General features: G+C 35.3%; 1 protein-coding gene and 1 pseudogene across 7 annotated transcripts; both read left to right on the forward strand.

The window, feature by feature from the left end:
* The first annotated feature begins 339 nt into the window (after positions 1–339).
* Positions 340–117,817, forward strand: NFAT5 (nuclear factor of activated T cells 5). Of its 7 annotated transcripts, none has more exons than XM_043898946.1 (15): positions 340–755; positions 2,495–2,548; positions 59,839–59,964; positions 71,035–71,593; positions 76,719–76,911; positions 78,908–79,098; positions 80,583–80,755; positions 89,788–89,922; positions 90,049–90,101; positions 94,946–95,078; positions 99,033–99,113; positions 104,746–104,894; positions 106,043–108,518; positions 109,177–109,420; positions 109,884–117,817. In XM_043898946.1, the coding sequence occupies exons 1-14, from the start codon at positions 683–685 to the stop codon at positions 109,410–109,412; spliced, it is 4,632 nt and encodes a 1,543-aa protein (XP_043754881.1). In that variant the 5' UTR covers positions 340–682; the 3' UTR covers positions 109,413–109,420; positions 109,884–117,817. The 7 variants fall into 7 exon arrangements, with proteins under 7 accessions (XP_043754881.1, XP_043754882.1, XP_043754883.1 ...); XM_043898947.1 differs by having other exon boundaries at positions 99,036–99,113; XM_043898952.1 differs by lacking the exons at positions 340–755; positions 2,495–2,548 and adding exons at positions 66,261–66,373; positions 70,506–70,567.
* LOC122691906 lies at positions 40,917–41,919 on the forward strand (annotated as a pseudogene).
* Positions 117,818–121,168: the final 3,351 nt, after the last annotated feature.

Genomic DNA, 121,168 nt, shown 5'->3' on the forward strand with positions numbered 1-121,168 from the left:
CCCTCTTCCCGGAGACACCTCGGCACCCCTAGGTCTGTGTCCTGCGCTCAGCTCGGAGCTGGGCCAGCCGCCTCCGGCTTGCCGCCATCAGGTCGGTGCAAATACCTTTTCCCTCCCCGGGGCCCCAGGCGCGGACACCTCCCAGCCTCCCTCCCTCCCTCTCGACAGGCGGGGCCGTTTCCCAGCTCGGGAACAGCAGCCCCGGGCCGCGGCTGCAGGAAGCGGAGCCCTTGTTGATGCTGTTCCGTGGCGCGCCTCCCCGCCCTCCGGCAGTCGCCTGGGCTATTCCCAGCTCTGGGGCGCCCCCCTCCGCGCCTGCGCAGTGCCTCGCGGGAGGCGGGGCTCGGATTCCTGTCAGCGGCGGCGGCGGTGGCGGCGACCGTCAGTTTTCGCTGAGGAGAAGCACGAAACGGACCCGCTGGCTCTCCCCTTCCCTTTCCCCGGTCCTGAACCCCCCTCCTGGCTCGCCGGGAATTAGTCCCCGTGGAGTTCCCCCTCCTTCCCGCCGCTGTTTCCTCGGTTTGTCGGCTCGGTGGAAGTCACTGCCCTCGAGGAGGAGGCAGCGGCAGCCGCCCTCGCCTGCCGCCCCCGGTTCGGTGCCCGCGGTCCCGGAGAGGAGGTGCCGCCGCCACCGCCGCTCCCCCCCTCCCGCTGCCCTCGGGCCGGGCTGGGTCGAGTTGCGATGCCCTCGGACTTCATCTCATTGCTCAGCGCGGATCTAGACCTGGAGTCGCCCAAGTCCCTCTACTCACGAGGTGAGTCAGGCTGGGGGCTGGGGTGCGGGGGGAGCGAGGAGGCCCGACCCAGGGGGAGCCGAAGGGGGCCCGGTCGGGGGGCGGCCGAGCCTGCGCCGGGATGGCCTGTCTTGGGGTGCGTAGTGAGGGGAGGCCGAGGGGCTGGGGGTGGTGGTGGAAGGGGCCCGAGAGGAGTGGCGGCCCCTCCCCCGCGGAGCCGCCCGCCGCCCGGGGCCCAAATGCCGTTGGCCCCCGGGTTTCTGCGGCCCCCGGTGGCTCTGAGCGCCCCTCGGTGACGGGCCTCTCCCCTCTCCCCGAGCGGCCCGGCCCCGGCCTCCCCGGGTTGGGGATCACCCAGGACTGGGCCCCGCGCTGGAGCCGCCGCGATCCGGGCGCCGTGGCTCTTCTTAGTAGAACCACCCTCCCCAGCAAAGTTGCCCCCAAAGGGGGAGTGTAGCCTGGAGCTGGTTCTGGGTGCAGGATCACCATTTTTCTCCCCCTCCAGGTTGTTTGTGCGCCGTGGTTCTCCCCCCCTCTCTCCGGCCTAGTCCACTCCCTCCCCTTGTTGGGACGGCCCCCCTCGACCAGGCGTCCTTCTTTCCTCGTCATCTTATTGCTGGAAAGAGCCCGAATTTTCTTTTCTTTTCTTTTTTCTCCCTTTCCACCTCTGTGGCATTCTAATTACTTACTTCTCCCACTGTTTTACAAAGAAATGGGTGCTCTCTCTGCATTAGTTTTATTCCTCTCCTGCCCCAGGGGGTACAAGCTCAGGGCACAGACGCTGTCCTTTGAGAATTTTCTCTTTCGTTAACGTTCTGAGGCTTGTTGCAGGGAGGGGGCATTGGACAGAGTTTCCAGTTTTAAAACTCTGTTGGCTAAGGCTTGGAGGGGATTCCCGGGATATAAAATATTAACACTTGAGCTGATCTCTACTGGGGTTAAATTCCTATACTGGACACAAGAATGTGTTAGAACAGGTTCCTTGTGCAAGGGCCATCAAACCAAAATTCTCTCACTGCACTCTTCACCACTTTTTAAAACATTGAGAAGGGCTAAAAGGTATTATCGGGCTATTAGCTATTTGTTTTGATGTGTTTAAAAAAAATGTTTACCAGTGTGGACCTCTTCACTGAGAAATTCAGGGTTTCTTCAGTTTTGGGTTTGATGTATCCACCCGCTGATCCCACCTCCTCCAAAAAAGGCTGCTTCAGCCTCACCTTCTTGTATCTAAATCGCTTAAGTGAATCCGAGTGCGATGGTTTACTCTGAGAGGTACTGAGCTTTATAGAGTGACGTTTGTAGAGTCCTACTTAGTGACTGTAGCCATTGTCTTGTTGTTGCTCTGATGACTTTAGTTGGCAATCACCATCCTGTAGGATGTTTTTCGGGCAACATTACCTGAAGTAGCTTGAAAATATTATAATTTTGAGTGTCATAAGGAAGAGACAGTATCTAGAGGTGATCCTTAGAGGAGGGCTAATGTGATACAATTGGGTGTTAAAAATAGTCAAGACATTAACACCATTTGTGCAGTAATCATCAGATAATTTTCCATGAAACAAATGCTTTATGAAGATCTTAAGTTTAGCGTGAAGACCAGTGTAGAGGCAATCCAGCCTTCCTGTGCAGAGAATACATTCACAAATACAGACTTTAGCTCTTAAAAATACGTGACAATTATATAAGAGATGTATGCTATCCTTGGCTTTTTTTTTAGTCATTCAGCATAAAAAGTACTTAATGCTTTTTGTGTTTTTCAGATTCTCTGAAGTTACACCCATCACAGAATTTTCATAGAGCTGGACTATTGGAAGGTCAGCAAAGTGCCATTTTAAAGCATATTGTGTGAGTATGCAAAGGCTTTCTCTAAAATGGAGTTTAAATGAGAAACTTTGCAAACTCATACAATGTAGTTTACTCCTGAGGAGCCTGATCCTTCTTTTAGAGCAGCTGAATGTTTTAGTGGATTTTATTGCTGTGTTTGATGTCCTTAGCTATTGTATCTGTTTTGAGAAGCTTTGGGGAAAAAACCCACAAAACTTAAAAATTATGTGTTGGGTGTTCTACTTTAGAATTCTGTATCTTGATTCAAGTTTTTTACAAAGCAAACTGAATGTGAAAAGGCTCTAACATTAAGTAAGATAATGAATATAACGAAGAGTGACACCGAACACATGTTTAGTTTGAAAAGTCAAAATTTAGAACTTCTATAGGCTGAGCATTTCAGAATGGCATATTAATTATTTATTACAAAAGCAGTGATGTTATTACTGTTGCATCATTTTTAAGGATGAGAAAAGCCAAGTAATAGAGATAATGATTGAGTTATGCTTAGGAAAAAGGGTTTTAGAAAGTTCTGGAAATGTTAATAGACTGTAGAACAAATGGCTGACAATTACTTTAGAAAACTTTATTCTGTGTTGCCTTAAGCGTTCTAAAACCAAAAAAAAGGACTACTTGTTTTGCTTTTGTAGTTTTTGAAGTGATTTCACATATGTCATTTTTGAATTTTATAGTCCTGGGAATTGGACTGCAAGGACATTAACTTCCTTATGATGAGTAACCTGAGGTTGAAATTAAGAGACTTGGGGAGGGGAGAGAGTCATACAGTAGCAAAGTAAACAGTGCTTTTGTGTTGTAGTTGGTACTTTTTACCCAAAACCAAGCTGCCTCTGTAATATATATGTAACCCATAACTTAAGCATTTTATGGTCCACTTAAAAAAGGCCCTAAATATTTAAGTTTGACTTGAGTGTAGGTTTTTGCCTCCCATATGGTAGCCTGGTATATATAGCAAGGGAAAAGTGGGTTTTGTATGTAAGCTTCAATTTGAATACCATTTAGCTACTTATTAGCGCTGTGACCTTGGGCAAGTGATTTTATTTCTCTAAATCTTAATATTCTTTTATTAAAATGTATATAATCTCTTAAATTTAGTGAGCTAATGTGTATGAAAGTGCTTAATATAGTGTCTGGCTTAATGTTGTATATTTGTTCCTTAGGTATCAGCCAAGTTGTCTTAACTAATTTAAAACATATAAAATGTTCTCAAATGAATTAGTTATTACATTTATATTTATAAAAAGTCCATAGATATATATTAGTATAAAAATCAACTACAATTTGAGGCAAGGAATTTCTGAAGTGTCTCTTAGTGAAGCATATTTGTTGTTTTTATTTGTAATGTTCAATTTGTGACCATGTTGTGAAGTCACATTTGCCTGTATAAATATGGGCAACAAATCAGAATGTTATAATTGTGGAGATATCAGGCAGGAGAAAGAAAAGAAAAAAAAAAGCATGTTAATTACTTAAGCAAATGTTTTGAAATGCAAATAGCAATTTAATATGTATATTTATATGTTTAACCAAAATGCTTTTACTAATTTTTCATTTTGGTTGAGAGGATATTCACTTATTTAAAGTAAGATCACCCTTTACAGATTATATATAAATTGTAAAATGTGTTAAGTATCAAGTTTGTCATATCCTTTTATATCTTTGATACAAAGTATCAAAAGAAAGTTGTTTGCTTGTGTGATAAAAGAGTTTAATCTATGCACCCTATTCTATTTTCAACCTTTTATTATGGAAGTTTTAAAGAATGTACAAAAGTAGAGAGAATAAAATGATGAAGCCACATAGACCCATGACCAGACTTTAACAATTATCAAAGTATGTCTACTCTTCTTAATCCTCTCTCCTCCCTCAAGCTGTATTAAAGCAAGTATCAGACATCATAATCATTTCATGTATAAATACCTCTGTATTAGAGTGATATTTCTTATATTACTTCTTAAAATACTCTTTTATTCCATGAAATACATAATCTAATTTATTTCAACAAGATACAATATAGCAGGAGGCTACTGTTTCAAGTGTATAAGAAAATCTATGCTAGATTTGTAGGTTATGTGGTCAGACTTAGGTTCAGATCCTTGTTCGACATTTGTGTAGATCTCAGCTTAGTCATTTAGTCTTTCTGTGCTTCAGTTTTCTCTGTTTTTGAATGGGGACAATAACAGTATCTTCATAGGTGTTGTTAAGATTATTTAAGGCAAATTCATATAAAGCATTTAACCTGGCACATAGTAAACACAGTAAATGTTACTTTAATTTTAAAAATTTAAACAGTCATCTGCATAGCTTTTACTGTGTGCCAGGAACTTTACAAATAACTCAATTCTCGTAACAACTATTTGAGATCATTATTATTACACCATTTCACAGATGAGGAAGCTAAGGAGGCATAGGGAGTTTCAGTAACTTATATAGAGAGTCACACAGCTGATAAGTTGTAGAGACAAGATTCCAAACCAAGTAGTCTCACTTTAGAGTCTGTGCTGTACTAAAGTACTAAACTCTACTGACTTGCTATGATATATAATATGAAGTATTGTCTAGTAATATTTATTGTATGCTTATGTCACTAGTCCAGATTTCCATCTGATGACTAAAAAAATCAGTCCTGAGTGGGGTTTCCCAGGTGGCTCAGTGGTAAAGAATCCGCTTGCCAGTGCAGGAGACTCAGAAAGATCCCCTGGAGGGAGGAGATGGCAACCACTCCAGCATTCTTGCCTGGGAAATCCCATGGACAGAGGAACCTGGTGGGCTACAGTCCACTGGGTCTCAAGAATCTTGACATGTCTTAGCAACTAAACACGTGTGCACAGCCCAGAGTTAGGGAATTTAGTTGTTATCATACAATTTGTTAAGCTTTTTAAAGAACGTAGGTTTTACAAATTAAAGTTTTTTGCGGGGTGCGGGGGATTTGAAACAAAAGTTGGAAAACCTACAGTTGAGTTTTTAGCTTTAAAAATAGTTTCAAAATCTCTTTACTATTCAGTTTGTTTGCATTTATCTTAACATATCAGTTGTGGACCTTTTTGCTCTGTCTCCTCCTTTTTAAGAACAGGAAATTAGGTTTTTTGCTTTTTTTACTTGAGATATAGTTGACATATATTAGTTTCAAGTTGACAACAAAGATTTGATATTTATATATATTGGGAAGTGATCGCCATAAGTCTGGTTAACATCTGTCACCCTACATAGTTCTGCTACTGCTGTTTTAATGTAGTGGTTACCCAACAGTAGGAAAACCGTCTAGCTAGTTAATATAATGATTCATAGCCATTAAAATAATGTTTCTGATGACCCCATAGTTACATATGAAACTCTTAATAAAATAAGTAAATAAAAGACATTGTTGTAATTACATCAAAAATAGTTTGCATTAAAAAAGTCCTGGACAAAAGTATATTCTGCAGATTTTTACCTTTTGATTCTATTTTTGCATTTTCCCTACCTTTTTTAAAGAAGGTAGTTTGTATATATTTTTTAAAAAATAAAGTGGTTTACACTTAACAGCGTTCAGACTTTAAGGCTAGGATTCTTCTTTGTTGTGCCTGGAAAAAAATGTTCAAAAAAAGGTACCATTTCTTAACACTTTCTATATTAAAAAAATGTTTATTTTGGCATATATAGTTTGCTATGTAAAAACTGACATACAAAAATAAGCAATAAGAGGTCATTCTAGAAATACCTATAGAGATGTAATATAAGTTGGTAGAAAATCAGATAAAACAGGGAAAATAATATAAGCAAATTAGAAAAAATAGAGTAATAAAAACAGGGGATTAAAATTTTAAAATTCTTCAAAAAGTATGAGTTAAGAGATTACATTAAAATACTTTTAAAAGTATGAGTCAAGAAATTACATATGAATCAAATTAAAGAACTGGTTAGATAAGAGCTAAACACTAATATGATGTAACCCTGATACGACTTAAACATTTAAGACTGGAAGATTTTTAAAAGAAAAGATGAAATATTGTAATGAGTTAGGGAAAAATAAACTACTTAAAAAAAAAAAACCATTACTCTAAATCTATTAGATATTGTACCATGCAGTAATTTTACTTTATAGTTCAAAATTGAAAATCCTAAAAATAGTAGCAGGTTTTTTTTTTTTTTAAACAGATTTTAATGGAATATTACTGGGATAATTAATTACCTTTAAATCTGGTTTATTTTTTTCCTAGGGCTTGTGTTCATAAGATAGTTAGACCATACATGATGATGTGTATTAAGATAACTTACTGGAAAGGACTTTTTGGAAATATTTAATGTTGAAAGTACTCTATTGAATCCTTTTCTGGTTTAGAATCTATTAATCTCTATTTTTTATACCTAACAAACTAAAAATATTATTATGGAAATAATTATAGAAAGGAATTTTAAACATAACAAAATTATACCTAGTTCATGCCAACTTTTTGTTTCTAGGATCCATCTCTCTGATTTCCTTTCATTTGTTTTTTGTCTCTACCTAAATTCTGTTTCTCATTTTTTCAATTTTAATTTTTATTCAGTACTTGAATTCGGTTACTTATAACAGTGAAAGGATAGAAATACATATTTAATCAGATGGTTCTTGGTCTGCTCTTAATTCACTCTTGACTCTACTGTATTTATTCCAGGAGTTCCCTAAAACTTGAAAATGAAAGTACAGAAAGACATTTCTTTTTGTGATCGATAACTATATAAATAGCCACTTTTTATTAGAAAAAGTTGACTCATTAGATTGTTTTCTATTAAGGATAACATGTAATTAGAAAAAAATAAAGATCAAATTAATCTGAGCCATCAGTTGGGCCTGATTATATAGTGATAGAGGATAATTCTGTTAACTTTAGAGAGGTAAAAGATGTTCTTCAATAGTAATGTTGCTTATTATACTCTTTTCTTGTTATTAAGATTTTACTTCAAGTTACGTGTAAGAGATTCATGTGTCTTTTATTTCCTGTTGTCTTAATAAAAATCAAGATTAAAAAAACTAATGAAGTATAATACACTAATTATAAACATGTACTTGAATGAAAAGGTAGAAATCATCTTTATGGATTAACTATAGATAATGATTTCAGCTTCCAAGTATAAATAAAACCTGATGTTGTAATGAAGAATCTATATTTTTGGTTTAAACTAAAGATGCGATGCATGAGATTTTTCAGTTACTTATATTTATTCTTAATAACTATTAAAATAGATTTTTTCCTCTTTTATTTTTAATATTTGCTTGAAAAGTTGTTTAGTTGCTTAAATCGGTAATGATTATTACTGCAGGCCAGCCATGAATCCTTATCCTGTCTTTCCCATTCAGAAATGTTATTAGTCCTTTAGTAAATTTGGTACTTGGTTTTTAAAATGAGACAAGAACAGAAAAGTTACTAATAAATAGTGAGCCAATTTGTTGATTACTCTTTACAAATTTAGTTTAAAAAAAAATCTACGTAAAGCCATCTTTGTAGGACATGTTAGAAGAAACAATGTTGGTAAAGAGAAGAAAGAGTTAATTCAATGTTAGTAATAATTGAAAGCATTTTTTGAGCAATTTGTGTTTATCAGCTTTTACAGATATTTTCCACATTTAATCCTCAGAAAAATCCTGAGAGTATCTCTTTTCATCAATGAGGAAACTGTTAGACAGATTCACTGATTTTCTAAGGTCACATAGCTAGCTAGGCTGGAATTTGAAACTTGACTATTTTTACTCCAGAGTTTTGAGTTTTTACTTACTCTCTTAACAGTACAAATATTTGGTAATTGGCATTTATACTTCAGGCCCTAATAAGATTATACCACTGTTCAAATGGTGTAAAAAGAATACCTTGTGTAGATTTCTTTAGCTTAACAGTTCCCATAAAATAATGGGAGAAATTCTATAAGCTACACATAAAAATCAGTAAAGATTATGATGATGACCCTTTTGAGGAATATTTTAACACTCAAAATTAGCAAATCAATGCGTGACTTTGGTGGGTGTCTTTAAGATTTATCTGAAGCACACTGCTGTTTGAACCTTTGTTTTGACTGATGATGGTGCTCAAAAGTGAAAAGAAAGGGAAGGGGTAAGCAAGCCACCACCTAAGGAGAACTGCTTTAAAAATGGAGGATGCCGTGGGTCTCTGCATTTCTTTGGCAGTAGTTTTACAGAAGCTTAGAAGTCCCTGCACCCTATTTCTGCTGGTATGTTTCAGAGCCTAACTAAACCCAAGAAGAAATGAGCAATAGAAAAAGCAGTACTCATAGAGTATTGGGAGTTAGTTCTGTTTCTTGCTGTGGTTGGTGTTAGTTTCTGAGCTTGCTGAAAATTGTTAGGCAGTAGAAAATCTGGATATTAATTTTGGTTAAGCCTTTAGACCACGTGGATAATCGTATAAGTGGTCTTTTTCTCCAGCAGGGACATTATCATCAGACTTGCTTACCTACGAGTTGTGAGGAAGAATAACTGAAATAATGTTAGAGGATTTTGAAAAAAATAGTGATATTTTGCAAAAGGCCCTATTAAATTTAGTTTGGTTCTTCTTTCCACTGTCTCGCTCTCTTTTCCCCCCAGTCTTCCCATTTTACCCATATCCCCATTTTCTCATGGTTCTCTCTACATTTTGCTTGTTGGTTTTGCTGTTACTTTTTGTATCCTTTCTTTCCTCTCTTTTAACAAAAACAGACCATCTTTATAGAAGTACACAGGTATACCCATTTTAAATGTTCTTTGAGTTTTACAGGTACACCCATTTTAAGTGTTCCTTGAGTTTTTAACAAGTATATACATTGTGTAACCACTATAGACAGGCTATAGAACATCCTAACAGGCTATAGTCATCCCATAAAGCTACCTCTACTCTTTGTAGTCAGTTCTGCTCACTCCAGCCCCTCAGGCAACTACTGATCTATTTTTCCTTACCATAGATTAGTTTTGCCTTTTTTAGAATTTCGTATAAATGGATTTATACAGTACACACTCTATTTACAGTATACAGTGTGTACTCTTCTCTTTAATTTTGTTGTTCAACCACCATAACCTTCTAAAAAGGAAAACGAGTTTTTTAAAGGACATAAGTTAGTAAGGCATTTTTTATTTCTGTATTCTGAATGTAGCCAAGTGTAGTTTATTTTAGAGATAATTTTTTTATGCCTAGGTGCAGGGTTATAGGTTATGTAGCCATATTATTGTTATATTATTATAGTAATATCATGATTATTCATTCACTCAAAGTGAATTTATTCCCATGTATCCTGGCCACGTATTGCTTATAGTTTAGTAACAGAGATTGTATGTAAATAACAGTGATAACACAGAGTTTTAAAGGGTTTTATAATTCAATCTAGAGTGGAGGATGAAGTTAATATGAAGTTCCTGTTTGTTAATAGGAAAAAGCTTTTGTGTAGAGTGTATCTGAGTGTTATTTGTCCCCCTACTTAATAACTGTAAATTGAGGTTTAAAACTTTAAACTTTCTTTTTGAAACCATTTAAGTCTTCAGAAGGTTATAGAGTTGAAGAATATGTAGAGGGTATGTACTTATTTATACTGATCATAAACTGAGTTTTCCGTCCCATGTGAGTACTATCTTGTGCTTGATTGTGTATTATAAATAGTAATTTTGAGTAAAATTCATGTTTGCCCAGTAGTCATATTATACTACTAGTTTGAACATTAGACATTAAAATGCTTTTGTTAAACAGTGTAACAGAACAATTAAATGTTTGTTGATGAAGGTGTGATTAACCTTAACTTTTTGCTTGAATTAAAGTTTTCATTATAGCAATACTGTAAAGCAGTTATCCTTCAATTAAAAATAAATTAAAAAATAAAAATAAAGTATTCATTACAATTTTCTAGGGGAGTCAATTAAAATCTTGTATTTAAAAGTGTCTGATAGCAGTAAAAAATCCAAACATAGTCTTAACAAGCAGCTATCCTTCACTGTTGATTTGTAGTTAAAAGTCTTAGAGAGTTTGTTACTGTTACTGTTTTTTTTCCAGTTTTTAAGTAACAACTTGCTTGTTGGGTTTAAATTCTGAAAGGAAGATTTCTACTTAAAAAAATACTCCTGTAAATTATAACTAATGATAATAAATGAAAGTTCACAAGTATAAATGCTCAATTTATAAGTACCTAGATGATGGGCAGTTATAAGTACTTGAGAAACACTATAAATTAAAAGTTTACTTGAATAAGGTTTTATAAAATTGTATTGTGAACTCCAAAACTTTCCTATATTCTTTTTCATTTTTATTGCTAGGTTATATTCTAGTCTAGACTTGAGGTGATGTAAAGTAAATGAATGGGAAATATAATTTTATAATTATTTTTGAAGAACTTTTCATTTTCTTAGTTTACTTTTGCTTATGATATTGTGTATAGAGTGAAAATTTATATATAATAATTGAATAATATGCCTTGGATAAAATCACCACTTAATTCCTTTAAAAACTCTTTATTGCTTTAAAAAAAAAAACCTGGATAATGAAGTTATTGAAGAACATTAGTTAACCAAATTACTTCTCTGTTATAGTAAGCATAAATAACATGTTTATAGTGTAAAATATAGTAAATAAAAACTAAAAAATGACTTTTTTAAGAATGTTTCCCAAATTTCACAAGAGTGGATAACACTGTAAATTCTGCATAGGAAAAAAAAAAATTACTGCATCCTGAATTGAGAACAAATAAAAAGAAGAGTTGAAATCGAAGAATATGAAGTGATTTTCTAATAAATTCATGATAAATTTTTTTTTAATAAATTCATGATAAATTAAAAGTGGTAGGGATGATAATAAGTAAATCAAAGTCCTACTTACTTAACTGAATTGTGAATAAAAACAATTTAAAAAACATATTACTTAATAGCTATGTAATTTTAGGCAAGTTATTTAACCTTTCTAGTTAGTTTTTCTATAAAGTGGAGTTAATAGATTCATATATTTGTTATGAGGATTGGATTGGATATTTGTTAGTATTTCTAAAGAGCTTGAAATAGTGATTGCTATGTAGTAAGCACTATATAGATATTTATTAAATAAAATTCATATGTAGAGATAAGTTATTTGGCAAACATACTTACTCAAGATACAGTAAGGAAACAGGGTTTTATTATGATGCATAAGCTTCTGAACACCCAAATCAGATGTTGTTAAATTTATATGCTGAAGCTTAGATATGCACAGCAGTATGTCTTGCAGGATTTATCTTCCTAAAATATAAATTTAATCATATTGTTTGCTTAAAAAAATCCTATAATGGTGCCCATGGGCTTTAGGATGAAATCCAAATTCTTAAAGACCTACCTGGTTCCCGATTATCTTTTTGTTTTAATTGTGATGAAATTCATAGAGCATAAAGTTTATCATTTTAATAGTTTTAAAATGTATAATTCAGTGAGTTTTAGTCCATTCATAGTGTTGTGCAACCAACACCATTATATAATTCCAGAACATTTTCATCACCCCAAGCAGAAACCCCTTACTCATTTAGCAGTCATTCACCGTTCCCTTCCCCACCCCCAGCCCCTGGTAGCTACTCATCTGCTTTTTTGTCTCTATGAATTTGCCTATTCTAGACATTTCATATAAAACAAATCATATAATATGTGGTCTTTTGTGACTTCCTTGTTTCACTTATAATGTTTTCAAGGTTCATTCATGTTGTAGCATGTATCAGGAATTCATTTCTTTTTATGGATGGATAATATTCCATTAAATGGATACATACTTTTTGTTTATCCATTCATTTATTAGTTGATGGATATTTGGGTGGTTTTGGCTATTCTGAATGTTTATGTATAAGTTTTTGTGTGTGTGGATGCTTTCATTTCTCTTGGGTTGCTACTGCTGCTGCTACTAAGTCGCTTCAGTCGTGTCCAACTCTGTGCGACCCTGTAGACAGCAGCCCACCAGGCTCCCCTGTCCCTGGGATTCTCCAGGCAAGAACACTGGAGTGGATTGCCATTTCCTTCTGTCTTGGGTTAGGCCAGTGCAAATGGTGGGTCATATGGTAACTCTTTTATCTTTTTGAGGAACTGCCAAACTGCTTTCTACAATAGCTGTACCTTTTTACATTTTCAGCAGCAGTATAGGAGGGTTCTGATTTCTCCACATTGTTGTCATTCTTACTGTTGTCTTTTTGATTATAGCTATCTCTAGTGGGTAGGAAGCAGTCTCCTGGGGTTTTGATTTATATTTACCTGATGACTAATGATGTTGAATATCTTTTCATGTGTTTATTTGCCATTAATATCTTTGGAGAAATATTAATTCAAGGCTTTGCTCATTTAAAACTGAACTGTTTGTCTTTTCGTCGTTTAATTGTAGGAGCTCTTGTTATATTCTTTTTACAAGTCCCTTATTAGATAAATGATTTACCAAAATTTTCTCCTGTTCTGTGAATTGTCTTTTCACTTTCTTGGTAGGCTTTTGATGCACAAATCTTTTTAATTTTGTTGACATCTACTTTATCTGTTTTTGTTGTTGTTGCTTATGCTTTGTGTCATATTTATGAAACTGTTGCCTAATACAAGGTCAGAAAGATTTACACCTATGTTTTCTTCTGAGAGTTTTGTAGTTTTGGCTCTTACCTTTAGGTCTTCAATCCATTTTGAGTTAGTTTTTGTCTATGGTGTGAAGTAGGGATTCAGCTTCATGCTTTTGCATGTGGATATCCAGTTGCCCCCAGTACTATTTGTTGAAAAGGCTGCTGTTTCCCATTGAATGGCCTTGGCACCCTTGTTGAAAATCAGTTGACTGTAGGCATATGGATCCTCAGTTCTTTTCTATTCATCTGTATGTTTATTCTTATGTCAGTCTCACACTGTCTTGATTACTGTAGCTTTGAAATTAGGAAGAATGAGTCTTTAAATCTTGTTCTTTTATGAAATTGTTTTGGCTATTCATGGTCCCTTGATTTCCATTTGAATTTTAGAATCAACTTCTCAATTTATGCAAAAAAGTGAGCTGTGATATTAATTGGGGTTGCACTGAATCTGTAGGCCAGTTTGAGGAGCATTACCATATTAATAGTATTCAGTCTTTATGAACATGGGATGTGTTTTCCTTTATTTAGGTTTTCTTTCATTTCTTTCAACAATGTTTTATAGTTTTCAGAATATAAATTTTGCATCTTTTAAGCATCTATTTTTAAGTATTTTATCCTTTTTAATCATTGTTTTTAATAAAATTATGAAAATAATTTGAAGAAAGACCTCTCAAAACATAGGAGAGCTTTAGTACTAAAGTAATAGTTTATGCATGTGATCAGGAAATGAAACCCAAACCACAATAAGGTAACTGACTGTACAATATTAGAATCGACCATGGAAATTAAAGCTGCAATAAACCATAAAGAGCTTTTAGTAAAGTCCAGGTTTGTTTAAGAAGTTATACTGATACCTTGTTTCTCAAGGACAGGACTACACCTCACATTCTCTTATGTGGTACAAGTGCCTTATATCTGAAAGGTGCTTGAATGAATGAGTGAATGAGTGAATACCACATCCAAAAAAGAAGGAAGGAATGGTTTTGGAAGTCTGAGGATTGTGCTCTAGTTATATAAACCATGTAGAAAGCATTGATTGGAATAATAATTAAATTAAAATTATTACAGGTGGAAGGATGCCTAGGCCTTTAAAGAATTGGAGCTGTTTAATCTGTTAAGATAAAGGTTTAGGTAATTAAGATGAAAATGGAGGTAGATTTGATCACTAAATCCGGGATACTCAAATAAGAAGGTTCTCTTGAAACTTGACCACCTTCACCCATTTCATTTACAACACCCACCCTCCCCCACCCCCAAAACCACCAGTCTATATCTTTGAGTTCAGTCTTTAAGAAAAAATTTTGATTGCTCATATAAGTGAGATCATACAATACTTGTCTTTCTGTCTGACTTATTTCACTTAGCATAATGCCCTCAAGGTCCATTCACATTGTTAAATGGCAAGATTTCCTTCTTTTACGGCTGAATAATATTTCTCTGTGTAGGTGTGTATATATATCACAACTTGTTTATCCATTCATTTATCGATGGACCCTTCAGTTGTTCCTTGTCTTGACTGTTGTAAATAATGCTGCAGTGAAAATGAGGGCGCAGATACCTTTTCAAGATAGCTGTTTTGTTTTCTTCAGGTAAATACCCAGAAGTGGATTGTTGGATCATATGATTCTACTTTTAGTTTTTAGGGGGAACCTTTGTACTGTTTTCCTAGTGGCTGCATCTGACTGACATTCTTGAGCACAGGAATTGATGGTATTTAAATAAAAACATATTAGTTAAATGAAAGAAATATATAGGTGATTGGCTATAAGGAAACACAGTATGAAGAGTCTAACTACATTTTATTGATGAGGTTAACTGTTCCTGTGTATTTAGTTTAATAGCAAAATACTGCTCGTGCTATTAAACATATTTATTTAAGTTATATTTAAGAGCATATTGACTTTAATATATTTTTCATAAGTATTGATAAACATAAATGTTTTAAAATGAAGGCACTGATTTAATAAAAATATAGTAAATTGATAAGCACATGAAAAGATTTTCAGCATCATTAGTCATTACAGAAATGCAGAACAAAACCACGGTAAGATACCACTTCAGATCTACTAAGATGGCTATAATCAAAAAGTCAGGAAAAATTAGTGTTGATAAGTGTGTAGAGAAATAAGCTCACATATTGCTGGTAGAGTATAAAACAGTACAGCCACTTTGGAAAATAATCTGATAGTTCCTCAAAAAGTTAAACACAGAGTTACCATATCCAGCAATCTCATTTCTAGATACATACCCAAGAGAAATGAAAACATCTGTACACATAAAATCTTGTATATATATGCTCTTAGCAGCATTGTTCATAATAGACAAAGTATGGAAACAACCCAAATGTCCATTAACTAATGAATAGATGGATAAACAAAATGTAGTATGTCAATTTAATGGAATAGTATTTGGCCAAAGGAATCAATTACTGATACATGCTGCAACATGGATGAGTCTTGAAAATATGCTTAGTGGAAGAAGTCAGTCATGAAGGACCACATACTGTATGATTCCATTTATATAAAATCTACAGACTAAGCAGATCTTGAGAGGCAGAAAGTAGATTAGTAGTTCCTAGGGATGGACAGTGGTATGGAGAATTATAGTTAAACCATTTGAAGTTTCTTTGGAGAATGATAAAGATATTCTAAAACTTATTGTGATGATGGATGCACAACTCTGTACTGAAAGCTAAGTTTCCATTAACGGGTGAAAGGATAACTAAAATGTAACAGTGGAATATTATTCATTCTTACAAAGGAATGAAATTCTGATATCATCTTACAACAAGGATTAACCTTGAAAACATATGCTAAGTGATATAAGCCAGACACAGAAGGACAAATATTGTCAGTTTCCTTGGAGTATCTAGAATAAAGACAAAAGGTAGGATAGTGGTCACCAGGGACTATGGGGAGAGGGCAATGAATTATTTTTTAATGGGTTTATATAGAGTTTATGTTTGGGGTGATAAGTCCTAGAAATGAATAGTAGTGATGATTATTGTACAACATTGTGAATGAACTTAATGCCATTGAATTGTTGACTTAAAAAATGGTTACAAAGGTACATTTTATGTATATTTTACCCCACACATGAAATGTTTAAAAAAGTAATTTTAAGACTGAGATATAGTAACTTTTATTTTGGTAAAGTTAATGAAACAGGTAATTGTGTGGTGGCATATGGAAGGGAGACTGTTTCATTTTCCCATGTAACACTGTACATTAGCTGACTGAATAATTTAAATGTGCTTTAAATGTAAATAGGATAATACTGAGTGTGCTACAGTTTACAATAATCAAAAACAAAATTTTGATGAGCACGATTAGACTACAGATGAATTGTTGAAAAATTCATGAAGTAGATTAACCTCATATAGATTGGAAATTTTTTTGACTATTAATATGCATAGTTGAATCATTTTGGTAATTTCTCGAAAGCAAATGTTTATATTTAATAGTAGCATGAGGATTGCAGTTTTCCAATAAATGTCACACAATAGTGACAGTGAGCTAGGAGGAAGAAAAACTGCATAAATGAAGTGAGATATGCTTCTATAACTATGGAAGCTATTTGGTTGTTGTTCAGTCACTAAGTTGTGTCCTACTCTTTGTGACCCCATGGCCTGCAGCACCCCAGGCTTCCCTGTCCTTCACCATCGCCTGGAGTTTGCTTAAACTCATGTCCATTCAGCCAGTGATGCTGTCTTAACCATCTCATCCTCTGCTGCCCTCTTCTTTTGCCTTCAATCTTTCCCAGTGTCACGGTCTTTTCTAAAGAGTCGGCTCACAGTCATCAAGACAGTATGGCACTGGCACAAAGACAGAAATATAGACCAATGGAACAGAATAGAAAGCCCAGAGATAAATCCACGGACCTACGGACACCTTATCTTCAACAAAGGAGGCAAGGATATACAATGGAAAAAAGACAACCTCTTTAACAAGTGGTGCTGGGAAAACTGGTCAACCACTTGTAAAAGAATGAAACTAGAACACTTTCTAACACCATACACAAAAATAAACTCAAAATGGATTAAAGATCTAAATGTAAGACCAGAAACTATAAAACTCCTAGAGGAGAACATAGGCAAAACACTCTCCAACATAAATCACAGCAAGATCCTCTATGACCCACCTCCCAGAATACTGGAAATAAAAGCGAGAATAAACAAATGGAACCTAATTAAACTTAAAAGCTTTTGCACAATAAAGGAAACTATAAGCAAGGTGAAAAGACAGCCTTCAGAATGGGAGAAAATAATAACAAATGAAGAAACAGACAAAGGATTAATCTCAAAAATATACAAGCAACTCCTCCAGCTCAATTCCAGAAAAATAAATGACCCAATCAAAAAATGGGCCAAAGATCTAAACAGACATTTCTCCAAAGAAGACATACAGATGGCTAACAAACACATGAAAAGATGCTCAACATCACTCATTATTAGAGAAATGCAAATCAAAACCTCAATGAGGTACCATTGCACGCCAGTCAGGATGGCTGCTGTCCAAAAGTCTACAAGCAATAAATGCTGGAGAAGGTGTGGAGAAAAGGGAACCCTCTTATACTGTTGGTGGGAATGCAAACTAGTACAGCCACTATGGAGAACAGTGTGGAGATTTCTTAAAAAACTGGAAATAGAACTGCCATATGACCCAGCAATCCCACTGTTGGGCATACACACCGAGAAAACCAGATCTGAAAGAGACACGTGCACCCCAGTGTTCATCGCAGCACTGTTTATAATAGCCAGGACATGGAAGCAACCTAGATGCCCATCAGCAGATGAATGGATAAGGAAGCCGTGGTACATATACACCATGGAATATTACTCAGCCATTAAAAAGAATTCATTTGAATCAGTTCTAATGAGATGGATGAAACTGGAGCCCCTTATACAGAGTGAAGTAAGCCAGAAAGATAAAGACCAATACAGTATACTAACGCATATATATGGAATTTAAAAAGATGGTAATGATAACCCTTTATGCAAAATAGAAAAAGAGACACAGATGTACAGAACAGACTTTTAGACTCTGGGAGAAGGCGAGGGTGGGATGTTCAGAGAGAACAGCATTGAAACAAGTATACTATCAAGGGTGAAACAGATCACCAGCCCAGGTTGGATGCACGAGACGGGTGCTCAGGGCTGGTGCATTGGGAAGACCCAGAGGGATGGGATGGAGAGGGAGGCGGGAGGGGGGATCAGGATGGGGAACACATGTAAATCCATGGCTGATTCATGTCAATGTATGGCAAAAACCACTGCAATATTGTAAAGTAATTAGCCTCCAATGAATAAAAATAAATGGGGAAAAAAATAAATATTAAAAAAAAAAAAATAAAGAGTCGGCTCTTCCCATCAGGTGGTCAAAGTATTGGAGCTTCAGCATCAGTCCTTCCAGTGAATATTCAGGGTTGATTTCCTTTAGGATGGATTGGTTTGATCTCCTTGAAGTCCAAGGGACTCTCAAGAGTCTTGTCCAGCACCACATTTCAAATGCTTCAATTCTTTGGTGCTCAGCCTTCTTTATGGTCCAGTTCTCACATCTGTACATGACTACTGGAAATACCATAGCTTTGACTAGACAGGCCTTTGTCAGCAAAGTGATATCTCTACTTTTTAATACTCTGTCTAGATTTGCCATAGCTTTCCTTCCAAGGAGCAAGTATCTTTTAATTTTGTGGCCAAACGGTGATTTTGGAGCCCAAGAAAATAGAGTCTGTCACTGTTTCCACATTTTCCCCATGTATTTGTCATGAAGTGATGTGACCAGATGCCATCATCATAAGTTTTTGAATATTGAGTTTTAAGCCAGCTTTTTCACTTTCCTCTTTCACCATCCTCAAAAGGCTCTTCAGTTCCTCTTCACTTTCTGCCACTAGAGTGGTATCATCTGCATATCTGATGTTGTTGATATTTCTCCCAGCAACCTTTTTTTTTTTTTATATTTCTCCCAGCAACCTTGATTCCAGCTTGTGATTCATCCATCCCAGCATTTTGCATGATAAACTCTGCGTATAAGTTAAATAAGCAGGGTGATAATATACAGCCTTGTTGTACTCCTTCACAGTTTTGAATCATTCAGTTGTTCCATGTCTGGTTCTAACTATTGCTTCTTGACTCGCATTCAGGTTTCTCAGGAGACAGGTAAGATGGTCTGGTATTCCCATCTCTTGAAGAATTTTCCACAGTTTGTTGTGATCCACACAGTCAAAGTCTTTCACATAGACAATGAAGCAGGATTAGATGTTTTTCTGGAATTCCCTACTTTCTCTGTGATCCAACAAATGAATGTTAGCAATTTGATGTGTTTCCTCTGCCTTTTCTAAACTTAGCTTGTACATCTGGAAGTCCTTGGTTCACATACTGCTGAAGCCTAGTTTAAAGGATTTTGAGCATAACCTTGCTAGCATGAAGAGTGAGCGAGTGAGCACAATTGTCCTGTTATTTGAACTTTCTTTGGCACTACCCTTCTTTAGAATTAGAGTGAAAACTGACCTTTTCTAGTCCTGCAGCCACAGCTGAATTTTCCAAATTTGTTGACATATTGAATGCAGCACTTTAATAGCATCATCTTTTAGGATTTGAAATAGCTCAGCTGGAATTCCGTCACCTCCACTAGCTTTGTTTGTAGTAATGCTTCCTAAGGCCCACTTGACTTTACACTATCTTGGTTCATGTACCTAACATTCCAGGTTCCTATGCAAAATTGTTCTTTACAGCATTGGACTTTACTTTAATCACCAGACACATCCACAGCTGAGGGTCATTTCTGCTTTGGCCCAGCCGCTTCATTCTTTGAGCTATTAGTAATTCTGGATCTGTTGGTAATTGCCTTCCACTCTTCCCCAGGAGCATACTGGACACCTTCTGACCTGGGTGCGGAGGCCTCATCTTCTGGCCTTTTTGTACTGTTTATGGAAATTGTAAACCCTATTAAGTCTTATAAAAGTGTTCTTTTTGTATTTATATGAATCATTAGTAGAGGATAATGAGGACCCTGTACTGTTAGATTATTAGTTTTTGTTCATTTTCTTAATGATATCTTTTATCTTTTTATTGTTTTTTAACTTTTATTTTATATTGGAGTATTGTTGATTAACAATGTGTTAGTTTCAGATATGCAGCAAAGTGACTCAGTTATTCATATACATGTACCTATTCTTTTTCAAATACTGGTATATTAATAAAGGTGTAATTGTATTCATCAGAGGACCTGGGTAAAATGCATTGTTGGGTAGTTCAGTATTTGTTTTGTGTAAGCATTAAAAGTGCTTAATTTATTTTCTTTTGGTCCTCAGACTACTAAAATGTTCTCTATTTAAAAGGACGTTCTCTTAAGTTATTGCCACAGCTCAAGTTTAAGTTTGAGAATAAATGAGAGAATTTAAATATGATTCAGCTTAATGAAGTTAAATTTATCTTGACTAGTACTTGTAAGTTTACTGGTAAATGCTTATTAATCTGTACAAGTAGGGTTTATGAATAAATAATATTTTAGGTGTAAATAATTTACAGTAATTTTTGTAGAATGACTAGTGCTTTTACTGAGTACTGATTTCATCACAGATTCCCCAACTTAATATTGCCCCTAATTACAGAAACCAACCTACTCCTAAGAATATGTAAGATTAGGTCTGTAATCAGGCTTGGCTTTACTCATTTGGTGAAATTATGATGGGCTGCTTGAGGTGGCAAACTTCAGAAGGGAGATGGCCACTAATTCTAAAATTAGAAAGGTAACTTAAAGCTGAAAGATAGCTAGTGAGTAATTGTGTTCTCATCATACTTGCTTATTTATGTCTAAATCCAAAGTACATTTTCTCTTAAATTTAGATGTGCTTTGTTCTCCTATACATTTATACTAGTATTTCTTGAACTGACTGTTAGGCCTTTTTAGAACATCAATTATCAGCCAATATAGAAATAAACTGTATGTTGGAATCTCCCAAGTAAAATAGATTTAAAAGTGAAATTTAGCAAAACTTTATGAATAAAACAGAAAAAGTGAACTATGAAAAGTAAGATCTTTTGGAAAAAAATCATTGTAAATTGGAACCTATAATGTTGCCCAGGAGAGAGAAACCATTTGTTAGATAGGTCAAATTAGAGAGATTTTTGTGGAAAGCAAGGTTCTAGGCCTTCCGTTAAGAACTGTTTGAATATTCACCACTGTCTAGTTCTGGAACCAAAGATGGAGTAGAGCGTTACAGGGAGGATCCTTCATTACTCTGGGAAGGACCCTCCCTGTAATGCTCTGCTCCATCTTTGATTTCCTGCTTCCTTTTTAGCAGGACATTGTTCATCTACTAGTGTGTTAATTGCATAGGGAAGAGACCATGGGTCGTAGTAAACTTAACTCTTCATAAAGGGACAGTTGGGATATGCTGTGGGACAAGTACCATTTAAGCAATTCAGATGTGGATGTGCTGTATTAGGACAGATAAGCAAATCCACATTTGGATTGCTAAAGATCCTTAAATGTAGATAAAACTTCAATGTGAAAATTCAAAGGATAATATTTGGTAAAAATAAGGGAGTAAAGAAGTTTTCTGAGTTAAAATAGCTAGGAATACTGGAGAAGGAAATGGCAACCCACTCCACTGTTCTTGCCTGGGGAATCCCAGGGACGGGGGAGCCTGGTGGGCTGCCGTCTATGGGGTTACACAGAGTCAGGCACGACTGAAGTGACTTAGCAGCAGCAGCAGCAGCTAGGAATAGACAGACAAAAGCAATATCTCTAATTTTAGTATTCAACTACGATTGAATAGAAACTTCAGGATGATTCAGATAACTTCTTTGAATGTTCAGGGTAAGACTCTTGAATTCCAGATCTTTCTTATCTTCAGCAGGAAGTTTTCTTTTCTGATACTTTGTTACTTTATTTTTCACTATTCTTTTTCCGTATATTTTATCTATCATCATAGGTGATTCTTTGACACCCTGGGTTTCTAAAGAGCCTTCCTTACTTTGACATTTGTAAGTCTTCTCAGTACAGATTTAAATGAGTGCTAAATACCAATATGACTGAGCAACTGAACTGAAATACCAACTGACTTAATACTGATTAAGTATTAATAAATAATTCTCAATGAACCAATAAATTGACAAATCTTGCTTTAGATGATTGGCAATGATATATAACAATGGTTTCCTGATAATTTTTAGGTTTGAGCATTTATTTAAAAACGAAAACCATATTAGCTGAAACTCAGGATTTTTCAGGAGAGGTGATTCATAATTCAGAACAGTATTATTTCTTCTTTGTATCATTAAAATAAAACTCAGTTGAATTTCAGCTTGTAAATATTAGAAAATTGTTGTTTACAGTTACTTTGTCTCAGGTTATATGGAGAAAATAACTTCTAAAGTGGTTTAGATAGCCATATTTTATGTTTAATATTCTATAAATTTCAAGTTGTGTTCTCTATCTTTTTCTAGCCTTTCCTCCCCTTACTTGTTGTTTAACTGCTCAGTTGTATCTGACTCTCTGTGACCTCATGGACTGTATGTAGCATGCTCCCCTGTCCTTCACCATCTCCTGGAGTTTGCTCAAATTTATGTCCATTGAGTCAGTGATGTTATCTAACCCTCTCATCCTTTGCTGCCCTCCTTCTCCTTTTGCCTTCAATCTTTCCCAGCGTCAAGGTCTTTACCAAAAAGTTGGCTCTTCTAATCAGGTGGCCAAAGAACTGAAGCTTCAGCTTCACCATCAGTGCTTCCAATGAATATTCAGAATTGATCTCCTTTAGGATGGACTGGATGGATTTCCTTTTGATGTCCTTGCAGGCCAAGGGACTCTCAAGAGTCTTGTCTAGCACCACAATTCAAATGTATCAGTTCTTTGGCACTCAGACTTCTTTATGGTCCAATTATCACATCCATACATGACTACTGGAAATACAGTATTTGACTATACAGGCCTTTGTCAGCAAAGTGATGTCTCTGCCTTTTAATACTCTGTCTAGCTTTGTCATAGTTTCCTTCCAAGGAGCAAGTGTCTTTTAATTTCATGGCTGCAGTCACCGTCTGTAGTGATTTTGGAGCCCAAGAAAATAAAGTCTCACTATTTCCATTTTTTCCCCATATATTTGCCATCTATAGCTCTTGTATTGGACTAAGGACACAATATAAGAGGGAATCACTCTTACAAAGTTCACAGTTGAGAGAAAATAAAATCAGCAAACTTTAAAATAATGCACTATGTGCTTTATTAAAAATAAAGGGTGTTATGCAGGTAGAGAAGAGGGAGTCTTTAACACTGTTTGTAAAGGATCAGCGAAGGCTGCACAGGATATGTGACTCCAGATGTCAGTCTTAAACACTGAAATCGGCATTTAGCAGACATTTTTAAAATTAAAAATTATTATTTTATTTTTTTGTGGAGAGTTGAGAGAATGTCAGATTTAACTACATTTTTTACTTATATTAGTGTCCAAAATGAATAAACTAGTTTTAGATTACCAGTGTGTTTTGAATATTATGGATTATGTGTATACCTTTACTAAATATGAGTAAATGCATTAAACAAATCTTTCTGCGGTGTGCCGTATCTTAGTTCCCTCACCAGGGATCCAAGTCATGCCACCTGCAGTAAAAGTGTGGAGTCTTAGCCACTGGACCGCCAAGGAAGTCTTTAAACAACAAATCATAGTCAGAATTTTATTTTAATTGGTCAAGTTTAAAAAAAATTTTTTTTAATAAGTTTCTGTATCTCTCTGTGCCTCTGCTGCTGCTTCTGCTAAGTCGCTTCAGTCGTGTCCGACTCTGTGCGACCCCATAGATGGCAGCCCACCAGGCTCCCCCATCTGTGGGATTCTCCAGGCAAGAACACTGGAGTGGGTTGCCATTTCCTTCTCCAGTGCATGAAAGTGAAAAGTGAAAGTGAAGTCACTCAGTTGTATCCGACTATCAGTGACCCCATGGACTGCAGCCTACCAGGCTCCTCCATCCATGAGATTTTCCAGGCAAGAGTACTGGAGTGGGTTGCTACTCTTTGTCTCTAGAAGATGTTATAGTGAAATACCTATGGAGGATACTGAAATGGCATTTGCCATCAGAATAACTTTAATTCACCTCTAATATTGCAGCACAGTTACATTTTTAACGAAGTAATTTTGAGAATACAGATATAAATGTTGTAATTCTATAACTGGTAGGTGTGTAGAATAGGATGAGAAAAAGGAAACAGGAGGAAATAAATTGAGTATTATTATGTGAAACTATGCCATTTTTGGTACAGTGTAAGAATACAAGATTATCAGCATTTTTTAATAAAGAAAAACTTGTATTTTAACCTGTTTTTATGTTAGAACTTTCCCCCCCAGGTGCTATTTTCAGCTGTAACTGTTAGAGGGCTGAATTTATTCTTTTCTACCTAGTTGTTCATTAAGCTATTAGCACTTGACTAACAGGTTCAGAAAAATCTACTGCTTGTTAGTTGAAACTGCTAAGAGATGGAATAGGAACCATTCTGCTTCTAGTATATCTTCCAAATCTGGTTTCTTTTAAAGAAAAATTCCTTTTAACTTTAATAGACCAATGTAAAATGTAATGATAAACAAGTAGGATTATTTCTGTTGTTGGAGAATGGACAAGTAGACAGCTTACACTCATATTACACTTTGCTCACAGCTTTGTAGAGCACTTGGATATACATTACTTCGTTTAATCTTTTTGCACCTGGGAGGTATAGTTATTATCCACATCTTATAGATAATAAAAGCAAAACCCCAAATGATTGAGAGACTTGCCTAAGTCTGCACTGTTAATCAGCAGAAGAGCTTGATTTTGAGAGGTATTCTGACTTTTTTTTTTTTTTTTTGTATTCTGACTTCTGATCGGTTCTTTTTTCCCCCCTGTAATCTTGGCTAATATCATGTGTTTACCAACTGACTGTGGATGTAATAGTGAAAGAAAAAATGTGATCCCTACCCTAACTTAGCTTGCCTTCTGGTTGGGGAAACAGACTAATAAATAACCCATTAAAAATAGTATGTTTAAGTGCTCTGAAAAGGGAAATACAGATTGATGAGGTAGGACATGAGAAGGTGCCAGTGTGCCAGAGAATCAGAGAGGGGCTTTTGATAAAAGGTGAAATCCAGACTCAGTTCTGAAATGATAAAAATTCATCAGGTAAAGGTGAAGGGACTTTGTTGGAGGAAGTATGTCTTAGGCAAAGGGAAGAATATCATATTGGAAAATATTGAGATGAGTGTGTTGGAGAATTGAAAGAAATTCGGTACAGCTGGATCATAGAGCTAGAGATTGGGGAAGGGGAGAATAAGTGAGAGAAAAGGTATAACAGTGCAAGATGTGGTAAACCAAGGCTGGATATGCTAAGAACCTGAATTAGTGCAGCACAGATGAAGTGAAGAGACCCTCAAGTATTATAGAAAGCTTAATAAATGTGATAGAAGTATCATAGTCAACTAGTGACATTTTATACAGTTATTACATATGTCTTGTGTTTGGTTTTTTTGTCTTGTGTTTTTTTTGTACAGTAAAAGTCACAGTATCCTGATAGTTGAAAACAGGTAACTGCACTATTCACCATGGTGAATCTTGGAGATTAGCTCTGGCTACAGCCATTTCTACTTTGGCTTCCCTACTCTGGCATGTGTAAGTTAATCTTCCTCTTATGTGTTCTAAACTAGGTTTTAGACCCAAAGTTAATTGAGGATGAATAAGTAAGTGAGCGTTACCCTTGATAGATATTAATAGTCTCTGTTGTCTGGAGAAGATGTTAGGGAGAAAGTAGGAATGGAGGGGTGGAAATTATGATTTGTTGCCATAATGGTATTTAGTTATTAATTTTTAAGCAAATTTTAGTCTTTAATACACTGAATATTAAGGTATTTGGGAAAGTGGCCATTTATTTGTTTATTTAATGTATTTTGTGCTCAGTGCTTTAAAGAGACTCACCATTGTTAATAATAGAGCAGACACAATTTTAGTGTAGTTTGGTAAGTGCTGCTTCGAAATAATTATTTCATGCTAAAAGAAAGGCTAAGTCACTTCAGTTGTGTCTGATTCTTTGTGACCCTGTGGACTGTAGCCTGGCAGGCTTCTGTATCCATGAGATTCTTCAGGCGAGAATACTGGAGTGGGTTGCCGTGCCCTCCTCCAGGGGATCTTCCTGACCCAAGGATCAAACCCAGGGATTTCTTACATCTCCTGCTTTGGCAGGTGAATTCTTTACCACTAGCATGACCTGGAAAGCCAAGCAGAAGATGATGAGTTTCATTTTGAGTATGTTGAAATTAAGATGCTTGTGGGATATTGAGCACCTCCTATATACCAAGCACTAATCTAGATGTTGGGGCCACAGAATTAAAGAAGACAAAGTTCCTGCCCTCACCAGTTTATATGCTGGTAGTTGGAAAGAGACAGTGAACAAGTGATTATCAAATGTTAGAGGGTAAAATCAGACAAATCCATAGAGACAGAAAGTAAATTAGTGGTTGCCAGAGATTTGTGGCATGAAGGAGTGGGGAATGACTTGCTAATGGATATGGCATTTCTTTTTGTGTTATGAAAGTGTTTTGGAATTAGGTAGTGGTGATGACTTTAAATTTGGAAAACTCAGCAGTGGCCACAGGACTGGAAAAGGTCAGTTTTCATTTCAATCCCAAAGAAAGGCAGTGCCAAAGGATGCTCAAACTACCGCACAATTGCACTCATCTCACACACTAGTAAAGCAATGCTCAAAATTCTCCAAGCCAGACTTCAGCAGTACGTGAACTGTGAACTTCCAGGTGTTCAAGCTGGTTTTAGAAAAGGGAGAGGAACCAGAGATCCAATTCCCAACATGCGCTGGATCATCGAAAAAGTGACAGAGTTCCAGAAAAACATCTATTTCTGCTTTATTGACTATGCCAAAGCCTTTGACTGTGTGGATCACAATAAACTGTGGAAAATTCTGAAAGAGATGGGAATACCAGACCACCTGACCTGCCTCTTGAGAAACCTGTATGCAGGTCAGGAAGCCAACAGTTAGAACTGGGACATGGAACAACAGACTGGTTCCAAGTAGGAAAAGGAATACGTCAAGGCTGTATATTGTCACCCTGCTTATTTAACTTCTATGCAGAGTACATCATGAGAAACGCTGGGCTGGAAGAAGCACAAGCTGGAATCAAGATTACCGAGAGAAATATCAATAACCTCAGATATGCAGATGACACCACCCTTATGGCAGAAAGTGAAGAGGAACTAAAAAGCCTCTTTATGAAAGTGAAAGAGGAAAGTGAAAAAGTTGGCTTAAAGCTCAACATTCAGAAAACTAAGATCATGGCATCTGGTCCCATCACTTCATGGGAAATAGATGGGGAGACAGTGGAAACAGTGTCAGACTTTATTTTTCTGGACTCCAAAATCACTGCAGATGGTGATTGCAGCCATGAAATTAAAAGACGCTTACTCCTTGGAAGGAAAGTTATGACCAACCTAGATAGCATATTAAAAAGCAGAGACATTACTTTGCCAACAAAGGTCCATCTAGCCAAGGCTATGGTTTTTCCAGTAGTCATGTATGGATGTGAGAGTTGGACTATGAAGAAAGCTGAGCACCAAAAAATTGATGCTTTTGAATTGTGGTGTTGGAGAAGACTCTTGAGAGTCCCTTGGACTGCAAGGAGATCCAACCAGTCCATCCTAAAGCAGATCAGTCCTGGGTGTTCATTGGAAAGACTGATGCTGAAGCTGAAACTCCAATACTTTGGCCACCTCATGCAAAGAGTTGACTCATTGGAAAAAACCCTGATGCTGGGAGGGATTGGGGGCAGGAGGAGAAGGGGACGACAGAGGATGAGATGGCTGGATGGCATCACTGACTCAACGGACATGAGTTTGAGGAAACTCCGGGAGTTGGTGATGGACAGGGAGGCCTGGCGTGCTGCGATTCATGGGGTCGCAAGGAGTCGGACATGACTGAGCGACTGAACTGAACTGAACTGAGCTGATGACTTTAAAACTTTGTGAATATAATTCAAACCACTGAACTGCATAGTTTAAAAGGGAACACTTTTGTTACGTAAATTACATGGATTAAAAAATGACGGGGAGTGAAAAAACTAAGTAAGCATTAGGAAAGATAATAAAGTGCTAGTGGCTGCTATTTTATATAAGGTGGTAGGAGTGCCTCAAAGAAATTGCGCTTCATTTGTACATGGACCTGAAGGAACTGAGGGAGTAAGCTATGGTAATACCTAGGGAAAGAATTTTCCAGATGGAGGAATGGTTAAATTCAGAGGATTTGAGTTTGGGAAGGTGCTTGGCATGTTCAAGAAACTACTAGTAAGGAGGCTAGTGTGCTGGAGCAGAGTGGATAAGGAGAAGAGTTGTAGGAGATTAAGTGAGAGAGATGTTAGGGTGCTGAGATCATCTAAGGACTTTAGGTTTTACTTTGACATGGGTGCTAAGGAGTGATGTAAATTAGGTTTTGTATGTGTGTTTATTTTCCAGTTATTTCTTTGAATTAGGTTTTAAAAGGATTATTCAGGCTACAATGTAGATAACAGTTCAGGTGAGACAATTAGACCAGGATGGTAGTAGTGGAGGTAGCCAGAAATGTAAGAGTTCTCTATATATTTTGTAGGAAAAGTGGACAAGAATTGCTTAAAGATTAGGTGTAGGGTGTGAGAGAAGAAGGTAAGTGAAAGATGATGACCACATTTTTTGAACTGAGCAGACTGCAAAAATGGAGTTCTCTTTTAACAAGATGGTAAAAGACTGATGGGAGGGTGAGGTAAATAAAGAGATTGGGTTTAGACATACTAAAGATGAAATGTCTATATAAGTGTCCAAATGAAGATACTGGTCAGTATTTATCTCTAACAATCTGGAACTGGAGGCAAACATTGATAGTCATCAATTTATGAATATCATTAAAGTTATGGTTGAAGTTGAAATTAACAGTCAAGAAAGGAAAATAATAAAGAAGAAGGTTGAAAATTCATTTCCCAGGGCAAAACACTCAAAATATTTAAGAGGAATGGAAAAAGTAGTGGACTAAAGAGGAATCAAAGAGGGAAGAAGAGAAACAAAAGATGATGGAGAGAGACATTACCGGTAATAGAGTCAGAAGTTGGAAATAAGTCAAGTCAGGAGTTTATTGATGACAGGAATTTTGAGGGACTGGTGGGAGCAGAAGCCAAGCAGTAGCAGATTGAGTAATAAACGTAAGTAGAGGAAGTGGAGGCAGCTAGTGAAGACCACTTTTGTACTAAGTGTGGTTGTGAAAGGAAGGGAAGCTGGAAACTAGAAAGAGATAAAATAGAAATAGGAATTTTGTGGAATGAGGGAGTCGAAGATAAAGAATAGGAATTTATTAATAGAAGAAACTTTTGAGGGACTAAGGAAGGAAAAAGGGATCTAGTACACAGGATTGCTTCTTCTCTTGGACCTAAAGGGACAAAGGTAAGGATAAATTTGTATCTGGGAAAGGAAGAATGGGGAATTCGTGTCTTATAGCCTGCCTGTTTTCTTTGGAGCAATGAACACTCATTTACCAAGAATGATAGATATGAGTCGGTGGCTTTAGGATGGGAGAGCTGAGGGAACTCTCTGGTGGTTCAGTGGTTAGAACTCCATGCTTTCACTGCCGAGGGTGTAGCGTTGATCCCTGGTTGGGGAACTAAGATCCTGCAAGTTGTGTGACTTGGCCAAAAAATAAAACAAAAAACAAACAAAAAAGACTTCTGAGCTACTTTGAAGATCATGAATTCATAGTGGTACTAATCTGTTTGTTTTTATTTTCTGCATTGAAACTTAGATGCTGTGGTTCAGGAAGATGAATGGTTAGGGTTATTGAGGATTGTACAAGATTAATATGTTAGAAAAGCAATAAGGGCTGGATAAAGAAATTCGCAAGGCATAACCTATAGCCATCTATTCCTTGAAGTTATTCTCCATTGGTCTTTTTCATTTTATTTCTTTTCCCTGTTGATACCGCCTTATATTTAATGTGTATAATGAATATTTACATATTTATTTATCTTGAATTTTTAAAATGTAGAAAGATATAAAACAACAAATTAAAAGGAAAGTCTATTGTATCTCTATATGACCACCATTAATATGTTAATTATTCTTTCAGACATCTCTGTACTCGATGTATGTATTGTTGTTTAGTTGCTAAGTTATGCCTGACTCTTCGTGATCTCATGGACTGTAGCCTGTCAGGCTCCTCTCTTCATGGGATATTTCAGGCAGGAATACTAGAGTGGGTTGCCCTTTCCTTCTTCAGGGGATCCTCCTGAAACAAGGATTGAACCTGCATCTCCTGTATTGGCTGGTGGATTCTTTAATACCACTGAGCTACCAGGGAAGCCCCATCTACTTTATATTATTTGTTCTTATTGTACATTTCTGCATAAATGAGATGCATAAATGAGATGTTTTCTTATCTGCTTCCTGATATTGTTATGTATTGATCTATTATAACTCTTACAGTAGCTTCAAAGTGCAGTAGTCCCATAGTATCCACCAGGGATTGGTTCAATCCTGGATTGTACCTCCGGGGATACCAAAATTTGGAGCCCTTGTGTAAAATGGCTAGTATTTGCATAAAACCTATGCACATCCTCCCATATACTTGAAATCATCTCTAGGTTTACTTAATAATATCCAATACAATGTCAGTGCTATGTAAATAGTTGCCAGCCTGTAGCTGTTGGTTGAATTCAAGGATATAGAACCTGGGGATACAGAGGGCTGACTTTATTCCATAATGTAATAACAAAATATACTTAAATCAACTAATCTTTGATGTGCTTTTATTTTATTTTTTAACTGTTACAAACATCACCATGTTTTATTTTTTTTTAACTGTTTTAAACACACCATGCAATTTTTTTTCTGCACTAGTGTGATTATTTTCTGTGAGTGATAATAGCTAATACTTATGTAGTGTTTCTCTATGGTGAGCTCTAGTCTACCCACTTAATTTGTCTTTTATTTTTAAATTTGTTCTGTTATTAAATTTCAAGGGGTTTCCTTCAGAGATGCATCTTTTAGCTTTATCTTGAAAATAGAGTAACTAAAGGAAACTGCCCACTTGTAATTAGATAAAACCACACCCAGGTCATCCTATAATGTTTTGGTTAAATGCTTATTAGGCTTTGGATTCAAATCCTTGTTCTGCTACTAACTGTAGTTGTAGAACTCTAAACTTTAGCTTTCCAGTTTGTTGAATGAAAGGCATTTAAAGCATAAAACCTTTTTTTCTTGTGAAAATTTTATAACTAAGAAGAAATAATTTTTTTTTTAATTTAGCTAATTAAAATCCTTCAGGATGCAATTTAATGTTAGAATTTCCTTTTCTATGTTAGGAAAGGTAAAGAAATCTTCATTATCTTTTGTCTAGTAAGTGTGCATAAAACTAAATCTATTACTATAAATCATGTATTCAAAGAATACTTATTGATTAAAGAAAATGTCCGTGATGAATGTTAAGGAAAGTATAAAATTATGATCCCAATTTTATTAAAGAAAGTCTAGTAGGAAATAGATTAAAATGTTAGAATGGTTATCTCTGAGAACTGGGATTTGAAGTGGCTTTATTTTCTCCTTCATACTTAAAAAATAATCCCAGTTTTCTATAATGATGTATCTTTTATATATCTTTTATCACTTTTATAATTTAACAAAATGTTAAAATAGGAAGCTTCATGTATTAGAACATTGTAACTAAGTGAAACTTTTATGATACCATCTTTTAAATTTTTCCTCACAGATTTTAATTTTCAGTGTTTGCATTTATTTCAGCCCTCTAAGTCCTCTTCATGTTTTTCATTTATACAGAGCTTAGAACCTATTTCTCTATTAAGGTCTGCTTCTGTGATGTGGAAAATTTCAGGATTGTCTTTTCTTTCATATACATTCTAAATCAAAGAACTTGAGATTTGAACAGTTTACTTGTCAGTACTATTATATACGAGCAGTTTTTGGTGATTGAGAGACCTACCAGTTATAGATTTCCAATAATATTAATATTAATTAATGAAATTAGCTATATTATATTAATGATTATTTAATTATATAATAACAATAGCTAAAATTAATTCTTTCAAAGAAGCTGGGTCATTAAATTCTTGAATTATCTCATTTAATCCTTAGAACGACCCTCTGAAGTATAGGTAACATCTGAAGTATAGGTAACATCGTAACTCATCTATTTTACAGTTCAGAGAACAGGCTAAAAGTAACTTTGGGTACCTAATAGGTGGTTACATGGATGTGGGACTTTCTGTTTTGTTTTTGTTTTGTCTAATAGGAAGAGCAATTACTTTGTATTAGGTGGTCAGATAAGGAATTGTTCTTTAGAATGTCTTTATTGATATGAAATTCACATGAATTAACCATTTTATTTTATTTTTTGAATTAACCATTTTATTTTTTATTTTTTATTTTTTTGAATTAACCATTTTAAAGTGAGCAGTTCACAGTATTAGGCAACCACTCTCTCTGTATCTAGCTCAAAAATATTTTTACCACCCCCCAGAAGAAACCTTGTACTCATTAAACAGTTGTTCCCTACCTCTCCCTCTCCCTAGCCCCTGGTAACCACCAGTCTAGATTCTTTCTGTATGGATTTATCCTTCTGGTTACTTTACATAAGTGGAAGCATACAACATGTGACCTTTCATGTCTGATTTCTTTCACTTAGAGTGTTTTCAAGATATATCCACCTTGTAGCATCTATTAGTACTTCATTCTTTTTTATGGGTGAGTACTATTCCATTGTATGGATAGCACAATGTATTTTGTCCATTCACATATTTTAAAAAATTTTTGTTTTTAGTTATTTATTTTTGGCTGTGCTGGGTCTTCATTGCTGAGCAGACTTTTCTCTCGTTGTGGCGAGTAGGGGCTACTCTCTAGTGGCAGTACATGGGCTTCTCACGTCGGTGGCTTCTCGTTGCAGAGCGTGGGCTCTAGTGCAGGTGGACTTCAGCAGTTGCAGCATGTAGGCTCAGTAGTTGCAGCTTCTGGGCTCTAGAGCACAGACTCCAAATAGTGGTTCATGGGCTTAGTTCCTCTGTGGCATGTGAGATCTTCCGGGATCAGGGATTGAGCCCTTGTCTCCTTCTGAATTGGCAGGTGGATTCTTTAGCACTGAGCAATCAGGGAAGTCCTATCCATTTATTTTCTGATGGACATGTAGGTTGTTTCTACCTTTTATCTCTTGTGAGTAGTGCTGCTAGTCACATGCTATGAATGCACATACATATATTTGTTTGAGTACCAGCTTTCTATTCTTCAGGGTATAGCTAGTAGTTTTTTTTTGTTTTTTTAAAAGTAGCCTTTAGGGGTTCTTTAAAATTCTATAAAAATATTAACAAAAAAGAAAGTGAAAAGCAATATATTAATAAGTACTATTGTACATGTTTATGCCTTTATTATCTTGCATGGAGCCTTATAAGTATTAGATGTTTGGTAAATGTTAAAAATGAACTATTGGTTTTGAGACTGATTTCTAATTCTGATTTAGCTGTCAGCTTTCTGATTTGGGGCAAATTCTTAACCTTTGGCCCTATATAGGTGACGTTTAGGTATCTATGACCTATATAGATAGTTTCTATATCTATAAAATAAGAAAGTAGACTAAATAAACTCTAAAAGTCAGATTATTAAGTTCTGTAAAAGTCTATACCTTTTAAAAAAAAAATATGAAGTGTTTTGGTATTGCATCTTTATTTCACACTCTGGAAGATCAGGTACTTCCCAGCTCTTGACTGTCATATACAGTTTCCTTCTCATTAAATTTGCCTCTGGAGAGAGGAATCAAGAAGATCAAGAAGATCATCCATATGATCAAGAAAGTTGAGATCACCATTTTAGTCTTTAAGCTCTTGAAAAGTTTCTTCAGGAAAGATTCATCTTTTGTTTTTTCCTCCTCTCATTTCACAAGAAAATCTGTCATAAAACTCCTAGTGTAGAGATTGAAAACTCAGATGCCTACAGGACTCGGTGTAATGTAAAACAGTGAAATTGGCTGGGTGGTACTTTCAGTAACTGGAAATCACACTAAAAGAGTTTTCCTTTTGGGAATATATACTTAATGTTGCCAGGTCTTGTGATTTGTCAAGAGAAGCCAGAAATCTGGATTATGTAAAATCCCATTATTAAATGTTGACTACTAATTCAGAATGTTTTAGAACACTGTGCAGGCCAGACAGAACACTTTTGCCCTCTAGATATATGCTGTAGAAAGTGCAAGACCTGTAAAAAGAAAAGCTGTGTATTTCAAAGTGAAATTGGTCATTTTAAAATGGTCATGAATATTCACTGGATTGCCTTTGGAATGAAAGAAATAATGCTCGGGGAATGTCTCATATCCGTAACAACCTCCTCATTGCATACCCATTTGAGGGGATAAATTGTGCCTTTTATTTGTGTTATTAGCTCCAGTTAATGTCTCCATAACTCAGTGTTTCCTGGTAATCCCTCAGTGAATGCATGTAATTTTAGCAGCTGTGGCTCCCTTTATAACAGAGTTTATAGACTTACGGTAGAGACAGCCATAGCTTATAACCAGTTCACATGTAAACTTCTGGCACATTTTAGGTTGGGAGATTTTAGGTTGAGGAAAGAGCTGTAGTACTGTGTTGTTAGTGTGTGTTTAGCTATTGTTTACCATCACATTTGTATTTTTAGCTTTACTAGGACGATAGTAATTATTTCTGTATTTTTACTTTGTTTCGCTTCCCTAAAAAATGAACTGATTTGAATAAGTAGTACTTCCTTGTTTTTATTTTTGTTTTTTTAAAGGTGCTGGCCACATCATTAGGTATTTCTGCCTTGTGTCCTTTGTTTGAAGTTTGAATTCTGTTTCGTACTTCTGTTCATTTATCCATCCATTTAGTAAACACTATATTGACCTTATCAAAGATGCCAAGGTCCTGCAAGAGCTGCCCTCTACCATCCCTACCTTACCTCATGCTGGGAAGCACATTTTCTTGGTTACTCTGCTTTTGCTACACTGTGCACCTTTCGGTTACTCAAACAAGCCACGTCTTTTCCTGCCCGTGGACTTCTGTACATGTTGTTTGCTCAGATGATTTTACTTCTCTTTTTGCTCTTTTTGAGTTGCTGATTCACTTATACCCAGGAGCCTTTCAGAGAGGCCTTCCCTGACTATCTTCTCTTATAGTAGTTTCCACTTTATTCTTGATTACAGATTCTTATTTGTCTTCTTCATAGCATTTGTCCCACTTTGAATTGTTAAAAATGATTTCTTGTTTTCCTGTTTCTCTCATTACAGAAAAATTCCTTACGGACAGGGAGCTTTTTGTCTTGTTTAATTTTTGTATCCTTGGCTCACAGTAAATTATTTCTGGTTGAGTTAATTACTTGTCAGCATAATAATCATTGTATGCCTACATTATGCTGGACAGTTTGTTTTAGGTGTGTTGTATATATTATTGCTAGTGCTCAGAACTCTACAAGATAAATAGATGTCATATTATAAGCTTACTGTGTCATATTATAAATGAGGCAGTCAGGGCTTTCTATGATGAGTAACTTGCCTAAAGTCAGAAAGTAGATAGAGCTGTAATGAAAGCCCAGTTCTCACTACCTTTGCTCTTTCATTATGACATGCTACTTACCTCTTATTTATTGTAAACAATATTGGTATCCTGACACAAGGATCATACTGCTTTTATACATTTCTATGTAACCTTGTGGTTTTCTCCTTCCTCCCTACCCCACCTCCTGCAAAAATGATTACAATAATATTTGAAATACCTAATAACCATCTGCTATGTATAGTGTCTCTTGATACTGACTTTCTGATCGAAGTCAAATGAAAATTCATATATTTTTGTTTAATAATAATAATGACAACCTCTAGTATTAGAATTTTCATACCCTGAGTCTTAATCCCTAATTCCTCTATATAATTGGCCCTTTAAACATTAATAGATATAGAAGGATTTCTTACATGCCTCTTAAGCTTGTACTTCTAGAGCACAGCCACTGCCCAAAAGAAATAATTGAATTATCTTTGAGCACTTTGAAGTGCTCCTTCCAAAGTCCCTCAACTTTTTATCTCTTTTTTTTTAAAAAATAGTAAATAGTGAGAACTTTTATATTTGGAATTAACCAGCTGGACTCAGTTTAGATGATCTCAATTTTGTTGGCAACACCCAAAGCATCATAGTCAGGAGCCATTCAAACATAGGCCTTCTCTCAATCAAGCCCAGTCAAGGTGTTGACCTTTGCTACAACACTGTCATAGAGCTTCTTCACAGCCTATTTGGTTTGGTGCTTTTTGGCCTTGACATCCACGATGAGTACCTTTGTGTTGTCTTCTGTTTCTTCATAGCTGACTCAGTGAGGAGGGGGAATTTGATGATAGCCTAGTGGTCAAGTTTGTTTCTCCTAGGGTCGCTCTTCTGAGGATATTTGGGGTGCCTCCTGAGCCACAGTGTTTTGAGTTGCTGGAAGGTGGGTGACATCTGGATCTTTGTGTGTGTGGCTGTTGATGCCTTTCACCATTGCTTTCTTTGCCTTCAAAATGTTTGCTTTGGCTTTGACAGGGAGGGGCAAAGGCTTCCTTCTTCACTTTCAGTGCCATCTTCATGAAAAAGCAACTTTTTGCTTCTTTATCTCAAAAATTTGTTTGGGTCTTCTTATTTTTCTATTTTCTTTTTCTTTCATGTTAGTAGAAGAAATGCTAAGGCACCCTCAAATCTCCTGGACTTGACTCTTTGACATACTACTTTGCTTTAATAGTTTTCAACTCTTGTTTTTCATTATTTACTATTATGATTTTTTTCTTCATGGGCTTCCCTAGTAGCTCAGCTGGTAAAGAATCCGCCTGCAATGCAGGAGGCCCTGGTTTGATTCCTGAGTAGGGAAGATCCCCTGGAGAAGGGATAGGCTACCCACTCCAATATTCATGGGCTTCCCTGGTGACTGAGACGGTGAAGGATCGCCTGCAATGTGGGAGACCTGGGTTCGATCCCTGGGTTGGGAAGGTCCCCTGGAGGAGGGCATGGCAATCTCTTGTTTTTCATTATTTTCTATTATGTTTTTTGTTTCTTCATAGTAGCAGTTGTCAAACTGTTTAACTGCAATTTCTCTGAAATTGCTGTGGCACATGATAATACAATTCTGAAAGAAATTATACTTTAAAAAAAGTTAGAAAGCAGACTCCTTATAGTAGTATAATTCCATAACAATGCCCTAGAAAACTGTTTTATTATATTCATTGCAACACTAATTTCAACTTTACTATCTAATTGTCCCATAACCCTGTATTAGCACGCAAGCATTCTTTTGGAAATTCAGATGTGGCTTCACAGTTGTCAGATATGGTCGTGGTGTTTTATTTTATTTTTTTTTTTTTTTTTGGTCGTGGTGTTTTAATTAAATCTCTTCTGTATGTTCTCTCTTGAATCTTCAAACTTTTCCTCGTTACTGGCTGTTTTCCTTATACTGTCAAGCATACATATTTCTTCTTCCACACAGTAAAATAACATAAACCCATTATTTGGCCCTGTCTCCTTAAGTATTCTTTATTATCTCCTTGCAAGGACTTTGTGAAATAGTAGTCTATATTTCTGCTTACACTGCATTTATTTCCTCACTTCAATTTGGTTGTCAACTCTTTTCCTCCTGGCTTCTATCCCCATCACTCCCTTAATACTTCCTTGGCAAAGGTATCAAGAAATATCTTTTGCCACATCAAATAAATACATTCTTTCCAGTTTTCCTTATTCGAACTAAATGAGGCATTTTCATTTTGGGGCATCTGCTTCCAAGACTGTTCTTTTTGACACTTTCTCCAAGCTATCCTCTGACTCTTTCTATATGTTTTTTCCTGGCTTTTTTTTCCCCCTCACTCTGACCCTTCTGCCTCTTCATTCATTATATGGTTTATCAGCATTCTTATGTATTCCCACTGCTTCTGTTTTCTTGTTCATTCATCAAATAAATGCCTGTTTGTGCCAGGCACTGTGCTGTTGCTGAGAAGACAGTATGAATGAGATGGTCATGTCCACTGTCCTCATGACATATGTAGTTTAATAAGAAGTACACAGAGGTAAACTGGTAATTGTGAAACAGTGGGTGGTAAGTGTTCTGGTAGAGGAAATACAGAGAAAGGATGCCTAACTAAGACTAGAGTGGTTAGGAAACGCTTTTGGGGAAGAAATAACTGTTGAAAGGGGCTGCAGGAAAGGCAGTGTTTCAGGGAGAAACAACTATTGCAAAGAAATAAAATAAGGGAGTGCATGGCTAAAGTATTGAAAATCATTGTATCTTGAGAGTGTGGAGGGAAAGAGAATGGAGAAGGGATAAGGGTGCATGGTCATAAATTAGACACTCATAAATACTCATTCAACAAGTATTGGTGCTATTATCTTATAATTATAGTGTCACATAATTATACATTTTAACAGCCTAGTTTTCACTCTTGCTGCTATGAACAATCACAACTAGGTTTTAGAAGATATCTGAGTCTGATAATTGCTTATTGCTATAGACTGGTCTTATGATAGGTTTGTGTTGCCTCTTTTACTATATCTGACTTGAAAGTCTATTTTATTGATTATTCAAGACCTTGGCCTACGATCTATTTATGGCTCCTCACCAGGGTCTTAGTTGCTATGCACAGGCCTTCTCTAGATGCAGTGAGTGGGGGCTATTCTCTAGTTGTGCTTGGGCTTCTCGTTGCAGTGGCTTCTCTTGTGGAGCATGGGCTCTGGGATGCTTGGACCTCCGTAGTTGTGGTGCATGAGCTTAGTTGCCCCATGGCATGTGGAATCTTCCCAGATCAGGGACTGAACCATGTCCCCTGCATTGGCAGGTGGATTCTTAACCACTGGACCACCAGGGAAGTTCAGATACTCAGTTTTTGGGGGGCATAGCCTACTGTGTCTTTATTTTCTTTTACATATTCCTTTGTGCATAGAACACAAAGGGTACATTTGTATGGGTCTTTATGTACAGAGTATTTTTGTAATTTTACAAGATTCTCATTTTTTTAAAACCTTGAAGGACTTAACCCAGTATTTTTTACATGTGGCACATTATAGTATTTATCAGATATTTAATTGAATAACCTAAAAAAGTTCTTTAAATCCCTGGTAGTTCAGCTGGTAAAGAATCCGCCTGCAATGCGGGAGACCTGGGTTTGATCCCTGGATTGGGAAGATCCCCTGGAGAAGGGAAAGGCTACCCACTCCAGTATTCTGGCCTGGAGAATTCCATGGACTGTATAGTCCATGGGGTTGCAAAGAGTCGGACATGACTGAGCAACTGTCACTTTCACTTCACTGTCACAAGTAAAACATGATGATATTAGTTCTAAGTTCTTTCTGAGTAAAGAACATACTAATATGGGTTAAAATTATAATGGCTTCTGTGTTTAGCCAAGATGAGGCTAAACACAGGGACCAGATTTACTTACTTCCCCTCTTTCCTGAAGCAACTAAAAAGCCAGATAAATATATGAGACAATGGTTCTCTTCACATTTAACATCAGGCAGTGAAGGAAAGTGATCCTTGAAGAAACAAACAAACAAACAAACACAAGAAGAGCCCTGCAAGTGCTTTACTCCTTGGAGAAAGTTCCAGGCTTTGGTGTGAAAGGGGAAGTACAAATAGAGTCCAGTAGTCTCTGAGTTGAGGAGGTAGAACTAGGAGTCTGGGAAAGCCAAGATAGCTAGAGTTCTCAGGGACAGAATATTAGAAAGGAGGGAAATGGAGACAGAGAATTCTAGAGATCTGCAGAGGGTGTCCTTTGAATATTTAGCTAAGTGGTGATCATTACATGCAGGTGGAAAACCACCCACAATTGAGGAAAGAACTGCCTAAAAGGATGAGAGGAAACAGTGCTCAGATCTCACTAAGGGCTGGATATGATGCCTGTTTGCAGCAGCAGGAGTAGAGTACTTTCTTTAAGTTTTATTTATTTATTTATTTATGGCTGCACTGGATCTTCATTGCTGCATGAGGGTTTTTTCCTAGTCGGAGCAGGCAGGGGCTTCTCTCTAGTTGTGGTACACGGGCACTTCTCATTGCAGTGACTTCTCGTTGCAGAGTATGGGCTCTAGGCGTGTGAGCTGCATTAGTTGCAGCATGCAGGCTCAGTAGTTGCTGCTCAAGGGCTTAGTTGTCCCTCGGCGTTTGGAATCTTTCCTGATCAGGGATCGAACCTGTGTCTCCAGCGTCGGCAGGTAGATTCTTAACCACCAGACCAGCAGGGAATCCGTAGAATACCTTTTTTACACATGAACATTGTTAAGAAGGATCTTGCCATAGGTTCGTGGATTTATCTCTGGGCTTTCTATTCTGTTCCATTGATCTATATTTCTGTCTTTGTGCCAGTGCCATACTGTCTTGATGACTGTGGCTTTGTAGTAGAGTCTGAAGTTAGGCAGGTTGATTCCTCCAGTTCCATTCTTCTTTCTCAAGATTACTTTGGCTATTCGAGGTTTTTTGTATTTCCATACAAATTGTGAAATTATTTATTCTAGTAATGCTGGAGAGGGTGTGGAGAAAAGGGAACCCTCTTACACTGTTGGTGGGAATGCAAACTAGTACAGCCACTATGGAAAACAGTGTGGAGATTTCTTAAAAAACTGGAACTAGAACTGCCATATGACCCAGCAATCCCACTCCTGGGCATACACACTGAGGAAACCAGAGCTGAAAGAGACATGTGCACCCCAATGTTCATCGCAGCACTGTTTATAATAGCCAGGACATGGAAGCAACCTAGATGCCCATCAGCAGATGAATGGATAAGGAAGCTGTGGTACATATACACCATGGAATATTACTCAGCCGTTAAAAAGAATTCATTTGAATCAGTGCTAATAAGATGGATGAAACTGGAGCCCATTATACAGAGTGAAGTAAGCCAGAAAGATAAAGATCAATACAGCAGGTCGCTGGATTCGGTTTTTAAAAAACGCGGCCGGTGAATTGGCGGCGGTGTGGGCAATTCGAACAGCACCCAGCCGGGGCACGCGGCCGGGTCGTTCCGGCCCTCCCAGCCTCTGACCCCGGACCCAGAAGATCTAGAAGGAGCCGCGGGGCCGCAGCCCTGCGCGCCCGCCATGGGCCCGCGCCGGAGCCGCAAGCCCGAAACACCAAGGAGGCGCCCCGCGAGCCCGGCTCCCGCCGCCCGCCGGCCGGCCCCGGCCTTAGGCACGTCCTCCCGTTCACCTGCTCACCGGAGATATGGAATCCTGAAGGAGAAATGAACTCTTCAGAAGACCACACACCTGCTGTTAAGAAAGACCCCCTTCTGCCGCCTGGCAAGAGAAATATGTGTTCAATTCACTCGTGGTGTAGACTTAAATTGGCAAGCCCAGGCCCTGTTGGCCCTACAAGAGGCGGCAGAAGCGTTTCTAGTTCATCTCTTCGAGGATGCCTATCTCCTCTCCTTACATGCCGGCCGCGTCACGCTCTTCCCGAAGGATGTGCAGCTGGCCCGGAGGATCCGAGGCATTCAGGAAGGGCTTGGCTGAGCTCTTGCCACCCGCCCGAGTCTCTGGTTGATACCAGAGCCCCTGCCTGTAGCCAGGACCAGATCCACGGAGTACAAGGTGTTGCCTGGACTTGCTCTCTTGGAGCAGAGCATGCGAGTTGCTTTCGTAGTTAGTTTTTTTTTTAGAAGACTGCATGGCTTTCCTCTGTAACAGAGGTAATATTTGAGAGAATCAACACATTCCAGAAATCCTGAGAATCATTTTCAGATGAAGAGACTCTAAGGTTGACTTCACTTTGCAAATTATTCATGTGACTGATGATTTGGAAGACATCAGATTTTCTAGGTTATGGGCAAAAAGGATATTAAATCTTCTTGTAACATTTAAATTTTTTACCATATATATATTTACTTTTATTTAAAACATGATGGAAAAAATAAGAGAAGACCAGTCAGTTGCATGGAAGAGCCTGGCGCATCCAGTGTACAAATCTCTGTCCTTCAGATTGACTTCATTATTAACAGCAGAAGCAAGTTCGTATGTGGATTATACCTGTCAACAGATGATACAGCTTTTCAAAAACTCAATTGGGATGAAAATAGAAAATTGTTAAGGTTTGATGTTCTGGCTCCTTCTGGTAAATTCCTGCCAAAATCATTCAGAAATTCCAACTTGTAGAATTTATTTTATTCTTTATTTGCAAATCATAGAAGATGTATCATAATTTATACTTCAGAATTTTTCAATCCAGGATTTTAAAGAGCCTTTTCAATGTTTTTACAGGTATTTTTATAACTTCCTTGTGGAGAGATAATAGAAATAATTCTTAATGGAAAAAATTTGAAGAAGCAAAGTTACTGTTATACATAGATTATACTATGTTCTTTGTGTGTTAGCCTTAAATCCTTCATTTGGACACTTTGCCAACAGCCACAATTTAAACAAGATAATTGAGGAGTGTATCTTTGCCTCCAGTGGAGTCGAGTATGAGCCCATAAAATCCTTGCCCTTCTCTTGTAACTGAAAGCAGTTTAAGAGACTTCCAGAGAAATAGGAAGTGCCATCCAAAGACATTTAGATATTGTGTGTGATGAAAATGATTAGTGAGGGCGGATACTAATAATGATGCGTCAGCCAATTGAATTCAAACTAAAGGGAAGGACCAAGTTCTGTTGTTTGATAAATTTTAACCCTTTATAAAAAACCTTTTCCTGTTCGACATCAACTCATTTTTATGTAAACATTGGAATAAAGCTTATCTATGAATACATTAAAAAAGAAAAGATTATTATAGCATACTAACACATATATATGGAATTTAGAAAGATGGTAATGATAACCCTATATGCAAAACAGAAAAAGAGACGCAGATGTACAGAACAGACTTTTGGACTCTGTGGGAGAAGGCGAGGGTGGGATGTTTCGAGAGAACAGCATGTATATTATCTATAGTGAAACAGATCACCAGCCCAGGTGGGATGCATGAGACAAGTGCTCGGGCCTGGTGCACTGGGAAGACCCAGAGGAATCGGGTGGAGAGGGAGGTGGGAGGGGGGATCGGGATGGGGAATACATGTAACTCCATGGCTGATTCATGTCAATGTATGACAAAACCCACTGCAATGTTGTGAAGTAATTAGCCTCCAACTAATAAAAATAATAGGAAAAAAAAAAAAAAGGATCTTGCCTCGGTAGTAATACTGGACCAAACATACTCTGATCACGGCTAACAAAGCTTTAAGAGCAAGAACTAAAAGGATCAAACTGTTCCCTAGTAACTTAACTATAACCCAGAGTAAAGCTCAAGAATATTTATAGGAATATGAAAATATAAGGACACAAAGTGAAATTCTCAATGTTTGGCATCAAGTCAAAAATCATTACCATGGTTCTAAAAGTTTTATTTTTATCAAAAACCACCAGTCATGGAAAGAGGCAGAAAATTATAAAATGTAACAAGAAATATCAATAAATTGAAACTGATTTTAAAATACCTTGTGACTTTTTTAGCCTGTGCCCATTGGCATTACCAGATTATCAGCCTCCCCAATACCTAGTCTGGTATATATGAGGCAAAAAGAAAATTCGTGGCTGGCCTACTTTCTTTTTATCTCATCTTTCAATCTTCTTAGTTTTGTTTCTTTTTCCTTTTAAATGTATGTAGTGTTCAAGGTTTTTAGCTGAACTTTTTGGAAGGAATAGTGAAAAGTGTGTCTATTCCATCTTTCTGAAAATGAATGCCTCCAAGACATTTCTTTCTGGATTATAAACAAACGTTCTTTGATGAATCAATTGAATATCAACGTGAAAAACAATGAACTTTGAGTTCAATAATATAATAAAACCAATTCCAGATGGATCATAGGCATAAATATGGAAGATAAAGCACAAAGACTTCCAGAGGAAAACAGAATATCTTCATGTTCTTGGGGTATGCAAATATTTCTTAAACAGTATGTAAAAGTCACTAATCATAAATGAAAAGATTCATATACTGAACTTGATTAAAATTAAGAACTCTTGTTTATTAAAGGTAACTTTATGGAGGTGGAAAGGCAAACCATATTACAGTATGTACATTTAACATAGGATTTGCATCTAGAATATATAGTGAACTCCTACAAATTAATATTTTTAAAAAACAGCAACCAAATATAAAAATGGGTTAAAGATTTGACGAACCATACCTTCTGACTCAGCGATTTCAACCTATGTATATCCAATGGAAGTATATATATGCACATATAAGAATGTTTATGGCATTATTTTTGTAAAAGGTAAAAACTATAAACATTAATTATTTAACAGCAGAATGGATTTAATTATTAACTATTCCATGCAGTTTACCTCACTGGACTGTAAATGTTTGAAAACAGATACAGGTCACTTTAGTGTCTACACTTACATACACAAAACAAATTAGTGGTGATAAAATTATGTTTTTCTTCTTTTAGAAAATAATCTCCTGAGGTACCTTGTAATCCAAAGTCCATTCAATTAGAAATAACATTGAAGTTAAGAACTCTATTTTATTTATTTTATTATTGTGCCTAGCACATAATGGACAGTAAAATAATGTGCTTTAAGAATGAATGAGCAGATTATCATTTATTAACTGTCTTTTCAAGTTCAAAACCAAATATGCATAAAATAATGCTCTATTTATTTCATTTTCATTGGTTATTATATACATTGATAAGTACATGGTTATTTTAGTTTATTAAATATATGACTATTTAAAATGGTTGACTGTTAAGCAATGAAACAGATTTCTATTTAGTGTTGGTTTAGAAACAGTAAGCTAAATTGCAAGTGTGTATACATATTCTATGTACTGTGTTTAGTCACTCAGTCCTGTCTGACTCTTGGTTGAGATGCTTCTACTGCTTATATTCCAGAAATGAACTTATTTTGCTTCCCTGGTAGCTCAGTTGGTGAAGAATCTGCCTGCAGTATAGGAGACCCTGGTTCAGTTCCTGGGTTGGGAAGACCCCCTGGAGAAGGAATAGGCTACCCACTCCAGTATTCTGGTCTGGAGAATTCCATGGACTGTATAGTCCATGGGGTCACAAAGAGTTGGACACAACTGAGCGACTTTCACACACAGTTACATGTGAGTTTAGTGAGGACAGAAAATTACGGGACACTGGAGCCTCCTCTTTTTAGCAAGCAAACCATCACCAAAATTTAAACTTGAGTGAAAGGTTCGTGACACAGATTGTCTCATTTATAACTGGTGTATCTCCAGGAACCAAGAGAGTGCTTGGCTTACATTAGGCATTCAGTAGATATTTGTTGAGTGAATGAGTAAATGAATGTGAATATTTATTCAACTGTGCTTCATTCTATAGCAGGTACAATGTTGTCACCGCTGATATGTCATTTATTACTTCTTTTATATATTAGCAATGTTTTTGAAATAATATGAAAATTAGAAATTTTCATGAAGTTTATTTCATAACTAAAAATTATTAATTACCCAGTAACTTTCTTTAGTATTTTGATAACCTCATCAGCAAACATTGAACTCCCTTTGTGAGTATAGTACCACTAAACTTTAGTCATTCAAAGAAGACATACCATAGTTTCTGCCCTTGAAGAGTTTTCACCTAGTTGGTGAGAGAGAAAATAGACATAAGGATGATACATAACAATATGAGGGTGTCAGTTACAGTACACATGGGAAATTAATGTTATGTTCAATGAAAAGTTTGGTACTAAATTTATGTACATTATTCAACTTTTAAAAAATATGTATAGAAAAATAGGGAAAGAAAACATTAATATACTATGTTTTGGATGGTGAGATCATGGGCAAATTTACTTTACTTTCATACACATCTGTATTTTCAAAAGCAAGCAATAACTTTAAATTAACCATTTTCTGCCCCAGTTCTAGCACAAGATTTGTATTAAAGCGAAAAATGAAGCAGTCATATACCCAGTGTCATCAATTGTAGATTCCTCTCCTGTTTATACATTCACTAGGTAGTCAGCCTCATCATTTAAAACTAAATTTGCTGACTTTCCAGTTTTACTCTTACTCCTAAACTCTCTATCATGGGACATTGTACCACCTTACATTATTTTTTGTGCCAGAGTTTCTATGTGCTGCCTGAAACTATTTCTGACTCTCCCTCTCCAGTCATCCAATTCAGTTAGTTCATCAGTTTCCTGAAAATGTTTAAATTTGTGTTCTATTTGCCATTCTCACTGCCTTGGTTCAGGACCTCATTATTTCTTACTTAGAGGATTGTAAAAAACTTAACTCTTCGCCACCTCTAGGATGTAGTCTATTTTGCATATACTTGGGCAGGTGACCATCCTCAAATATAAATCTGAGCTTATCATGTCTTTTCTTGAAACACTCAAAAGCTCCCTGTGTGCTGAGGGATAAAATCTTTATTGCTTAGAATGATTATACAGGGCCTTTCATGATCTTACCCCTGCATGTCTTCAGTAGACTCATCTCTTGCTACTTCTCCATGTAACTCCTGTATTCTAATTTAACTGAATAACTTGAAAAACTGAAAAACAAACAAACAAACAAACAAACCTGAAACAAGCAAAATGTAAACACTCTCCTTGTTCAGATTTTCTTTTACAGTTTCTTCTCCTCTTTCATAAATATGTTTGTCAAATACCCAATTCAGTGTTCAAGGTTGACCTCAGGTGTCACATACGCCATGCACCCTTCTCTGACCTTTACAGACAGTGTTTAGGATTCCCTCTTCTCCAGTTGCATAACAGTCCATATTTCTATTAAAGCCCATATTGCGGGATTTCCCTGGTGGCCCAGTGGCAAAGACTCCATGCTCTCAGTTCAGGAGTCCTGGGTTCGATCCTTGGTCAGGGAACTAGTTCCCACATGCCGCAGTTAAGACCTGGCAGAGCCAAATAAATAAATAAATGTTTAAAAAAAAAAAGCACATATTGCATTTTTTATTGAAGTATAATTGATTTACAGTGTTGTGCCAACCCGTGCTGTGTAGCAGTGACTCAGTCATACACATATATACATTATTTTGTATATTCTTTTCCATTATGGTTTATTACAGGATACTGAATATAGTAAGGAATGGCAATCCTCTCCAGTATTCTTGCTTGGAGAATTCCATAGACAGAGAAACCTTTAGGGCTACAGTTCATGGGGTGGCAAAGAGTTGGACATGACTGAGCAACCAACACTAACACTTAATGAATATAGTTTGCTTTAGGGCCTTGTTGTTTAGCCATTCTGAATGTAATAATTTTGCATCAACCAACCCCAAACTCCCAGTCCCTTCCTCTCCCTATCCCCAACTTGGCAAACACAAATCTGTTCTCTATAAGTCCGTTTCTGTTTTATAGATAGTTTCATTTGTTGCATGTTTTGGATGCCACGTATAAGTGATACTGTATGGTATTTGACTTTCTCATTTTGACTTCACTTAGTATGATATCTAGTTGCATTCATGTTGCTGCAAATGGCATTATTCCATTCTTTTTTTATGACTCAATAATATTCCATTGTATGTATGGACTACATCTTTTTTTATCCACTTGTTGATGAACATTTAGTTTGTTTCCCTGTTTTAACTATTGTGAATAGTGCTGCTCTGAAGATAGGAATGCATCTGTAGATTTGCTAGATCATATGGTAATTCTGATTTTAGTTTTCTGAGACACCTCCATACTGTTTTCCATAGCCACTATACCAACTTACATTCCCACCAACAGTGTCAGAGGGTTCCCTTTTCTACACACTTTCTCCAGCATTTGTTATTTGTAGACTTTTTAATGATGGCCATTATGACCAGTGTGAGGCTGTACCTCATTGTAGTTTTGATTTACACTTATGTAATAATTAGTGACGTTGAGCATCTTTTCATGTGCCTATTGCCATCTGTACGTCTTCTTTGGAGAAATGTCTGTTAAAGTCTTCTGCCCATTTTTCAGTTGGGTTGTTTGTTTTTTGTTGTTAAGTTGTATGAGCTGTTTATATATTTTGGAGGGTAAGCCCTTGACTGTCACATCATTTGCAAATATTTTCTCCCATTTGTAGCATATTGCATTATTTTAAACTTGACTAACTTTATTTTCTTTCAACTGTGAATTTCTTAAGAGTGATTCCTCTTATGTTGTGTCCTTAGTCCAGTACAGGAGCTAAATATATGATGAATGCATGTTTAATTGTTCTGTCAGGTTGAGGGTTAGTGTGAAGGGTGTTAGTGAAGATGAGATGGCATAGCTAAAAATACTGAGTTGATGAGTGTGAAATATAAGGTGTCAAACAACTTCTTTGGTCTTTCCTGGACTTTTCACAGTTCTGATACTTTAGAAGATTACAGGTCACTTATTTGTGGAATGTTCCTGATGATTGCATTCAAATTATGCATCTTTGGTATAGATACCACAGAAATAATGATGTATTCTTTCTGCATCTTAGGGTGGCATACAGTTTTGATTTGTATCATTACCGATGATACTCACTTTGATCACTTGATTAAGATGGTATCTGTCAGACTTCTCTAAAGTTACCCTATTTCTCCTTTGTAATCAGTAAATATTTTGTGACATTGTACTTTGAAACTGTGTAAATATCTCATTCCTCATCATACTTCCGGTTTATTCATTACTATTTTATGTCAGTATGAGCTTTTATGTTTTCATTCGATTTTAATCTGTCACTGTTATTACTCTCTTTTTTGGTCATGCTGTACGGCTTGCAGGATTGGTTTCCCAACCAGGAACTGAACCCAGGACATGGCAGTGAAAGACTGAGTACTAACCGTTGGACTGCCAAGGAGCTTCCATTGCTTGTTTTCATGCTTATGTTGGTTAGTGAGAGCCTGGTCAAGATAGTTTCTGTATCCTTTTGACATGTCTCCTTAATTCTTTGAGTACTTCCTTACTTTAGCAAAACAATATATATATCAGGCTAATCTTGTACTTTTCGTATCCAAGTCCTGATAACAGCTATTTCTCAAAGAAGCCCTAACTACTTTCAGTAGAAAAGAGAATTTAGAAACCAGGATCTGGATACTAGGTATGCTTATTTTCCATGAGTATGCTTTTGGGGTACTTTTGGGGTCATAGAATCTTTCGGAAGACAGAGCTAGGGAATATAGGTATGCTTATAGACCCTGATGCTGGGAAAGATGGAAGGTGGGAGGAGAAGGGGATGACAGAAGATGAGATGGTTGGATGGCATCACCGACTCAATGGACAGGAGTTTGAGTAAACTTCAGAAGTTGGTGATGGACAGGTAGGCCTGATGTGCTGTAGTCCCTGGGGTCACAAAGAGTCGGACACGACTGAGCAACTAAACTGAACTGAACTATATATATATATTTGTCATTGGTCATCCACCAATCTCAGTCTCCCAACTCAGGAAGTTACAGACACTGGTGGTTTAGTTGCTAAGTCACGTCCAACTCTTGCGATCCCATGAACTGTAGCCTGCCAGGCTCCTCTGTCCATGGGATTCTCCAGGTGAGAATACTGGAGTGGGTTGCTATTTCCTTCTCAAAAGGATCTTCCCGACCCAGAAATCGATGCAGAAAGATTTTTGATCGACTGAGCTGTGAGGCAAGTCCTTATATACCTGTATACATTTATATTTTTATTTTTCTTTCTCTTAGGAGTTCATGCTGATACCTCCAGTTGCAGTTTAGTACTATACGGTTCCTTCTTGTTTTTCTCCCTGTGTTTGTAACTCCTTTGTTCAACACTGCAAAACTTTATTCCCTTTAATTTTAATATATTTCCTTATTTGAGCAATCTCCCTCTGTGTAATTGAGCTTCTTTTGCCTTTGCTTCCCCCTTTCCTACACATTGATACCTAATTATCCAACGTGGACATACATAACTTGCCTCTAGACTGTGACTGCTTTCCTCCTTCATCCTATGTAGGCTGTGACACCCAGAGCTGCCCTCTTGCTTATCTGTTGACACCCTCCTCACCCTCCTTGGGTTCTGACTCCCCATTTTGGGCAGCCCTGCTAGGCAGATAGCCTTCACTTTACTAAGATTTTGATATTCTACTTAAAAGATGCCCTATGCTCCTGCTCCCTCAACCTCATGAATATCTTGTTTACCCCACTGGGACTCCAACATCTTATGCTGGGCTGCCCATCCATGGGAATGTCCTCTTCATCCTGCTCAGGCTTGAAGGCCTCACATGAATGCCCTTCACACCCTGCTTAAATTTCTAATTCCCATGCTGGTCTTCCACACTCCCCTCATGGGCACACTCTACTTCCTGCTTAATCTTTGATACCCAGCCCAGGCAGCCCTATTATATGGACATCCTTCTTACTGTTTGGGTTCTTACAGCCAGAGCTGGCTGCCCTTGCATGAATACCCTTTGTACCCTGCTCAAGCTTTGTTCCCTGTGTTGGCTATCCTCTTTCACCTCACTGGCTTCAGCTGTGATATCCTGTGCCATCCCCTTAAAGGTGCATTTCTCACCATGCTCTGACTCCGACACCCATGCTAGACTCTCTGCCTTCCCTCCTCTACATACCGTCCTCATTCTGTTTGGGCTACCCATCCCAGGAGACTTTGACTTTGCTTGGACTCTAACCCAGTAGGTTGTCCTTCTGTGTGTCAGGCGCAATCTCCTCTTCTCATCCTGCTTTCTTGGGTGTCATCCCACCCTTCCACTCTTTCCCACCTTTCCCTACCCCCACCCCTAGATAAGTTATTCATTATGCTTGGGTTCTGACACCACATACTAGGCTGTAGATATTTTATTTACGTTGCTTGGACTCTGCACCAGGTACTCTTCACCCTCCCTCCCTCTCCCCGTTAATGCTTTCCTCACCCTGTTTGGGCTCCGAAACCATTGCTGGTCCTCCACCTCCCCCACCCGCACCACGAGTTCCCTCCTCATTCTTTACTTCTGACACTCAGCCCAAGTCCTCCTTACCCTTCTTCAGCTCTGAACTCTACAGTTCTTTAAAGCTGTATTGAAAAAATATTCTTATAAGATGTTTGGAACTTATAAATCAATAAAGGTTTTTTACTCAGTCATACTCAGGCCATAGGTAGGACTTTGAAAGTGTTTATTCTAGAACAGACTTAAATAGCTTCTTCTGAAAATAATATAAATAAAGAAAGAATAATATATAACAAAAATGGTTAAATAGAATACTCCATTCTGTATCTCATAAGTGTTACTAAGTTATGTAGAAAATAATTGTGAAATTTTAAAGTGAAAAATAATACCTATTAGAAAAAATAGATCTCAAGTTATTCTTCTTATTTCCCAAATTGTTGCGGTCTGTGCTGCTGCATATTGTTTAAAATTATTGTAGACCACTAGCTTGAGGAAAACAGTAATAAAATGTATTCAAAAAGAGGTGATACAATTAAATAAGTAACAGCAAACTAATAAATGGATTTAAATTTAAATGAGAAAAATTTATTAAAACAGAGATCACATACAAGTTATTCTTGGACTTAATAATCTTTTAGAAACCAAATATCCAGTAGACCTGCAGCCAGTACATTTTCCAGTGGAGAAGCCAAGTATGATGACTGTCAAGCCCCAAGTGTTTTTAACAGAGTGAATGCTGTCTCTCTTCAATGCAGAAGTATGTTGGCACAGTGGAGGTGCCAGGCATTTTGTTTTAGAATGTCTGATGTGAAACCATAGCCTTGGGATTCACCAGCTTATTGAGGTAGTTAATAAAGACATGGAAGAGTAAGGCAATTAGTTTGCCAAACCATTTACAAGAACTCTTTGTAAGTCTTTTTTTAACTCTTCTTGATGCTAAAGTAGCTTTGTATATAGAGTTAAAAAACAAAGTGAAATCCCATTTTAGAAACAAGATACAAACTTTTATAAATACATTTCCAGTATTATTAGAGTGTTTGCATCTAGTATCAGGGAGCACTCATTATTTGAATAGCTAATATCTGTGCTGAGCATTAATTTACTTTTCATTAATTTTTAAAAGCATTTCCAACACAAAGTATTTTTTTTTTTTTACCACAAATACTTCCATTTAGCTGATTGCTTGACAGTGTAATAGAAACATTCATTCGTTTACTCCACCACTACCACCTTTTATATTGTTCATCTCTGTATGAAGATAAGTCTCTGGTATTAGTTCTGTACAACTATGATTTGTTTGGTTACCTGAAAGTTAATAAGTGTCTTCAGAAAAGTTCAAGAGTAGGTGGACTCTGAAAATTCTGATCTTTACTTTCTGACTCTGAAGCAGCTGAATATTGAATGCTAGCTATCAGGTCAACAAAGGCAAAATGGCGATGTTGTTGTTTAGTCCCTAAGTCATGTTCGACTCTGTGACCCCATGAACTGTAGCGCGCCAGTTTCCTCTATTCATGGGATTTACCAAGCAAGAATACTACAGTGAGTTGCCATTTTCTTCTCCAGGAGCTCTTCCCAACCCAGGGATTGAACCCTTGTTTCCTGCATTGGCAGGCGGATTCTTAACCACTGAGCCACCAGGGAAGCCCCAAGAATAATTTACAGAGTTCTTTTTAACAGATCATCTTAGTTAAGCCTTATAGCAACTCTGAAGGCTATGCACTGTCCATGCATAGCTTTAATTTTTATTATATTTATCGAATAGATTATATATTTTAGTAAAAAGAACATTCTTGAACCTGCTATCCAGACCAACTTATTTCTGCTACTCCTTTGTCCTATATCCTTGTCTCCCCATCAAAGGAAATTGCTGTCCTAAACTTTGTCATTCCCTTCTTTTGTTGTTTTATCACATGTATTTTTCTTTTCCTTTTTTTTTTTTTTTTTTAACTGTTAAACAAGTTTCACATTCTGTATTGGTAAAACTGACCTCACATAATTATTTTGAAATTAAGTGAATATGTATATAAAAGACCTTTGAACAGTGTCTGTGCCAACAGCCAAGTGCTCAATAAATGGTAGCTGTAATTGCAATTGCAATAATTGCATTATTTTGCAAAGGGAAAAAACTAGAAAAGCATGTCTTTTCTCAGCTGTTTCATTTGTTTTTGTCTCCCTGGACTCTTCTGTGGGAAAGTGAAAAGTATAAGGGTTTGAAGTCTTTCATCTTTTTGAAACTGGGCAACATGTAAAATAGTACAATGGGATTTGGTTGATCAGCAGTTAGGAAACAGAGTTTCTGATTGAGAAGAATAAAAAAATTGCTTCACTATTAAGTTACCAGTTTTTTCTTCTCTTTCACCGCCTTGTGCCCTCAGGATAGGATTTCTGTCTCCTTGAGTTTGATGCAGTGTGATGAGACTCCCCGTGTAGCCGATGTTGCAGAGTTAAAGACCAAATTGCCCAGAAACAACTAGTGATATAAAAGAATCAATTAGAATTTCTTGAATGACTGACTGAACACACACAGCAACCAGTCAGCCAAGTTTTACATTGTTTGCCTTCCCACCAAACATTGGGAAGCATTAGTTTGCTTTTAATATCCGAAAATGGTTTCATTCCTCTAATCGCTGTAGGCTCTGCACTGTTGCACTAATGTAAAACAAATTCTTGACCTTCTGAGCTTGTTTCCTTTTCTGCCTAATTTCTTTTTTTCGTACACTTATGTTAATAATTTATGGTAACTATTGTATTGTACTTGATCTAAGTCTGTTACATGGATACTTAATCCCACTTATATTGGAATTTTGGTCAACTAAAATTCATAATAAACCATTAAATGAGTTGATTAACATTATTATTGCACAAATTATTAGCACATTAATGGAAAAAATATGATCACCCCAATTCTGACAGACCAAGGAAAGAATTCTTTAAAAAACAAAAGTAAAATCATTTTTAGATTTTGAAAAAAAGAATGAGAAAGAGAGTAAATGCATTTGAGTACACTGCACAAGAGCAGTTTTTTACCAGCTGTTACATTGATCTGTATCAAAGTTCACTTTATTCTTTTGGGCAGATATTCCAGCTTTTCATTATCTGTGATGAATTATGACATATGATGTATTCCTCTTAGGCCTGTGTCATTTGCAAATTCTTTATCTTTTTTCAAGTTGTTGATGTAACAACTAACTGCATTTCTCAAGGTGGGGAACCCATACATTTTTGAGTGCTATTGCTTAGAGGCATCTGTTTTATGAAGTCTACATTAACTCATTTTATTCATAAGAACTTTTAAAGATTTTCATCAGGTTATTTTATTGAAAGTAGGATACCTATGGCTGTCAAATTTTCCTGATCTAATAGAAGAGCCTTAAAATGCAATTAAATTAGTTTGCAGGTTAGCCTTCACAGTTTCACTTTTTACAAACAGAAACTATGTGAAGAGGTATTTTGTCTGTGAAGTTTATTAGGAACATTGAGAGACCTAGCTCACTCTTGTGCAATTCTCAGTTATCTTTATTCTATTCCTGTTTCTCTCTTTTTTAAAAATAGCTTTTACCCATGTATAATTTGCATATCATAAGATTCACCCATTTAAAGTGTACAGAATCAGTAGTGGTTGGTATATTTTATAGAATTGTATAGCCATTACCATAATCTAATTTTGGAATTCTTACTACCCCAAAAAGAAACCTTGTAACCATTTTTTCTCTCTAAAAGAAAAATCTTGAAAATTCTTTTAAAATCTAGTAGGTTCTTTAAAAAATATATAGTACAGATTATACTTTTGTTTTCTAAGGAAGTCTTTTCTCGGCAAACTGCTTTTCCATCATAGGTTTCCCATTCTCTTTCTTCATATCCTATGCTTATAAATCTAGAATTTCATTCCTCCCATATTTATTTAGCTGATTTAACAGATAATGCAAGGAAAACAGATATGGCTGCTTAACATGAGGCAGGACTGTTTGTTGTTTTCATGTATTTAAAGGGCCTGTGCTCTTCTTCGGGCTTCCCTGGTGACTCAGACAGTATAGACTCTGCCTGCAATGTGGGAGACCTGGGTTCGATCCCTGGGTTGGGAAGAGCCTCTGGAAGAGGGCATGGCAACCCACTCCAGTATTCTTGCCTGGAGAATCCCCATGGACAGAGGAACCAGGTTGGCCTGAGTCCATAGGGTTGCAAAGAGTAGGACACAACTGAAGCAACTTAGCACACACACAGGCCTGAGAGTAAGACCAGTGTGTGTGGTCAGGTTGTATAGTTTTATCTTGGAGGGAATCTCTTTGAGGTAATAGGCTAAAATAAAAGTTTCATTGAGGATTTAAGTTGCTTAAAGTCAGAGCCTGTGATGGTAGGGACTGTTATTAACTGCTGTTTTCCTTGGAAAGATAGGATAAAACTTCTGAATTCTCTAATTTTCAAACACTTGAGTCAGTTAATCAGAAAATACCTTTGGTGAAGGAATGAATCCATGCGTCCTACACCTTCTACTTGACTTATTTGATTTGGAGGGTAGGCTGTGGGGAAGACTGAGATATAAGAAGTTCTATATTTAGTTACTTTCCAGTATATTTTTTACTAGCACTGCTTTTATACTTCTAATTTAGACTCAACTTTGTATTTCTCTTTGGGAAAGTGAAATGTGGTTAGTGACTGGGCTGTTTCTAAGGTTTGTTGTTTTTTTTTTTCCCTTGACATAAATGCATTTTGGCAGATCCTTTCTCTTTAAGCGAATTTTGTTTTCATATTTCTTTCTGTTTATCTCCTCCCCCCAAAAAAGGTCTTGAGTATGCTTTTCTTTTATATATAAGAAGCGCTTGTTTTCAGCATGGATTGAGAAAAATAATTGTATTAAAATCAATATTTGATGATGTGGCATTTCTGTTTTAATTAGTTTCTCCCTACTCTTTCCCTTTATATTCTTTGAAAGATGGAAATAATTTGCTTAAGCCTTCTCAGTTCAGTTCAGTTCAATCGCTCAGTTGTGTCCGATTCTTTGCGACCCCATAGACTGCAGCATGCCAGGCCTACCTGTCCATCACCAACTCCTGGAATTTACTCAAACTCATGTCCATTGAGTTGGTGATGCCATCCAAGCATCTCATCCTCTGTCGTTCCTTTCTCCTCCCACCTTCAGTCTTTCCCAGTATCAGGGTCTTTTCAAATGAGTCAGTTCTTCTCATCAGGTGGCCAAAGTATTGGAGTTTCAGCTTCAGCATCAGTCCTTCCAATGAATATTCAGTACTGATTTCCTTTAGGATTGACTGATCGGATCTCCTTGCAGTCCAAGGGACTCTTAAGAGTCTTCTCCAACACCACAGTTCAAAAGCATCAATTCTTCAGAGCTTAGCTTTTTTTATAGTCCAACTCTCACATCCATACATGACTACTGGAAAAATCAAACTTTGACTAGATGGACTTTTGTTGGCAAAGAAATGCCTCTGCTTTTTAATATGCTGTCTAGGTTGGTCATAACTTTTCTTCCAAGGGGCAAGCATCTTTTAATTTCATGGCTGCAGTCACCATCTGCAGTGATTTTGGAGCCCAAAAAAATAAAGTCTCTCACTGTTTCCAATGCTCCCCATCTATTAGCTATGAAGTGACGGGACCAGATGCCATGATGTTAGTTTTCTGAATGTTCAGTTTTAAGCCAACTTTTTCACTCTCCTCTTTCACTTTCATCAAGAGGCTCCTTAGTTCTTCTTCGCTTTCTGCCATAAGGGTGGTGTCATCTACATATCTGAGGTTTTTGATATTTCTCCTGGCAATCTTGATTCCAGCTTGTGCTTCATCCAGCCCAGCATTTCTCATGACGTACTCTACATATAAGTTAAATAAGCAGGGTGACAATATACAGCCTTGACGTACTCCTTTTCCTATTTGGAACCAGTCTGTTGTTCCATGTCCCAGTTCTAACTGTTGGCTTCCTGACCTGCATACAGGTTTCTCAAGAGGCAGGTCAGGTGGTCTGGTATTCCCATCTCTTTCAGAATTTTCCACAGTTTATTGTGATCCACATAGTCAGAGACTTTGGCACAGTCAGTAAACCAGAAGTAGATGTTTTTCTGGAACTCTGTCGCTTTTTCAATGATCCAGCAGATTTTGGCAATTTGATCTCTGGTTCCTCTGCCTTTTTTAAAACCAGCTTGAACATCTGGAAGTTCATGGTTCACGTATTGCTGAAGCCTGACTTGGAGAATTTTGAGAATTACTTTACTAGTGTGTGAGATGAGTGCAATTGTGCGGTAGTTTGAGCATTCTTTGGCTTTGCCTTTCTCTGTGATTGGAATGAAAACTGACCTTTTCCAGTCCTGTGGCCACTACTGAGTTTTCCTAATTTGCTGGCATATTGAATGCAGCAGTTTCACAGCATCATCTTTTAGGATTTGAAATATAGCTCAACTGGAATTCCATCACCTCCACTAGCTTTGTTCATAGTTATGCTTTCTAAGGCCCACTTGACTTCGCATTCCAGGATGTATGGCTCTAGGTGAGTGATCACACCATCATGATTATCTAGGTCATGAAGATCTTTTTTGTATAGTTCTTCTGTGTATTCTTGCCACCTCCTCTTAATCTCTTCTGCTTCTGTTAGGTCCTTACCATTTCTGTCCTTATTGTGCCCATCTTTGCATGGAATGTTCCCTTGGTATCTCTGATTTTCTTGAAGAGATCGCTAGTCTTTCCCATCCTATTGTTTTCCTCTTTCTTTGCATTGATCACTGAGGAAGGCTTTCTTGTCTCTCCTTGCTGTTCTTTGGAACTCTGCACTCAAACGGGTATATCTTTTCTTTGCTCCTTTGCTGTTTGCTTCTCTTCTTTTCACAGCTGTTTGTAAGGCCTCCTCAGACAACCATTTTGCCTTTTTGCACTTCTTTTTCTTGGGGATAGTCTTGATCATTGCCTCCTGTTCAGTGTCACAAACCTACGTCCATAGTTCTTTAGGCACTCTGTCTGTCAGATCTAATCCCTTGAATCTATTTGTCACTTCCACTGTATAATCAATCATAAGGGATTTGATTTAGGTCATACCTGAATGGTCTAGGGGTTTTCCCTATTTTCTTCAATTTAAGTCTAAATTTGGCAATAAGGAGTTCATGAGCCACAGTCAGCTCCCGGTCTTGTTTTTGTTGTCTCTATAGAGCTTCTCCATCTTTGGCTGCAAAGAATATAATCAGTCTGATTTTGATATTGACCGTCTGGTGATGTCCATGTGTAGAGTCTTCTCTTGTGTTGTTGGAAGAGGGTGTTTGCTGTGACCAGTGCGTTCTCTTGGCAAAACTCTTTTAGCCTTTGCTCTGCTTCATTCTGGATGTCAGGACCAAATTTGCCTGTTACTCCAGGTATTTCTTGACTTCCTACTTTCACATTCCAGCCCCCTATAATGAAAAGGACATCTTTTTTGGACATCAGATGACCATTATATCTACTACTGTGGGCAAGAATCCCTTAGAAGAAATGGAGTAGCCATCATAGTCAACAAAAGAGTCCAAAATGCCATACTTGGGTGCAATCTCAAAAATGACAGAATGATCTCTGTTCATTTCCAAGGCAAACCACTCAATATCACAGTAATCCAAGTCTGTGCCCTGACCAGTAATGCTGAAAAAGCTGAAGTCGAACGGTTCTATGAAGACCTACAAGACCTTGTAGAACTAACACTTAAGGCTTTTAGCAATGGTTTAAGAAGCTGAAAATTTTTATTACATTCAGAAAGATATAAAATTTGCCAAATGCTTTGAAGATGAAAATTTCAAGTGTTAGGTAATAGTTTTCAAAAGAAAATTTTGAGTTGATTCTTTATTGTGAACAAAGAACATTTAATACTACAACTTCTAATTTTAGCTTTCCTTCATGATATTCTTTCTTATCCCTATCTGCATGAAATTCAGGATACATATTTTAACTGGGAGGATCAAAGTATTTTTGAAATCAGTAAACAGTTAGCTAGCAATATTGTTTGCTACCAAGGATAAAATGTCTTCTAGTGCTCCTTTTATTTTTTTAATCACTTAGTACAAATAATAATCTTCCTTAACTGTTGAAATGTTGCTTTTCTTGGAATACTAGGCAAGTCCCTTAAACTCTGTGCCTTGATTCTTTAGAAAATGAACATAGGATTCTAATTGGTCTTCTGAAGTTTTTTCCAACATTGATTCTACTATCTTTAGAGGATATCTTGATTACTATTTCTGTCCAAAATGCATGTAATAATAATTATAAAATAATTTTTGAATAGTAGATATAAATTTTATTTTATGGACAATTATAATATTATAAAATATATTTAAAAGATACAGTATTCTTTAATCTGGGATACAAAAGTCATCATAGTCTAATAAAGGCATTTATGCTTTTTCATTTCAGAGAATTCTGTGCTTGTGCCTTTCTTGAGTTGGAGATACCTCAGAGTAAGAAGTAGTTCCTTGAGTCATAACATTCCTCTTTTTAGCTTCTTTAGGAGGGAAAAATTCAATGTGATAGCAAATTAAAATATTTGATGAAAGTGCTGGATGAAAGAGCAGGAGTAGACTAGTGGTCTGTTTGAAGAAGCCAATTTATAGCTGATATACACTAGTATGTGCCATCTTACATGTAAAGGATGATATATAATACTTATTTTTTTAATACAAAGAAAGGTGTTGGAGCATCTTGGGTTATTTGACATCTCTACTGTCTAGTTTTATATGGTTTAAAAATTTTAGTAACTTTTTCTGTATATCATCAGCATGAAAAGAAAAGCCAAGAAGAAAATGGGAGTCAGAATGAATGGAAAATTCTTTGTGTAGTTCACTAAAATTATAATAAAAGAAAAATGTTTGCTAATAATTTTTACAACAGTAATTACATGAAGTTTAGTGTGTGTGTGTATGAATAATATAACTCTTGTGAGTGGAAAGACATTAATTTTGTGCTCATAAAAATTTTTTGTCTTTCTCCCAACAGAATCTGTCTATGATCTTCTCCCAAAGGAGTTACAGTTACCTCCATCTAGAGAAACATCTGTAGCATCAATGAGTCAGACAAGTGGTGGTGAGGCAGGCTCGCCTCCTCCAGCTGTAGTTGCTGCTGGTATGCATTTCATTTTATTTTTTAAAGAAAACTAAAGCATTATCTGGTCAACATGAACAGTGCTGGCAAAATTCGTATTAAAGAGTGTGATTTGAGGGTTTGTTTCAGGAGGTTTTAAAATACATACTTTTAACATTAAAAATTTTCTATAAAATAGTCTTACACATGTATTATTTCTTAAAATTTCACATTGGCATATTTGTTAGTGCCATCTCCCAGAATGGATCTTATCTTCAACTATGGGAGTGAGTTTAAAGCTCTTTGGTTGACTGCACATAATAAAGTTATTAAATACCAAGCTGTGGATAGAAAATTACATTTGAGTCTATAAAACAGTTTTTTTTGAAAGTTTACTCAGAGGGGAAAATGTTTTATTTCGTGTAATCTGAAAAAGGACTCAAGCACTCAAGTTTTTTTTTGTTTGTAGCGTGTTACTATAACCTTTTCTCTACATTTAAAAACATGTGTGACCTTACACTTACTTTAAATTCAATCAAAAGTAATGGAAGATCTGAATGTAATGTTTATATAAAGATACTTTTTTTATATCAGTGAAAAAGTATGAAAAATAATGTTTGAAATTTATCAAGTTTATTTTTAATCAGCTCTCAAATCATACACTTTATAATTATATAAAATTGGTTCAAATTTTTACTGAATTAAAAGAAAAGATTGACAGATAAACTAATAAGAAAATGTCTTGATTATGATAAATAATAAGAATGCTTTCAATAATACTAGATTGCCCAACTGTAATTCTTTTTTTAGTTGGGTTTACAGATTACTAAGTGTGTTTGGTTTTTTTAAAAAAGTTAGAAAATTATATGTACATACTCTGAAGTTTTATCTGTCTCTTACTAATTAGAGGTTTCTTGCCCAATATGATACCTCTCATCTTTTAAAATGGTACTTAAAATCCATCAGAGGATTGTTTTCAGTAAATTCTTTTTGTTTCAAAGAGAACAGTGAAGTGGAAGGTTGTGGTTTAAGTGAGGATATTGGTACTCAAGTAGAACTTTGGGTATTTTTCTTATTTGTATTAACTTAAGTCCAGTCAATTTTGTGTACCAATATTTCCCCTGAACCATACAGTGCAATCTGCAGCCTTCCTGGTTGAGGGCAGGAAAACTTTAACCATGGCCAAGAAACATACCAGCCCTGCTCACTGTTCATGTGTTGCCAGACATTTTCTAACAGATTCTGTGGATTTAATTGTGAACTTTTTAGTAATTGAATTGTAAAGATGACCTGGTTTCATTTTATATGCACTGAATATTTTTTTCTGGAATTTAAGTATTTAGTTTTAAAATAGTATCAGATAATAAAATATTTTTAAAAAAATTTAAATGAAATATTTCACTTTAAATCCACAGGTAGAAATTGACTAACTGATTTCTTTTGTATCTTTTGAGATTTTTTTTTTAAAGCCATGTTGAATCTGTATAGAACTAAAAGTCTGTTTCTTCTGTGCTTTTTAACATCTGTTGACAGTAGATCCAGTTCCTTTTAAAAGCTGAAAAATGTTAGCTAGGTTTGGAAAAAGAACAACACTTCCTTTTAAATAATACCAAACTCAGTTTTAGAAGTTTTTATATATAAATATTGAAAGTTTTTTAATTTGAGTCACTGATGGAATGTTGGTTCTTCCTCCCTCTCTCCCTCCCTCCCTCCATAATCCTCTCCAGATAAATTAGAATGAAGGCTTTGAGTTGAAAAATCATGAAAGTAAGAATTAACTAAAGGAAGTATTCTGAAGTAATGAAATCTTTTATTAGATCAAGCAGTTATTGACATTGTAAGATTGTGAAAAGAGTAAGGAGATGACCTTGACAATTTTCATATATTCACACACAGAAAGTTTCTGTGATCTAAAACCCATTTGTAATTTTTTTTTTACGTATTTACTTTTAACCAACATAGACTTATTCTAGAATTCTAGTGTCTTATTGATAGAGCCTTCGTCATATAACATTATAGGTAAGAGAGTTTAAATTGCAGAATAATTATTGTAGGGAGTTCAGTTAGTATGTATATTTAGAGTTGCTTTTTTAAAATTTGGCATATTAATATCCTTAGTGACATAAATGTCAAAAAGAGTTTTGGAGTAAATTACCAGTTACTCAGTGTTTCCTGGCCAAAAGACTAGATATTTAGGGAAAGATACATTAATTTAGACTTTTGTGATTTTTTTTTTAATCTATAGCATTTGCTGTTTTAATATGAAATGCATAAAAATGATGACTCTTGATGTAGTTAATTCTTCAGAGTTTTGAAGGAGCTGGATTGGCTGCTATCAGGTATGAGGGCCTGGTGGGAACAGACTTCTAGTTCTGCCATAAAGGTTTGTGTTTCACAAATTCTGAATCAATTTAAATTTTAAAATTTAGAGACTGGGCATATAGATATTCATGTACATTTTAAATTATTTAATTATTAAAAATGTGTTTCTCAGATTCGCCAATCTATATTTTTTTACCTTTACTTATTACTGAAGGATTTGAGTAAACATGATGCTGCTAATCCATAATCCAGAATATTGGGTAAAAGAATGTCTCTTAAACCTCCTTTTCTGTCTCTACACTATACACACTTTTAATACTGTCATTTATAATATCTTCAGTCTTGTAAGACCCTGGATTGGCAGTAGGGGAAAGAGGGCTTCCTTCTTCACAATGTCTCCCCTCTCCAGAGGGCCAGCTGTCACAGTCTGAAGGTGTAGTTGAAAGTCAGCAGTCTGGAATTTGTATTTTAAATCATTTTTTAAAAACATCTGTTTTTATCCCACTAGAAAGTTTCTTAGTAGTTTGAGATTCAATATGTGAATGTATAAAAGTTTTAAAGTACAGACTTCCTGACGAATATTGTAGGTTTTTGGTAATTAAGATAGAGGCCATTTTTCTAACATAAAGTTATCTACATGAACTTATTATATTTTTTGGCAAAATAAAGAGTTGTTCAAGGAGTAGATAAAAAATGCAAGTTGTGAAAGGATTCTTTTTGTTATTTCTTTAATCCTATAGTGTAGGTTATAAGACACTAAAATATATTAGTAAGAATTACTAAGAACTAAAACAGTCACATTAGAATTTAGGGGTTTTAAAGAGATATGGCAGATATTTTTCTTAAATAACAGCTTTATTGAGATATTGTTGTAAACTGAAAGGTGAATTGATCTTGGTTATTCCATATGATCAATTCCTACTTTTCCTAGAAAACTGGACCACTTCTAAAAGTAAGTCAGTTTCAAACATGTTACCAAGTAGGTTTTAAAACTACCCCTCATTCTGTCTTTTAAAATTACATATAAAAATAAAATAAAATTACATATAAATACATACATTTATACATACAGAAATATGTGTATATGGACCTGTGTATAGATGTTTACTAACATCTGCATTATTAGAATGAAAAAAGCATCAGCAGTCTTGGACCGTAATGGTTAATTCAGAAACAATTACCAATTTGGGAGATTGTCCATGTTGTAAATTTTCATTGACAAAAAGTACACATGGCCTGTTAATGATTTATTCCCTAAATGTTTACCTTTTTTGTCCTCTTAATTTTTAGCAACTTTTATAAATATTGTGATTTATTCATTTTCTGATAGAATGAGCACATTTTTGTGTCACCCGAGTTTTAGAATAGCATTCTGAAACTGCACAGATTCTCAACCATTCATAGACAAAATACATATATCAAATAGACACAGTTTCTTTTTTCCCTGTGTTTTGTAGAATTTCACATTAGTAAGTTAATGTACAGAAGTAGGCTTACTTTTTTATGTTACCAATAAGATTGATAATAAGCAAAAGGTATTACCATAACTGTTTTATAATAATTAGTTATATAAATAATGGTAACCAAGTTATATGTAAAGACACTCCAGCTGTACTAGAGTGAGGGAGTTGATATGGGTAGGATACAACAAGAGATTTCACCTATTTCTGAGACAGTATTTTTCTTTTCATATTTGTGAAATACAATAAAATTAGCTTGAGCTTTGGAATCATAAAGAACTAATATGAATTGATTGCTGTCTTATCATTTCTATCATATAGACAGAATCTTGTGGAAATTCAGTAAATTTTTCATATTACCCCTGTAACTGGACAGTAATGACAACTTTCTTAAGGCTATTATGAAGATAGATACTTAATGTTGCTTGATGATTAATAATGTTTAGATGAACATTGACCTCCCTCCCACATGGATTTCTCCTTTCATTTGTTAGTAAGGTTTTTAAAAATAGACCTTATTTTTATAAAAATAAGTTTCTAAGCCTTGTTTTGCTTCTTTCTTTCCATTCTCACTCTGTTTTTTGCATTGTTTTGAAGTTTTGTGTATCAGACAACACATGGGCCATTGGATTTCCTCTCTGAGTTAGTCTTTAATGTTGATACTCTCTCACTGGGAACCTTTGTAAATAAAAAAAAAAAAACATGGATGGAGGATGATGAATCATAAGGATTCCGCAAATTTGATTCCGCAAATTTGACTGATTAAGTATTCTTCCTAGAATGCTCTTCCCACTTTTTAAAACATTAAATGATAAAGTTGGATGATCGATTATCAAAACTTTTTAGTAGAGCAATTTATTGCTTTTGGGTTTTGTCTAGATGTTTTATTTTATCTACAGTTGGATCTAATATACACTCTAATCCAGATCCAGTTGTAAAACCATTATGAATAATTAAATTAGAAGATTTTGATGATACTGATACAAAAACTATTTTCTTTTCCTTTTTTTGGTCACTTCTAAAAAAAGAAATGTAAAGACATTGGACTGGTGTTGGCAGGGGTGCCTTTATTTACTCTAAACTATTTTAAAATGTATTGTATGATAAAGCTTTGAAGTGACCTTCAAATAGCATCCCTCAGAACTGCTTTTTCTCTCCAGTCCTTAAGTTAATGTGGTGGTAATCTCTCTTTTTGTCTTCAAGTAAACATTACTTTTCAGGTAGAATAATTGCTGTCTATTTTTTTTAAACCTCGTTCTTCCTGGGGTCTTTGACAACAACAAATACAGTTGTCAGCTAGTATAGTTATTCCCTATTGTGTTTAAATTATTTGAGTGTGAGGATAATATCAATGACTGATGCTACCTAGTAGTATTTAAATCACTGGATGATAGAAGGCATCTTTCTCTTCCGAGAAGATTTAAAAAACAAATTGTATAATGTGTACTTAGTACCTGTTTTAACCCTGTGCTTATATACTTAGGGTTGAATAGGACAAAATACATGTTTTAAAAACATTGCTCTAAGTGTCAGGACACTTGCAAATGTAAGCATTTTATTTTTCAGTAAACATTATTTAATAAATATTCTGTGAATATATTTATTAATGGCACTCAGACAAGGTAAAAATAATTATTTTAGGAGAATTTAGATTGAAAGTGAGAGAGTAGTTATTATATAGTATTAGAATTCTGACTGGCAGTTTGATGAACTGGAGGAGAAAAGGGTGGTCTGTAGTAAACCAGTAACAAACCTTTCAGTTTCATCAGTAGAGCTAATTTTTTACAAAATAGAGCCACTGGGATCAAGCATTTTATGCACACTAGCATATCTAATTTAAAAGTGTAAATTAGAACTTCTCTGGCAGTTCAGTGGTAAGACACCAAGCTTCCAATGCAGAGACATGATTCGATCCCTAGTTTGGAACTAAGATTCCACATGCTGTGTGGCATGGGCAAAATTTTTTTAAAATTAAAAAAAAATTTTTTTTTAAGTGTACATTAGTAACTTTTGGGGGGAGGGGTATGAGGAAGTGTTTGGAAGCTGGCCTGAGAAATGAAAATACTCTTTTGCTATAAAATGCAGATTTTTTTTTTTTTTTTCTGCTCTTGTGTATTTGTCAGAACATAACATTTTCTGTTCTGAAATTTGGGTAAGGGAACAGTTTAAAAACACTTAGAGCATTCTGGCTTATGGATTAGATTGCATTAGTAAACAAAAGAGCAAATTGGTGAATATGAGTTAACAAACATTTTGAATAAGAAATTTCCCCATATGCATTTATTTGGGTGTTACTAATTTAAATTTTTTAAAGTTTGTTTTAAAACATTGCTTATTGTAACATATAAACTTATGTTGGGTGGGGAAAGTACAAATGAGAAATTGAAACTGTTTTAAACATGTAAATTAAATGATAGACACTACAATTTTGGGGTTTTGGTTTTTTTTTCTGTTTTGTTTTTATTTTTGTTTTTTGGTAAAGTAATCTGGATTGCTTATTTTATATGCTGGGATGCTAGTTGGTTTTTCTATTAATACACTTAACTTGCATTCTAGCTTCGCCATTCAGAGACAGGCATCGTGTGGTGGGTTGTGTGACAGTGTCTGTCAATAGTGAAGACAAATAGTGCCAGAGACACTTAACCCATCCAATCTCACCCAGGGTATAGGTCGGTCTCGTTTTCAGACTTCTTCATAAGTCTTTTTTTCTTTCTTTCTTTCTTCCTTCCTTCCTTTCTTTTTTTGTTTCTAAATAGTGAATTGATACTGATTGAAACTAAAGCTTTATGTAAAGTTTTAAACTTTACGTTAATATTTTAAGAAGAAGAAGAAGAAAAGTAGAAAACGAAGGTTGGCATGTAAGGTGTTGACAAAGCAGGTTTGCAGCCACTTTGTGTGTTCTAGATTTTTCAATCCCTTGGCAATATGAATGTTGGCCTTATAAAATTTTTTCTCTCAATATCTTTCTTCTTTGATCTGAAAATATGTTCTTATATCTGGTGACTTTTATCAGAGTACTTAGATTTTAAGTCATTGTTACCAGTAAGAAAAATGAAATACTTAAAAAAAGAATAACTTAGGCTGAACAGTAAGTGTTTCAGACCAGAAACGGTTTCCAGGTCACCTGTGTTGTTTTTTATTACTATTTTCTGAACAGTCTTGTTTACTCCTTCTCCGTTCCACTATTGGTTCACTTAGCACACTTGTAAATTTTTATGACTTTTTTTTTTTTTAAGGAAACTCAACTGATTTTGCACTGATGTTGAAAAGTTATAAAATATAAGTGCATATTTAAATACTAGGGACCACATTTTTTATCTTGGAAGCTTAGTTAAATGTCATTTCTGTTATATTTTTTAAAATCAGTGAAAGGTATTTGCTTCTTTTGAGGACTTTAAAGAATGTTTCTAATCTCATAGCTTTCTGTAAAAAGTTTAGTTAGGTCCACAAAGTATCATCTCTTTTTTATGGTTTTTAAAGCAGTAAAATGATGTGATAATTTAATTTCTTGTTTACAAATCTAGAACTAATAGTTCTTAATTTTAAAATGTAATTTAAGCAAACTGTGTAAAATATACATGGGTTTCTCTATGTAGTATCATTTAAAACTCCATTTTCATCTTTCCAAACAAATTAATAATACAGTTGACCCTTTAACGATGGAGGGTTGGAGTGGGTAGGGGTGCTGTCCCTTAGCACAGTCAAAAATCCATGTATTACTTCACAGTTGGCATTCTGTATCCTTGGCTCTTCATCCACAGATTTGAAATCTAAACTGTTCTTGCTATTATTTTATGCATTTATTTTAAATAAATATATTAAGAATTTGCTATATTTTTTAGTAAATTTATGTATTAATCTACAAGTATGTAGGGGCTTCCCAGGTGGCCCAGTGTTAAAGAATCCACCTGCTAATGCAGGAGATATGGGTTCGATCCCTGGGTTGGGAAGAGCTGCTGGAGGAGGAAATGGCAACCCACTCCAGTATTCTTGCCTGGGAAGTTGCATAGACAGAGACCCTGACAGGCTACAGTCCATAGGGTTGCAAAGAGTCGTACACGACTGAGCGTGCATGCACACAAGTAGGTCACTTGACTTATATATGAGTTTTAAGAAACAAGGTTCTTAGCACGTTTTTGTAGAAATAAGTTACCTCTAAACTCTTTTAAGTTACTTCCAAACTTTCCCTGTAGCAGATAATGTTGTTACAGTAAGATATAGTCTAAGCATTTTGAGTAGTAAATCTTTAAAAAAAAACCTGTTATGTGTCTATTATGAACACATCGGTACATTTATTTACCAGTTTAGTGTAACTCAGCATACATAGGAAATACTGACCTTCCCATAAATCAATTTAATTAAAAAGTAGAATTTTTACTACATGAAAGTCATAGTATGTTACGTGTCTGGGAAGTCTAAGATGAGACAGATGTTGTCTGTGCTTTCTAGGGGCCCATAGTTCTTATCTGTTATTTCACCACCTCACCTGGCATTATTAATGCACTTAGGTGATGTTTTCCTAACCAAAATGTAACATGCTTTTGTGAAGGGTTTTATACACCATATTCATCAGCATCAGAGGAACAATGATACTATTGTAAAGAGTTTTATAGTTCAAAAAATTGTCTTATATTCATTATGTTCTTAAAATAAGTAGAACTTTAGTAATTTAGGATCAAACTGAGGTAACCTTTAAAAAGTAATTTAAAAAAAAGATGCTTGCTACTGTCTTTTGACAGTTTATGTTTTCAGCTTTAATAGTTTTGTGCTCATAAGCTTTTTAATTTAATAAATATATCCAGGAAACTGCAGGTATAATATTCAAAATGTGTGTTAGATGTCCATGGAAAATATAGAGAATATTTTAACTTATGTAGGGTATGATATCACAGTTTGGCATACCTGTCCCAGAACAGATATTTATGTACAATTATATCAATTGGGTTTTATAACCATGATTTTTAAATAAGACTTGCTAGATTATATCTTGCATATTAAATTCATAAGTATCACATAACTTACTTTTGAGTTCTTGATTACATTTTACCTAACTTTCCGTCTTTCATGGACAGGAAATCCCTGAGATGTTCATATTCTGCATCCTCATGTGCATGGTACCTAGATTCAAAGAGTGGTTGGGAGAAAACGTCTTTGTAGAAATACAAGTTCACAGCATTCATGTTGCATGCTTTGTGTGATCCATTGCAAATACTGCATGCTGCATACTTGTATTTCTCTGAAAATGATGAACATAGACTCATACACATGTAGTTTCTTTTTTGCCAATAGTTGGAACAGATGGAGGAATGTTAGACATAATACCTTTTTTATCTTTTTTAAAATGAATTCTGTCATGTTTTTCAAAAAAATAAGGAAAAACCTTGTTATTTAAACCCAAAGTGGCTACAAATCAGCTCCTAAACTGTCACTGACATTAGTATCTAGAATTTTGTAGTTTTTACAAATCTTTTAAAATATTTATTTACTAAGAAAACATTGCATTAATGCATGATACAAAATTGATAAAATTTTTCTTTAAATTGGAATGCAGTTTAAAGTGACTGAATTTTTCCAATTTCAACTACTGCATTTGACAAGGATACAAACTGGAAAATGGAACTGGTATCATCTAATTGCATTAAGTGCCCTTAACTCATGGTAGTTGAGAAAAATCTCTCCATGTGGCATTATGTAGATTACATTATTTATGGCTAATATTAACAGTATTCTTCAGCCTTGACAACAGTGAAAAATTGTGGGTGAATTTAGTTCTTTCAATGATTTGAGTGTTTTGGTGCATTTTTTCAATTTAAAAATAGATCTTTGGCACTTGGCTTTTGATTATCTAAACATTGGCATGCTTACATTTCACTCTTTACAAAATTGATGTGGATGTTGCAATTCTAGTAACTGCACATCACAGTTTTAAATTTTATCATGCCACTTTAAAACAGTAGCATACATGCTATAGATAAAAATTAATTTCAATTTAAACATATTTTTAGTTGTCACATGTTGCCTATTTTCATTTTTGTATATGTTTATGATTATAAACCCTTCTGTATCTTATACAAGATAAAATTATATAGGACTGATAACTTTCAACTGTAACATTAGTGTGCTTCCATAGATTATGCTGTTAAAGGGTTTAGTAGTCGTATTTTTCAATGAACTGATCTGCCAGTGGCCACACATTTTGAAAAGATCTACTTTTGACTTTTTCGGTTAGGCATAGGCAAGGGAAGTGATTTTATGAAAAACCTTTTTATAAGAACTATTGATAGATCTGATTCTCTCCAGAGATTTTTTTTTTCTGTTCAACTCTTCTTCATTAGACTTCAGTCAATAAAATTTACTGTTTACTCACCTGAAGAAATTCCCTTAATAGTTAAAATCAAATAGACCTTTTAAAGAGAGAGTAAATGGACAGTGGTAACCAAGTGCTGAATGTATAATCAAGTACTTTACAAGAAAAATCCATCCATTAATAAGTCCTTCCTCTGTTTTTCATTCTGCCATAAAGGATGGATTTATTAGAGATCATGGTTTTGAACTGCCACTTCCAACTTCTGGAAACCCTCAGTAAACTTGCTTATCTTCTGTAGCCCACCCTGTTCCAAATCAAGCCTTTTTCATTTTTATTCTTCTAGATCTTAAAATAATCATAGTGACGGTACCAGTTCCATTTTGCCTCCAATTCAGTTGATTATATATTTTTTCTATTTATTTCTCATTTTATAATTGATATCTGGAATAATCAGCAGCTCTTTTCTCATTTATTTTCTCATATTTTTATTCCAGGATTTGCCTCTGAAGCAGGGAGTGTCTGCATTAAAAATGACCTGTAGTTCTCTGCTTCATAGGTTAGAAACTTATTTTAATATTTTGTGGCTAAGCACAGTCCCACTTTTCAAATTCTATAATGAATTATTTAATTGGCATTGAATGTGGACCACAAGCATATATTTCATATTGGGGTTTTTTTTTTTTATTTTAAATGATTAAAATTCAATAGAAATATCCAGCTGAGGCAATAAAAGCTTTATTCTTGCTTTACAGCTTAAAACATTAAAATTTTTTAATAAAAAAATAGATTTTTAAAAATCTATCAATTATAACAAGTTAAATAATGCTATTTTGGCATTTTTTTAAAATTGTGCTTTTTTAGGCCTTGTATTGCTTGAAGCATTTATATTCTAAAACTTAACCAAATTCCAACTATTCATTATGGGGAAAAACAATCAGTTTACAAATCACTTTTCAATGGGACTGCTAGCCAGCGTAGGTGAAAACATGTATAGTGTATTTACTCTTAAATTGTACACTGCAGATGCTTCTTCAGCTCCCTCCTCTTCCTCCATGGGCGGTGCTTGCAGCTCCTTTACCACCTCTTCCAGCCCTACCATTTATTCTACCTCAGTCACCGACAGCAAGGCTATGCAAGTCGAGAGCTGCTCCTCAGCCTTGGGGGTAAGTAACCGAGGGGTAAGTGAAAAGCAGTTAACCAGTAACACAGTTCAGCAGCATCCATCAACACCGAAGAGGCACACAGTCTTGTACATCTCACCACCACCTGAGGACTTGCTGGATAACAGTCGGATGTCCTGCCAGGATGAGGGGTGTGGATTGGAATCTGAGCAGAGCTGCAGTATGTGGATGGAGGATTCCCCCTCCAACTTCAGTAACATGAGCACCAGTTCCTACAATGATAACACTGAGGTACCTCGTAAATCACGAAAACGAAATCCAAAGCAGAGGCCGGGGGTCAAACGACGAGATTGTGAAGAATCTAATATGGATATATTTGATGCCGACAGTGCCAAAGCACCTCACTATGTGCTTTCTCAGCTTACCACGGACAACAAAGGCAACTCAAAAGCAGGAAATGGGTTGGTATTCACATTTTTTTTAAAGTTCTCTCACCATTATGCAAAACAAAAAAATAAGTCATTCCTCATTTTTCTTAATTGCTCAGCTCAAGTTTGCATCTAAAGCAAAGATACTAATTTTATCATTGATATCACAGAAAATTTTAACTTAAAATGATCAGGTTTCACAAGAGAAGATAATAAAATACCAGCAGATTTTGCCAGTAGGTATCTTAGTAAGGGTATGATTAAGTAGTAGAAAATGAAAATAATCTGTTTAAGAAATAACTTAAATTTCAGATGAATTTATACTTTAAAAGATTTTTAAAATATTTTTACTCATTGAGATAGCTAGTAAAGTAATGGCTGTAGCTAAAACAGACTTTTACAGAGGGCTAATTTGTTTTCTCTTTCACATTGTCTCCCCCCATATGATTCAGTTTATTTCCATTTTTGTGAAGACCTTATTTTCCTTTTATTTGATGAAAACAAAAAACTAAATTGATAGTTTGAGTCTTGATTTAGACTCATGTATTTATTTTAAGCTTTTTGTTTAATATATTTTGCAAGTTTAGGATTTCTTTAAAAATAAATATATCACTTTTTTTTCTGTGATTCTGGGTTATGTATAAAGGGTAATAGAACAGAATCATGGTACCTATTTTGAGTTTTCATTCATTTCTGCCAGTTTACAACACATACTAAATATATTTCAGTAGCTATATTATAGAACGTTCACTTCTAAAATACAGAATACCATGACTTAACTTTCTAATTCCTTTGATACTTTCATTGTAACATTTAGGTGCTAGACTTCTGATTACATTTTCCTACAGTATATTCAGCGTAGTTTGATAAAGTTTAACTTACTGGATCTTGAGAGATTACTTTTTTTGAATGGTCCTGTAGTTGACCAGGATCTCCTACAATTTTAGGTTGTCACAGAATATGATGGAGATGCTTTTGATTGGTTCATTATTTGGTTACATCATTGGTGGATTTTTAGTTAAAAATCTGATTGAGAGTTACAGAGAATATCTTTATTGTTTCTTAAACTTGTCCTTAAATATTTTCTCAGTATATTTTAAAAGTAATATCTACCGTTTAAGCAAAGATTATTCTATACTACTCTCTTCTCTACTCTCATCTAAAGCTCCTTTGGGGTGATGAAGTTAAATAAAAAATGCCCATTATTCCTTTGGGGTGATATAGTTAATCAAAAATGCCTGTTACTCCTTTGGGGTGATATAGTTAAATAAAAATGCCCATTTAAATATTTTTCATTTTTAGAAAGTCCAAGTTAGGAAATTATCTAAAAGATATTTATATACCCTTTCCAAAAGTATTGCTGTTAGCAGAGTCAACAATTGTAGGACATTTTGTAGAACTGTTACCTGTAGAATAATGCTCTGAAACATAGTAGCATAGATATAAAAGGTTCATATGTATCTGTCATTAAATACAGGTATGTGTTTATTTGGACTTCTGTGGAGAAAGTGTTTTTTTTTTTTTTTTTAAGTTCCATAAGAGAGATTTTCATTTTTATACTGAAATAAATGTTAAAGTTCTGATGAAGAACAAATAAAATTTTGACTTAACAGTTAGTCAACACACATGATTTGCAGTTGCTGTTAAAAAGATATCTTGACATACATCTTTTCTGCTTCTGCTTTTGTATGATAGATATATCTTAGAAATGATTTGAGGTTACCCAGGGAAAGTATAATAACATTTGTCAAGACAAAATCTCTCATGAAATAATTCATGGAACAGAAACTCATCAAGCAGCAGAAGAAATGTCCAGCTTCTTAGGTAATGGAAAAACATTTGACACTAGCCTATGAAAATGATGGAAGAAATTTAAACTTTGAATTTATAAGAACTCTATTGAGGAAAGGATAAAACCATATGTAAATATAAAAAAAATAGGTCTTTGGAAACAATTGTTAAGAGGATCTCAAAAACAAGTTCATAGATGTTAGAAAAGGAAATTTTGCCATAAAATTTCAATTTATACAAAGCTACATTATAGAAAATACACTCTCAAATATTTTGGTACAGCAGTTTTTATTTATCTTCAAGATGGAAATAGCATTTTGTATAATTAAAATGTTAAAGAATTTGCTAAGAAAACAAAACAATTTTTAAAAAACTACTCAGTTATTTAAGCATTCCATATTTTTCTTAAATTCTTCACCTAAATATCCTAAGAATCAGTAGCCCTGAGAATCAGTGTCTCTTCTAGATATTCCTAGAAATTAAGATATGATATATGTGAAACTGTTTTAGGCATTTTGTAGTAAAAATTATTTTTGTGACAGGCAACCAGAAGGATGTGTAGCACAAAGGAATTAAAGTGTCATTTTAAGGCTCTGAATAGAATATGGCAAGATGGTAGATTTTCTTTTTAGATAGTCAATTTAAAAGTAAAATCCCATACAAATGGCTGCTATTTTCTTATTTTTTCCTTAAGCCATAATGCATTAAAAATTAGTAATTTGAATGAATACTTTTCTAATAAGTAGTTGATGTTCTATTTTACACAGCTTGAGATCTAAATATGTGTGCATTCCATTTTTACATTTAAACCTAGAGAATAAAGTTAGTTTTAAGGGCTTTTAAAAGTATCATTTCAGAAACTGATTACATGTGTTGTTCTTTAAACCATAATGTGTATACTTCATTAACTTAATAGTTTTCATCCCAAATGAAATGTTTTTATTGAAATAATCAAGCTTAGTATCTTATTTATTCTCATTAATATTGCTTTGGCTAGCATAAGTGAATACAAAAGCCATATCTTGCCAAATTAATGATGTGCTACAGTTTTCTTATATTTCAGACTAAAGTCTTCCTTTTTTCATTGTAAGGTTAATAGATATTAGTTACAAACATTTGAAAAATGGGGAAAAATAGAAGACAAGAAATAATCTACAATCTAGTAAATCGATACAACTAATACTAGAATTTTGTTGTATTTTCTTTTAGTCCCTTTCAGTGCATATTTTGGGATGTTTTTATATGGTTTGAGTGAATATTTTTGCTTTAATTTTTAAATTAAAAAAGTTTTTTTGACCACATTGTGCAGCATATGGGATCTTTGTTCCTCAACCAGGGATCAAACCCCGACTCCCTGCACTGGGAGCAGTTTTAACCACTGGACTTCCAGAGGAGTCCCTGCTTTGATTTTTCAAATGATTAAAAAACAGTATCACTATAGAATTTCATATGCAAAATACTGTATTCACTGCAAAGATTTGAGTTTCTACCCAGAATGATGAAAAAATAGAATTTATTGCCCTTTGTTTTGACTTTGTTTTTTGTTGTTGTTGTTGTTGTTTTTGTTTTGACTTTGACTCCATACTTTGGTTCATAGAATTTTTTCTTCCAAGGCCTTTTAAATTTCTTATACAGGTAATCTTTGACTTAATTATGTCAGACTTCATCAACAAGTTTGCCTTCATCAGCAAATACTTTTTCAGCATCTTTTGTTTTGGGAATTGTGCAAGGTTTAAGGAATATGAAGATAATTGAGCAATGTATTTCCCCCTCAGAACCCTTTTTCTCAGTCAGTCTGATTTCATTCCTTTGCATCCCTTCTTCCCTCCATTCTTCTGTCCCTTTCCTAGCCATGCGTTCACCCCAGTCCCAAATTCCGTTTAGAATGTAGCCTTTCCCTCTTTATTATTGACTACTGAGGCAACAATTTGATTAGAAATGGAGAGGTAGGGACTTCCCTGACAGTCCAGTGGTTAAGACTTCACCTTCCAATGCAGACGATACAGATTTGATCCCTGGTCAGGGAACTAAGATCCCACATGCCTCAAGGCCAAAAAAATAAAAACCCAAAATATAAAACAGAAGCAATATTGTAATAAATTCAATAGAGTTTTAAAATAGTCCACATATTAGAAAAAAAAACTTTATTTAAAAAAAAGAAAGAAAATGGAGAGAGGTAAACATTGGAGCTAGGTTTTAGGCTACTTAGCCACCTATATTTGAAGTCATAATATTTCTCCTGGGACCTGTTTGCTTTTGGACAGCATTTTAGCCACAGTCACCTCTTGGATCCTGTATCTTCAATATGAGTGTAAACTTTAGGACTGGGAAAATCATGCCAAAAGCATTATAGGCCCTGACTCTGTTTTTAAATATAGATAAATTTTAAACTAATAGTATTGTTTCCTATTTATTTTTATCCCATATTTACAGTACTTCAGAGTAAATGTTTTGACCTGAAGTCCTAACCACCACTTGAAATATTTCTTCAAACATACATTCTGCATAGCAAATGCATGATACATCAGTAAACACTGGAAACCCAACTTAAATAAGTTAAATTGACTATCTGTAAAGCCCAGATTATACATTTTTTATATGCTAAAGGCTTTATTTACTTAATCACAAATGAAAATACTCTGAAAAATTAAAATTCTGGGAAAAATTGTTTAGAATAAAGCTAATTTCCAAATAAAAATGAAATCACTTTTTTTTTAGTATAACTTTCTCAGTTGATATACTGAGGAAGATATCCAAAAGAATATGCACCTGTACCTTTGGGTTTTTTATAAGGCCTTTTTATGTTTTTTTGTTTTTCTTTTTGCTACCCCTACTTTTGCATTGCAAGACCTATTAGAAGATAATGATAATCTTGTAACTTTATGTAACATTCACACATATATGTAATTTTTAAACTTTATTTTGACTGAAGTACAGTGTGAAAGGTTACAGTGACATTAGCTATTCTCTTTCCTGTTATGCTTGGTTTATTGGATTCAGTCTTCCTTCCTCTTGCCACGCATATGCATTCTTTGTCTTCCCTATCCAACTTTATTACACAATTCAATTTTCAGTTTTTTTAATTGAAGTGTTGCTTTATAATGTTGTGCCCATCTCTGCTGTGCAGCAAAGTGACTCAGTGTGTGTATATATATATATGTACAAACACACATTCTTTTTAATTACAAAGTTTTAAAAGATACTTTGCTTATGGAATGTATCATTCCTTAGGCTGTATTTATTTTGTCAGTAAGGTAATTAGTTGTTTTTAATGTTTTTGCCTGTTCTCTTTCTTCCTTTATCTTGGATGACTTTTGTAGAAAAACTCTTTTTGATACTTTTTCCACTTTGTGCTTTGGTTTCTCAGAACATTGGAAAACCAAAAAGGAACTGGAGTAAAGAAGAGCCCTATGTTATGTGGACAGTATCCTGTTAAAAGTGAGGGAAAGGAGCTGAAGATAGTTGTACAACCTGAGACCCAGCACAGAGCTCGGTACCTGACTGAGGGTAGTCGTGGCTCAGTAAAGGACAGAACACAGCAAGGCTTTCCTACAGTGAAGGTACTTATTTTATTTAGCAGTAAATGAAGAATTTTATCCACTTTTATTTATTATTTTGTTTTTAATCAATAAAAGCTGTCTAAAATAAAGCTAATCACTGTATATATTAGAAATTAAAGTAAAAGTCTGACTGAATCACAAGCCAAATATTGTTACTCAGATGTCATTTGAATTTTAGTTAAATGGAAACAGAATATGTTCTAACAAGTAAAATATATGGCAATCATGAACTGTCTTCCCTTTATGTTTGACATTGGTAGCAACTCTTTTACATTCCTTCCAAACCTATATTTTAAAAATGTTTTAAAGTGAATCCACAGAAATATTGTAGAAATTATTGTGGACTTGGAAAATAAGGTTTTTGAGATGTCGAAAGCAATCAGGTCTACTCAACTCTGAAAAGAGTTGGTTGATAGGTAACTGAAGTCTTCAGTTTAGGAAACAGGATACCAATTGAGTCTTTAGCATTTCAGAACTTAGACTAAAAAGAAAAAGAGGGAGCAGTTAAATTTCAGCACCTGGCCTACCTTTTTATAAAGACTTTTTCTCTTTGAAGACAAACCAAAATAAAAGTGGAGTAGGGGATATTTAACAAGCCCTTGCAAAATACTAAACAGGGAGGAATTTTGGCTAGTCACAGGGTAGATTCTTGTAAATACAGCTTGTGTAAATGTTTTAGTTGAACATCATTTCATTGAACTGCCTTTCTTTTTATACTTGAAAGAAATAATGGCAGAAACTTGAAATCAAGAAACTTACTCATGACCATTATAAGGTTGGTTAATAGTTACATGTACAATATCATTTCTACCCCTCTACTGCTCATCACACCAATCCTTCTTTAGTCCCCCAAACTTAGGACAAGTAACAGGCAAGTGAGACATTTAAGTTATGCTTTGTGTAAATATTTGTTTAACCAGACATTTTGATAGTTTTAATTTTCTAACCTAATTGCTCTGGCTTTAATTAAGTTTTGTCTAAGTACTTGTCTATAGAAGTATTGTTAGATTAATTGCCTGTAATAGGGGATGAATTGCCTGATCTTAAAAGTTTATTTATTCACTCATTCAACAGATATGGTACCCTTCTATGTGCCAGACACTGTTCTTTCGTACTGCTGACTAACAGTTTGGGTAGACTGCTTATTTGCCTGCTTATTTGACTCATTATGATACCATAGATACTAAGATATAGCTATTTTTGAATAAAAAACATTTATGAGTTATTTTTAAGCACTTTGATGTGCATTGTACACGTTATTGTGTGATTTTCTATGTTCTATATTAGCAGCTTCAATGTTTAACTATAAACCTTATCAAGAACCCAATTTATTTGTTCGTCAGCATACAAGCTGTAATTTAATTTATGAAGGCTTGTTAGAGACCTGTAAATGACCCATAGGTCCTGGTTTGAACCAGCAGTTTTTCAGATCATAGTGTTCTGGCCCATGATTTTATGATGTTGCATATATGCATCTAGTCTATGAAAATGAGCCCCATTCCCCTATTATTTATATAGCTGAAGGTCAAATGCTTTCCTACCCAATAACTTTCACAGAGTAAAAATTTAGTAGATGTACTCTTACTTGATGATGATGCCACTAACACAGTTCAGTGAATTTTCCGTTAGTGGTGGTGGTAAATCCTGAGTAACCTACATACTTTGGCAGTCCATAAATTTATAAATACCTCAAAGGATTGTGTATTCATTCTCATCTGGTTGTAAAAATTAATTACAGATGATAATTTTTCATTATACATCTAAAATTTTAATTAATGTGATTGTTGCAGAACTAAAACTTAAAGTTTTCTTCAAAAATTTAGCTAATTCTCCTTTATGAAAACATTTTTCCTCTGTTTTTCTGGAAGACTTATTTCTTTATTGTAATCCAGTTATAAATATAATAATATAAGACTTGACCTTAAATGTTTGATTTTTACAGTTTGATTATTTGAAATGCTAATTAGTGTTTATGCTCCATGTTATCTCATTCCAGCTGGAAGGCCATAATGAGCCAGTGGTGTTGCAGGTGTTTGTTGGCAATGACTCTGGTCGAGTGAAACCACATGGATTTTATCAGGCCTGCAGGGTAACTGGGCGAAATACAACTCCCTGCAAAGAAGTGGATATCGAAGGCACTACTGTTATAGAAGTTGGCCTTGATCCAAGCAACAATATGACACTGGCGTGAGTACTTACTAAAAATTTTTTTGTTAGTTCATTACACTTTTGCAATAGGAGGAAAAGTTTTTAGTTTCTAATGTAAATGTAAAAGATTTTGAGTTTTAAGCATTACAAATAAAAAGAATAGATTATGGCAGAATTGTAATGGGGGAAATGAATTCTTGCCCTTTGCTAGAGAATTCCCATAATGAAAGGCAAGGATATAAAAGCAAGGTGGAATGCTGGCCTTTTGGAAAATAATATAGACTTATATGTTGGTTTTATACTATTAACATTAAAAACTAAAATTACAACCAATTTGATTTACTTTCCTAAATTCCACTTTTGTAGTGTTTGCAGTAGAAACTGACAGACATCATTCATGGTATCTTTAACCAGTCTTGGAATGAAAAAGCATATTGTTAGTCTAAATTTACCTTCTATTTCTGTTTTCCTGTGTTAAAAAAAAATTATGTCCCGGGATTACCTATTTTTCATGTTATGCATTTTCATTTCCTGAAATATATTACAAGTGTTAAGGATTTAAATTAAATTTCTTTTTTCCTTAACCCTTTTGTTGAGTACCTTTAATCTGAAAGATAAACTTAACAGCAGCAAGTATTGATATGGGATAGACATTTTTGTAATTATTTGTATTGGATAGCTGAAGACTTTTCTTTACTTGGTGTTTTTTTTGTTTGTTTGTTTTTTTAAGCTATTTTTAATAAGAAAGAGGGAAATAATAAGTTGGAAAAGAGATATTTTGAAACATATTTAATAAAGGTTTTTTTTTAACTTTTGAAATTATAAAAGTAAATGTATATGGTGGAAGATAGAGTTACTAATTATAAAAATAGTACTTATTCCTTATAAGTTGAAAACAGAATAAATTTTTTAAATTAGTAAAAATTAGTAGTAATAGAAAGCTAAAAACACACTCCTCAAATGCCAACTTCCAACTTAATAGAACTAATTACTATTTTGACATTTATTTTTCCATCCTTTTTTCTGATAAAATGAGATGATACTGTACTCACTGCTCTGTAACCTACTCTTCACTTACTATGAACATTTTCCCATATGAACATTACATATTATTTAAAGCATGCATCTTAATGGCTGTACAGTGTTCCATTTTGGAGGGAGACAGTTGCTAGTTTTTTCCCAAGTAAAATCTGTCCCTTATTTTAGTATCTGAATTAGGTACAAAAAGGAAGAGGATAAATTTAATTTTTTAAAGCAAAAGTATCTCTTGTAAACCATAACTTATGTTCAGATTTTGAAATAGTGATTTCTATACTGTTTTTCCCATTATTATTATAAACAAAAAGTTGACCAGAGAAGTTATGAATATTTAGAATTTACACTTCTCTATTTTTTAAAATTTGGAACCATATAATTATATTACATATTCAAAAATAAATAAAGAAGCAAATTATTCTTAAAAAGAAAATGTTTAAGAATATATTACTATTTATATATCAATTAATATATTTTTTCTGTATTAGGGTTGACTGCGTAGGGATATTGAAATTGAGGAATGCTGATGTTGAAGCCAGAATAGGAATTGCTGGTTCCAAGAAAAAGAGCACTCGTGCCAGATTGGTTTTTCGAGTTAATATCACAAGGAAAGATGGCTCCACTTTGACACTGCAAACACCCTCTTCTCCAATTTTATGTAGTAAGTAAGAAAATATGAAGATATTAAATATATAGAGGTGTTTTTTTTCCATTTTCTGTTTATCATTCAGATATCTCTAGATTTCAGTTGTATTACATACTTAAGCTTATGGTTATGCAAACTTTGCAACATTTTAAAAGCTGTAGTCAAGTTTTCTAGACTAAACTAAAGGTGGGTAATTTCTAATAAGATTCAGAAGTTATATAGCATTTTTTAGTTTCCTGTTAAACTTATACTGATTTAAAAAGTAATTTGAATAGTTTGCCTAAGAAAATTACAAATCCGAAGGATTTTCACAGCATCTTCATTTTGTGGTAAATTGGTGTGATCCTAAGTGTTTTGTGTTAGAACGTAAGGAAACAGAAAGCTAAGCAGAACTTTGTAAATATATAGCAGTGAGAGTTCAGATTACAAATTAAAGTGCTGTAGTATAATGGGAAATTAAATTCTTGCTTTGCTGACCTTGGCATAGAAAATAAATGATGTATATATGTGTGTATTTAAATTCAGTCGTGTTATCAATGTGCCTTACCATATAGTCTGGTTTCCCTGTAATGAGTATTAGTACAAGTAATACATAGAAAAATTTTTTCCTTTGTACGTCCCTTAAGAAGATTTTCATTAAGTATTATGTTCTTTGGCCTTGCTTCTGAATTCAAAAGAGCAGAAGAAACTGAGTTTCATTCACTTGAATTTCCTATTGTATGGGTTATGGGTATTGTGACCTTGGTACCCCCAGACACTTACAAAGTCTTTGTTATTTAATTTTAGCTTAGTTTTGTCAACTTCTTCACCCTTAGTAAATCATATTTTTCCCTTCCTTTTAATTCATTTCAGATGTGAATACCTATACGTTAGCTTGGCAAACACCCTTGTTTTAAAAGGGTAGTAAGTAAATATATTTGTAATCTCAAGAGAACTCAGAAGACTTCTATTTTTCATTATTATGAAAAATTTGTTATGGTATTAGTGTTTCCTTGGACTATTTCTGGATAATGTTCACTTATAAATATACTCCTTTTAAAGTTTGTGTAGATTCCACGTCCATTCTGTTGTGTTCAGATAGGGACAGAATAAGTAATCTGTAGATGGTTTATCGAATTTTAAAGTTTTTCTAATCTGGGTGCTAGTTTACTATAAATCACAATATGTCTCAACTTGAATATTATAAGGATGGAATTTCAATTTTAGTTGGGTACATGCAGTTCTTCTTTTATGTGATCTAATACTTCGAGCATGACCATAGCCACTCTCTGAAGACCAGATCCAGGAGATGCTAGCTAATTCAGATCATACTGCCTTAGCAGGAACTGGGGGATGGTTGTCAACTTTATCTTATTTTATTTTTTAGTTCATTTATTTATTTTAATTGGAGGCTAATTACTTTACAGTAAATACTATGGTGGTTTTTGCCATACATCAGCATGAATCAGCCATGGGTGTATATGTGTCCCACCTGTCTCGAACCCCCCTCAGTTTTATTTTATTAATAATTGTTTATTTCTTCTTTCAGTAATTCATTTCTTTATTTCCTATTTAATTGAAGTATTGTTAAAATATAAATGTATCCAGCCAAAGATAGAAAATATAAAAGAAACAGAAAACATGATTTTCTGAAATTTTTCATCTATAGTTATAATTTTCATTCATTAATCATCACCATTAATGGTAACATATTAATATGTTCATGTTGCAAAAAATGTTATCTCCCTTGGAAGCTATGTCTGGGTGAATATGATAGTTCTAAGAAGCAGCGGCATATAGTGCTAATAATAAAAATTGCCATATTTTGAACTCTTCACAGTATGCCAGAGATTTTATTAACAGCTTTATAAGCATTATGTCATTTACCCTCACCATTGCCTTTTATTGTTTCTGTTCTACACTTGGTGAAACTGAGACTTAAATAACTTCCTCAAGGTCACGTAGCTAGTAAATAGTAAGACGGGATTAAAAGCCTCCTTTTTAGCCATTGTGCTGTGTTGCCACCACAGTCACTTAAAATTTAGCAGTGCTAAAAACAAAACTTGAATGATTCATTTTATCCCAGCTGTAGCCTCTGGATGGTTAGGACTATAGTTACAGTATGAAATTATGTTAAAAAACTATATCCTCTACCTATGAGATTTATGTTGTGTAATTTAGATTTTTTATGAATTTAGAAAGTAGATCTCAATTTATATGAGGGGATTTTGCTTGAATACCTATATTATCCCTTTCATTTCCTTTTGTAAACGTCATTTATTATGGAGGTGTAGGATCTATATTTTTACTCCTTTAGTTGACTATTTGGCATTTATATTGCCATCTGCTTGGCAAAATTGAATTAGATAAACTTGAGCAATACTTTCTTTTAAAGAAAGAGGTACCTTTGCAATAATAATTCGTTAGAAATGGAGTGGGAGGTAGAAGGAAACAGGAAGACGAGAGGTAAGTAGAAAGGAAGAGGGGCCAAAAGGTGCTAGAGGTGGAAGGGAGGAGAGGAAACAGATACTTGATCTTCCCTCTAGAGGCACTCAGTGGAAAGAAGGCCTAATGCCAGAATTCACGCTGTGCCTTGTGACCTTAGAAAAACAATCCTGCTTCTGCTTGTTGGTTTAACAGTGGCCATTGGATCCATTTTCTTTTAGTTCGTTTATTTTTAAGGGGATAGAAGAATCCTCTCCTTGCACACCTTTAGATTTCTCCAGGAAAAATATATATACTAGATCAAAGTAAAAATATCAATTTTCATACTTTTTTAGTATCTACCCTTCTATAATAATTTTTAATGTGGCAAAATTAATCATAGCTTTCTTCAACATAATGTGTATTAGGCTTTATCTTACTAATACTATAGTAAGTCTTACTGAAATTAACAAGTTCTTGCTTTACTTCTGGCTCTTCTACAACTTTAGGTAACGAGTAATATCATTCAGTTAACTTTTGTTCTCTTCACAGACATTAAAAAGGCTTTCTAATTCTTTTGACAGGTTGAAATATTTGCTTTGTTATTTTTCAGTATTCAGATGTTCATTTTCTTCAGCTTTGTTTTTGAGGCTCCTATTTGAACAGCATCTAAAAGCACATTGTTTTTTATAATACCAGAAAAGTGGCTGCTTTTTTCTGTTATAATTTTTTAAAGCAATGTGATCCCTTTCAAGAGGCAGCTTACTAATTAAAGGTAAAAATAAAACAGCTAATGCTTTAATAATCCTGACTTCAGTTCTATTTGGTATAGAGTATGTCCTGTTAGGTAACCACCAAACTTTTTAACAGATAAGACCTTTTAAGGTCAAAAGTTAAAGTATCTTGAGCAGACTAGTTCTTTGTGTAATGTAAATACAAATATATAAAAGATAAATATACACTGTACTTTCAGAGGGGCCTCATTTGGCCATCTTATGCCTTTTAATGAATAAAAGGGGAAAAAGAGATAGGAAAAAGTTTTGATAATCATGAGCAAAGTGGAGTTTCCATATAGTATTTTATAAGTGGGTGGGGGTGATATTATAGACTTTCCATTCATTTTGTTACTATAATACATTCATATAATTTTGTACCTCTTACTGTTTTCTAATCAAATAATATTTATCATATTCTTCTTGAATGTCATTTAAAAACGAGTATCTAGTTCCAGTGTTACTCCCAAAAGTTATAAATTAGTTCAATTGGTTCTTTGTTTTAAAAGGGTGTCTGATTACCAGTGTATGACTGATAACTGTTTCCATCTGTTCATACATTAACCCTGTGGTTCTAGACAGTATATATGTATATACAATCACAATTTTTTTAAACTCTTAGGCATTGCTGAAAATATTATTTGGCATTTAATTAGGATAAGATACTTGTTTGTATCAATAAATGAAACTAAATGATGCTGCAGTAATAAACAACCAAAAAAATCTAAGTGGTTATACAACACAGTTTTACTTCTCCCTCATTTTATGATAATATTGGCTGCAATTGAGGAGCAGCTCCATTTTCTTCACTGTGGGAACCAGGCTTTAGAAGCTGCCTTTTTCTGGAATATTGCTATTTTTTTAGTGAAGGAAAAAAAAGATGGTGGAACCACATGGATATGGTAAAGCCTGGAAGTGGCACATTACTTCAGTTCACATTTCATTATATAAACAAGTCACGTGGCCAGTCCTTACATGAGTGGGGCAAGAATGACCTTGTGTGGAGCAAGAGTCTTCTGACAGAAAGGGCAGGCCTAGGGAAAATGGGGCAATAAATACTTTGACAATAGTAATTTCCCACATTACTTTCTTGTAAAGATAAAATTGATTATCAAATATATAAGTACCTAAGGAGAAAAAAACTTTAAAACTTTGGTTAAAGTTTAGTTATTGTTCAATTGCTAAGTTGTTTCCGACTTTTTGTGATCCCGTGGACTGCAGCATGCCAGGCTTCTCTGTCCTTAACTTTCTCCCAAAGTTTGCTCAAACTCTTGTCCATTTAGTGGTGCCATCCAATCATCTCATCCTCTTTCGCCCCCTTCTCCTCCTTCCCTCGGTCTTTCCCAGCATCAATGTCTTTTCGAATGAGTCGGCTCTTTGCATCAGGTGGCCAAAGTATTGGAGCTTCAGCTTCAGCCTCAGGCTTTCCAATGAATATTCAGGGTTAATTTCCTTTAGGGTTGACTGATTTGCTCTCCTTGCTGTCCAGGAAACTCTCAGGAGTCTTCTCCAGCAAAACATTTCAAAAGCATTCATTCTTTGGTGCTCAGCCTTCTTTATGGTCCAGCTCTTATATCAGTACATGACTACTGGAAAAACTATAGCTTTGACTATACAGATCTTTGCTGGCAAAGTGATATCCCTTCTTTTTAATATGCTGTCTAGGTTTGTCATAGCTTTTCTTCCAAGGAGCAAGTGTCTTAATTTTGTGGCTTCAGTCTCTGTCCATAGTGATTTTGGAGCCCAAGAAAATACAGTCTGTCACTGTTTCCACTTTTTCCCCCTCTATTTGCCATGAAGCAGTGGGACCAGATGCTATGATCTTAGTTTTTTGAATGTTGTGTCTTAAGCCAGCTTTTTCACTCTCTTCTTTTACCCTCATCAAGAGTCTCTTTAGTTCCTCTTGTTTTCTTCCATTAAAATAGTATCATCTGCAAATCTGAAGTTGTTGTTTAATTCTCCTGGCATTCTTGATTCCAGCTTGTGATTCATCCAGCCTGGCATTTCGCATGATGTACTCTGCATAGAAGTTAAATAAGCAGGATGACAACATACAGCCTTGTCTACTCCTTTCCCAATTTTGAACCAGTCTATTGTTCCATGTCCGGTTCTAACTGTTGCTTCTTAACACACATGCAGGTTTCTCAGAAGGCGGTAAAGTAGTCTGGTACTCCCATTTCTTTAAGAACTTTCCACAGTTGTAATCCACACAGTCAAAGGCTTTAGTATATAGTCAGTGAAGCAGAAGTATATGTTTTTCTGGAACTCTCTTGCTTTTTCGATGATCCAACAGATGTTGGCAATTTGATCTCTGGTTCTTCTGCCTTTTCTAAATCCAGTTTGTGTATCTGGAAGTTCTCAGTTCACATACTACTGAAGCCTAGCTTGAAGGATTTTGAGTATTGCTAGCCTGTGAAATTGTACAGTAGTTTGAACTTTCTTTGGCATTGCCTTTATTTGAGATTGGATGAAAACTGACGTTTTCCAGTACTGTGACCACTGCTGAGTGTTCCAAATATGCTGACATATTGAGTACAGCACTTTAACAGCATCATCTTTTAGAATTTTAAATAGCTCAGCTGGAATTCTATCACCTCCACTAGCTTTGTTCATAGTAATGCTTCCTAATGGTGACTTGACTTCACACTGCAGAATGTCCTGCTCTAGGTGAGTGTCTACACCATCATGGTTATCTGGATCATTAAGACCTTTTTTGTATAGCTCTTTGGTGTATTTTTGCCGCTTCTTCTTAAACTCTTCTGCTTTTGTTAGGTCCTTGCTGTTTTTGTCCTTTTTTGTGCCCATCTTTGCGTGAAATGTTCCCTTGGTATCTCCAGTTTTTTTGAAGAGGTCTTTAGTCTTTCGCATTCTGTTGTTTTTCCTCTATTTCTTTGCATTGTTCACTTAAGAAGGCTTTCTCATCTCTTCTCACTATTCTCTGGAGCTCTGCATTTAGTTGATTATATCTTTCCCTTTCGCCTTTAGCTTCTCTTTATTTCTCAGCTTGTAAGGCCTCCTCAGACAACCACTTTGCCTTCTAGCATTTCTTTTTCTTTGGGATGGTTTTAGTCACTGCTTTCTATAGTGTTGGAATACTCCATACATAGTTCTTCAGGCACTCTGTCTATCAGATCTAATCCCTTGACTCTATTTGTCACCTCTACTGTATAATCATAAGGGATTTGATTTACTGAGCATGGCCCTGCCCACCAAAGTAAGACCCAGCTTTCCCCACAGCCAGCCTCTCCCATCAGGAAGCTTACACTAGCCTCTTAGCCTCATCCATCAAAGGGCAAACAGAAGAAGCAAGAACTACAGTCCCACAACCTCCAGAATGAAAACCACAATCCCAGAAAGGTAACCAAAATAATCACATGAATCAGAGCTTTGTGTAACTCAATGAAGCTATGAGCTATGGGTGGAGGGCCACTCAAGATGGATGGGTCCTGGTGGAGAGTTCTGGCAAAATGTAGTCCACTGGAGAAGGAAATGGCAAACCGCTCCAGTATTCTTGCTCAAGAACCTCATGAACAGTATGAAAAGGCAAGATGATATGACACCAGAAGATGAGTCCCCCAGGTCAGTAGCTGTCCAACATGCTGCTGGGGAATAGAAGAAAAATAGCTCCAGAAATAATGAAGAGGCTGGGCCAAAGCAGTGACATTGCTGAGTTGTAGATGTGTCTGGTGGTGAAAGTAAAATCCGATGCTGTAAAAAAACCTGGAGTGTTAGGTCCATGAATCAAGGTAAATTGGATATGGTCAAGCAGGAGATGGCAAGAGTGAACATTGGTGTTTTAAGAATCAGTGAACTAAAATGGATGGGAATGAGCGAATTTAATTCAGGTGACCATTATGTCTATTATTGTGGGCGAGAATCCCTTACAAGAAGTGGAATAGCCCTCATAATCAACAAGAGAGTCCAAAATGCAGTACTTGGGTACAATCTCAGAAACAAGAATGATCTCAGTTTGTTTCCAAGGCAAACCATTCAACATCACAGTAATCCAAATCTGTTCCCCAACCACTGATACCAAAGAAGCTGAAGTTGACCAGTTCCATGTAGACCTACAAGACTTCTAGAACTAACACCTAAAAAAGATTTCCTTTTCATCATAGGGGATTGTAATGCAAAAGTAGGAAGTCACAAGATACCTGGAGTAACAGGCAGGTTTGGCCTTGGAGTACAAAATGAAGCAGGGCAAAGGCTAACAGAGTTTTGTCAAGAGAATACATTAGTCATAGCAAACACCCTCTTCCGGCAACTCAAGAGATGATTCTACACGTGGACATCACCAGATGGTCAAAACCGAAATCACATTGATTATATTCTTACTGCCAAAGATGGAGAAGCTTTATACAGTGAGCAAAAACAAGACCTGGGGCTGACTGTGGCTCAGATCATGAGCTCCTTATTGTAAAATTCAGGCTTAAATTGAAAAAAGTAGGGAAAACCACTAGGCCATTCAGGTATGACTTAAATCAAATCCCTTATGATTATACAGTGGAGGTGACAAATAGATTCAAGGGATTAGATCTGGTAGACAGAATGCCTGAAGAACTATGGACAGAGATTTGTAACATTCAACGTGTATTAGACTATCTCATTAATTTAGAATTTGATGAGTTATACAGCCATGTTAAAATTACCTTTGCAGTATATATATTATTAGGATTTACTAAAACAGCAAATGGTGTAATCTGTTTCAAAGTGCTTAATCTTAAGGGAGCAGTTTTCTGAGTACCTAAAAGGTATGTATTTGCATTAAGCCGTATTCCAAGGATTATTCTGGTGGAAACTTAGTCCTTAGGTGTCAATATGGAAGAATGTTTCTGGGGTCAGATATATTGAGAAAACTGTGTACTACACCCATTTCTTGGATATTTATAGTGTACATCAGAATGTGAAATGTGTGGGGAAATTTTGGAACCTATTTTACTAAATGGTACATATTAAATTTTCTTAAGAAAACCAGGAAGATTAGTAAGCCAGTTATAGTTTATTAGATCCGGCTCCTCCTCAGTACTTCTCTACCTCTTTGTTAATTTACTAGTGGTTAGTTAGTCTTTGTAATTGAAAAATGTGTGTGTTTTATTTTTATCCTCAGGGTATCCTAATTCAGGGAGATCCTCTGGTAGAAAGAATTATTCCGAAATGGAGTCAATCTGTTTTCAGGTGTTCTTTTCATTTAGAGCCTCTAAATCCTAGATTTGGATCCTTAAAGATACTCTTAATACCACCCAGAGACTCACTTTGCCTCAGAAGTCTTGTGAAGGCGTAGCACAGCTAACATTTTTATGGTTGGGATTGTGAGATATTTGTTATTAAATTGATTTCTTTTGATTGTTAAGACAAAAACCTGACCAAGTTCATTTTTACACCTTTTTTTTTCATGTAATGACAAAACAAAGATGACATGTAACTTTGCTTTCTGTTATGGTAAATTTTAATTTGCAGAATGAAAGTGAAATTTGCTCAGTGGTGTCCAACTCTTTGCAACCCCAAGAACTGTGTAGCCTGCCAGGCTCCTCTGTCCATGGAATTCTCCAGGCCAGAATATTGGAGTGGGTAGCCGTTCCTTCTCCAGGGGATCTTTACCCAGGAGTTGAACCCAGGTCTCCCACATTGCAGGTGTATTCTTATACCCTCTGACCCACCAGGGAGGCCCAAGAATACTGGAGTGGGTAGGCTATCCCTTCTCCAGCAGATCTTCCCAACCCAGGAATCGAACTGGAGTCTCCTGCATTGTAGAATAAAAGAAGGCAAATTCAGGGGTCAACAAAGACAACTTACAGAACTGAATAATTGAGAGTTGATTTTAGATAAGAAATGTGTTGGTTCTTCTTATGGGATGCTTATATATACCTACAGCTCAACCGGCAGGAGTGCCAGAAATCTTAAAGAAGAGCTTGCATAGCTGTTCAGTGAAAGGAGAGGAAGAAGTATTTTTAATTGGCAAGAACTTTCTGAAAGGAACTAAAGTTATTTTCCAAGAAAATGTTTCTGGTAAGTAGGCATAACACTGCCTTAGAAATTGTTGAGTGTTTCACTTTGTTACAAAGATACAGTTGTAGCAACAAAGTAAAAAATGTTTCATAATTTTAGTAAGTCACTATTTTTTATTTCAATCAGATGAAAACTCTTGGAAGTCAGAAGCTGAAATCGATATGGAATTATTTCATCAGGTATAATTTAAACTTTTTATAGTTTGATTGTTTATTCTCTGAGAAACTTGAGTTTTGCTCCAAGATTTTCCTAAATCAGCAGATTAAATTTCTTATTTATATGGAATTGATATAAATCATTTAAAGTTTCTTTCTTGAGTTTAACTGAAATAGATTTATTCCACTGATGCTAGAAATGACAGTTCTGTATTTGAAAAGTTAAGAGCATGAGAAAATCACCATTATTAATAAATGAAACATGTCTTTCCTAATATTTATTTGCTATCTTTACCTACTTTGGATTATCTTCACCTACTTTTTAATAAGAGAAACGTATTTATTGAGTACCTGCTATGTGCCAGGTGTTTTATATTTGTCCATTACCTTTTGCACTCAGAAGCACTACTTGTTACACTTAGAGTCTGTATTTGTAGGACCTTGGTGTATATTCATTTTTGGTTTAAAATTTTTAAAAATTCCTTTGTGTTCTGAAAAAATAAATTTAACATTATATATCCAATATATTATATCCAATATGTTGCCAAACTCAAAACTAAAGGTACAGTGCTGCCTAAGAGTGCCCTCACTTCAGACACCAGCTGCAAGTTCAGGGGTCCCCTGAACAGGTCTTACTTGTGACCAGTTAGCTTCAAATTCAAGGGTTTCCACTACCGCCAAAGATTTGATAGTAGAACTCACAGAACTCAGGAAAGCACTGTACTTAACAATTTCAGTTTTATTATAGAAAAGAACACAGATCAGATTATAATTTCTCAACCTCTAGTCTTCTGGGTTCTTTATATTATATTTTTTTAGACAGTAAGAATAAAAAAAAATAAGGTGGAGCTTTGAAGAAGATGGAATTTTCTATTTTTAATAGGCTAATGTCTATTTCATGTTCTGTAAAACAAGTTATACAGTGGATTAATGCAGAATAATCATAAAAATTTGGTGAAATGGAAAGGAATTATATCCTCATTTGGTGGCTATATATAGACTCTGGGGTTTTTGTAAGCAAGTATGTAAACAGGCTAAATCATAATATGATCTTTCATTAATTCTGTGGTTCTGCTATTTATTAAAATTTTTTGATCTTTTTCAGAGAAAACTTGCTTTTTTTCTTTCTTTCTAAAGGGCTTTCTGGGAAGTATGTTAGAGTGGAATCAGAGCTGAGATATACAAAATAAATCCTAAAGATTATACTTATATTAACGAAAAAAACACAAAAATTAAACACTTAGAAGAAAGTATGATCAGAAAATACATGAAAAGTAAAGAGACTTTGAGTGTGGTCAATAAAAAAATAACAGGCCTATAATGAAAAGTTAAAAGGCCCTCTATAATAATAAAAAATGACCAGAGGATGGTACAGTAGAAAAGACCACTTAATGATGACTTTGCAAATTGCAAATATAAGTGTGATAGCCATTCATTTGAAACTCCAAAAATCAACTCATCAGGTATTAAACTTTTTTTTTTTTTTTAAACTTTTTTATTACTTGAAAATTGAGGCTAACAAAGTCTGGGAAAATAATTCTTTGTTAATATTTGACTCTTCTAGTCAATGCCATAATATATCTCATACTCATGTATACCAAAAGCAATAGGCACATGGTTATTATATCTACTCCCATTTTAACAACTTTAGATGAATTCTGTAGGGTCTTAATTGCCTATTAAATGTATATATAAGATACATATCTTAAAGACAGATCTCTCTCTACATATATATATGTATTGTTTTTAAAGATAAATTGGTTTTAAAAGAACGAATAGTTTAGCAGCTTGAGTGTGAAGGTGATTTTAAAAGGAAATTAGAAGCAAGTATTTTAGAGCCTAGGAGAGCTTAATCTTTTTTTTAGCTTCTTTTGTTTTTTTTCATTTAATTATTTACTTTACATTGAAGTATAGTTGATTTACAATGTTATGTTAGTTTCCAGTGTACAGCAAAGTGATTTAGTATATCCATTCTTTTTTCAGATTCTTTTCCCATATAGGTAATTATATGGGTATATGTTATTATAGAATATTGAGTAGAGTTCCCTGTGATGTACAGTAGGTTCTTGTTGATTATCTGTTTTATATATAGTAATGCCTATATGTAAGTTCCCAGACTTCTAATTTATCCCTCCCTCCCACCTTTCCCCTTTGGTAAGCGTAAGTTTATTTTCAAAGTCTGTGAATCTGTTTATATTTTGTGAATAAGTTCATTTGTATCAGAGGTCTATAATTTGATGTAAGTATAACTTGTTTTACAGAACATGAAATAGACATTAGCCTATTAAAAATAGAAAAATGTATAGATTATAATTCCTCAACTTCTAGTCTTCTGGGTTCTTTATATTGTATTTTTTAGAGAGTAAGAATAAAAAAAAAATAAGATGGAGCTTTGAAGAAGATGGAAATTTTAGTAGAACTATGTAAAGAAAATTCTTGGAAGAAATGCCCAAAAGATCCTCAGAATTTTGGGGAACAACTAGGCTAAACAAAGACTTGAGAGTTTCGAGATTATGTTTTCAAACTGGTCTTATTAGGAATTTTTTTTGTGTCTCCAGTTATTTTTATGTATATGCCCCCAGCTGCAAAATGACAATTTTGACAATGATAAATTATTCCTTAGGAATGTGAAAAATACCTACCACCATTGCTTATAAACCCTGAAAAAAGATTATCTGCTGGGATAAAGAAAATCGTTATTTTGAATCCAACCAGATTTTTCTAAGAAATTAAAATTTAGATATTCTTCCCTTTTTACCTCAGAAAACATTCTACCTGCTCCACAGGCCTCCCAGCCCTTTGTATGTTTTGGGTGTATTGTACTCCTAGTTCAGTGGTAGTTAATTGCTCTTAATTTTTGAGATTAGGTTTTTTTTTTTTTTTTAATTTACTGTCAGTACTCACAGTTTACTTAGTTTTTAATTCAAATCATTTGTAGAATTTCTTGATTTCAGATTGAGGACATGTGAATAATTTGTTCATTTGATTTTTAAGAAGTTTCAAATTAGGTTTGTTTAACTACACTCTCTAAAACAAGTGGAGTAAAAGATTAAAATACATATGTATATAAATAAATATATATAAATGTAAATAAATAAATATATGTGTATATAGATATTCATCTGACTTTTAGATACTAATTCTGTTACAATTACCAAGAACAAATTTTTATTTGGAAACATCTTTTCAGTTATTGAGTTGGTCAAATAATCTTAAGACTGGAAAGATACTTCGGAAGTCCATCCATTCAGCCATCTCCTTAAATGTAGGTAGAACTGCTTTGTGATGTAGTTGCAGTGTTTAAACAAAGGAGGAAAAATGAAGGTGGGCAAGATTTTAAAACTCTTATTTCTAAGAATTTGAGTCAATGCAGATACATTTTTTGATGGCTTCATATACAATTGAGTATGTGCTTTCAGATTTTTGCCCCCTAATTCCTGTGGATGTATACATTTATATGTTTTTCCACCTGAATTAGAAGTGTGATTTTTTTGAGATAGCTAACTGGACTCAGAAAGCATTCTACTATTACCATAAGTAAGAAGCTATTTTAAAATTTACGATATGACTATTTTGGAGCATGTTTTAAGATGGCTTAGAAACAAATTAAGTACTCAAAAATTGAAATCTTGGCCTCATTTGTCATGTTCTGTTCAACTGAGTCAGCCAACTTCCAGAGTCTGACTAAGTAAAAAATGACATTAAACTCATTTCATCCTCAGCTGTCACCATTGGCCTCCTGCATATCGCATAGTACAAAAGCACAGTCACTACCTTTTGCTGTTCTTCTCCAGTACTATAACATAGCAGGGAAGAAGAGAATAAGTCAGATGCAGTTCATGATATCTTCTAAGAAGATGTAGTCCCCTTGAATAAGTGCTGCTGAAGCATTTATGGAACTCTTCCTTTCTCTTAAAAGGATGCTTGTACCACTATTTTCACACACAAAAAAATGATCTTGATTTACTGGGTTTTGGGTAAACTGAACTCTGTTGACTTTAAATGAGAATTAGTTACTAGTTTTAAATACAAATTGAAACATTTTAAATTTAAATAGACTAAATGAGAATTAGTTGTCAGTGGTTAGAAAGCAGTGAACTGCACTGCAAAGTACATCTCACCCGTTAAGGTTTACAAAACATATAGTAACTGATATTGCTTGGTGGGCAATTTTTTTTCTTGGAAATATATTCATTCTTTTTTTCAACAAATCTATTTGAGTATATTCTGTGTGAGGTGCTTAACAGTGGAGATAGGATGAAGAACAGAACATCCTAGCTTCTCTTGGAACTTGCATTCTTGTGGTTGTAGAGGGGACAAAAAACAAGCAGATAATCACAGTAATTTCAGGTGGTGATAAGAAATAAACAGGATTCTGTGATCAGATTGGAGAGGGGTGCCAAAAGAGGATGGTCAGAGAAGGCTTCTCTGAGGAGATGACATTTGAATGAGATCTGGAAATGGGTAAGGAACTGGATATTTAAAGAGATAAAGGAGAAGAGTATTCCAGTGAAAGAGAATAGCAAGTTGTAAAGGCTCTGAGGTAAAAATGAATTTAGTGTGTTAGTGTAAGAAGGTCAGTGTGCCTGGAGTGTAACAAGCTAGAGGAGAATGGGAATGAGATAAAGTTGACAGGACCAGGGACCTTTTATGCCATTGCAAAACATTGGTATTTAACCTTAAAAGCAGCTTTAAGATTAATGTCTTGATGCCCGTGGACCCGAACTTTTAAATAATACTTTTTTCCACCTAGTCAAACTTTTTAAACTTTACAGCTAACAGGAAAGTACTTAATTATAATATTTTATTTCATATTTTTAATTTATATATTGCTTTATTTCTGCCTCTTATAATTTTCTTTCAATTAGAATCATCTTATTGTGAAGGTTCCCCCATATCATGATCAACATATAACTTTGCCAGTAGCAGTGGGAATATATGTAGTAACCAATGCTGGAAGATCTCATGATGTTCAGCCATTCACTTACACTCCAGACCCAGGTATGTCAAAATATTAAAAGTTCTGAATCAAAAGGAGTAATCCATTTCTGCTTCTTCAGAAGAATATGGAGACCAGCCAACTTAAAAGAGGAAGTAGTGTGCAAAGGTAAATTGATACCAGTATTTTTTGGAGATGGCATTATTTCCCAAAAAGATGGCCATCAAACTCTGCTTTTACTCTTAGTTAAGAGAACCGTTTCCGCCTTACAGAGTTATCATACAAGTACTCCTTGTATGATAAGGTAAGAATTACCATTTATTGAATACCTCTTATGTACTACTTTAGGAAAACTGCTAGTAGTTTTCAGGCTGGCTGTCTTACAGGATGCATTTTGGGACAGGTGAGAGAGAATCTCAGAGAGATAAGTGATAATATCACAAATAGAGTCATATGCCTGTAACATTTTCTAATTTATGTAGTCAAAAATATCAAAGACTTCTGGTGAATAAGTATTTTAAAAATAATTTTAAGCATTTAGGTAAAACAGGTGCTTTAGAAACTAGAGCAGTTGTTTAAAATTTTATATCTCTGGGTAAGAAGTATCTTACGAGATTTTTACCTACATCCATTTAGTTGCCTGGACAAGCCTTTTCCTGGAAAAGTAGAGAAAACATTTTGGAAATGGAAATACTTCACATGTTTTGTTGACCTAGGCTTGGCTGCTGCCACACTGCCATTGATTTACTCCATTCGTATCTCAGGCATGCTCCGGAATTAGAAGTTCTTCCATATCTCCAAGTTTACTGATAACATTTTTCCCAAATTGTTCAGAAATCAGTGAAGTGCAAAGTGAAAAATGGTAGCAAGGAAAGAAAGCCCTGGTAACAGAAGTGATGAACACAGTAGCTAGGACAGAGTTATAATTAGTCTTGATAATTATTCTCTATCACTTAATGTTATCTGTTCCCTTTTTCTTCTGTAAATCATGTCCAACTTTCACAACATTGGTTATTTCCCACCAGTTTGTTACAAAAATGTGCCATAATATAGCCCTTATGAAATTCTTCTAGTGTTTGTCTCAGAATAAAAGATCACATGTAGAGATTTTAGACAGAAAAAGACAAAAGTTTGGAAATAATATACTGGCTTCAACAAAACTAGGAAAGAGGATACTGGTTTATACTTAAAAATCAGTTGATTGTTTTCTTTCTATGAAAGTCTCAAAAATCCAAGAAAATTTGATTTAAAACTAATGGTAGTTAAAGCACTTTAGTAATTAATTGCTAGAATATTTAGTATTTTATGTGAAGAGACGCTTGCTCATAGAGGGAGAAAAATGGCATACAGTAATTAATACATTCGTATGGGAAGGGGAGAAGGAAGTGTGTGTGGGGGGAGGGTGAATAGCTTTAAAGTTTTACCATCCTTAAAATACTTACTGAGATTTTGTTGTCTTTGTTTCTTTTTATTGATCAATAATAAAGAACTTCAGGACTTTGAAGTGCTTAACATCAGCACTATGAATCTTCATTTCTTAGTGATGAATGCTCATTATTAAAAATTTTTCTTTGATAAATTGCCAAATATAAAGCCTACACTAATTGGCTATATTTGGCCACATTTAGACCATCACTGACGTATGTTTATTCTTTTATGTTTTTCCCCCTTGTATTTTATATGTACTAGATAGCAGTCGCTCTCAGAAACTCTTACTTGAATAAATATATTTTGTGCAAATTTTATAGTGAGATCTAATGCTTCAGTTTCTGCCTTTATGATATAGCTAATTAAAGAATCTTCCCATAATTTCACTTTTTTTGTTTTATAAACTGTGAATGTCTTTTTAGGTGTGCACATGAGAGAATATTTCAGGAAAACTTGGTTATGATAATTTGCACTGTCTCATTATGGTAAACTAGTTGCTGTTTTGACTCAGCTGGGGACTGTGGTTAAAGATTTGCATATTCAATGGCGTATAGTAATTATAATTATAGGGCTTCCCAGATGGCTCTAGTGGTACAGAACCTGCCTGCCAGTGCAGGAGATGTGAGAGATGGCGGGTTTGATCCCTGGGTCAGGAAGATACCCTGGAGAAGAGAATGGCAATCCACTCCAGGATTCTTGCCTGGAGAATTCCATGGACAGAGGAGCCTGGTGGGCTACAGTCCATGGGGTCACACAGAGTTGGACACGACTGATGAGACTTAGCACATAGTAATTATAACAGCTAAAACAAGACCCACCCTCATTTTTGTGAGTTAAGAGTAGAAATGGTGACTGCTGCACCATTTTGTCTAAATATTTAAGTTACAGATAAAAAAATAAATAAATATATTTTATCCTAATTTGACCTAGATACCTTCATAATAACCTGGAAGGCCAGATTTGAATTTAGGATTTTCAGACTGCTTGGAGGTCTAAACTGGAATATGGCAACATGAAGAAAGAGGACTTCCCAGCCTGCCACCCTTCTTTTCCCTCTCCCGCTCCATCCTTCACCTGGAGGGCCTTGATGCACCAGCTGATGCTCCTAAGCTCTGTTCACCCTGTAGGCTTAAGATGGCACACATAGTCTATAGAGTAGTTTGCAGAAAATTTTGGTATCTTATGTACTTGGTACATAGTCTAAGAGTAGGATTGGAACAGGGGCTCAAGTGAGCATAAACTGGCTCTGCATGCTTTGCCAGACACAAGCCCCTCTAAAGCCCTCTGAGTCTGTACTGCCAAAAACACGTCACATATGTATTCTTTTAGACTGTTACTTTGCAGACTTAAAAAACCTTTGTTTCATTGCTAGTCACTGAACCATGCTTGACCATTAATTTGTTTTACTTTCATCTTTTAAGACACAGAAATCATATTAGTTGTTTTTTGCAGTGACTCTGCAGTGGGAATTGCTATAAGAAATGGAGGATAAAATACTTATTCATATTTTTTTGTTGCTTTAAAAACAAATGACTAAAACTTGTGTTAAAAGTAGAAATTTAAAAATTTTTTGAAGATTAATTTCCATTCTTAAATCTGTAATTGTTAGAATAAATGATATGCTTTAAAATTGCCTATGAATTTCTTTTCCAGTCAGTTCTATTCAGTTTGATAATTTCATTCAATTAACAGTTCTTTCAGATTATCATTTGTTGGCCCTTACATATAGCATGCTTAGATAAATTTTTTAACCTCATTCTTAGGAGACATGTACATTTTGTTTCTTTATTCACAGTTAATTATCTTTATATTCTCTATAACCATCATTTTGCATTATGATGTCAAGAATAAGTTGATAATAAATTGACTCAGTTCTTATTTGGAATAAGTTAGGGAATATAAATACATTGAAAAATAAAAACTAGCATCTATTTAAATAAAATTATTATACAGTCATTTTAAGAAAACCTTTTTATTTGGAATTTAACTTTACCATTCAGAACTGATCTCTACTCTTATGCTCATTAAATTTAAAATTTTCATAGTAGGTGTACTTGACATGTGTAGATATAATAATGTAGCAATTTTCATTAATAATAGCAAAGATTATTATTTCTAAGGCTTTATTAAAAAGTAATGATACTATATATTTTGTATATTCAGCACAGTTTTTTTTTTTTAATTATCTCAATTATGTTTCTGAATCAGTATTTTTTTAAATCATTTACGTAGGTGAATGGTGAATTTTTTCATGCTAGTGTTACAGTATATTTGGTATTAATACATTTTTAAAGATCTCATGTCAATCTTCTACTCATTTGTACTGTTACAAGAAAGATTTTTTAAAGTTGCTGTTATTTTTATTTTGTTTTAATAATAAGCATATGCTTCTGCCCACTTGGAGACTGGTGAATTTTAGAGGGTAAACTGGTGAGTATAGATTATAAAAACTCATCTGAACCTAGAATTTCTGCTGAACAAATAATTTAATAATGTTTTATGAGAAAATACTCCTGTTAAAGAATTTTAAGATATACATTTTTCAGGAAGTCTAAATAAATACATTAATCTTTTTTGTTTAATAACAGCAGCTGTTGCTTTGAATGTGAATGTAAAGAAGGAAATATCTAGTCCAGCAAGACCTTGCTCTTTCGAAGAAGCCATGAAAGGTACCAAGTTAATTCTGCTCAAAAATTGTAAATCAGTGATGCTATATATTTTCTCTAGCAAACCTTACTGTTTTATTTACTGTTGTGTACTTGAAACAGTTAGCAGATTATCTTTGATATTGTAAAATAAATACTTGTTTAACTTCACTAAATGCAGAGACTTGCTTCCTAACTTGATATTTCCCCTCATTTGCCATATAAACAACTTTTTAAAAAACATCTTACAGTTAAGGAGTTTTTGTTTTGTTTTTTATTCCCTAATATTAAAAATCTTAAAAGTATAGCGTACGATAAGGTATGCAAGATAGCTATATAAAGCTTCTTGCTGCCAGTAAGTAGGACTTGACATTGAGGCTGAAGAACCAAAATAAGAACTATTGGCATTTGAAAAAGTTGCTTTAGGTACCATTCTTTCTTTTGATGTCATTATTTCCAAGCAGACAATGACGATACCTTCAGGATGTTATAATGTGTTAAAATAGACTGTTTTCTTAGCAGATTTCTAATACATCTGTGATGCTCAATTGTGATGCTTTTGTGCCATTATATGTTAAGATGTCAGTTACATAATGGTCATTGATTTGTTCCATAATTCTAGCTTTTTCTTACACTTTTGCCATTAAATTCATGAGTCAAATTTTAAAATTTTATATACTTATATTTTTAAGGGGCATAATATCCTTAATACATTTTATCAAATACCATGGAATTTTTCCCTATGTCATAGTAAAATTCAGCATTCACATATACAGTTCAGTATGGCTTGCTGTTATAATTTCTGACCATCAACACTTCCAAAATAGATTAATTAGGAATTATGCACTAGTGTGAAAAGAAGAGAAGCGAAAAGCAAAGGAGAAAAGGAAAGATATACCCATTTAAATGCAGAGTTCCAAAGAATAGCAAGGAGAGATAAGAAAGCTTTCCTCAGCGATCAGTGCAAAGAAATAGAGGAAAACGATAGAATGGGAAAGACTAGAGATCTCTTCAAGAAAATTAGAAATACCAAGGGAACATTTCATGCAAAGATGGGCTCAATAAAGGACAGAAATGGTATGGACCTAACAGAAGCAGAAGATATTAAGAACAGGTGGCAAGAATACACAGAAGAACTGTTCAAAAAAGATCTTCATGACCCAGATAATCATGATGGTGTGATCATTCACCTAAAGCCACACATCCTGGAATGTGAAGTCAAGTGGGTCTTAGGAGCATCACTACGAACAAAGCTAGTGGAGGTGATAGAATTCAAGTTGAGATATTTCAAATCCTAAAAGATGATGCTGTGAAAGTGCTGCATTCAATATGCCAGCAAATTAGGAAAACTCAGTAGTGGCCACAAGACTGGAAAAGGTCAGTTTTCATTCCAATCACAGAGAAAGGCAATCCCAAAGAATGCTCAAACTACTGCACAGTTGCACTCATCTCACACACTAGCAAAGTAATACGCAAAATTCTCCAAGTCAGGCTTCAGCAATACGTGAACCATGAACTTCTAGATGTTCAAGCTGGTTTTAGAAAAGGGTGAGGAACCAGAGATCCAATTCCCAACATCCACTGGATCATCGAAAAAGCAAAAGAGTTCCAGAAAAACATGTACTTCTGTTTCTCTGACTGTGCCAAAGTCTCTGACTATGTGGATCACAACAAACTGTGGAAAATTCTGAAAGAGATGGGAATACCAGACCACCTGACCTGCCTCTTGAGAAACCTGTGTGCAGGTCAGGAAGCAACAGTTAGAACTGGACGTGGAACAACAGACTGGTTCCAAATAGGAAAAGGAGTACATCAAGGCTGTATATTGTCACCCTGCTTATTTAACTTATATGTAGAGTACATCATGAGAAACGCTGGTCTGGATGAAGCATAAGCTGGAATCAAGATTGCTGGGAGAAATATCAATAACCTCAGATATGCAGATGACATCACACTTATGGCAGAAAGTGAAGAGGAACTAAGCAGCCTCTTGATGAAAGTGAAAGAGGAGAGTGAAAAAGTTGGCTTGAAGCTTAACATTCAGAAAACTAAGATCATGGCATTCGGTCCCATCACTTCATGGCAAATAGATGGGGAAACAATGGAAACAGTGAGAGACTTTATTTTTGGGGGCTCCAAAATCACTGCAGATGGTGACTGCAGCCATGAAATTAAAAGACGCTTACTCCTTGGAAGGAAAGTTATGACCAACCTAGACAGCATATTATGAAGCAGAGACATTACTTTGTCAACAAGGTCCGTCTAGTCAAAGCTATGGTTTTTCCAGTAGTCATGTATGGATATGAGAGTTGAACTATAAAGAAAGCTGAGTGCTGAAGAATTGATGCTCTTGAACTGTGGTGTTGGAGAAGACTCTTGAGAGTCCCTTGGACTGCAAGGAGATTCAACCAGTCCATCCTGAAGGAGATCAGTCCTGGGTGTTCATTGGAAGGACTGATGTTGAAGCTGAAACTCCAATACTTTGGCCACTTGATGCAAAGAACTGACTCATTTGAAAAGACCCTGATGCTGGGTAAGATTGAATGCAGGAGGAGAAGGGGACTACAGAGGATGAGATGGTTGGATGGCATCACTGACTTAATGGGCAGGATTTTGGATAAACTCTGGGAGTTGGTGATGGACAGGGAGGCCTGGTGTGCTGCTCTTCATGGGGTTGCAAAGAGTCTGACACGACTCAGCAACTGAACTGAAGTGCGTAATTATCTGATTTAACTACAGGACAATTTACAAGTCTCTGCTATGGATAACCATGGCTAATGTTTCTTGAACATATATTAAGTGCTAGTCAGCATGCCACACTCTTTACCAGCATTATCTCATTTAGCCAAACTCTGAGGTAGGTAGTTTATGATTCTCATTTCACAGATGAGGAAATCAAGATTCCAGAGAGGTTCTATAATTTGCTGAAGGTCACTTCGCTAGGATTTAAAAAGATAGATCAAGTTTTAGTGTGTAAGGTAACGTCTAAGCAATAATAATTCAAACCATGTTCATTAGGTTAATAATAGCATAATTAATCAATCGTTAAAGTTAGGGACAGTTTTTGGTCTTTTCTTTGCCAACTTTGATGGGTTCATGCTTTTCTCCAAAAACTCCTAAATGCTTTTTTCCTAGAGTATCAGAGATGCTAACCTCATCCAATGTGAAATTTCTCATACAGGATTACAGATTGAAGGTTAAAAGGTGTTAAACACTATGTTTAATTTTTGGTAATAAAATGATATAGTCATTTAATCAAAATCTTACAAGATTAAAAAATGAATAAGAGACACACACATATTATTCTTTTTCACAATTCAGATCTTATTTTGATAATTTTACCAGCTGAAATCATGTAAAATAATTTTATGAAGATATAAAATTAAATTGAATATTAAACTATGTTATCAGGCTTCCCTGGTAGCTCAGTTGGTAAAGAATCCACCTGCAGTGCAGGAGGCCCTGGTTTGATTACTGAGTCAGGAAGTTCTGCTGGAGAAGGGATAGGCTACCCACTCCAGTATTCTTGGGCTTCCCTGGTTGCTCTGCTGGTAAAGAATCCACCTGCAATGTGGGAGACCTGGGTTCGATCCCTGGATTGGGAACATCACCTGGAGAAGGGAAAGGCTACCCACTCCAGTATTCTGGCCTGGAGAATTCCATGGACTGTATAGTCCATGGGGTCACTAAGAGTCAGACACAACTGAGCAACTTTCACTTTCAAACTATTTTTTCAGTTTAAATTTTTCATTTGTCATTTTTAAATACAACATCATTAATTGGAGATTCCTGATCAGTTTAAAAAAGATAGTCACTTTCAAGTAGGAATTTCCCTTGACAAATGGCTTATTTTTGTGGTTCCTTGAAATCAGAGCTTTAGTATAACACCCAGGTGTCCTTCTGAGAGATTTAATTAGTTATGCTTTAATGATGAAGTCTTAGCAACATAAATGACTTAAATTTGTGTTGTGGCATAATCCTCCATATAACATCCTTTAAAATAGCCATCAATTATAATAAGATTTAGAACTTGATACACAAATGTGACATTATGTCAAGACATGGAAAACAGTTGTTTCTTCATTCATTCAGCAGGTATTTATTTATTCCCTAGTATGCACCAGGAACAACAAAACAAAATCTCTTATCTTCATGAAACTTACATTCTAATAGAATCCAAAAGCAAGAATAGCAGCTGATGTTACAGGATCAACAGAAGACAATACTAATTGTCTTTCAAATTATCCTGTGAGGTGGGCCTGTAATACTTTTAAATGCCTGCCTATATCTGAAGCTTTGACTCAGAGAAAATTGAGTTGTAAGTTGAATTGTGTTGGTATTGATAGGATCTAGGTGAAAATAGATCCAGAGAACTCATGCGTAAATGATTGATTTTTTAGAGTAATGAAAGCAGCATATCAAAAGTGGGCACTTTTTCCTCCCCTAGTATAATCAGTTTCCATAGTGATTGTTTCTGGTCAATTGGCTGTGAGAAAGATTGAATAAAGACCAGAAGATTTAAGTCAAAATATTTAGAAAAGTAACTATCCTGCTTATATACCATATTCCATTTAAAAACCCTCTTTGTAGCCAGGATTTCTTTTCCAGTAACAAATTAAGAAATCTATGTATTAAAATATTGAATCACCTTGTTGTACACCTGAAGCTAATATAATATTATGTTAGTTTTTCAACTAAAAAAAAAGTTGAACAGCTAAGCTTTCTAAGGAATCTGTATTTCTTTACACAGGGTCTCAAAGTAGTGGTAAACCTTAGCTCAGAATTTGGCTATGTGTTCAATTCAGAAGCCTGCCATCAGTGATGCTTCATCAGTATGCTCCACTAAGTGCCAGTGGCAGGCTTAAATAGACAAAAAAGAAGAAAGAGAGTCAAGGGGGAAAAGTAGATAGAATGAAGTGCTAGAACCTACCTATCTGCTACATATTGCCTCTCCTTGGTTTCTAATCTGTAACTACTTCTGAAAATGGAAGTAGATGGAAGTAGAAAAATACTTGCTGGTTTTGCTTTGGAAATTTAATTGGTAAACCTAAAATATCAGTTGTACTTAAATTTCTGAAAAGAAAAAAAATTAAGTCCTGTCTTGAGAAATATGTTTATATGTTAACTTGGTAAATTCAAGTTTTCTAAGACATTAATTTAGAAAAGTGAATCTGTTTGATCAGTTGATGGCATCTTCTAATGAGAAGCTTGAGTTTTGTTGAGGAGAGAAATGTTCAAGCAATCCTATAACCCCCCCAAAGTTTGACTTTGTAATTTCCCGGCAGTCAGATACTAAGAGGAAAATATAACAGTTGTAACTGAGTAGCTTTAGCCTCCTGGAGATTTCCAGCTGCATGGTCATGTTAAGCAGTGTAATTGAGGGCCTTTTGAAGAGTGCTGGGGGGTATAACTTGATAACTGAGTGCTCAAGCTTGTTGATATTTAACTCGTAGTCTCAGGCTACTACCAGGAGTCCTCAAGGTTCTGCTACTTAAAAAGAGGGAGGACACACTTTGGGCACATTTGTATCTCATGCTACTATCAGAGCATCAAAAAATTAATGTTTTGATTCATGACTAAGGTGTCAACACACAGTAGAATGATAATAGTTGATTTCAGTGATTTTCAACTTTTTTTTTTTTTGGTGTGTGTGCAGCAATGAAAACTACTGGATGTAGCTTAGATAAGGTAAATATGCTTCCTAATGCTCTGATCACTCCGCTCATATCAAGCACTATGATTAAAAGTGAAGACATTACTCCAATGGAAGTAACAGCAGAGAAAAGATCGCCTTCTATTTTTAAGGTGAGCTACATTGACTAGTGCCCTGTCACATGTTAACCTCAAATATAAAAATAGTTATATTTTGAGTAGTTTGATTTCTTTTCCCTGATAATGCTTTTTACTTTTTCTATTTCTTTTATAGCTGTTTCTCTTTGGATGCACTTAATGAATTTTGCTTTGTAGAATAAATGATGTTATACTCAAATAAAATAGCCTACAGCGAACTTCCAATATACATTTTTGGCAAGAAAGGAATTAATGCATTAGCTGGACCTTTGTGATGTTTGGTATAATGAAAGTACAAGCTTAACATTTTCAAAACTAGAGACATTTTATTTCCTTTTTCTTCTTTCCTTTTTCCCTTATTTCTTTTTCCCTTTTTCCAAGAAAGATTCTCTTTCCTTTTCCATTTTTCTCTTATTTCCCCCTCCCAATAATGTTATAAGTGATGCACAAATGGAGATATTTCACATGTAAATCCATGGCTGATTCATGTCAATATATGGCAAAAACCACTACAATATTGTAAAGTAATTAGCCTCCAACTAATAAAAATAATTGGGGGAAAAAAATAAAAATAAAATAAAGTAGAAAAGAACTCAAATTATTATTACTTTCAGAAAAGGCAAAAATTATAGACTAGTGTAATGTTCCATATGTAATTTTTAGAATTTATATATTGTGGGTCAGCCTCATAAAAATTCTGGAATTGTGAGATGAATTTTTAAAATGTGAATGACTTACACTGAGTTAAAAATGTACTATTATCAAATGGAATACTGATTGGATTGCAAAATTAAGAACTAATGAAATTTAAAAACTAGTATAAATTTGTGGAAACAGCTTAAAAAAAAAGATATTTTAAAATTTGCTAGTAATTCATGAACCATAGAATTAATGCGTACTTAACTGTCCTAAGCATATCAATAGCTGATTATTCTTCTATGTCTACTTCTATTGTTTGACTGTCTTTGCTTACATGCTTCTTTAAAAATCCTGATGACAGTAAGACATAATGTTATCACTGGTAATCATAGTCTTACACTTGCTTTCCAAATAGTAATATAGACTGGGAAATTGGTCCTGCATATGTTTTTATAATAATAATTTTTGAAGAATCATATGAGCTCATTTATACACATACATATTATTTGGCTTTTATTTTTTAGACTACGAAGACAGTTGGATCAACTCAACAAACATTAGAGAATATCTCTCACATAGCAGGAAATGGGTCTTTTTCATCATCATCTTCCCACTTAACTTCTGAAAATGAAAAGCAACAACAGATTCAGCCCAAGGCATACAACCCAGAGACCCTGACAACTATCCAAACGCAGGACATTTCACAGCCTGGTACTTTTCCAGCGGTTTCTGCGTCTAGTCAGCTGCCCAGCAGTGAGGCACTGCTACAGCAGGCTACACAGTTTCAAACAAGAGAAACTCAGTCTAGAGAGGTGTTACAGTCAGATGGTACAGTGGTTAACTTGTCACACCTGACTGAGACATCGCAGCAACAGCAGCAGTCTCCACTGCAAGAACAAGCACAGACTTTACAGCAGCAGATTTCATCGAATATTTTCCCACCACCAAATAGTGTGAGTCAGCAACTACAAAATACGATACAACACTTGCAGGCAGGGAGTTTTACAGGCAGTACTGCCAGTGGCAGCAATGGAAATGTTGACTTGGTCCAACAAGTTTTAGAGGCACAACAACAGCTATCTTCAGTTTTATTTTCTGCTCCAGATGGTAATGAGAATGTTCAAGAACAGCTTAGTGCAGACATTTTTCAACAAGTCAGTCAAATTCAAAATAGCGTAAGCCCTGGAATGTTTTCCTCAACAGAACCAGCAGTCCATACCAGACCAGATAATTTAATAGCTGGAAGAGCTGAAAGTGTTCACCCACAGAATGAAAACACATTGTCTAATCAGCAACAGCAACAGCAGCAACAGCAAGTGATGGAATCCTCAGCTGCAATGGTGATAGAGATGCAACAGAGTATCTGCCAGGCAGCTGCCCAGATTCAGTCAGAGCTGTTTCCTTCATCTGCTTCAGCAAATGGAAACCTTCAGCAGTCTCCAGTTTACCAGCAGACTTCTCATATGATGAGCGCGTTATCAGCCAATGAGGACATGCAAATGCAATGTGAATTGTTTTCTTCTCCTCCGGCAGTTTCTGGAAATGAAACTACTACAACTACCACACAGCAGGTTGCAACTTCTGGCACTACCCTGTTTCAGACATCAAATTCAGGAGATGGAGAAGAAACTGGAGCACAAGCAAAACAGATTCAGAACAGTGTCTTTCAGACCATGGTCCAAATGCAACATAGTGGGGACACTCAGCCTCAAGTTGGCCTTTTTTCATCTACAAAAAGTATGATAAGTGTTCAAAATAGTGGTACCCAGCAGCAAGGCAATGGTTTATTCCAGCAAGGTAATGAGATGATGTCACTTCAATCAGGGAATTTTTTGCAGCAGTCTTCTCATTCACAGGCTCAGCTTTTTCATCCTCAGAATCCTATTGCTGATGCTCAGAACCTTTCCCAGGAAACTCAAGGTTCTATTTTTCACAGTCCAAGTCCTATTGTCCACAGTCAGACTTCTACAGCCTCCTCTGAACAAATGCAGCCTCCAATGTTTCACTCTCAGAATACCATGGCTGTGCTGCAGGGCTCTTCTGTTCCCCAAGACCAACAGTCAGCCAACATATTTCTTTCCCAAAGTCCAATGAATAATCTTCAAACCAACACAGTGGCCCAAGAAGAACAGATTTCATTTTTTGCAGCTCAGAATTCAATTTCTCCACTTCAGTCAACATCAAACACTGAGCAGCAAGCTGCTTTCCAGCAGCAGGCTCCAATATCACACATTCAGACCCCTATGCTTTCCCAGGAACAGGCACAACCCTCCCAGCAAGGTCTGTTTCAGCCTCAGGTTTCCCTGGGCTCCCTTCCTCCTAACCCAATGCCTCAAAACCAACAAGGAACAATCTTTCAGTCACAGCACTCAATGGTTGCCATCCAGAGTAACTCTCCATCCCAGGAGCAGCAGCAGCAGCAGCAGCAGCAACAGCAGAGCATTTTATTCAGCAACCAGAACGCCATGGCACCAATGGCGTCTCAAAAGCAGCCACCACCAAACATGATATTCAATCCAAGTCAAAATCCAGTGGCTAATCAGGAGCAGCAGAACCAATCAATTTTCCATCAGCAAAATAATATGGCACCAATGAATCAAGAGCAACAGCCCATGCAGTTTCAGAACCAGACCACAGTTTCCTCACTTCAGAACCCAGGCCCTGCCCAATCCGAATCATCACAGACCTCCTTGTTCCATAGCTCGCCTCAGATTCAGTTGGTCCAAGGATCACCCAGTTCTCAAGAGCAGCAAGTAACACTCTTCCTCTCTCCAGCATCCATGTCTGCATTGCAGACCGGTATAAACCAACAAGACATGCAACAGTCTCCCCTTTATTCCCCTCAGAACAACATGCCTGGAATCCAGGGAGCCACATCTTCACCTCAACCACAGGCTACTTTATTTCACAACACTACAGGAGGTACAATGAACCAGCTACAGAATTCTCCTGGCTCTTCTCAACAGACATCTGGAATGTTCTTATTTGGCATTCAAAATAGTAAGAAACTCTTTCTAATTTCCCATTTCTTAAATGTTATTGGTTGAAATGGTCACATTATTGTTACCAGAAGGAAGCACAACATAGTGGTTTTAAGAGCATAGATTGTGGTTGGACAGAATTGAGTTCAAGTCCCAGCTGTACCACTTATAGACTGAGACCTTGGACAGGTTATTTGACATGCATGAGCCTCAATTTCCACATCTAAAATGGTAATACTACATACTTGACAAGGATATTGAGAGGATTAAAGGTGGTGATATATATAAATGGTTGTGTCTGCCATTTTGAGATATAACCTAGAAAGGAAGATGAAGTACAAATGACAGAAAATTTTTCAGCCAGTTAAAGCAAGTAGTTTCCAAGGAGGTAGAAACTCATGTTTCTTTAATGTTTATGTACCAAGGAAATTATATAGGACTTACATTGATAACTAAACAATGTTGTATTTTTATACTGCTTAGAGAAAACCAAGGATGAATTCTACTACTGTCTGATGAAAACGTTTTTGGAGGCTGTCAGGTTCCTCACTTTTAAGTCTCTACTGAGTGAACAAAATAATGCATTTATATACCTCAGCCACTAGTAAATACCTTCTTATGAATCTTAACAGAAAATAACTAATCAGGTAGCTTCTCTGTTTTCAATGTCTCTGCAGACTGTAGTCAGCTTTTAACTTCTGGACCAGGTACATTGCCAGATCAGTTGATGGCCATAAGTCCACCAGGCCAGCCACAAAACGAGGGCCAACCACCTGTGACAACACTTCTTTCTCAGCAAATGCCAGAGAATTCTCCAATGGCATCCTCTATAAACACCAACCAGAACATTGAAAAGATTGATTTGCTTGTTTCATTGCAAAACCAAGGGAACAACTTAACTGGCTCCTTTTAACTGGATATGTAAGTAATGCATTTTGGCTTCTTTCTTATTGAGAAGCATCAATAAATTTTATTATTCTTAGCATATTTGGGTTAAGTAATAACACTGTTTAGACTCTGATCTTTTAAAATATGGTTTTCTCAAAAAAAAGAAAAATATGGCTTTCTTACAAAATGGTACCTTTTTTACCCTGAATTGATTGCTCTGAATGATAACTTATAGTCATATTGTTAATACTGGGCATTCCTTCTGGCTCTTAAGTTTCTTTGCCCTTGAAATGATGGAACATCTGATGAATGATAATTACATCTCATATTTCACTTCCTTAAGAAGTAAACCTTGAATCTGAAAAAATATGACAGTATAAGTGTGGTAAAGTATCATTTATAGTACTGTAATATACTTTGGGATCATTCAGGGCAACAGGAACTTTGTAAATGCTTTCCCTCCCTAGTGAGTTATATTAAACGTCTTCTTTTTTAGAAATTCCATGAAGAAAATCCTGATTTCAAGATGTCCTGAGATCTTGTGATTCCATGAGGATTATCGAACTGTCACTTTAAAAAGAAAACAAAATATGAAAAACTGTGATTGAGTAAATGGATAGATTTTACTCTGGCTGCAAAAGAGCACACCTTGGCTACCTATTGCAGTGATTAACCACCATTGTTAACATCTTTATATTTTATGTTCCTAATAACAGTGATGACTGAGAATCTATTTGTTTCCAGCTGACAGAATTAATTATTACTATTTTCGTAGGCACTCTTTCTTTAAAAGTACAGTTTAAATTGACAAGCTGGATCACTCAGTTATTATTGCTATTAGAAAATAATTCATGTTTCATGTTTACTTTTGTTCATTTGTGTTTTCTGCATTGTTTAGTCAATGAAAAAGAGTTCAAATAATAACTAAGGCTGTGATTTTTCAGTATAAAAAGCACAGCTATTGGCTATAGTGAAGGAATCTTTTCTCAGTTTTTATGGAGAAACCAAAGGGATAACATTCTGACAAGTAGGCTGTATTAAGAGGTCTGCACGGATAAGAGGCCTCTATTTATCACAGACAACACACTTACAACCAGGGAACAGCTGGAATGCTATTGATTTTATTTTTCAGAGAGTCATTAATTCTCTGTTTCTGTTAAGGGTTTTAGCCATAACTGTGCATAGAAAAAGAAATATCTTGCTTTATTAAAAAAATGAAGAGGATGATGTATGGTAAATTATGTTCTGATAGCCTCCTATATTAGTTAAAGCTGACAATAATTTGAGTCTGTTTTCTTCTTATCCCAGTCTTGGACTGGTATTCCCTTTTTATGTTCATCTATGTTATTCTTCCCCTCTTCACTTTATTTTAGACAGTTAGTAATATGCTACTAGCTTTGTGACCCTGTAGTAACTTAAATGAAAAGACCATGTTGATCTAGGGTAACCCAGCAACTCCTGCAGCACAGGCAGGGGGGTACCCTTTCAGGAATGAGGGGAACTGACTCCTGAGAGATAAGAAACAATGCATTTTTTCCCCGTGAACGGTGCTGTTCTGAAGTCTTCAAATTTTTCCCTCTTATAGGAAGCAGTGTAAATGTTAATTAAAAAAAGAGAGACAAACTAAAATTTCTTGAACCATCACTTCTCCCTGAGCTGTAGTGAGTGTAATTCACTTGTCACCTCAGTGCTTTACAGTTTGAAGTGGTCATTTACCTGATGGTTCCTACAAGCCTTGGGCTTTACAGGGTCATATCATTGACTTAAAGTGAGGAATTCATTTGTGTTACATCTATAGAGAGCAAAATAACACACTCCAGAACTTGCAGTTGTAGTATTAGTTATACAGATTTGGGTGTTCTCACCACCCATGGGATGCCTGCTTCTCACTACAACCTGTTGTCTGGACATATGCTTACGTCTTATTCTCCTTTTGGCATGTAGAAAGCTGTTAATACAGTTTAAGGCCAAATTGTGTGTGGCTTCTATATGTAGATAAGATGTTTTGGCATTCTTGTCCGTTTCATTTATTTTTTTAAATGTACAAAAAATAGCCTGTTAATTGTTAGTAGAAGGCTACATTTCTGTTTTTTTGTTTTTGTCTTTTCTATCCTATACACTTAGTTGAACTTTGTGGAATTGTGGTGTTGGTTTTGTTTATACAGCCGGAATTTTCCCCCTTTTTGTGATGGTCTTCCTTGGTTCTTTGAATGTACTCTTCTTTAATTTGTTTTATTCTCTTTGGTCTCATTTATTCTTCCCTCCACCCCCAACCCTTTCTTTCTCTCTCTGATTGAGAGGCATTGAATTATGTTTTCAGTAGTACAGGCTTCTTGCCGATATGAAGGGAACTTTTCAGAAAGAGACCTACTCTGGGTCATTTAATTTTGAATACAGTTTTCAATCGTTCAAGTTTTGGATGGTTTATATCTAATGTGTGTTTCATTTTTTTGGAAAGCTATATTTTGTATTTAGGAAATGGTATACTATTTTGCTATTTGTACTGAGTGAGTACATTGGCATAAATATAGAAATTTATATATATACATATATATAAACTATTCTTTTTTTGCCACACATTTTTGTGGTAAATTTGTGAGTTTGTCTGATGTTCTACCACAACGTGGCGTCTGATAAAAGTGAGGGGGGGGGTTTGTTATGTCTTTGTTGAGTATTTAAGTATCTTTTGAAACAAATGACCTGTTCATCTGTGGCCATTCCATCAGGCAGTTCCTTGATGTGATTAGTGGGCTAAAGTCAGCTTACTGTGTGTTTGCGGGATCTTACACTCAGCAAAATGTTAAAGTAAGGAAACCCATCTAGGCAGTTGTGTCAAATGGTGTTTCGCAAGAATGAGCCATCCAGTCTTTGCTCACTATATATTTAATATTTTATTATTGTTGTTATTGTTATTATTAATTGGCTTTCTGTATTCTATGCCTTTTATTTATAAAGACACTAAAAAAAAGTTTGTAATTTTAATAACATTTTCCCCATCTTGTAATATCCAGAGCTACTTTATAAATTCTCTAAACCAAAAGCATTTTCCTATATATATATATACATATATATATATATATATATATGTATGTATGTATGTGTGTGTGTGTATATATATATATATATATATATATATATATAATCTCCCCACCCCATCAGGAAAAATTACCCAGTATAGTTCAGGTTATGAGAAGGACCAGCCACACAATCCAGTGCTTCAGTTTTAAAATGAATAACTAATTACAGAGGGTTGACTGATGTTAGAAAGCTTATCCAGTGGTATAAAAATAAGTAGAAATAAAATGCTGTAAGTTTATTTCTGAGTTTTCTGAATTTTTTTCCCAAGAGATTACACAGGAGACTCAGGAACATCTATTTGTTCATCAAGTTCCACTGTTAACACTGCTCTATGGATGAAGTGGTGGCAAGAAGACTGGCTTGTGTGCTGATTTCTGTTATTTAGCAAGAAGTTTATCATTGTAAAATGCTGATTGCCAATGCCAAGTCACCAGGGACCAATTTTCTGTTTTGTAATATCTCAGTTTAGAACAGAACATACACCTGAACTGTAGTGGTTTGATTGGATGGAGGCAGAAAACCCAACTTTTATTTTCATAAATTTTGTGGTTATTTGTACAAGGGCTGTGCTAAGATACCATATTCTTAATTCAGTAGTGATTTTTTTTTTAACATTGTTAAATGTTCCTTACTGCTAAAAGGTCAATGTTAAGTACAGCATTCAGAACATATTATTTGGTTACAAAAAGTATTTGTCTTCGTATTGAAGAGCTAGCTTAGTAGTCAGTGGTTGATACTTGTGCTCATAATACAGATTCAAGATTACTGTTACAAGTTACATCTATATATGGGAGAGGTTCCAAGAGCCAGCAGAGTCCTTGGAAACAACAATTTATTAAATTTACTTATGGCAGAAGGACTTAAATGAATTATAAACCACATTTTATTCCTTTATATTGTTCCATTCAATTGTTCTTGCCTTTAGGAACTCACATGAATGCTTGGAGCTTATCTGTATGTCTGCATGAGTGTGTGTGTGTATGTGTGTGTTTGTCCTTTATTCTTTATTGTCATTCCATTATATATCCACACCAACATGGGAGAAGTTGTATACAACAATTAGAAGTTCTATTTTGCTTCTTAGCTTTATCTTGTTACCTTTGTAATTAGAGTATCATGTTGTTATTTAACCAATGCAAATCTGTTTTCACCAGTCTCCCTAGAACAGATTTTTAAAGGGCTTTGTTTATCGTAGAAGCAGTATTAGTGAGGGACCTTCCTTCCTTTCTTTTTTGTAATATTGTTTATGCTGTAGTTGGGAATTTCATTACAGTGCATTTCTTGCCCATCAGAACCTCAGTTAATCCACCTAGGAAAAACTGTGTCAAAGGGAATGAGAAAGAGACTATATCTAAGTCCCCCTTAGAACTAAGAGAATAATTCCTTTTGACCATTTAAGCCATTATAGATGCTTATTTTGGAAAAGTATAACCTGTTTAGATGCATCAGCAATTATAGACCAGAAATTAAATGCTTAAATTAAAATTAATCAAAGCCTCAAAATTCAACATGGTTTTATAAATACTTACTGGGAGTACTTGAGAATTTTTTCATCTTTCTGGTGAGAAGTTCTGTTTTAGTATTTGTTTTCTAGTTGATTATTTTCTAAGTAATTGATAATTATATTAAACCTGTTAGCTTCTGGCCATTCTGTTTCATGACCACAGGCTTCTTCCCTTAGCAAGACAGCTATGTTATATCTGCACGCCTTTGTTTTGTGGAGGGACTTAATAAAAGAGAGAGTGTATAGTTCAGTGGCTTTATTAGAAAAATGACTTGGAATATGTATACTCCAGTGAATGGGATAGTATAATCTCATAACATGTGTTAAAAAGAGGTTTTCCTGTCTGCTTATTTGTGTCACTTTAGAGCTCAATAATGAAGATAATGTTCATAATGTAGTAAATACCAGAATAATACCTAGAATATAATTTTTGACTTGTCCCAGCATTCTAATTACTTCTTTAATCCTCCTTTGTTTTTGTGTCATTCTAGCCTCATTTATTAATATAAATCTATTTTTACTCTACTTTCTCTTTCAGGAAATTTTTTAAATTAATATTTTATATCTAGATTAAATGCTTATGGAAAAGTGCCTTTTTACCATGATAGTGCCCCTTTCTTATAATTTTTTTTTCATTGTTGCCAAAAACACATAGGCAAATGACTTTAATAGTCTCGGCTTTAATTTTTTCTTTTTAGTAATTCTTTTCTCCATTTCTTGATCACCATAGAAAAGTTTCAAACCTCCCTAACGCCCATTGGCAGAAGAGGAACAGAAAAGATATATAGCTAGGATTGTTTCTTTGGAAGAGGATAAGTGAAAGATCCTCTTCTAGACTTTATATAAATTAGCTAAATTTGTCTTCATCCTGACCAACCAATAGTAAGTCTTAATCTGAATGCTGTCAAAAATTTTAGTATATATGAGACTATGGCTCAAATGTGTATGGTTAACTTTCAGAAAGGAAGTGTTTGAAGCACCTGCTCTGCTTTTAATTATAAGATGGATGAAAATAAATCGATAACACATAGTTTAGGTAAAGCTTGGTAATTTCAATTTTTCTTATGATAGAGAGTCAAATAATTCATTGTTTTGTGCCTCTTGCCCATCAGAACCTTAGTAATCTGCCCATGAAAAATAGTTGCAAAAGAAATGAAGCTATATCTGAGTCCCCCAGAACTAAAATAATTCCTTGCAGCCAGATACAGTTGGATCGGGTGTCCCTCTGGTTTTTTTGTTGTTGTTGTTAATTTTGCCTATGTTCCAGCTCCTCATCATAGTGGTGGTGCCTAAAGAAAGGGCCATCAGCAGCAAACAGGTCAGGATAGTAGTGACTTAGAGATAGAGCTGCTTTCCCTATGTGAGTATTTCCGTGACTGCTGGTGACTCTAAAGACTGCAGATCTTTACGCAATATTCTCAATACCCTAATGATATTATGCACTTTAATCATTCCAAAGAAGTAAAAAATGCTGTATAGTGATGATTCCTTTTGATGAATACATTTTAACTGTTTAGAGTATTTATGTCCCTTTTTATTTTGGATAACCAACTTGGAATGTTATGGGAATATTTTCTAAAATGACTGTGTAGTAGGACTTACTAAGGCTTTGAGACATAACTGACTATAAGGGGAAATGATTATACTTCAGAAAATCATTTTAGAAACATTAAAATGTTCAGCTTGCTAATCTCTATGTTTGAGAGTTAATTAACCAGCTTTCTTCCTATATTTTTTGTTTCATATTAATAACATAGTATATAGTTTTCTACATATATGTATAAACCAATGGTTCTCAAAATGTGGTCCTCAGCCCACCAGCCAATGTCTGTATCACCTGGAAACTAGTTAAAAATACAAAATCTTGGGCCTTATTCCAGACACAGTGAATCAGAAACTCTGGAGTGGGACTCAGCAGTCTCTGTTTTTAACAAGCCTTCTGTTAAAGGTCATTCTGATGCATGCCAAAGTTTGAGAACCATTGGTTTATAGTGTATACAGTAAAATGTATTAATAGAAAAGGCTTTTTTTCCACCCACACAGACAGTTATACATTGTTCTAAATGTAAAATCAGTTTAACCTGGTTATCCATAATCATTTACTGGTAATGATAATTTATTCTCAGTACTACCTATAGTTATATATTTTATGTACATATACAATTAGTCCAGTTATCGATAATTCAGTTAACTTAGTTTGGTGTATTCCTACCACATACTAAAAAGTTTACATTAAATGACTGATTTAAATATATAGGTGCAATGGTCTATATTTTTATTTTAACTATGGTGACGTTTAGTAGCTAACATAATTCACGGGTGCTAAAGTCTCCTGTTTATCCATGAAATGGGTACACTGTGGGCAGTGATAACACAAGCTTCATTCTCATTGCCTCCTGCCTCACCAGCAGACGACGGTTTTGTCTTGGCTAGGCCAACTCTCAGAACAAAACTATTTGTCATTCCTTATATTTACATTTGTATCTGAGCTATTAAACAACATGGCTAGCCAGGTCAACAAAGCACCTTATTTGATTTCTTTTTTAAATAGATAACTCTTTTAAAATAGCTTGCTTTATGTGAAAACTGACGCACTGGAAATATAACTACCCTTGGTTGGAACTTATGCTTCAGATGAGATGTTAAACAAGACACTGTATTATTTAGTTTAGGCATTTCTCCCTTTCCTATTATTTGCAACTAACCATAAGATAAATAGCTTTATTTATTCATTTTAATCTCCCTCTATAATTCAGTACCTCCATAATTGCTGGTGTTTACAAATCACCAATTAATAAATTCATGAAAGAAAAATGCACATTTCAAAATAAAAATCACCACTGCTGTCTTTGCTTAATAGTAGCAGTGGAAATGTAAGTGGCTTACTCTACAAACTTTGGTGCTGGAAATATATAGGCAAACTGTTGGGAGATGCTCTAGCTACATTCCTGCTTTCTTGTTCCTGTTACCATCTTTACCACCTTATTGCATATTATATTCTTATTATGTAAGGCATTCTACCACACCACAATATTACTCAACTCCAACTTGTAATATTTTCTTTAAAAGTTCTGTGTTTAACCATATCACCGTGCTTTCTTTCCTCAGAAGTAATTTGCCTAATTTGAGATAGTTTGTATAGCTATTATTATTTTAGCTAATGAGCCTCAGTACAGCACGCGCGCGCTCACACACACACACACACACACACACACATACACACATAACACACACATGCCATCTCAGATGTTTGAGAGTGACTTTGGAATCAGATTAAAGAACTGTCTTGCACAGAAGTGTTTATGACTTTCAGTGACAAACTGATTCCAGTGACATTGAGCTAATTTCTTTTGATCTGATGAATGTATCTGCTTCACCTTGTTCCCTTACTTTGAATTGATAAGCTCCAAGTATTTATTACTTTTTTGGAATACTTTTTACTGAGTTCATTCATTTGTTTTACTTAGTCTTTTAATCAGTATACTACAGTTATTTCATTAACCTGTTCTCAAGTGGTTTAGCTACCATTCTGCCATTTAAGTTTTTTATTTAATTTTATTTGCTTGAGTACACTGATCAACCACTGAACTGCCTTCTTCCATTGTCCTGCAATGATATAAGGGTTACATTTTTGTGTATATGGCTTTCATAGTTGGTATTTCAGAGCACTGACACCAGATACTTCAGTTTATTCTCTGGGGGAATTTAATTTGCATCTATGTTTTTAGCTATCTGTGATAACTTGTTAAATATTAAAAAGATATTTTGCTTCTATTGGAACATTTGTATACTCGCAACTATATTTCTGTAAACAGCTGCAGTCAAAAATAAAACATTGAAAGTTTTCATTTTGTAGTGGTTAACTGTCTTTTTTCCTCAGACTTTGCGAATGAAGTCATATCTATGAATGTCAGTTTTGAACAACATGAGTATGTGACTGAACTTAAAAAAGAGTCATTAGGAAAAGGTATGAAATACAGAAATATTTTTAATAGTGACATTGTACCTACTGTTTAACCAGGTAGTGTACAAAAGTGACTTAGTGTGATAGAATTTTTATTTGTTTTACTTAAAGTATTTCATGTTTAGTAAAATAATACATACATGTGGTGACAAGTTATGAATTGTGGAGGTGCTTTTGATGAAAACAAAGTCTCCCCAGCCCTCAGTCCCACATCCAGAGACAGTCTCTTTTTATAAGTTAATCATTCAGAATGATTTTAGGTGATTTACATGGGTAAACATTATTTTTAAACATATATGTGTGTGTGTATGTGTGTGTGTTTGGATGTACATTAGAAAAATATATAATGTGTCTACTTACTAGACTATGGGGAAATGTGAGTCAAAGCCAAAATTCTAAATAAATTCTAATACAGGTGATACATGAATATTGTATATGTGATGTATAAATAACTGAAGCTTCAGTAGTGCTGCTTTAAACAATATTCTTATACTTTCTTATCAAATATAGATGGTACCTGTTGATTCTGTGAAAGTGACTGAATTTTTTTAACATCCAAATGTATATAATCCATCTAAGTGAGTTTTCACTTTAGGGGTCTAAAGTAATAGCACTGCTGCCATTGTTCTAAATATGTTTAAAAGTTGTCTCTTAGCATTTATGGACTTCAGCAGCATTGGAAAGGAGTAATAACCAAATGCAATTAGTAAGTATAAATATAAAAAAATTTGGGTATTTTTAATCTGAAGATGGGACTACAAGTGGCTGCCAGAAAGGCTGATGTGGTCCTGGGTTACATAATCTAAGTTACAGTGTCCAGAACAAGGGATACAGTTTTCCTGCTTTACTTCAAGCTGATAAGAGTCCTGCTTTGTCATCTCGTGAGGAGCAAACAGTTCTCAGCGGCCATATAATCAGGCCTGTCAGAGAACTGAACATCATTTATCCCTGCTTAGCGACACAGGGAGACTTTAGAAGTGTAAAAGCAGCTACTGACAAATATATACTACCATGTGTAAATTAGATGGCTAGTGGGAAGCTGCTGTATATAACACAAGGAGCCTGGCCTGGCGCTGTGCGATAACTGAGAGAGGTGGCATGGGGACAGGGAGAGGGTGGCTCAAGAGAGCGGGGACACACACACACATACACACACACTGTCTTACGGCTGATTCATGTTATACGGCAGGAGCCACCACAACACTGTAAAACAGTTATCTTCCAATTAAAACACAGCTGTAGTTTCTCAATAGCACTTACGGTCTTTCAGGAAGACAGCTGATTACTGCGCTTGTGCTCTATTTCATGGTGTCATTGCCCCTGCCTGTACTGAGGCACAGTAGTATTTAAAAGCATAGGCTCTTGAGTTTGCCTCTTGGGTGAAGTTCTGGCTCCTATACCAAATGTTTAACTTCTCCATTCCTCAGTTTCTTTATAAAGTGGAAAGAAAACTAGAATGATCCCCTAAGGGTTGTTATAAAAATTACATAAGTTAATCAGCATAAAACTACTTAGTTCCTGGCACACAGGAGCTAAATGCCTAGTAAGTGTTAACCCTGTATTAGTCATACTAGTCCTGATACTGCTTTGTTCTTCTGCCTCTGGTTAACTGGATCCATACCTTTTTGCTTTTTCAAATTCATGGTCCTTTAATTATTCTCTTTCTTTTTTTTATTTGTAATTTAATTTTTAATTTTAATTCTTATTTTTGATTTTTATTTTCTGTTGTAGTTGACTTACAATGTTTTGTTAGTTTCAGGTAAACAGCAAAGGGATTCAGTTTTATAGATATAATTACCCTCTTTCTCCAGCATCAAAACCTTTTCTCATACCCACTAGAATATGAGTTTTCTGTAATGTTCCTCATCTCTTAAAAAACAATTTTCTTTGACCACACATCCCACATATACACTATTTCCACTTCCTCTCCTATTCCCTCTTAAACCCATTCCAATCAGGTTTTATCATCCCACTCTCCAGAAATAGCTCTTGTCAGCACCACCAATGGCCTCTCCAAAGTCAATTCCCATGCCTGTTTCACTCACTCAGCTTATCGGCAGTATTTGACAGCCTTTGAAACACTTTCTTCCCTCGGCTGTCAGGACACCACGCACATCTCTCTTGCTTTATTGGCCTTTTCTCTTCTCATTTTCTTGACCTCCTAATGTTGGAGACTTCTAGAAGTCAATCATTAGATCTCTTCTCTATCATAACTCAATTTCCAGTTGATCCCCATCCAGTCACATTGCTCTATATACTTCTACGTGTTGACTTTATTCCAAGTTCCTATTACCCAACTGTCTACTTGACAGTCACAACAGGCATCTCAGACATAACATGTCTGAAGTCAAATTTTGATTCTCCCCTTCCCATCCCCATCTTCTGCCCCCAGTTCTCTTTCCAGATTCTTCCTCATCTAAGCAAAATGAAATCTCCATTCTTCCAGTTACTTAAGCTAAAATACCTCTGAGGGTTTGTGTTTTTTGACCTTGATAACAATCTGTCATCAGGTCATGTTACTCTGACCTTTGAAATATATCCAGAATCCAGCCACTTCTCAATACAGCGATTGCTATCACTTTGAACCAAAGCATTTGTTGCCTTGATTGTCATAACAGTTTGCCAGCAATTCTCTCTACTTCTCTCATTGCTCCTCATACTTGAGTCTTCACACACCAGCCAGATTTAAACATAAGCCCTATATTACACCTTTGCTCAAAACCATCCAGTGACTGACTTCCCATTTCTACATTTCACGATGCTTATAAGGCCCTTTGTGGTCTATCCTGGCTGTGTGTCTGACCCATCCTTCTCTTGCTTTCTCTGCTTTGATCACACTAAGTTCCTTTCCCTCCCTAAAACAGACTGATCATGCTGCTATGTCATGGGTTTGTGCTCACATCACTCCCGGTATGCCTTTCCTTCAGGGATCCACATGTCTCAGTCTCTTAACGTTATAAAGTCTTTGCTCAAATATAACCTTATTAGATCTTTCTTGATCACCCTGTATAAAACTTGGATCCCATCTCTAACCCTCTCACCTGCTCTTCCTTTCTAACATTTATCACCTGACTGACATTTGTTCTTCTATCATGGAATGCAATCCTCCATGAGGATAGGTATTTTGTCTGCTGTATTCCCAGTGCCTGGAAAAATGCCTGCCCCATTGATTAATCAAGATAATTCAGGCAAGTCACAATAAATATTGCCCCTTGACATTTATTTATTACATTCT

The sequence above is a fragment of the Cervus elaphus genome, chromosome 4 (genome assembly GCF_910594005.1).
Source record: "Cervus elaphus chromosome 4, mCerEla1.1, whole genome shotgun sequence".
Classification (NCBI taxonomy): domain Eukaryota; kingdom Metazoa; phylum Chordata; class Mammalia; order Artiodactyla; family Cervidae; genus Cervus; species Cervus elaphus.

What these genes read in the sequence shown, in the direction of transcription:
- NFAT5 (XM_043898946.1), top strand. Translation starts at nt 683, where the DNA reads ATGCCCTCGGACTTCATCTCATTGCTCAGCGCGGATCTAGACCTGGAG. An exon ending in TCCAGCTGTAGTTGCTGCTG is followed by an intron (nt 59,965 to 71,034) that starts GTATGCATTTCA and finishes TGTACACTGCAG; the next exon opens with ATGCTTCTTCAGCTCCCTCC. An exon ending in AACTCAAAAGCAGGAAATGG is followed by an intron (nt 71,594 to 76,718) that starts GTTGGTATTCAC and finishes TTGGTTTCTCAG; the next exon opens with AACATTGGAAAACCAAAAAG.